The 144,179-nt window shown below is 40.1% G+C and overlaps 4 protein-coding genes across 8 annotated transcripts; 2 read left to right on the forward strand and 2 right to left on the reverse strand.

The window, feature by feature from the left end:
- The first annotated feature begins 23,091 nt into the window (after positions 1-23,091).
- On the forward strand, positions 23,092-69,473 carry TNFAIP8L3 (TNF alpha induced protein 8 like 3). Its single transcript, XM_032700075.1, has 2 exons — positions 23,092-23,319; positions 66,490-69,473. Exons 1-2 carry the CDS (start codon positions 23,121-23,123, stop codon positions 67,050-67,052), a joined length of 762 nt encoding a protein of 253 aa, XP_032555966.1. The 5' UTR covers positions 23,092-23,120; the 3' UTR covers positions 67,053-69,473.
- AP4E1 (adaptor related protein complex 4 subunit epsilon 1) lies at positions 66,489-93,297 on the reverse strand. 3 transcript variants are annotated; one of them, XR_004359260.1, is made up of 23 exons: positions 93,119-93,282; positions 92,737-92,808; positions 91,757-91,880; positions 89,563-89,636; positions 87,335-87,456; positions 86,352-86,511; positions 85,693-85,859; positions 84,938-85,011; positions 83,838-83,960; positions 83,643-83,752; positions 83,220-83,359; positions 82,013-82,125; positions 81,755-81,873; positions 80,766-81,068; positions 79,884-79,998; positions 79,381-79,516; positions 78,249-78,501; positions 76,959-77,534; positions 75,421-75,605; positions 74,567-74,724; positions 73,962-74,104; positions 70,952-71,816; positions 66,489-67,009 (listed from the first exon to the last, which is right to left on the reverse strand). XR_004359260.1 is itself a non-coding variant. In XM_032700073.1 (22 exons), exons 1-22 carry the CDS (start codon positions 93,278-93,280, stop codon positions 72,965-72,967), a joined length of 3,456 nt encoding a protein of 1,151 aa, XP_032555964.1. In that variant the 5' UTR covers positions 93,281-93,282; the 3' UTR covers positions 71,912-72,964. The 3 variants fall into 3 exon arrangements, 2 of the variants coding, with proteins under 2 accessions (XP_032555964.1, XP_032555965.1); XM_032700073.1 differs by lacking the exons at positions 66,489-67,009; positions 70,952-71,816 and adding an exon at positions 71,912-72,991; XM_032700074.1 differs by lacking the exons at positions 66,489-67,009; positions 70,952-71,816 and having other exon boundaries at positions 71,912-74,104; positions 93,119-93,297.
- Positions 93,298-98,254: 4,957 nt separating this feature from the next.
- Positions 98,255-126,925, forward strand: SCG3 (secretogranin III). Of its 2 annotated transcripts, none has more exons than XM_032700233.1 (12): positions 98,255-98,487; positions 99,183-99,235; positions 99,785-99,830; positions 99,925-100,140; positions 101,193-101,335; positions 102,513-102,674; positions 102,996-103,173; positions 105,000-105,116; positions 116,553-116,636; positions 117,225-117,353; positions 119,385-119,465; positions 123,657-126,925. In XM_032700233.1, the coding sequence occupies exons 1-12, from the start codon at positions 98,403-98,405 to the stop codon at positions 123,773-123,775; spliced, it is 1,413 nt and encodes a 470-aa protein (XP_032556124.1). In that variant the 5' UTR covers positions 98,255-98,402; the 3' UTR covers positions 123,776-126,925. The 2 variants fall into 2 exon arrangements, with proteins under 2 accessions (XP_032556124.1, XP_032556125.1); XM_032700234.1 differs by having other exon boundaries at positions 98,258-98,487; positions 119,385-119,453.
- A 3,281-nt stretch (positions 126,926-130,206) lies between these two features.
- Positions 130,207-142,915, reverse strand: LYSMD2 (LysM domain containing 2). Of its 2 annotated transcripts, XM_032700344.1 has the most exons (3): positions 142,570-142,915; positions 137,090-137,427; positions 130,207-131,002 (listed from the first exon to the last, which is right to left on the reverse strand). In XM_032700344.1, the coding sequence occupies exons 1-3, from the start codon at positions 142,765-142,767 to the stop codon at positions 130,951-130,953; spliced, it is 588 nt and encodes a 195-aa protein (XP_032556235.1). In that variant the 5' UTR covers positions 142,768-142,915; the 3' UTR covers positions 130,207-130,950. The 2 variants fall into 2 exon arrangements, with proteins under 2 accessions (XP_032556235.1, XP_032556236.1); XM_032700345.1 differs by lacking the exon at positions 137,090-137,427 and having other exon boundaries at positions 142,570-142,874.
- Positions 142,916-144,179: the final 1,264 nt, after the last annotated feature.

Below are 144,179 nucleotides of genomic sequence, written 5' to 3' on the forward strand. Positions count from 1 at the left end.
CAGTTCATACAAGACTCCTTTCCTAGGGTGGCACTTTATCAAAGCCTTAAAAGAAAGGAGAAGAGGTAGTTTTTGGTGATTCTTAAGATAATAGGGACAAGTCAATGTAACAAAAACCTTGGTTTGATGGTACAAAGGGCTCAGCTATCTGTGAGAAAAGTGTCTAAAGTAATAAAAAATGAAACAAAGAAAATAATTACTGACTGCACAGTTTAAAGTAAATTTCATCTCTTTTTCTATTCATAACAAAATGGTATGAGAAATTCAGTTTGCATTCAATACCTACTTTATTTCACTGTCAAATAAAAGCTTTCAGAGTGATAATTCTTACACCTGGCTAAGTGGGAGAACTGGAAGATAGTAAAAGGCACACTAAAGGAAAAAAAATATAAATCACAAAAACTCCTTCACATCACTGTAAATAGGAAGATTTTTCAGACAGTAACCTGATCTTGAGACACTCTCAGTGAAAACACTTATCCTGAAATTTTTTGAGCTTTATTAGTAATTTTTAAACATTAATAAAGAATTTTGTTTTACAGATTGTTCATTTTCTGTATTCTCCCCTACAGTCCAATATTACAGCCTCAGTTAATATCCCATCAAATTCAGTTCTAACTTAAATAGAAAGTTGCAACTGACGGTTTATAGGAGGAAAGGAATATATTACTAATTGATACAGGAAAACAGCTAAAACGTTGGACCAAATCTGCTCAGATCTGTGGCAAAATAAGTCCTTCTGTAATTTAAGACTGGAATTTGCTATTAATTAGCAAATTGCACGTTTTAAACAGGTAGTTATCCGGGACTTAAGTGGTTAAGACTGATAGGGCTCAAAACAACTTTACCTATCTACTATTATTGTAAGCCTTAAATTTTATGGTATCTATTTATAAAAATGCTAGGATTGCATACTGTTATAACTCTAACATTTTCAAACTCAGACCTCTAACTTTAAAACATAGACAAAATCTACTCTACCGTAGCACTCATTCCATTCAGATGCATCAAGGCGTTAAAAAGAAAATCATGTGAACTACAGCCACTCCAAAAAACCTACTGCTTTCGTAAACCAAGATGCCGTCATGCTGCCCGTGTTCTTGCTGTCGCATCTCTGGTTGCAGGTGACTTTATTTAGGTGCCCACTGCAGGTATTTGAGCGGGGCCCAGCAGATGGCGCGCACGCAAAATTTATCCCATCACAAGCCCAGCTCAGGTCTGCCCAAGTCCCTGCTGACGGACCAGAGCTAAAAGCCAAGAGACCCCTGGTCTCACTCGGTTGTCGAACACCGTTTTAGGAAGACGTGGAGCCGTTCTAGAGCCGTTCAAAGTGTAAACGTGGAGAGAAAACTACCCACCAATAGTGCGGACAGAACACAACAGCATTATTCCGGTTGGTACTGGCATTAGAACATTTTCAAATATCACCTTTTGCTTAAAGTGTTCTCCCAGTCTAGTCAAGTGGAATCTGTATGCATCATTTAGCAGCAAGATCGATAGAACCCTACCTAGTAGGGCCTGAGAATGATTTCTGAGATAGGGCTTTGCTGGTATTTTAAGTATAATTCAGCCTAACAATTAATTTGATGTATTGATACTAACACACTTTCTCTTAATATGATATTTTAGTACAATATTTTCCCTGTTGCTTGCTTAATTTAATTTAGAGTGTCTATGGCATTATTCCACAGTCCACAGTAGAACAGCAATCTCTAAGGAAACATTAGGGTCTTTGAAGCAAAGTCGATTTTTGTAATTGATCCTTCAATGACTAATGCAGGTCCCAACAGTTCATGCAGCCTCACCACACTTCTACAGTAGGTACAAACTTACTGGGTCAAGAACTGAGCAGATCTTCATAATAACTCTTTATTCTTTAAATAATTGCTGGTCAAATTCAAGCCAGATGCAAAAATGGATACATTTGGCACAACGTGCACAACTCCATTAAACCACCTGATTAGAGCTGAAAATACCTCCCATTGGATTTCAATCATTTAATTCCCCTTTCATTTTAGAGGGGCTGATTAGCATTTCACTCAATGCTTTATAAACTTATCTTTACCTTGTAATGATATGTAGATGGAGTTGAATTTCATTCTCCATTTAGCAGACATTGAAAGATTCTTGGCAAGTAATTCTAGATCAAAATAGCTATATTCAGAAACTGCACCTTCTAACACCTATAAGCATATTTTTATTTATATTCACCTTTTTTCATTCCAACAAATGTTAGAGGATATTTTCCAGTGTTAAACAATAGTTCAAGAGAGACATGAGAAGAGTATAAACCAGTATTATTATAATATTAAATACGGTGCTAAATGCATTAAGAAAATTGCCACTTACTTCCATTTCAGAAAGCACAAATTTTGCAAAAGAATTAGATCAAGCTACTGAATGAATACTAAAGCAGCTGCAAATGGATCTTTTTCTGTTTGGTGTGAAAGGTTTTCAAGTGGAATTTCACCAGCTCAGATGTATAAATACAAATGAAACTGTATTCATTGCTCTTGTCTTCCTTCTTATATGAAGGACAATGCAAAGAAGATAAATTCATTCTACAGAAAAGTTATCATCCATTATTTTATTTCACCTGAGGATCTCGAAGCATGTTGTGAGTATCGATTAAGACTGTGAAATGGAGCTGACTTGCTAAACCCCTGCCCCAGGGAAAGGTTACAGTAAAAAAAATCAGCAACTATGTAGCTCTGGAACTTATGGTTTGTGGGCCCCTTCACTCAGACAACCTTTGGTCAAATCCCCAAGAAACTGGGGTCATAATCCAGGTTAAATGTCTTTGCTTAGATGCCAGGATATATTTCAGAGTCTGCATCTATGAGGATATATCCTTGGTGTGAGGAAATAAGATATAGCAAATATTCCTCTAACACAGCATAAATCACATGATCTAACAGTTCAACCGAAGGGTAGCAGAGCAGAAACTATGTGACAACACTTTGGTTCCAACCCTGAGTAAAACTCTGGGACAACAGAAAGTTTCCCACTAAACCAAAACGAGAAGTGAAGTCAGTTGTTATTGCCAATGTGCTCAAGAGGCTACAGGGAACCTCCGAGGGAAGAAGATGACACCACCAGCAGGAAGAACACTTCCTTGTCACAGCTGGGGACAGGAGGTCTTGTTGTGACACTCCACTTAGAAAAGAACAGCCATCAACATTGGGACTCTACACACAACCAAAACATGAGAAGAACACTTCAAAAGGGATCTATAACAGCCTGTTAAAATGTGCCAGTAGTGGTTTATTATTGCTTGCTTATTGTTATTAACCAGTTACCAGTAAATTACTGACTCTATATTATGTGTTTCTCTTTGTTGCAGGCAAATATCCCATTTAAAATAACAAGTGCAAGAACCTCAAAATTTGGTTGGCTTTTTCTTTTTAAACAGCTACTTAAAACTACATCAAGGAATGACAGCTCCCTATTTTTGGTTCTAGCTACACACTATAGCTCTTTGTCATAATAGAATGTCACCTGGTAAATAAAAAGGTCTGTTGAAATTCTCTGAAATTTGAGTCTTTTATCACTAACCTTTTCTGAAAGTGCCATGGAAACAGTAATATGACTCAAGAAAGGATGAATTGTTTTGGAGAACTGCATCTCACAGGGTTAAAAGGTTTTCCTACAGCATGCTAGTACAAAGCATTGCCATGAGATAGTGGGGTTCGTGATTCATGGGACAAGGAAGTTCTTGCAGACCACACAAAAAAGTTATACTCCCTAGTGAGCATTCTCTCCTGGGCTCTCACTGTATTCTTCAGATGTTGTGCTCAAAAAACCCTGGAAGAGCTCGAATTTCAGAAGCTCAATACACTGCAATGTAGCTAATACTGCTGCCAGTAGAGTCTGAGTACATGTCACTGTAAACATTTGTAAAAAACAGAACAAAACAAAACCCAGCAGCATACCAAACCACAAACCACCATATTTTCTGCAAGAGGGGGCAGTGATCCAGTATGCAATACTGATGTGAAGGAATGCTTTCCAAACTTTAGAAACTACAGAAAGCCCAATTTTATCATGTTCTTTAAACTTGTCAAGTTATGGATCATCAATTTCTGAGCAGGTTCAAGCATAATATTGGACCTACCTAAATTTCAATATTTATGAAATTTTCTGTTTAAGTCTGCTAACATGAATCTGTTTCCACATTAATTTTTTTATTATTAAAATAAAAATTTTTATAAATAAATTTTATTTATTTATAAAATAATTAAATTCAAAGAGTTCTCCATGGAACAGAGTGTAGGAACAGAGTACAAACAGAACAATCCAATCCAAAATGTTGCTTCAGTATTCAGCTTCTGAAGAGGCTGATTAATTAGCATAGTGTTTCTGTGACACCACAGTCTTTCAAACAAAGTACCACAGACTGGACTTGGATCAGAGTAAAAACCCTTAATGAATATTACTGCAGTGGAGCCTTTGCAAATCCATATATTGATTCACAGTTTGAAAAGTTAAAAAATAAACTGAAATGTGACATTTATTCACCAAGCCTTTTTAGAATTTACAGTGTGTGGTTTACAGGGGTTCATTTCAGTATTCTGAGCAAGTCTAATGAAACATCATGTAAAAATCAGTGGGACTTTAAAGTTTAAGTGCTACAATTGCTCCTGAGGGCAAGGGAAAATTAATTCTAAATGCATTTTAAAATTAATAGCAAAGACACCATGTTCTTCTAATTGATTAGCAATAAACAGCAGTACCTATCTACAGTGTAAATCCTAGATAAAGTCTTCCTTTAGCCAGTTGTATGAGATACTGTACAGTTTACCTCATCTGCAAATTATTGCCATGATTATTTTTCATAGTATTTTAATTCCGAAATATTTGTGCCACAATCTGGTTTTAGGCAGGTAAAACACATTCAGATTCTGAACTTCCTTGGAGAAAAAAGGGCACTCATATGTGATATTGTGTTAAAGTCCATTTCCAGTGGATTAAAAAAAAAATTTAAACCTTTTCAACTCTTGAAGATTTAACTTCAGGTTACATTCAGTGATGCATTTTCACAGGCTCCTATAGTAGCCAGACATCTCTATTAATCTCTGTTAAAATTATCTAGGAAAACTAAGGATTTAATTAACACCTCTTAACAGCCATTTCTGAAATTACCGTCTGACCACAGGTATTTCCTAACCCTGCAGTATAATTTTGGGCTTGGGTGTTACAGAAAATGCAGAAATGGATATACATTAACTATGCAAGACTACAAAGCATATGGTTTCTTGATTACTTTAAATAAGCACTGAGAAGTTTAATGAAGAGAAATAATTGCCCTCCCGTTGCTAATGATGATTCTGCCAGGTTATTAAAAAGCTGTGATGCGTTGCATCTTTTGTATGTAACCTAGTAGAATACCAAAATGGAGAAACAAGGATTGCTTTAACTGCTACATACACAGATACGTGTGGAAATTGAAGAGTAACACATACACTGCTAATCCCATTTACTCCAAATGTATTTGCTTTTCTCTTTCTGTGCAGCAGAAGTTCAACTTAGCCTACAGACAAGGAAGATTTACTGTTGTAAAAGCAGCTACACAAACTCAAATCCATAAATCTAACCGCCAGTAGAACATACTTTGAGTTGTGTGTTGAGATGGATTTTGAAGAAAAAAAAAAGGCACATTCATTTCAAAAGAAAAAAGTAACATGAGACAACAATATTTAACACAGACACAGCGCACAAGAAAAACAGGATCTCTTTCCAGCCTGTAAGGATGGATTCCATCCATAGGGATGGAACGTTAGATGAATCCGCATTTCTTTTTTGGTACATAGTGTCTAGTATTGCTGGTTATGTTAAATTCAATGATTTCATCCTAAATCACAGTTCTTAGCAGTTACAACAAAAAAATCCATGATTATCAAACCCTGCTCATAAAGATGTGAGTGAAAGGCCAAGATTTGCTTGAGATCAAGACTGAGGGGAAAAGAAAAAAAGGAAATCACAACAGAGGTTTCACACACAGCCCACTGAAGGCACAAGAAGCTTTTCCTTTTGCACACTTTAGCTCAAGCTCTGTATGTTTTATAAAAATAAGAAGAGTGATGAATGACAGGGTGAAGGAAGAGTGGAAAAACATCATCTCAGATTGCAGACATTTGCTACACTGCCAAATGCTGTTTATAAAACCTGAGCAAGGTTTCCCTATGACTACCATGCTGCTTGCAGGAGCAGATAATTCCAGTTCATTCCAGGAATGAGTTGCTCTCCTGTTCTCATCTGTTAGTTTTGACAACCAGCAGTTTAGTTGTCATCTCCTCTCTAGTTGTTGACTTGTCTAACATGGCCCTTACTAAGAGTTATAACATGGTCAAGGGTTGTTCTCTGGATCTCTAGGACACACAGGCCCTCCTCACATGCCATCCCATTGTCAAACCAATGGAAAGAGTACGAGTTTATTCTAAAATTTTAGCGGTTTCACCAGGTTTATCAATCATAAAAAACAAAAATACCATCTTGATCTAGTGATATTGGTTCCATCTCAGCGGACAGCTGAAGAATCAATCAGTAGTGGCTTACCTTTTTTGCTATTAAAAAGTCTTACAAGAATGTTCCTGCCTTTCTATACAAAAGGGTGAGTCTCTCTGACTTCCCTACCTACAGTCTCAGAAATCAGGATCTTTTCCTATTTAACAGACTCGCAGAAACCTGAGGGTCTCTAGCTGGGACACAATGTGTTATTTTCCTTTGTTCAGGTCAGCTATCAGCCAGCAGACAAAGGCTGTCTTTCAGCAGTACTAGGAAATCTTGTGAAGTGTTCTCCTCTCTTATCAAAGTACTCCCTTTTGCTACTTAGACATTTCAGACACTGTAGTTCTTAATACTAGGTACTATATAGGACATATTGCACAGATCTCGAAGACAGATGGCACTCAGAGACATTGTATCATCACAGCAAGTTGTGAAAGGTTATTTTATCAAAATTATTAAAAACATCCCTAATGAGTCCTATTGACATAACATCATAAAAAAACCCCATCCCTTCTGACTGCCTGGTTCTACTCTGTCTCCTGATGAGTTTTCACAGAGAGCATCCGGACAAAGAAATATCAAATAATCCAAAAACTCAACAAGTCATACTTTCTAAAAATTTTTTGTTTTTCCAGGCAGATGTTCAAAAGTGCTGAAAGGGTGAAATTTGAAACTTCTTTGTGACAAGGTAAAACATAGAAAATGATGCTGACATAGCTCCACCATCTCTGCTTGACTGTAATGAATTAACAAACTGAAAGCACTTAAGTGCTCAGAATGATTGTATCCAGGAGAAAGTCTAATTAATGCAAATTCTATAAAAGGGGTATTGGATCTTTTGATAATCAAGTTTCATTAGAAACGGAGAAGCAGAGGCATCGAATTGAATTGACTGATTAAATTGATCTATTGTTTTCTGGATGAGAAAGAACAATAGCTAACGTTTGGTACTCACAAAAGAAATCAATTTTTGAGAGACAGAAGGGTAAGACTCTAACAAACCTTGTTAAAAGAATGAAATCTAAAACATTTTTTTAAAAAATAGGAAGAAAAAGTTTTATATTCCATTCTGAATAAATCACAACGCTTTGCTGGTCAATCATCATGATACAGTGACCACAGTACCTTCCCATCTACCAAATGTAAGAGAAATGCCAGTTTCTCAGACTAACACATAGTTAGACAGTCCACAAAGTGTGGATCAAGGTACAAAATTCTGATATCCTGAATGTCAAAGGTAAATATGTTTATTAATCACCCTTCCTTGGCTCTGTACATCTTAGAAAGGACTGATATTCAACAAGCATTTTGATAAAGAAGTCAAAAATAATAATTCCACTCTCAGGGCAGCAAAACAATTGCTCAGCTGGGAATAATTTAGCAGTATATATTTGGTTTATTCACATGAAAAAATAAAATCTGTGTGAGGAAGTTTTCTTGCATTTCAAAGGCAACCCTCATCTGTGAGTGGTCATCGGCTTATTGTCTCTTTAGAGAAATATATAGCGTAAAAAAAAAATAAATCCTCAACAAACCAACAAAGATCTGCACCATCTACACATAAAAAATGACTTCTTGTGGCATCTTCTCTTCAGCATTGTCCTGTGATATTGCTGACTAAAGAGTTTAATATCAAATAAAAGATATTTGGATATTAAATATATATGTAAATTCATTTCTGAACTGTGAGGAAGGCAAAAACCTCTAAGTTTACAAAGCTACTATCTATAAATTTCACATACTCCCAATTTTTCAGAAACTGGATACTGAGGGCTTTATTCAGCCCAATACTGATTTTTCTTCTCTACGTGAAACAGGACAAGTCAAACCTGAAATCATTTATCTGAACATACTAATTTCCCAAGTTTGTTGAGTTCAAACAATAAAACAAATACAGATTTTATGAGATAATGGCTCAGAAATAGATCAAAGTCACAGCATTCTGGAATGGGGATTATGTTGCAGGCCTTTATAGATTGTGTTTCAGAGACAATTAAGAGTTGTGCTTCAGAGACTAAAGGTGAGCTCAATTCATTGGCAATTATGCAAAGAAAATGGATCAGCAAATGAAATTCTTCTACAAGATAAAAATGGACACATTGATCGAGCTTTTTTTATCAATTTCTATTTTTATGTTGTTCCTATTTTCCTCTTTGTTCAATAATGAAGGGGAGGGGATGTAGGCATCCAAGCCTGAGACCCCATATGCAGAACAAAGTTTCCATTGCTACACATTTTCAAACCGGGTGTTAATTTCTTCCAATTTTATCTCAACTTTGCCATGGGACATCTGTTTTTGTTATGTGTTATATTTTTAACACTTTCTACACACTGTTACAGGAACAGAACACGGACAATAAATTTGATAGAACATCCCTGCTTTAACTGAAGAATTCTAGAATGTGCTTTTTAAAAATTAAAATGCCAGCGCAGCTCTCTCATTATGGGAACAGCTGAACATCTATTTCTAAGTTGAGGGAGTAAGAAGAAACCAGATGTAGTGCAATATGCACTGCATGACAAACTTAGTTACTTAATACTCTGTGTTATACAGTACAAATAGGAGATACTTTGCCCTGCTGAGTGCTTGCAATTTTTGAACAATGCAGCTCCAAATCTTCTTCTTAAGAGCAAAAACCCAACTACAGTACACCTTCCTTCAGCAAAATCAGCCCCATTTTTCTCAAAAAGGAGATTCCCTAAAGACGGAATCAATCCCCCAGATTCCTTTTCCATTTACATCTAAATGAACTTCATTTTTTATAATTAAGGGTAAGCCCAAATTTTTCTGAAGCTTCAAAATTAAAACTGCAAAGACAACCTTATGGTTTAATCCATCATACAGCATTAAGTTAGAGCTGGATGTCAATTTGTAGCAAAGATTTGCCTAAACTGAGCATTCTCAGAACAGCAGCATTATTTGAGAAAAGGGTAACAGTAACCCCAAAAGACTGGTTTATTTAAAGCTGTTTCTCTCTGTTGGTCAAAGGCTAAAGTCTTTATCTTAATGAGTATTTTCATGTAAGTTTCATAGTTAAAAAAGTGTTAAGAGGTTTCCAGAGTAACGTGGGCTGTGCTAAAACTTAAGTCAGGGAAAACAATGACAAAATATTTTGACCAGATTCCCAAATGTCAGTGTAAGATTTCAAATAGTTTTCACTGGTGAGATCTAGAATAACTGCATTGATAGCTGAAACCCAAGGCTGTGTGCCTTGAAATAGGTTCAGGGTTTATTACTAATGTATCACTAGTGCCATCAGGTCAATGGACTCAGGCAGGAAAGAAAATAAAGGTCCTTGCTTCCAAAACATCTTCCTTTGGATTCCTGAGATACCTGGCTTCAGTGCTAACTCTCTTATGCCGTGAAAGAAAGAACATATGGACAAAAACATACATATGCCTACATTGAAATCAGTCTCTGGATTATTGTGTTGGCCTAATAATAAGGAGGTCATGAATACAAATGTGATTCCATGGTTTAGAACTGAAACAAAGCAACAAACTCTATACTGAAACCATGAACTGTGCCATGCTGTAGAGAACCCACTTCCCATCCCGCCTTCCTCAGCCTCTTTCTAGCTCCAAACCCAATCCAATTCTCTTCCCTACACCACCCCACACACTCACAGTCACCCTTGGTGAGTCTTTTGTGCTGTGTTACTCATGCTATAGCTCAATCCTGTTTACTCCTCATACACCCCAGTGCAGTGCCCTGATCCTTAGTGCCAGATGTAGCTGGTCACCCTACTTTTGTCATCTCCTGGATGAGAGGGATCCTTGCAGAGGGTCAGGCAGAGCACAGCACATGTTGCCCACATCAAGTGATTCGCTACGTCAGAGGGTCACCCCTCAACAATCTTCTGACAGGAGCAATCTTAAGACTCCAGTTAAAGTTGTCCCACCACTCCACTCCTCCCTTACTTGAACTACTGTCCTACAGCTTTACTTCTCCCATAGAATTTCAAGTTGTTTAGAAGTTGTTCTTTGGCTCTGAGTTGCAACAGTGGTTAGTGAGAGGGCTAGGAGACTCTTCACTAACTGCTTTCTGCTTTTTGGACCTACAGTAGTTCACAATCTTCCCACCTTAGTGGCAGACCTATATTTCAAACAATTTTAGGAGCAGCTCCAGCAGAAGCTCCTGCTGCTGTCTTTACCAGAATAGCCATTGCTGTTTCTAAAGGAAATTTGATAAACACTTCAAGTGGTTGTGCCAAACTGTTGTTGCTCATTTCAACTCAGGCACCGGCAGAACTTTGGGCTGGCACCACAACCAATGAATAACAGGGCTTGTTAAAACAATTCTGATACTAAGTAACAAACACTGACCATCTCAAAGTGTTATTGTGAAAAATAAGGCAAGAAATGCCATTTCAGATTTCACTGTCTGATAAAACCTTGTCTTATATTCAGGTCAAAAGAGTAACTGCAGGAGAAAACACATCTTTACATTTAAAAGCTTGGTTGTCTGTTTTAGACCAAGTGCAGAGTTGGTCAACATTCCATTGAATTAGGTTGTCAGCTCTTTGCCAGGGGAGTCAGGCCTTGTTTTACGTGTTGTAAAGCCTCAAGTCACTATGGGCAGCAAACCTCCAAATGGTACTTTTATACTATTATGTCAGATATGATAAAAATGTGGCAGTAAGGCCAATACAGTATTAGGCTTAAAGTGGGTATGACTTTGAAGTTCAACACCTATCACTAATGAACCCATCCTGTGGATGCTTACTTTTATGTAAGAGATTTACCCAAAATTAGATATGACTGAAAGAAAACATAGAAAGTTACTTTAAAATGTCAAGACCAAAAGAAGTTTAAAGCTTTTATTAAATTCAAATAAATTTTTAACAAGTATAAAACTGAAGAATATATTCTAGGCCCTGCAAGTTCACTGGAGCTGAAGTAAGGAGAATAAAAAATAACTGAGAACTTTGGACCATATATGTACAGAATGAGTGCTGATTCTCTCCACCACAGACATCCCTGCTTTGATCAGTCCAGTTGTATCAAGGATATAGGAAAAGATGCACAGCACCTGACACATGAACCAACACTTCCAACATAGTCTACTCCGACTGACTTAAAGTTGATGAGTGAAATTCAATGCAATTTACTTTATCAGTGAACACTTCCATATTGCTTCTTACTGAAGGAATTTTATTTCAGTGACTGTCACTTAAAACAAAAGCGTGGGAAGTTCTGAAAGAGTTCTCACATGCTACAAAATCCCAAAACCCTGGTACAAGACAAATGCACAGTGCAAAGAGTTAACATTTCCACTCAGAGACCCTCATCTGGACAAGAAACAAACCATTAAGATAGATATGCCTTTAATCTTGCTAGCCTGCCAATAATCCAGCTGTGTTATAATGGCAGACACAATGGTATGGGAGTGACATCCCCATCATAATAAACAGCTAAAACAGAGACAATTTCATTACAAACCAAAATGAACATTTTGTCAGCTGTTACTATAATACACAACTGCTGAAAATAGGGTCTCACAAATAATGATAAATATTCATTAGGACATCATTACAAGGCTATGAAAAACATGGCTCAAACATTGCTGGCATGTCCTTTTTACAAGTCACTATACCTTCTCCCTAGATGCTGACTCTCTTAACTTATTTTGAGCAATCATTTTTCCTAAACGCAGGTAGGAAACATGAATGTTTAGGATTTCATGACAGACCCTCAGCGCCTCACAGGAGTGAGCTTTTAAAGAGAAACAAAAGGAGAAGAGAGTCTACAGGCAGATGGTAGGCAGCCAGGGGAAAGTCATGCTGTGTTGGCTGACCAGCTAAAAAGAAGCGGAGGGAGATGGTCCAGCAGACCCATTGTGGAGGAGACAAGGGGAAAACCTGGGGGAGATCGCAAACAGCTTGCTTCTGTTGCTGGTGCTCCTATTCCCTGAAGTGCAAGGGATCAGGACACAGTGGAAACTGGCACAGAAAATGCCACACCATCCCAACAGCACTTGGCACAACTGCCTCTTTCCTCTCGCTCACTGTAACTGCTTAGGCTGTCACAGTTTTGTACTGAAGCTGCTTCAGCCATTCAAGGAGCAAGCAGGTAACAAAATTAAGATATAAGAGAAAGTCTCAGGTTGAACATGCCTGAAATGGAGGGATTACCGTATCAACAAGTACTGTATCCATTTGACCAGGTGCAACATGGTTCATGAGAACTTCCAGAACAATGTCTGCAGTAAACATTTATAGAAGTGCAACTGCTGTGCATATTTGTGTACTTATACTGCTCCTGCAACCTCATAATTCATCATTAATGTACCATTGCAATATATTTAGACTGGCAGGTATATTTCTATTATGGATCTTTTGAGTTTTCATGATGTTAAAAAGAAATCCTGCATATATTATTTATGTCCTGGCTTTGCAATGATCACCAGGTTTCTAACTACCATCACCACCCACAAAGGTTTAAATGTCACAAATGGAGCAATGCATCACTGTGAAGAAGAGGTAGTTCAAATAATTGTAATAGGGTCCACCTTTTAAAACAGATTCTTGTTTTGAAAGAGAAATATGAAGCATCAGAACAGCAACAGCTTTCCGACAGTCAGTGGTGTGTCTGCCAGGGACAGGCAGCCAAGAACGATTTTAAGCAGCTGGTACAGCCCTCCATCTGCCGGCTGCACTGAGTGTGTGCGGCTCCCAGGGCACCAACACAGAACTCAAGTGGGAACTCTGACTGGCTTAGTCCTGCTACAAGACTAGTCACTCTTCTCATAATTTATTCAAGGAGATTCTATCATCTGATAGATTACACAAATTACAGAATCTAAAGTTTATAACTATACAAATTCTCATTACAAATAAAAAGCAAAATACCACGCTGCAAAGTTGAACAGATTATTTCACCTCTTCGCCAAACAAGACCTAAATCACTCTCAAAACTATTTGTTCTTTGCTTCTAATTTTTGCATTCTCGTTGTATTATAATTCAATTGTATTCTAATTGGTCTCTGGCTTTTCAAATAGCCTGGCAAGCTAACAAAATGGGAATGCTTACTTCGAGAATGTGAAATGCATAAAAGACATATTTCTCTTGAAAATCCTTACCTATAAAAGCACTTAACAATAGCATATAAAATCCAACATGAGAAGAGTGTAGGTAAAATTTCTCCATTAACTTGAGTGGTTTACAGAGAAAGGGAGTGACAAAGTTAGGGTCAAAAATCCAGATCACTGCCTGGGACAGCAGGCTGAATTTTTAACAGTCAAATACCCTAGACATAAAAATCTCAGGATTGTTCCAGGAAATGAATATCCTACATTCCTCACTGAGCCCTGGAACTTCATCCATCTAAATGCACAGGACAGAAAAGCACTTCTTCATAAAACAGAAGTAAGAGAAACAGTGAATAAAGGCTGAGTCATCACAACTAAAACTTCAGCTTCCACCTACACCTCTTACACATGCACATACACAGAAGATGAACAGCATTGTTTATGAACGCTGACATATCTTAATATCAGATGAGTCATAATGCAAGGTACTTCAGGATTCACTTTTATCATAGCATGTTAGAGGGATATAACAAATGGACTGCTTAAATCCAACCCACACATGCTTTGGCCAATGCTGTGTAAGGTTGCCTTTTCATACAATAGTTTTCAATATCAAGAACATCTCACTTTAAACAAAAGTCCATTTCTGAGCCTGAGCCAGTTATCTCAAAACAGGTTTGCCTAGTGGTCAGTGTGATACTGTGTGTTCTGTAGTGGTAATTGTAGATATCCTTGTACCTCTTATATTTATTTTAATTTCTACCTCTTAAATCTATCCCTAGCTTGAAAAACATTTTACAAGTTACATAATCATTTAACTAAGGATCTCCTCTCCTAACAGTTCCAGCAGTTCATACCAAAATTTAGTTGCAGTTGTGCCCTAACTCTGAATATTTGACTCAGTCCTCATCCCCACTGTACAATGCTGGGAGGAGGTATCAGCAACACCACAGGCTCCTTCCCTCCTTCAGTGTTAAACGTTGCTTATTAGACCTCTTCAACTCCTAGAACTCATTAGAACCTTCAGTAAAAGCATGAGTAGCCAGGCCCAGTTTTACCCCAGATAAGATATTTTTATCTCCAGAATTACATCAGCTACTACTTTAGATCCTTCTCTTGGAATTCTCATACACTTATAGCTTCATGGCACCTGGTTGACTTCAACTAGGCTTGGAAAGCTCTGCTTAGAGACATGTGGTCTCATTAATAAGACTGGTGTTTGCTGAGCATAATTTCTTGTCAATTATGGGGTACAGCCAGAGTTCATTGTCCTTCCAAATGGTGGAAAACTTATTTCTTTAGCCTGAAGAAATAGCATGCTTGCTTTAGCACCCTATTGTTCTCCTACAGCATTTCAGTTCACAGACGTTGGGATGGCTTTCTATCATTCTTCAGATTCTTTTATTACAACACCTGCAACCAGTGATCTGCCCTTGGGCTTGTGTTGCCCATCATGAACCTCTGCAGTGACTCAGCTTTCTGCTCACTGTAACTGTTGGTACGGAGCTGAGAGTGGTGTTATACAACCAACCCCACGGATATTACCTGAAATCTGTTCATTTACTTCTGTTATCAGTAATGAACTGGACTTTTTAGCCATGCACAGAGAAAGAGAGCTTGGATTCTCACATCCCAAAACACATAGTGCTGTCCTCTCTTCAGGGCTTGCACCACATGCTGCTGATCTAATCCTACTCTAGCACTCTTCACATCAGCCCTCAGTCCCCCTGTCAGCCTCCAATCCCTTTGTGGTTCTTAGTGCTCCCTGTGAGATGCTGAGCCTCCACTTCTATCTGCTTGTCTGAAAACGGGAAATACTCAGCCTCCCCCGTGACTCAAGCTTTACTTGGCATTCCTTTCAAATCCACTAAACATTGCAATTTTAATATGACAAAAGCCTCGGTAGAAGCAGTTGTTATAGTAATAGCTGGGTTATCATCTTTGGCTCTAAATTACTTTCAGATAATGGATCTGATTCTCTCCTGCCTACAATTTCTGTTCTAATTCTTTAATTTTTATTTATGTGTTTTACAGGTGCATAACAAACCAAGACAGAATGTGCTCTGCTGACAAGTGTTGTATTCTCTTTCTTTATCACAGACAAACCTTTGGCAGAGTTCTGCTTTGACTGATTAACCTCCTGAGATGCCTTCCAACCTGAACTATCCTAGTACTTTTTCTATTACAGCCTATTCAGACTGATTGGGAGCCATAAACATTACACAAGTTAAATGCAGCACCACTGTATTATACATTTTAAAATCTTGTTTTTTCCTGGTCCTTTTGTCTGCACATATTTCACAAATAAAGCAGTAGAAGAGTAAAAGGAGTCCATCATGCAATGAAAGCAATTTAAGCATTTCAGTGTTAAGTTTCCCCATAGCACAGTGATGAAAGCCAGAAAGTCAGGGTATTTTCGTTTTCCTTCAGGAAGGAGATTAGTATTTCTTTTTCTTGAAGTAGCAGAAACAGTAATCACGATCTCTTCATTTCCCTCATACAAATGCTTTTAGAGCAAAGAAACAACTGACCATGGCACTTTGTGCTTTGGGTTTGGTAGTAAGGTGGTGTTTGGTCAAAGGTTGGACTTGATCTTGAAGGTCTTTTCCAAACTTAATGATTCTGTGCTGGAAATAGGTAGAATTCACATAAAATCATTGAGTAGACATTGACAGACACATCCCACAGTGCTGACCTCAGCAATGTTTAAAGAAAGATGGTCTTTTATCTCAGCTGCAAAAAGGACCCAAGATCTACAAGCCAAAAATTTAATTACACAAAAGTAAAGCCTCTAGGTCTACTTGTTTAAAGATAAATTTGCATTATCCAAGTTGAATTCAACTCATTCACATATTGTATTTATGGCTACTCTGAGTCCCTCAGTGTGTGCAAGAGAAATAATTCACCTGAAAATCATCTGGACAGCAAGTTACTAAGTAATTTCATTCTTTTTACTGGGACTGTTGTAGGACTACATGTAATCCAATTGCCTATGTTACATGTTCCCAAGACTACCTATAAAATGCAATTTTATGCCTGGGTTGATGATATTCAGTTATTTATAGATAGGTGGGCAGCAGAGGGCCTTTTGCCACGCTCTTGGAAATGGCCATGAAGTAATGCCCACACACTGTCAGAGGAAGATGATGTTTCCATGCTGTTCTAAAAATCACATCAAGCTCTACAGAAACCACAAATGAGTGTATTAATATTCTGCCATTTGAGATAAGTCTGTTGATGTTAGTGAATTGCTCCACAAAAAATTGACAAATACATCCTATGGCTGTAAAATGGGAGTCACAGCATTAAATGTGAAGAAGCACCCAGACCTAGCCAGCTGCAAAACACTGTATGCTTTAACACTTTTCCTGATCACAATTTATTAAATAAATTAAATAAATATTTATAACATTTATTCAATAACAATTCCAATTTATTAAATTTTTACACAGGATGTGCAAGTCTGGATCTCTTGTCTTTTGGGGGAGAGTGGAATCTACCATATCCTAATAACTGAGGAGGTCCAGGTAACATTATCATGTGAATAAACAGTAGCCTTCCAAATGCAACATGATCTGAAATGTTTGGTAGATTGGTTTTCATGTGTTAAAGAATGAAGCTATACAGAAATAACCACAGAAAGAATGTATTTCCTAGGATACAGAAGCATGTAACAAACATGCTTCTATAGGGAAAAGATATGGATGTTTGTGTAAAGAACAGGATTATAGAAGTTAATTAAATAACTGATGCTACCTATAAGCATTCTGGAAAGACTCTACAGTATAGGTCCTCCAGAGTTTCCTAGCAACAAAATTTTCTCTGCTTTTTCAGAGTATTGTGAAGTTGTTGAATCCTCCTACACACAATTTGAAACCAGGGATGAAAACAAGGATGACCCATCTTCCAGACTAAAAGCAGAAAACTGTTTCAAAGCTTACTGAAACACAGCTCAGTAGCAAGCATTGCTGGTTTAACTGTATTTTATTTGCATCTTAGACATGGACAAGGACTTAAATGTAGCCATCAGGTAATCAACCTTTGTAATGAAGAGCATAACTCAACAACACAAGGAAAGTAAGGCATGAGGTATATTTTAAAATAACTTCAGTGGCCACCACAAGAATTAAAAACAATACCCAAACACAGTGGCAGAAAGGAAAAAGGTTTTGACTGGCAGTTGTCTCCTTGCTTTCTCTAGACAGCATCAGAATGGGAACAAAAGACAATCCTGTTTTATCCTGTATTTCACAGTGATTCCCTCGACAGAAACTTTAAAGTTTATTTTCTCAATCCCAGAACAGAGAAAGCAAAAATTTGTTTCAGCTAATCAGCCTTAGTCTGTAATATTATTAAATATTATTATTTCTGTAATGAAATTTAAAATTGCAAGTAAAACTGTTTTGAAGTCCTGATAGTTACTTACAGTGCCTAAATCCCTGCCCATAGAAACAAGTGAGGATCATGGCCTAAACAACAAAATTTTCATACAAAATTTCTTCAAAAGAAAGTTCCCACCAACAGAATTAACAGGTACTTTGTGAAGGCAGCTTTCATTTCTTTAATCACTTAGAAAACAAGGTTATGAATTCAAGCATTTGCCAATCTACAGAAAATTGCATCTATAACTTGCAAGACTGATATCTTTCTAAGCACAGGACAAATCACCATCTTACAAAATGATGGTGAAGTATTTTTAGTAAAATAAAAGCCAATATCACTGAAGTAGTAGAAAATGATGAAATGCCCAGGCAATTCAAATTACATATTAATACAGAAAACCTTATTCTACCAGCAAAATCCTACTATAGGTGAATGGAAGAGTAACAACACCCTCATGGGCAAAAAACAGACATGAATATTTTTGCTGTTCTGTTCTCATAAGAGTCCTGTTTCTATAAGATAAGAGGAAATGGGACAAGTTACTACTTTACTTTTTTGCTTTGTTTCTTTTGGAATTAAAATCTTGTGAGAGCACCTTACAGAGCATTGAGGTGATTGAAGTTAATTTCAGTCCTATCTTTAAATTGGATATTCCAAACACCACAGCATAGTTTTGCACCATTACCAGGCTGCAGCCTCAGTCTGTGACTGCCTCCTCAGCCCTTCTTTAAGAGGAGTGAACACCAGACAAAGGCAGAACATAATTCAGCAAACCCAATGGCTAAAAATATGTCCATACTATGGTAGGTATTCAGAACTGATGCCCTACATCTCCTACTGCTACTTCAAAAAAAGGGCAGGGGAGGCAGGAAATACTTCACTCTTCCATATTTATCCTCCCCAACAGACTGTACAAGCACTGCCTACATCACGTGTTACAAAAATCAAGATCTTTGAATATCTACTGGCACACGGGTAAGAATTTAAGTAATGCAGACATCTTGTTCATTATTTGAACACTAAATCAAATAAGAAGAGTGTTTGCAGACCACCAATAGATGCATTATCGCAAGTAAAATCTCCTAACAATGCATGCAAAATGTACACCTGTACACACATGCTGACTGGCTTCCAGACATCAGCAAGAATCTAACTTGTCGGCATGACAAAATTGCTGACAGAAAATCTACTGATCCTTGATACCAGTTACACATGTTTTGGTGCAGGATAGTTTTCTTCATTAAATATATACACACACAACCCAAAGAAATTGGGAAAAAAAAAAAACTAAAATCTGCTACAGTACATTTCATGAGTATATCAGCCTGTGGAGATGTTTCTCCATTTAATACATTCAGTAGCAATGACACCTGGATATGAAAGATATATTATCATAAATAGTGAAGCAAAATATTAGGAAACAAGCTTAGAAACAAGGTAGACTTATTTAAATAATGTTAAGAAATAATTTGTGAGAAAAAAAATATGATCTTTACATTTGCAACCCAGAAGATACAACCCTATCCTTGTGTCTGGACAGTGTAAAACAGGCAAGTCAAATACAAAGAGGTAGTGCAGCTCTGTTAGATATACCAGTGGAAAGAAAAGAGAGACTGCTTCATATGATAAATTTTAAGGCTCAGTTTGAAGGAGGAAAGCTTGAGTAGCAAACACATAGGCAGCTAACTAATCTTTTATTTAGGAGAAACGGATAACTGAACGGTTCAACCACAGCCCATGAGATTCAGGTGAAAATCTGTGCTCCACATGTGACTTGAAATCACAGCTTCTTAGTACCTTGTTTCCCTCTCTCTGAAAAAGGAAACTACTATTATCCTTTCCTATTTCACAGCAGGCCTGTAAGGATAAATGTATTAGACATAGATGCTACGGTAGCTGGTTGACTTCAGCATTTAGAATATGATGAAATTATACTTGTGTGAACATGCAAGTGAGATTTGCCAATAGAACAGTGAAGCATGAATCCTAAAAGCTGTCACAAGCAGATCCCCAGCACTCATACAATGAGTGGGCAGAGGAGAGTTTCAGCTAAGTTCCATATGGAGTGAAGATCAAGACCAGATGCAGCTGAAATGTGAATGGAGGAGCCACAGAGTACAGCTACAGAGCTGTAGCCACTCCAGGACAGCATCACATAACTGGGAATACATGGGACACGTGGGGCAGCTCCAATCATCTGTGTTACCCCTGGTAAGTCATATCTGTAGATTTACAGACAAAAATAATAGCTGAGCCTCGAGAAAAAAAAAACATTCCAGGTTCTAAATAGCCCAATCCTTGTAATAAAGGAAACAGTCACAGAGCTACAGTCACAGCTTATAACCACGAATATGTAATTGCACTGTTTGTACTAAATGCAAAAAATAAATAAGTCATGAAATGCCAACTTTCTCCATGTGGAGTTTCATTTAACATGCATCCAGTTAGTACATATATTGCTGTTAATAAACCTTTTGTGCTTTTCTCTGCACTAGTATTATGATGAGTGGAAACTATGAAGTTCAGAGCTCTAAGCATATGGAATTTTCCAGGTCACATGTTAAACCAAGTGCTGGACTATGTTGGGCAGAGAACATTGAGAAGGAAAAAAAATCTGAATTCTAACCATATGTTTTGAAATGAAACAATATGCTCATTCTGTTACAGCTGAAAACTTCTATAAATGCCTTACAGTTAGCAGCAATAAAAAGGGAAAGTAATCTTGAAGTAGCATTTACTGTCAAATAGCAAGTAATTACAGCATAGTAATGAGAATGCCCAATGTAAATATCACAAGCATGACGCAATACAATATTTATTAAATTATACCATTTCCATCATAATATTTATTAATGTGGTTATACAAGGATTAAAAAACTGACAAGAATTAAAATAAGTGGGACTTAGCTTTCCTTTCAACAATTCTATCTTAAGGCTATTTTTCATGGTCCTCTGAAAGATGAAAATCTCTCCTTCTACTAACTATGATCAGTAGCAGAAAAGTGTGACTACTCAAGAATTTAAAATTCAATTGCAATTGCAGAAAAAGCAATGCACCCCCAAAAAAAAATCCCACACAGAAAATAGGGTAAGGCCAGTGCCTAGGACATCTTGGAGAGGCATCCACAGCTGCAATCTATGACTCAAAATACACTGTATAAGACAGCCCCCTTTGCCAGTGGGGGAGCTGGAATTGTTCTGCTGTACACACATCCCCACTAAAAAACACTGTGCTTTTTTGCTTATCTAATCACAGTTATTGTCATTAAAAAGTCAGAATTTGTCCAGGTTAGAAATTATCGTTAGCATTTCAAGCAATTAAAGAGAGTCCAGAAAATTAATTGCACTCAAATACAAACATGCTCTTCCTATTAGACTTAAACTGCTCTTATCAGGGAGTTTTTAGGTTGCAGTTATGCTGATAAAAAGCAAACAACAAAAACAAGAAAAGAGAGAGAGACACTAAACTCTTTTCAGTTCTCAGATTCTATACTTGGTGTGGTACCTGGGATTATTTCTGTGACTTAATATTGGGATTTTTCTGTTGCTATGTTATTTCTGTTGCTACCTTGTTTATATTATGCTTGTAGATTCTCCATATATTCTGCAGTCAGATTTTGCATTGGCTTTTCACGACAGAGTCCTAGAATCACTTAAATTTAGATGCTTTTCCTTATAATGTACTCATTTATGAGGTTATAATCAGCAGTATTTGGAATGCCATTTTAAATTCAATGAAAACAATTACAAACAGAAGTCAGAATTTGTTTTCGTATAATAAAATCCCTAAGTGCCTTAACAGTACAGGCTCAAGTTATGACAGCAAGGTTCCAAACTATTTAACAACTAACTTTTCACTCCAGAGGTTGAAGATTTTTGTGACTAAATTGAACATAGCAGCCTGTATATTCCAGGGCCAGAAAGCTTGAGGTCTTCTATCTCTTCAGACTCAACCTGATTTGAAGGCAGGGGAGCATGTTAAGATTCGCTTTAGAACATAAGACAAACTCTGGCTTTGTTTTTAGTACTGTAGTTCTAGTTCTCACAGTTAGCATTGCACAGAATAAGCCACCAATGAAAAGAATTTGACAGGGCCCTTTCAGTTTAAAGAGAAACCTTTTTTTTTTAAATGTCATGCTATAAGCTAACAAAGAAAGTCTTCACATTTGTCAAGAGTGTCAGGCTTGGTCTGATGTGATAGATATTTTGCTGCATGCAGCCTCAAAGCAGCATCCAGACATTGCTTTCTCCAGCAACAAGGATCTATATGGTTTTGGGGGAGAAAGTTACAGAGTAAAGATATCTGTAGTCTACAGTTAGAGACATAAAACTCTGGCTGGAGTTTGAGTATGCTGCAGGCATTGGTTGGCTTTTAGGATGTGACATATCTATAGATATGCCTAATGGATCTTCAAGGTCTGTTTCAGGATGGCAGCTGGTTCCCAGTTAGAAAAGTACTCTTGCTATTACTTTCTAGGGACTTTTGTGCTAGAATTAAGAGTGATTTTGGTCTATAACAGGAAGAAAAACTAGAAATAAAGCAAAGGGGAAGAAAGATCTGCCTAACCTCAGAGCTGAAAAAGTGGCCTCAATCATCTGAATTAAGGGATGGTTCATGACTGTAGTAGCTTGCAGGGCAGAAGCAAAGCCTGCAGAGTTCAACTTATAAATTTTTCAGACTCAGGAGTTCAAAACAATCTTATGACATGGCTTTCATCTGCCACATATTGCACTGTCTGCCTCAGGAAAACGTACAAACAGGCAGCAGCAGAACTGAGTCCTTCAATACACTTCTGGGCACTAAAACCCAACGAGAACTGACACTTTCCCATCGGCCTCCACTGTTCTAAGCACTAATTTTTTGAGGACACATCATTAAGGAGACCAAGCCAGCAAAAAGAGACAAAGTGGAAGGTCAGGGGAGACGCCCACAAGAAGAGTGATGGAAAAATCAGACGGGAGATGCAATGGCAGTGTAAAGGTCTGTCATTTCGGCCACTTCTGCGCCCAGAAGTGGCTTCCCCTGGAGCGACCTGCGGGGCAGGATAGCCCCAGTTATCCCCCATCCCCGCAGGGCTCGGCGGGCGAGGGCCGGGCAGCCCAACTTGTGGAACAGCCGGGGCAGGAGCGGCTCCTCCGCCGCGCCCCCGCTGCCTCCGCCCTCGCCGCGCCCGCCCGGCCCCGCTCCGCCCGCAGCCAATGGCACTGAGCGGGGTGGCCGCGGGTGGTGGCGCCGACCCAGCGCTCGGAGCGCAGGAGGAGGCAGCGGGATCCGCTCCCCGGCTCCGGGCGCTCCCCCTGCCAGCGCCGGCCCCTCGGTCCCGCAGCCCCGCCGGTACCCGCAGCATGGACTCGGACTCCGGGGAGCTCAGCGAAGGCGAGCCGGTCTCGCCCGCAGGTAAGAGGGGGCTGCACGGACGGACCGGAGCCACCCGAGCGGTGGGACCGGGGCGACCGCGCCGAGCAACGTGTCGGGGACCCCCTCTCTGCCTCTGATGCAGCTCCGGGGCAGCGCTGCGAGGCTGACGGGACAGAGAGAGGGGAGGGCGAGCCCCGCTCCAGCGGCCCCGGGCAGCAGAGGCGAGCAGCCTCCCCTCCCCTGCCCGGCCGCCGCTCGGGCACGGACATCCCGCGGGCTGGAGGGGTGCGGCTGCCCGGGGTACGGGAGAGCTGCCCTGAGGAGCTCGCCTGTGCCGTGAAAGCCGGTTAAATCGCAGTGCTGGCGCAATGTGATGTTTTATATCCAGAGGGTGCAAAGTTTCTGGGGTTTTGGTCATGGCTATTCCGCTGTCGCTCCAGGACCACTGCGCCTAGAGAGACCTCCCCTCCGGGGCTGGCACGCAGAGCCCCCGGGCTTTCAAGTCCTAACTTGTCAGAAAAACATACTGTCTGGCTGCTGCAGCGCACATAGTTCTTAGATGAGACGGTAGGGGGAAAAAAAAATCCCTCCTAGCATTTCCAAATCTCCACGTTCTTCTATCCTACGCGAACCAGACCGTGGCTGATGTGCCGTAGCCAAAGGCCATTCAGCACACATGGTAGGTGAGAAATACAAACTTGTGTGGAACTCAGCGCGCACAGAGGCAGGTTCGCTCTACCAGGACAGCATAGTCCCGGTGCTGGTCCCGAAATCTGCTGTGAGCTCACGGCCACCCCCTTCCCCACGCACACCTCTGGGTGTTCGATTCGGTGGCGGTGTCACCCTGCCCGCAGCAGAGGGCCTGCAGGGGTGTCACACACACGGCTGGCACATGACAGATGCTGGGCTGTCACTGAGACCAGGTGCAGAAAGGACCTGTTTGACCTCCAGCTTCCCATGGTGGAAGTTACAGGCATCTTCTCTGAAGCCATTTAACTGGGATCAGATGCAAGTAAACACAACTGGAATGATGTCCAAAATAGTCCTAGTGATCATAATAAATCCAAATAGAAAGCTGATGTGTTATGTTACGAGATCTTCAAGAAAAATCTTTTCACTGTGACCAGACCAGTTTAGACAAGTACCTGATCTCAGCTCATAGCTCCCTGCACCCTCAAAAAGGAAAGATTTCAACACCAAACAATATTCTAACTACAGCAGGGGAAATATTTTAACTGTCCTATTAATGTAACAGTGATGAACAGCAGTAGCAAGTAATGAGGTAAATAGGTGTTATCTTGTCCAGTCTCCCAGCAGAACATTTTATAGCATAATCTTAAATCCAACTCAGTTTTAAATATTAGGAGTATTTACTCTTGATATCTTGCTTTGTATTTTCTTACTTGAGATCTAGAGAATGAAATAAGACTAGCAACAGGTCACAGAGCTCCTTATATTCACAGAGCTCTGTTAGGATGAACTTATTAGCGAAGATCACCAACAGCTATACTTTTTCATCCAAATAAATATTCCAAGATATGCATGAAGAGCAAGTTACAAACATTAGATTTATAAACAAATTAATATAACATAGCTCCTGCCAACAACTTACTCCTGTTCTGAATAGGTTTTTCTTTTAAATAAATTAAAAATAACCATGCTTCAAGATTGCCATAAGTGCTTTTCATGTCATCACTTGCTAGCTGCCAAGAGTTGATGTTCATCAGTCTCCTCTCCTCTTTTCTATTCCTTCTTTGTGCTGCCTAAGAGAAGAAAAATCTGGTATTTTGACCATACATGGCAGATGCCTATGCAGTAGAATAAAACTGGAATACAGTGAAAACTTGGTTGTTATGTCTTAACCAGCTGCAATCTTTTTTTCTGCACTACAGAATTACTTGCTGTTTGCACACACCCCCCCCATCCTCTTTGGAAAAATATATTTTTTCTAGATTTCATTTGGTCTTTTTTTCCTGTGCTCTGCCATATGTACAGTGCAGCATCACTCTGTACGTGGGTGTTCAGTAGTCAGGCTGTCAGTCACTGCTGCAGGCACAGAAGCTGAGGGGTTGTAGTGTGGGATTCAGTCACCACCTTGTTCAGGGAGGTGCACACCCCACAGATCCCAGTGACCAGGGTGAGTCTCCCTGTGGTTCATAGAGCAAGCACAGAGGAATATTTGGGATGAACTCCTAGTAACAGTTCAGTTTTGGCCACTGATTTTAGAACAGCTTGGAGTTGGTATCAAAAGTGACAGCAACTTGAATGTTCAGGTTATTTGCTTCGTTACCAGTCGTTACACTTCCCCATTTATAAAGCAAGGACTTCATCTTACACAGTCATTGTGTAAGTCATTGCCCACTGCTTGGATTGTCCAATTGTTCAAGCCCAGCATGATACAGTTTACTTTATCTCCAGGGCTCCATGGTGCTAATGCACCACAGATGTTTAAAACATCACCCGTTTAAGGGTTTGCATTAGTCCTGCAATACTTATTCAGCCTTTTGCCATGTCCCAATGGAACAGCACCCCTGCCATTCCTGAGACTCACATGGGTATGCATGGGGCAGGAGGCTACCTAGTATACCCCCACCTTCTGCCACACACGGTTGGCTTCCAAGAACCAGCTGGAATCTTGCTCCAAGATCCCAGCAGCCTCATTTCCTTTAATAGCCCACTTAAAACCGAGTCTCCAAGGAGGCAGAAGTATTTTTTCTGTGTTTATTCTGAACATGTCACAATAGCATCTTCGTATTTCTTTGTTACAAACAAAAATCTCCTTAAATGTGAGCAGTACAAGATGTTAGCTGTACTTTAAAGCAAACAAACAGTAAAAAGCACCACACCTCTAAGAACATTCAGCTCCACAGCCTTGGCTCCCACAAGTCTCCCACACCCATCTATTACTGCTTTGCATCTGAGTTGTCTATAGGGTCAAAAAGTTTTGATTTTCAAAACGGTTACTCATGAGACAGACTCCTATTAGGAGCATTAAAGAGGTCTTCACAATTCTGAGAAATTTATATATTGTAATGCAAAACAAAAAAAAAGTTACATGCCTATTAGCTCTACCCTCAGTGAACCTTCTTGAGTTTCACTGTAGAGGCGACTAGTCACATTCCTTTTCTTATCCTGAAGAAGAGCTTTTGAGAACTGAACAGGTAATCTTAAAATAGAACGCTGTTCCCTTTTTTAATGTCCTCCTATCGAGAGGTTGTTTTTTTAAAAAACCTATTCAACAGAGCAATGGTCTCCTTTTCCTCAGCTTCCTCATAGGCATCCTGCCACATGAAAGAATGATCCTTCATATCATCTTTCAGAGTAACATTTCACAAAAATCCAGGTCATCACCAAGAACAATGATTTTGCTGTGGATTTGGAGATTCTGCATGTAAGAGAAAAAAGGTGGCAGACCTTCATTTGATGTGCCCTGTCCTAGGTTCCCTGACTGGAATGGGCAGGGATTTGGCCATATAGCTTTTGTGCAATATTGATTTAAGCCTTTCTACTAAGTCACAGTACAGATTTCTGGTTTTATTTTCACAGAACTATTGTGCTTCACTATAAACATAAGATAACTAGAGGATCAATTGCCTGTAAGATCTTTGAAACAAGACAGATTATCTTTGTGAAGTTTAATATAATGTGGAGAGCAAATTGTCACTTGTCCCTTCTCTGGGTTTCCTCCCACGGAAGAAGTCAAAAGACATTTGGCCTAGGAAAGAGAGCAGCTTGTGCTCCAAGTTGAGCTCTAAACTGATGACAGGATTTTATTTTTTTTGTTTTAAGCATTAGCACTGTGGAACCTACAACTTTGTGTAATGCCATGGATAACAGGATGAAGACAGCCTTATCACCAGGCTTCCAGCCATAAAGGCAGTGGGAATCTGAATATGACTTCAGCATGTCTTCAGTAGGGCTAAGATCTTAATGCATTTGAATTCTGCCCCAAACAATAAATATATACTACTAAAAAAACCAGCAGATTTAAACATTATTTGCTGTTGTAAAACAGCCCCAGCAGACAGGAATAATTTTTCTGGAGCTGTAACATTATTTGATTTGCAGTGCTTAGTAAATATTTTTTTCTGCAAGTTATTTATTGTGCTATGTGAATGGCCAGTAGTTTTGTGATGTTAATCTTTTAAGCCTGTTACATATTTTAATTAATGTTTTACAGAGTTAAATGCCATTCAAAAGCTAACATATATATTCTTGCAAATACAAAAGGATTTAGAAAGTGTACTGAAGGCATTTAGCACGTAATTATTTGAGGCATCAGTAACATGCTTGCGTGATACAGAGTTCAAGCAGGCATTGTATAACTTTTTGCAGTATCCCACCAGTCATTTGAACCATGGTTATCACGACAAAAGGTACACTTTGCCCCAAGGAATATTTGTGTGAACAATGAGGGGCTTGATTTATCAAAGCCTGGTTTTGAGTCTACATAGAAATTTCCAAGTCAGATATGCAATAATATTAACTGGAGTTCAGACAAGCCAGCAGAAGTGGTAGATAACATGTTCTAGATATGAAAGCTGGAAAAAAAATTTAAAAGAAAAAATTTTTTATGAAGTTATTTCTAACACCTGCCTAATAAAGGGCTCTCCCTTCCCATCTGCTGGAAAATAAAGGAAAAACAAAGCTAAGTGACAAAAAGATGGACAAACAGACATTAACTAGCATACCATGGGAACCTGAGCACCAAACTCTTACAGGGCTTTCTGGATCACACTGCAGACTGAGGCAAGCACATGTCCAAGGTTCTCTGCCAAGAGAGAGTGGGCAGGAGACACTTTGGGATGAGCAGGCAGCAATTGCCTGTAAGAGCAGCAGCTGGGGCAAGCACATGAGCCAAGAGCCTGGTTGGGTGATTTATTTTTATTTTTTTTTTTAAATCTTTACTCTTCCCTCCAGGAAACACCTGGGTTGCTGATTTGCATACAGACCCCTCATTAGCACAGTGTCTGCCGGTTGGGGAGCTTTGTCCAGCAGAAACAAAGAAAAAGCAAAGCTTGCTTTGAAAGGGAAAAAGAATCTTATCATGCTGTGATGATAGTAAAGACCATAAATAATCATTCTTTGGCCAAGTTGACTGGGCACCTTGGACAAAAAAAAAAAATTAGTTCAATAGTTTAATTTGTTCAGCTTTCTGTTTTTAAAATCAAGTGGAAATACAAGCTTGATGAAGCTCTGGGTTGAAGCCCAAGCTCACCTGTACATCATCCTCTGTGGATGAGACTGCTAAGCAGCAATAGCTGACAGTGCATGAGGCAACACTCTTTTCAGTAGCTTTAATAGATTCTTCCTGCTTTTGAGAGGATGGCCTGTGAAAACATGTGGCCTCAGAAGGACTTGTCATCATGGGTGAAGCAGAATCTCACTCCCAGGTAGGGATAGCAGGCACATGAAGGATGCTGTATTAGGTTGTTTCAGTGCAGAAATATTTTATGTTCTTGTTCAGAACTACTCACTTTCAGGACAGAGTACACCAGTGCCCTCCAGACCAGACACACAAAGAGCATGCAGAAACCAGCTATGACCTGTTTCTCAGGCAGGGAGGTTGATTTTACACTTAAGGCAATGATGATTTTAAGGGGCTCTCCATAGCCCCAAACCCAGCTATTCCCCCACCTGAAGTTTCGATCTGCTAGCAGTCAGTGAACAGAAAGCCTCTACTTTTTCTAGTAGGGGGATATGGACAAGCCTTGATGTGGGAATTTATGAAGGCAGATGAAGTTCATAAATAGGAATATGAAGCAATATCCTGCCACACAGCAATTACTGACCATTCCTGTCTGCCTTGCCAAAGGCCTGGGATGAGAGCAAGTTCTATTTAATGTGATATTTTGGTGGTGGTTGAACGACCTGTACAAGGCAATGAGTGCATCTCCTCAAAAACCTCACACTTCTCCTTTGAAGAACTAAATCTTTTAGCCTTTCATCTCATCCACAGCACAGACTAAAGAGTCATGGTTGGAAGGGTAAGTCACCTTATTTTGCTTGTAATAGAAGAACAAAGTTATAAATCTCCAGTAAGAAGAACAACAGCCAGAGAGATAAGAAGGTTTTCCTGGAGACCTGGCCTGTTTGGAAAAGCCTTTGATTATTTGCATTCAACCCACTACATCAGTCTTAGGGTAAAAGGCCCTCCCAGGTCCCAGGAAAGTAGGAGAATCCTGTAACTTTCTAGGAGACCTCACTCTCTTGTCTGGTAAACTAAGCAGGACCTGGCTGGGAGCCCAAGCAGTGGTACACAATCCTCTAAACTGTTTATCTATTAATATACTTACTTCCTGGCACTGTTTCAGCCCATGCCAGATAGCCTCCCACAAAATGTCCTGGCATGAGAAAGAGGATAACAGTGGCCAGTACAAATTAAACAACATTTGGAGTGTGGGAAAGAATGCAGGCTATATCCAGATGGCAGCACGATGCATGGACAACAGGTTCTGTGCCAGTTTATTTACAGACCCCGTGGTCCGAGCAGGGTGCAGAGATTCTTCACTGTTACTGTGGCTTCTGGTGTCTGCTCAAGGCTGTTCAGACTGCTGGATTGCTTGGGGACCCCACTCAGGGCAGCTGCCTTGGGCCCAGACACAGGTTTGGAGCTTTGCCCAATTAAAAGTGTGTTATTTATGGTTTGTCTGCAGAAAACTCTCTGCCAGATAGATTCCAGGAGGTCAGTGTATAGGCTGACAGGTGTAGCTGAAGGAGACTCATGGGAAGCTGAGACTAACTTGTTGCAGTAACTATGACTGCCCAAACCTCAAACATCACCAGAAGCCAAGCTGAGCTCAAACACTAGTGGAAGCCAGTGATTTTTCTGCTCTTTAAAGCAGACATGTTTAATGAAAAAGGCTGAGAACAACAAGCAAGAGTCACTTTGCTGCCCTTTCCAGTGGTCACTAATCCCTCCTTAGTACAGATGCTAGTTTATGTCAAGTTTTATCAGTTGGTTCTGTTCAGCCTCCCTACAGAGGAACAAACTGACCCTCTGTACAGATGTAGATTTTGGCTAACATCTGTTGATATAACAACATAAAACAGAGCAAGAAGATTATGCCATCTATGATATGAAACAAACCATGTGAAGACACTCTTTGATCTTCTTACTAGTGCTAGTTTACTAGGAAAAGTAATCTTCTGAAACACTAGTAGTAAAAATTAGCAGAATACCTCATTACCAACAATGAGCATCTAATTTTTGGCACTAACTTTGTTTATCCAAGTAGCTCATGTTGCAGGAAAAACTAAATTTTCTCTCCTTCTATTTGGAGAAATGTATTAACACTATTATTGTGTTAGTGTTTCCTTTCCAAATAGTTTTCCATTTACTTTTAGAGCACATAGTTTACACGGTCAGATCACTGACAGATGCAGATCAAACAAATGTAAGTTTCTTGCACTTTTCAAAGTAGGGGATATTTAAATTTTTTTTAAATGAAGATAACCATCTTTCAGATTATTTTTCCAACAAAAGCTCTGTGCCATATAGTGTTATGCCAGGTGAACATCTGTAGTTTTTGTTTCCTTGAAGTTAATTTTAACTTTGTGTATTTGTGCATCATTTCCCTCTAACTCCCAGAAGTGAGATGGAAGTAGGCTAAAGGTATCAAGAGCGACCTTCATGTTCACTTCAAAGCAAGTTATAGTTGGTGCCTCACTATTTTTATATATTATTTCATTAATCATCTCCACTGTTAGGAGAAATGTTTAATAGTAGGTACAAAAGTAATCAGCACAGTCATTAAGATGCTCAGCTGCTGGATTTCTTAGAAAATTATAAAGAATATGTGAGGAAAAATACTGACTTAAATTGCAGGTTTATGAATGGGATAAAAAGTTCAAGCCTAAGTATATGTAAAGAGCACTTCCACAAACTCTTAGAGTGCCACTGTGCCCCTTCTTACCAATTTGGCCTAACTGGTGCCCTTTAAATATACCAGAGCATATTTACCAGGAAGTTTCTGTTCAGTGATTAAACCTCATCTGTACCAGAAGCTAGCCTCTATTGTATAAACCTAACCTGACCTCAGCTGAGGTTTCTGTGGCTTGTGTCTTACCTGTATTTGTTTTTAAGGGTCTATTTATTTCCATGCCGGTTCTTAAAGGTCAGTATCAGATTATCCTGCATAAGAAGGAATGACATAACACTTTGCATCCTCAGGGCAGATGTAGCTGAGAGTTTACTCTTGCCTGCACTCCTGTCCACCTGCCACCTCACCTGCCAAAAGAACCCCAAACTCTCAGCCAAACACAAAAGCAACAACGAGAGAAGAAAACAAAAAAAAAAAAAACAGACCGTATATTCATCCAAAACAGTCACCACTGGCACTTCTCCACAAAGCACTTCCCCTTACAGAAATCATACAGAATTGATCAAAAGCCAAGAACAAATTGTCTTAAGGACAGATGAATACTAATGTTCTCCATAGTTCCATGATTTAACTTTATAGTTTGGATTAAATCAGATGCCTGAGGGCTTAAAGCACTCCCAATACTTAGTGGTTAATCAGCTGGCATCTCTTTATCCTTCAGACCAGGATATCTCCTCTAGTTTTGAGGTCAATTTCCAAACTGTGAGCTAGGGTTCTTTTTAACTAGTTGGCATCATTCGCTTGAGCACAACTTCCTCTTGAGCTTTTTGATTTTCCTCAGTGCTAGGTGTTTAGAAGCCTGGTTATAAAAAGCCAGAAAACAACCGCTTTCAAGGCTACGTTGCCACGTGCAACAGCTTGTGCCTGTAAAAGTGAATGTTTTCACTACAGCAGGAGCAGTGAGTGGCTCTGCACCCTGGGAGGACATGTGGAAATGCCTCGTGCTTTGAGAAGAGCTCTGGCACAGGACCTGTGCTGTGGCATGCAGAAGGCAGGGAAGGGTCTGAAATCTTGTTGTACCCTCCCGTTCACTGCCCCTGCTACCAACGAGGCTACATCCCTTGCAGGAAGGCAGATATCAAGATCGGGGCTATATTCTCCATCTTCTAACCTCTACAATGTTTTTCAGTTCTCTTTCCACCCACCCTCACCTTTTATACCAACAATTTGTGTTTCTTCTCCAGATACCCACATTTTTCTAACATATAACTGATCTCTCATTTCCCTGTGCCTCAGCCAATATGCTGTTCTTCTCCAAGCCTCAACTCTTCCAGTTTTGATCTGATTCTTCTTCCTTAATTCATTTCTGCTCAAGTACTCTTGAGTTTATGATTTCTACCACTATGGAAGGGAGTAAATGCTGTCAGGTTATATTTCAAAAAAGGGAGGACTGATGGGAGTAAGATACTGTCTTGTCTTTCTAATTAAAGGCACTAGAAACAGCTTTGCCTTGCCAGAGGAACTAACCTGCCTCCTCTGGCAAACAATACAGACAGTGGGCTTGCAAGTGAAATCAGTGTCATCTTGATTAGTACAGCATGCTGAGAACAGGAAAGTTAATTTGATTTTGAATTACTGAAACATGTAGATGCAATATTTGCCAGAAAGTGAGAACACAATAGCATCTCCACAGATAACAAGAGCTTCCCTGTTATTTCCAGAGTATATTCCTGAACAAATAACTACTTGAAAAAACAACACATCTTCACCCCTATAAGATCAAATCATTGGGCTTGAATAGCAGGTCCAGGGGAGAACTGCATTTCTCACCAGAGCTGCCTGTGACTGTCACTGATCAAACGAGGTCAGAGGAGGACACTGTTTTCTAGTGACACAGCTTAATTACAAGGAGTAAAGGAAGACAGAGCTCAGCCATTCTGCAGAATACTGTGATGAGTCACAGCATGCAGATCTCCCCCACCTGAGCATAGGTATTTCTTAAAATACAAATAGGTATTTCTTAAAAAGTAGCTATATCTTTTCATTAAAAAAAAATTAGAAAAGAGTACACAGAAGTTGCCTCTAGAAAGTTATCAGAAGCTTTAAACAGCTGTGACAAGGCAGTGAAGGCAAGAGATGCTTCTGGAAAGTAAACTCTTCTTCACTTGTGGCAAGAATGACTCTTGCAATGTTCTTCAGCCGATGAGGCAAGGATGAGAGCACAGATATACACCCAGAGAGGCTTTAGGAAAAGGGCTGAAGCACAAGAATTGCCAAGAATGGGCAGGCTCACCAGAACACCAACACAGCACCTGTGTTCAGCTTTCCACTCTGCTACTGAGCTGAATCAAACGCAAACTGGAGCTGAGCCTGCCCTGTGGAGGGCCAGCAGACACCCTGACACCCAAGTTTCATCTTCCATCACCGGGGTGGCTGGAAACAGTGCCCCCATTTTCCACCACAGCAGCTCTCTCTGGATCACTAACTCTGCCAGACCCATCTCATTTGTCCTCAGTCAGCAACATCACCTGTATGATCATCCAGAACACAGGAGGGGGACACAGTCCTGCCCAGCAGACAGGGGGAGCACAGCTCTGCCCTGGTGCAGCCCTGCCCCACGTGCATGGTGTGGTGCAGCAGGACACACCCTCACATTACTTGATTCTGCAGTCAAAATATCTGTGCAGCTTTCAAATTCCCAAGAGCTGTGTCAACACTTGCCCATCCACGTACAGGAGATGAGTAACAGTTGCTCTTGAGCTGTTTAGAGCTCTGTGTATTTACCTTTCAGAACTTAAGCAAAGTACTGCCTTAGCAACAGCAGAGTAGTATTAAGAAAGAGATAAGTGGTGTGTAGGAAGAGAATTTAGGGGGATGGTGGGGGGAGAGATTATTCAATGTTTTCCATCTTTTCATGTAACAGAATTTAATTTCCTTGAAGCTACTGCAGTCAATGACAAGCAGTTAGAAGTGAGCACGTGAAATACCTCTAGCTGAGCACTGAAATAAAGCATGACTAGACATAGCAAATAACCAACCCATGCAGGCAACCACAGACTGCAAGAGGTGCTTTTATTATATGCACTTGTTACTGAGAAGCTTTTCTGTATTTGTAGAGTTCCCATTTCCTCATAGCCACATTTGATGGAATTCAGATAGCACGTGTGCCATTATGATAAACAACTGATTTTGGAATACTTCACTTCTTTCCTCTCTTTTACTGGCATTAAAGCAGTAGTCACACTTCTTAATAGGGATTATAATTTAGGGACAGCAGATGCCCATGCTTAAGCACTTCATCAATGACTAAAATGCAAACTGTCTGCTCTACAGATCCTATGTTATTACACAGATTGAAAACAAATCTTTAAATATGTACTTAGCTTGCTTTTAAAGCAATGTGGCTTCTTTACCATGATAAAATGATAAAAATACGTATGACATCATAAAGCTCACAATAATTTATTTGCTGAAGAAGTTTTACAGCTATCTGCTTGAATTCATTTGGTTTGAAACTTGCCTTGGTCTAGCATTTTGAGTTGAAAACATTTTTTATACAAACATCATGTGATTGAATATAACTAAGGTTTTTTTATACATATGTAAAGTGGACAAAAATAATTTTCCCTAAGTAAGGAAATGCTATATATAGAAGAAAAGCTGAAGACTTTCAAGTCACAGACTTCAGTAGGTTTTTTGACATCATCCCTAGGGAGGCAGAAATACAAACAATAAAAAAAAAAAAGCCGTTTCCTTCATGAGAACACACAGAACATCAGAAACCACAGGTAAAGAGAGCAGTGCTATGCAGAATGGAAGTCAGTAGTCTGTTGGCTCACGTTTTTCACTCTAGTAATGGCCATTCCCTGTTATCATAAATGAGAAGTGCACACATATCAGTAGCTAACACTTTAAAGCTAAGTTTTAAATATTTTTAACAAATGTCACAACCTCAGTGAGTCAGAGAAAGCGTAGACTCTGCAACTCTTGAGAGGTACAGTGTGGAATAACAACTCTGGGAAAGGAAAGAATGCTACAGAGCATTCTTGTACCATCAGAATTGCAGACTGATTGGGGATAAATCAGTCTCTGCCCCTCCAGCTGCCCCTGGTTGCACCATGGCTGGGAAGATGCTTTCCTACAGAGATCCGAACGCAAAGCTGCTGCTGCTAGGGGGGAAAAAACCCTGCATCTTGACTTTCATCAGCTTTTTCTTAGAATAGCAGATCTGGATTGTGCTAGGAGTTGGAGTAGATTTTCTTATTTTTTTTTTTTTTTTCCTGGTTTATTGGGTATTTTTTGTGTTGGTTTTTGGGATAAGCAAACAGACAAAATTTGTATTCAAAGTTACTTTCACTTGGGGTCATATATAGACACAGCTTTCACAATGATAAGGGGGAAACAGAAGCTAGGTTGTTCAAAGCAGTTTACAGAGAAATAGCAGATAAAAATTAATCTCAGTACAGTACTACCTGGGCCAGGGAAAGCAGGGCAACTGATTCTGCAATAGCACAGTCACTCAGGTAGAACAGACATCACAGAGGAAATGTTAGATGGCTACAATTAGAGGGCTTAGGGAAGAGACTAGATTTCAGCAGATGGAATGTTGATTGGGGTTTATGTAATTCAGAGCTGTTCTGACAGAGCACTCGGGGAGAAACATGTGCAAAGTAACAGAGAAGGGCAGTATTTAAGAAGCTTCGCCACATTTTCACACGCTTGTTTGAAAAAAGATGAAAAGAAAATATCCAAGTAAGTTTTTTCATCATAAAAAAAAAAATCCCCCAAAACCCCACAAACAAATAAAAACCAACAGTGGCAAGATTCCTTTCTTCCTGTAACATCCTGGTAGGTAATATTGTATTCATATTAAACCTGGATTTCCACATGGACAGTTTTTTCATCAGTTTAGTATATTGTGAAAGGTATCTGTCATTTGTATATCGTTAAAGTGACAAAGTTTATTTTAAGATTTCTGTTAAGTAACACCTTCCTGAATTTCAAAGCAAACAGGACTGGAAACTTAAGGACATTGCAAAGATATCAGGCTAATTTCTTTGTGCAACCTCCCATATGATGACCTTTCAAAATCTGGTGGATGAAGTACTGGGCTGACAGCAGGGTCTTAATCACAGCCTTAAGCGAGTTTTTCAGTTGCATCTATTTCTCCTCCCATTCCTGGTCTTCTTTGTCTGTTTGCCTTTACTATTTTTAGGTCAGAAGTGTCTTTTGTTACATTTGTGCAGTAAGAACCCCAAGATATTTTATTAAAAGCAGCTAAATACTAATATCAGTGCAAAGCATGGCCACTGAAGATATTTTTACAGGTATGTTATGAGTGGGCTTCCACACCCAGGAAAAAAAAAAATGCACCTCTGCAGTTAATGCATAATCCTAAATATGAAAAAGATATATATATATACATTCAATAAGATCTTTCAGAAGTCTGTATTTTATGAAAAAGACTGCAGTTTGAGCACTAATTTATCTTAAACACACACAACTTTTTGTCATATTAAACAGATGACTGCAATTATTTTTTTCAATAAGCAGTGCTACTGCATATAGTAAGGCAACAAAGCAATGTTACAAACAAGACCAGAAAACATATTTTTAGCAATTCAGATAAAGAGAACATACTTATGTTTTCTCCTCCATTTTCCATTTGCTTCTGATTCCAACTGTTTAGCTTTCTGGCAGTGAAAATATGTTTGGAATAAAAATAGACCCCACGGTTTGATATTATCATGTGTAGCTTTGTTTTGCTTTTCCCTTCAATATATTCTTACTGAAATGAGGAAAGCCTTTCACCTAAGGAGAATTTACCAGAAAAAAAACTTTGGCAGAATTAACCTGTTTATGACTGCTGGCATATTTTTCAATACAAGTCTTTCAAAATACAGTGGTGGGATCAAGCACAAAAAGATATCCTGATCAAGTGATAGGACTCAGACTTTCTTGCATGACCATCATAGACACACCATGGTGAAAGACAGCATCCTTAAGAACCCCACTGTAATTCACAGAGTGAAAAGTATTCCTCACAGCACATAGAGTCACTTTGCCTTATACCCCAAGTTTTCAGTTCTTGCACATAAAACAGGTTGTGTGGACTTTACATATATAACCCACCTACACCTTAATCTTTTCAAGAGGTTGCTCACTGCCAAGATAGCTTGTGTGCAGGCCAAGGAATATGGACACTTTCCAATCCTGTCTGTTAAGACATCTCTGCAGGAAGCTGGCTTTCTAGGGTGTGAATTTGTGCCTTAAAACCATCTGCCCTATGTTGCTTTGTCTCAGTGGAAGAAATAATAAGTCCTGTTCAAAGGTGACAAGGACTGGTAACCTGTCACTAACCCTCAAATTCTAAAAAGCCAGATGAAACATGGCCTGACATATAACAAACTCCAAAAATCAGGTCCATCCAAGGCATAGTTTTTCATTAAGAAAGCTCTGACAGTCATCTTGTCTGCAGAAACACAGGTTGAATATTTACTAGTAAACAGCTGTAGTGGATGTTGTTGTCATTCTCTCACTTCTCAAGATCAGTATATTTAATCTAGAAAATAGATCACAGCAGAACAATGTTTTCTGCACACACACATCCTGGAAGAATGCTAAAGTCTGTTACTGCACAGAGGGATCGATGTCTGCTGCAGACAGAACAAGAAGTGCTCAGCATATTTGCAGTCAAGGAGATTTAGCCTGACATTAGGAAAATCTTTCTGTCAGAGTTGCAAGCACTGCATTAAACTACAAAAGAATGTTGGTCTTTAGAAATAGATCAGACAAGCATCTCTTCTAGCCTGCTAGTCTTCTCTCAGACAAAGGAATGGATTAAATGATTGATATAAAGTTTGTTCCTTCAACTCCAGCTTTCTATGACACTGAAACAATACACAGTAATTTGAAGCTTAGCTCAGTGATGTAAAAAAAAAAAAAACCCAAAACAAACAACAAAAAAAACCAACCAAACAAAAAACAACAAAAAAACACCCAACTTTCTACACCAAACCTGACTTCACTTTCCACGTGGACAGAATAACCTTTGCCAAAACTCTGTCCTCAACTCCATCTCATTGTGAATACCAACAGTCTTTTAGACAGAGCCTCCAATCTTTTTGGAGAGTGCCATTACTTCAATTAATACCTGTGTAAGTAGCCGCCCTCCCATTCTAACATTGGCCAAATACCCCTTGCCAGCTGCAGCTTTAGAGCTTCTGAGCCTTGTTCATTCATCAGTTACCTAATCACCAAGTTACAGGTCGTTTTTAACACAAACATTGCTTTCCAAAGTGTAAATGCAGACAGTTCAGCTGCAGGGGCTCGTAAAGACACAGCTGAAAAAAATGAAAGAAAACCACTTGAATATCCTTATCCCTCCTCTCTGCAGCAAGACGAAAACCACAGACCATGTTAAACCACAGGATCAGGGCACAGCACCTGTGTGTGCTTCGTGCCGTCAGGTCACACTCACAATCCATTCTCATCTCCCCGGATTCAATTCAGACGGATTCCTCCCAGCATCACCTCAGGTGTTACTGATCCTTAATTGCTACAGCAGTTGCTGCTCTGCAGACTGTGCACTGCCCTACCTCTCTGGGAGCTAATGTTCCTCCAGGTGCAGTCACCTTCTGTGCCAGCTGGCTTTAAAGCAGAAAAAGAGCCAGTCCAAATCATCAGCTAATTATACTTGGAGGTCTGTCAATAACATTCGTATTTACACATCATATAGCCACTAGCCCTTATTGACACCTAATGGCAAACTTCCTCCTCTTAAATTATACTGAATTACAACTATCTCCCAGAGATGGCTGTCGACACAACTTGCCTAATACCCACTAGGAGCACTTTGTGGGTGTAAATTACACTTGGAAAAAAGGAATGTGGATTTCAATTAAAAGTACACCCTCTACTCCCAGCCTACAGATTGATTACACATTGTTTTACAGCTCAACAGTGCAGTGAGGCCAGGAGATGAATTAATACCAAGTGCAGTTACTAAGGACCAGATTCACTTTCTGTCAAACCAGACAATGTAATTTTATACATTAAACATCTGGACTTTTGATTTTAATCTTGGTATAACAAAGCCATATATAGCAGAGATATAAAAGTCTTACTAAAGTAGAACTGTTCCTGAAGTGACTTAAGATAGACTAAACAAAACATTTGTCTTAGGAATCTGATTTTTAACCAGAAAAAAAAAAAAAGAATGTTAAAACCTATAAATTATAGTTAGCTTCACTCCTTTTTGCATAGTGCTATAACTTTTCCCTGGAAAAATCTAAGCTGTCTGAAGGAGGGGGGGAAAAAAAGTTTCCTAAAGTTTTATTGTCTACAGAGGAGACAAGGGAAAAGTAATTTTTCCTCTCCGGGAGAGTGCTACAGAGTCACTCTGGGCTGTGCAAGGAAAGCACATCAGAGCAAAATTACTGAAGTACAATGCATGAACAAAACTACCAGACAAAGCGACTAGCATAATGTTTAGCTGTGCTGCTGCCAGAAATAAACTAATCAGGGCTTGATGATATTCATTTGAATGTTAAAGGAGTTACACATTCATTGCTCTCTTTGATGAAAATAAAATACCTCAACAAAAGCAGCTAAAACATAATGGAATGGTATTCCCAAGGACCATGTGAACTTGCACTGCAAGAAAACACCATTTCTGCGAACACCTCTTGAGCATGGAGCACATATTATAGTAGTTAATCCAACACTTTCCTCTCTTGCTTTCAGACTACTAAAGAATATCTCTGCTTTAAAAAAAAAAAAAAGACAAACCAAGCAGAAGGCAAAAGAAACCCAAAACAAAACAAGAAACAAACAAACCCAGAAAATCACGCAACCTAAACAAGCAAAAATCCAAACACTGCTAAACTAACCTTACTTCTAAAGTCACAGAGTAAAGAGATCTCCTTTAAATCCATAGTCAAACAGGCTGGTGGACGTGTTCCCACACATAGTGCCAGCAGAGTTGATTCCTTGGTTCATGCAGGATTTTGCCAAATGCCCTGCCAGACACCCCTATAAGTTTATGACTAAAGAATTACAGTGTCAGATTTTTACATTTAGCTTCTTTCAGCAAAAAAAAAAATCAACAACCTAAACAAGTAGCTGGATTCATTCTCAGTTCTATGAGATGATGAAACAAAACAAAACTGTAGTAACCATCCAGATAAACCCATATTCCACCTACGCCTGCTACCAGAGCAACAAAAAGGACCACAAAACCTCTACCCTATGCAGAGCCAATAGTGCCACAAAAAATCTACTGCCTCCCACAGAGATTGTGTGCTGGGCTGGAAGGAGCCTTGGTCCCACTTGGGGACTGTTGTGTGCAGCCTGCAATAGTACCAGGGGCCTGCAGGCACAACGTCTCACTGCAGCAAAAACCCAGAGGAGAACAGAGCACGTTGTGATACCAGCAGAACAATTCCTCACAGCCTCCAACAACAAACAGCCCCAAGCTCTCCCAGGCGAGGAGGCATGCCAGCAGTACCGAGGAGCTGCACACCCACCTTGCAAGTCGTGTGTCCCACGTTCCAGCCTCCTGCAGCTGCCTTCTCCTGCACGCTGCCCTGCAGTGAACAGCACACCCTGCTCTGCCTTTCTTCCCTTTTAAGCACCAGGTGAAGCTGGTCAGTGCAGCCCTTTCCCCACTGACGAGGAGCACCTGGTGCTACAGGTGAGACAGCAGCAACGTGCTTTGGCTGGGGTGCTCTCCCAGGAAGGTCCCACTGCAGAAAGGTTGGGAGATGACCACGTTGCCTCCTGGCACCCCTGTTCTTCCCTTTGTGCCAGATGCATTGGCCATGACAGGCTGCAGCGCTGGCTTGTACAGTGGAGGTGCAGGCATAGGAATTCTGCATCCTGGTTGGGGTTGTGACCCTCGGGTTACCCATGAGACTGCCAGTACTTAGGCAGACCTCCACCCCTTCCAGCTGGGGCTTTCCCAGCTCCCAGGGGCTGGGAGAAGAAGCCGTGTTACCATGTGTGTCTCCCATGACTGCACGTTCTGTCTGTCTGAGATGCACAGATCAAAATGTGACTACACAATTCATCTTATTTTGAGCCATTAATTTTTATCCCACTTTGGTACTTTAAACTTTTTTGATCTTCCACTTCAGTCATTCCCGTGCTCAAAATGCAGAATATAAATAGGATCACAGAGACCAATCTGCCATTTCTTCCAGAATAAAAATTAAATCTGCACTATTGACATTATATGCAAGTAGCAATTGCTGAGCAGAACTACAGAGCAAGTCAAAAGAAGATCCTGCAAGTATTAAAGGAATTCTATTTTTTATTGGACTTTCAGCTGTCAGACTGTTTTTTAAATTGTCGATATTTTTGAAAAGCAGCGACAGCATTGTTTGTCTTGCAGTGTAAAGTTGGTTAATAGATGAAATAAGTATCTTCAAATAAGAGTAAGGCAATGTAAATGCTCAAAATACCTTATGAGTATTATGTAGAAAAACCATAACTACCGATTTGCTATTAATAAAATAAATTTTTGTTTATTATGTAACACTGAAGCAAGGCCTACTCTTGCAGTTTTACTTTGGTAAAACACCTATCAAGTGAGGAATTAGTGCTAGACATAAGTCATTATGTGGGAAGGATGCAGGAAAATATTTTTCTAATGAAATTTTACAAGTTTTTTTGGAGTAGATAGCAGGTATCATCAGCTCTGGGGAAGTTAAATGCTTAAGTGCCATCTCACACTGCAAAAATCACACTGTTAGAGCCTGCAAGAGACATAGCACAGGAGTAGGCAAATGGAAATTTAAAATTAATTTACTGTCCCACTGGTAGGTTAGTCTAGGTGGAAGTTCTCAGTCTGGAAATGATGTTATTTGGGTCTCTGTTTCACACCCTTTACCATATCTTTCACGGTTGCTAAGAAACAGCAGCATTACAGCAGAGCAATCATTCCTACTTCAGTCTAAATTGTAGTTAATTAGCCTACGTGTGAAATGGGATTCCTACCAGGAGAAGAAAGAGATACAGTTTAAATTTAAAAACACAAACCAACACAAGTGACAAACGGATGATTCGTTCTAAATCAAAATATTCAAATGGCAAAAAGGTTTGGAAAGTTTACATTTCCCAGAATGTTTCGTTCTACTTGAGTAGAATAAAGGAGTCGTGATTAGCTGTGTCCCAAAATCTGTCCTTTTGTGGACCTTAATGAAAATTCTCAGCTTGAGTGTGAAATCTGATGGGTACAAAAAAAAGGTGATGTGATTGGATAAATTCAAACAAAAGGGATTTGTTTTCTGACATGGATAACGTACAGGAGGACGAGTTTTGCAGCCCAGGAGAAGATAGGAAGTAGAAGATGCTACCAGGATTTTTTAGAAAATTTGAAGGTATACTTTTTATATGGAAATTAGAAAAAAAGAACCAGGTACAAATTATTTGGGAGTAAAAATGTTTAGGTTGCACAAAGATAGCTGATTATCCTTGTCTTCTGTATTTCTGATTTACCCTAATAGGTGTAAATATTATGGTCTTGAACAGAAATAAGTCTTGGCTGTGTCATTTGCCAGGGAAGTTTCTAATTAGTGCCTTTGTTGTACATAGCTGTAGTCAAAGGATTTTGTCATTTGATTTCCAAACATGAGTGAAACTTTGGTATTTCATTAGGAAAGAACAATGAACAAGTGTCTGCTATTCGAAACTCAGGACAGATCTGTCATTCTCTTTCTAGCAAATTTGAGGTAGCAGTAATACTGCTTTTTAACTGAGTCAAGTAAGAGAATTTTAAATACCTCAGAAACTGACTACTGTGAAAGCAGTTTTTCCTCTGCACAAATTTATGTGATATACCATTTTCCTAAGTTCTGCTTGGAGAGGAAAAGAATAATTTGCGTCAGTGTCTTTTCCTATTTCTTTTCCAAATACGGATGTTATAGGAAGACATGTCACACAAATGCAATGGACCTCTCACTGAGCGAGACTCTCACAGACTGTGTAGGTGTTAACATTAATAACCATCTAGATCTATGCTCTGTTAGACAGCCTTCATTTTAGTGGTTATTTGTAAGAGCCAAAATGCTTTGTGTATCGGATGGTTTATTAAGCAGAATATACTCTGCAAACAAAAAGATACTTGTGTTCAGTATGCTTTGAGAGCTTTCAGATTATAAAAATGTAGAAAATATGCTTCAGATCTTTTTTTGTTAAATATACAAGTATTTTTGTGCGTGTGTTGCTATTTCCAGACTAAGATTCAAAAGTTATTACTCTGATAGTCTCTAAAGCCTCTATTTTCCTTCCTCTCCCTAATGGTAAAAAGATTCTTACATCTTGTAAGAAATCAATGTTTATTTCATTTTACTACTGACTGGGATGTCAGAGGCCTTTTAAGATGTATTATAAATAAACACTTTGACAGAGGCCACATTGTCTGTGTCCCAAAAGAGAAGCCATGGTAATTTTTGGAGCACTCAGTGCTATTTTGGAAGTGAGATGAACGATTGTCCCAGGGGCATAAAGAAGCTAAAGTGTATGATCAGGGATGGATGCAGCCTGACCTGGTAGAGGAAAATACACTGTACAGACATGGGCACATAATGAAATGAATGAACTGAGTAGAACTGGGGGGGAAAGCGGGGTAAGACTTTCCCTTCTCCCACTCTTTCCTCTGTCCATCCCAGCTCTGGCTGAAATTCATATGGGTAAAGAAGATGTCCATAAGATACACTTCAGTAAGGACCTAAAGTCTATATACTGCTAAGGGCTTATGTGGGCCTTAAGAAGAGTTTTTCAAGGATTCTTTGTATATCCTATTACCCCCAGATAATAAAATATGAGGAGAATCTTCAATTCAAGCCATAAAAGGTTGTCCATGGTTGATCATGGTTGGTAAGAGTTTCCTAGAAGCTTGCTGGCTTGTGAGAATGCAGTTTTGAAAAGCACAGTGCACATTCCACAATCTGTTTAAGGTTATGTGTTTAAAGTGCATAAATACCTATTTTAGAGTGCCGTTAATCTTTGAATGTTGTTTTGAAAATGTAGTGAAGTGTGGTGTAACTCAGTGAAATGGTGAGTTTTGTTGTCCATTCTCCAATCTAATGCAGCATTTGATTATAAGGAATGTTACTTGAGGGACTGACAGCCCTACCTGGGCCTAGCAGAGTGGCTTTAAATTATTTTTTATGAGATTAGGCTGTGAATAAAACTAACCATGAGTTTGAATAGCTCAACTATAATAATGACAAACTGATCCACTGTCTCATGAGTGCTTTTTGGCTAATGCCTCACAGACCACCCCTCTCCTGGCTTGCTCCTCAGGACTGTCAGAGTAAGAAAGAACTGCATTGACCAGGAGCAGCCAGGGTTCTGGCTGCCCATCTGCAGTGTAAAGAAAATGCAGGGATATTCTGCACATGGTCAGAAACTGTCCTCCCCCTACCCAAGGCTTAATTCTGTCAGTCTCAGCAAGAGCAGCCATTGTATGGTCTCCCGCACACAGATGGTTGCAGTGTCCCGAAAGCATCAATTTAGGTGGTAGTTCTGTGCCCAGAAAACTTGAGGTCCTGTAACCAACCCAAAGAAACCTTTATTGAAAGCAGTAGATAGGTCTGTAAGTGCCAATCCCGTAGTATAGAGTCACACAGAGCAGCATGGCAGGGTAATCCCACTCTGTAGGAAGGAAGGTGTGTGTCAAGCCACACTCTCCCTGCAAGTCCCAGGACTGCTTGATGTTGTTTCTGGGATGTTCTTGTAAAGGCTGGTGGAGATGTGGACATGTGACAAGCAGATTTGGCTTCACAAATCCTCTGGCTGAAACTCCTACGTATGGCATGGGTAGCAATAGCCACTATTACAACATCTGAATTGTCCCAGCAGAAAGGGAGGAGCTGGCAGGACCTACAGACACTAGGCAAGGATTGCATTCCCGCATTCCCAGTGGCAGGATCTGGCAGATCTCTGTGCTCCAGTGTTTCAGCTTTCAAAAGGAGCTTTTGGAAAAAGGCTACGAAACAGCCACTCAGTTTCCACTTGACAGAAAGCAGCAGTTCAGCCTAACTGTGGATTCTTTTTAGAGAACAACCCTAGAAATGAATCAGTGAAAGGCACAGCACAGAATAGGCTGCTGTTTCAACTGGCAACTGCAGAATACACTTGTGTTGGGCTATTTCTGTCTTCCTTGTACAAGAATAATTTCCATCATTTTAAACCATTTTTCCAAGTTACACAAGCTGGCTTCATTTTCCAGCAGTAACAGAGGAGAAACCTTTATTTAAATCTCATATATGATCATCGGCAACCAGATGAACCTGTAACAGAGCTAAATAAATATGCCAGATACACAAATGAGCTTGTGTATCTACTCCAAAGTGCTAGGAAAAAATAAATAATTCTGATTAGATCTTCGAGTGGCAAACTTCCAACCCCAGCAATAAAGGCAGGCCCTATGTACTCTGGAGCTGACATATTTCTTCAGCACAGAACAAAGTGAACTCCAGCAATGGTGACTGTAGCCAGCTGTGGAAAGCCTCATCTGCCAAGGAATAAGCACTCAATAGTCTACTCCACTGTTTTCAATGTTTTGTTTAATTTTGCAGATTACTTAACCTTTCTTCAGTTCAGAGTGCTTATACAGTAAGTTTAAGCTTCTGGAGACTTGACTAGGTTTTCATATTTACCTTTTTCACTGATATCTTGCAAAAATTTCATGGGCTGTTCTGGTCTGGGTACATCCCCCAGGTCTAGAGTTTAGGACTTTGCCTGGATATGTAAGTTTCTTTAATATGCTTTACCCAGGAAATAAACTCAATCCTCTGTGGAGAGCTGAGAAATGTTTCCTCTATCAAGAGCTGGTACCAGTGTGATACAGCACATGAGCAGTGGTGCACAACCTCACTCTAAACATCTGAGTTTCATCACATATGAGTAGGGAAGGGAGTGCCTTATGGTTTAGTGGACTTTTTTGTTCTTTTGTTTTCTCTTTTTTTTTTTAAATTAATCTCTCTTTATTTCCCTGCTAATAAATTAGGCCATGGACTTTCATCTGTCTCTTTGCATAACCTGAACAACACAGGCACTACCATGGAAGTCAATGTTTTTGGCTCTGCACTCTTTCCTGCAGATTTTTTAACACCATCATTATCAAAGATTGAACAATTGAAATATAAATAAGCCATCAGATGTTATAAGCTTTGAAGCTCTGTATAAGAACTGGTCCTAAAGAAAAGCAAGAACTTAAGCAGCACCAGCAGCACTTAAATGGACAAGAAAGGAACCTTTCATGTAGTGAGAACATGCAGAGAGACTCCTACTGATCACCATTACATGAAAGGATACCAAAGAGGAGAAGTGTGAGACTTCAGTTGTATGGGGTTAATACATTATCTATTTCCATCATGAAAAAACAGGAGACAGAACACAGGAGACTGAGAAGTTAAAAAAAACCAACTCAGCCTGATTTAATTGGAAAGCATCACTTGGCTGGCTTCTTTAGTAATTGTTGGAAGCCATCCCAACTCTTTATATATTTAGAAGTGATACAATTCAAGTCATAAATAATTTTTTAATAAGCAACAGTGGTCCCAAAGTATGTGATTTAACCCTTCAGGACATGTGAGAAATAAGGTTGTTCCCTTCACACCTCATACATTTAGAACATTTTGTGACAACAATAATTTTTCCGTTGTATATTTTAGAAGTAGGGTATCACAATAAATGCATTTGGTATCCTATGAAATGACAAAGGCTTTGGACAGTAGGTAATAACAAATGCTGAAATAATTGATATTGTCAGTCCTATGGTGTCACAGAGATGAAATTACAATATCATTAGGGAAATCTACATAAGCATATGCAAGATTAGACCTGATTAAAAGGCAGCGTTGACACTACAAAATCCAGTGCTGCTGCGTTGTCATTAAGAATGAAAAATTACCTGAGAAAATTTAAAAATACCTGTGTGTGTATACATAGGTATGCATACATATATACATTTTCCTACTGTGTCTTTTTTATTTTTTTGTTTGTTTGTTTTTTCCAAAAAGACACTGAGTCTACAAGACCAAGGTTTTTGGGGTTTTTTTGTCTACAAGGCAATCAGCTCAGTTAATTTGAGCAGGAGCATTGAGCTGGATTCCCTATTGCACTAAAGGAACAACTCACTTTTTCAGCCAAAATCTGTGCAGCAAAGCTAATTAAAATGGCAGACACAAAAAAAAAAAAAGGGCTGTCTGACAGGAAATCATATGGAATTTTAGAAAAAAATACATGTGTTTCCAACAATATTTCAACCAGCCAACATTTTCCATCAAAATAGCTTAATAATAACAACATTGCCATCTTACATTAATGCTAGAGATAGCCCATAACTTATGCTTTTCCCTGTTCTCCATTGCATAAGTAGATAACAGCCATAGTATTTGTAGTTGTTCAGGCTTAAGTCTCATTAGGTGCAGAGTGGTTATTGTTCTTCAGTCAACCTATTAAAACTAAATCTGTTGAGGAGAATGTTCTCTAACTAGGTATAGAACTGCACAAGTTTGTCAGTGCAGGTGTACACCGCGCCAGGATTTACACCAGAGGATTTACCTTCTTATTTTAAAGAAGAGCAAACAGTTTCAGAGCCTGGTTCTTTACCTTGGGACAGAGGATATAGGAAAGACCACAAATTATTTTTGATTCAAGGTTATGTTTTCCTATGACTTCAGTGCAAATTTCAGCCATACTGTGACTCATCTTTGGGATATTATTCAATATGGCTATTAAACATTAGATTGCATGAACAGGGTTACCTTAGCACAGGCAAAAATTTAGGACATATTTGGAAAGATATGAGGAGATGTGGAAATCAATATTTTTTTAATTCAATTTCCCAGTAACATCTCTTCATTTAACTCAGAACCTAACCTATAAAATGACAAAGCTATTTACATTAATAAGTTTAAGCAGGGCTTGGCTGTGAAATCCCTGGCTGTTAAAGAAGCGTGTTTTCATTAGTTTCAACTTGCTTTGGGTTTAAAAAAAGTAACAAATAGTGCTGAAAATCAGCGAGGTGCCAAGGCTGGCAACGGGGAGTCCCCTGAGCCTCCAGCCATTCTAACCAGGGTACAGCTGAAAAGCACTGTTTTGAGAGCTGTTCTCTGGCAATGGAGAATGAAACGGCTTTTCATTCACTTTCTTCCCACTTCAGTGGGTTAGTCAGGACTAACTGAGGAGAAAAGGCTCATTATTGCAGCTGTTCAAAGGATAAGGATTTTATATTTTTACGTGGAAGTGGCTTTGCTGGTGTTGCCAACCACTCACGGTTAGTTAGTGCTTCAAAAGTGTTACTTTGCTCCACCTACCACCTCGATAGTTCCGATTATTTCTGCACATCTCAAGGAGGGAAAGCAGACAGAGCAGCTTTACTCCCTGGAACTCATTCATGAGTCTGCTGAAATGTTGTGTTGCAAGCTCTGCAAGGAATCAGAGGAAAACTTTTCTCACCGAATCTTTTAAAGGTTCCACATAAACCTTTGAAGATGAAAGTCCATTTTTCTCGTATAACAAAGAAAGGGGAAAAGATTACAGAAGCGGGACTTGAAGAACAGAGTGTGATTATAATTGCCCATATTTAACACATTCACTGGCCAATGCAATGATATCAAGAAATAATATAGAACTAAGAGTATCAGAGATCTTATAAATCATGAGAGCTTGGTAGAATTAGCCTATTCTATTTCAAAACTTTGGGGGTTTTTAATCATCCACTGCACACATTTCTTCATTCCTATCTCTGAAGCTGTTTTTTCATATAATGTTTTGGTGATCTGTGCCTGTTGTCTCTTCACTTCTGAAGGTACAGGAAAGATAATGCCACTAAAAGTCACTCCTAAATCTAGCCATTGACACAAGTAATTTATATTCCCATATTCCAGATGATTTGTATTATTTTGTGGCAAAAAAAAAAAAAAGAAGAGATGAGGCAAGAACAGATACAGGAATATTTCAGCTTGTTCTCTGTTTGAGAAGTTGTCATAGTGAAAAATAAACATAACTAAAAGAAATTGGAAAATAGCTCTTCTCTTCATTTACTGATTCAGTCCCCAGTGTGGAGGATGAGAGCCTGAGCATGACAAACACATAATTTCTGAATTCAGAACATTAATTCAGACAGGAGCCACTGTGCAATGCATGATTATACTCTGGTAGCTGTGGAAAATCAGGATGATAACACCAAATATCCTGTACAGAGACAATACATCCTGAGAAACATAATGCAGGGAATCAAAAGAATTATGGCTGGTTGGAATATGTCCCCTTTAAAATTCTCTAAAAAAATTAGGAGAGAGAACCTGCTGGATATTAAGTCAGTCCTGGATGAGAAATGGTTGGAGTCAAACCTAAGTATATCATGGAAAAATAAGTTCCATGTTATCATACATGACATCATAATTTTACATGGCCAGTTGAGGTCATCATCATAGATATCAGTAAAGACTTTCTTTTATGAAACCATGAATATAGCAAAAGAATTCTGTAGGTAGAATTTTCTTGTTCATATGCAACCTTAAGATCTACAGGTATTTCAGAGACAGATCCTGACACAGCAAACGTTCCTCCACAAGGTAGCATTTTCTTTACCTTTGTAAAGAAAAAAAGGGCAAGTACTTTCTTTAAACATTTTGTTTTCTGTAGCTCATCCAACCAGATATCCAGGTAACTTTTTGTTACCACAACATCTCGACCATTTATTTCAATTTTTGTAAATTTCTCTTTTGAAAGAAAATGAAGGATAGATGTGCCTCCAAATGCATACAGCTTCATTGATTGTAAAAGAAAGAGCTTTTATATGTAAATATAAAATAAGAAAGTAATTAAATGACACTAGAAGAAGCCATTACAGGCACATCCAAATTAAGACATCCAAGTGTACGCTTTTAAAATACTGAAATATGCTACATTGCTTTTATGGTGTTGCTCTGGTTTTTATTCTGGAATAAAGCAGATTGCTGTAGAATTGTCAAGCATCTCTAGAATTTTATGGACCATACTCATCACAATGTTAATGAGATTTATCAGGTTCCATTTGACCAGTTTACAAAGCAGTATCATTATTACAACTGCCTAGATTAAGAAAATCAGTGCTGCCCTGAATACATTGTGGCATATTATCACATTTATAACTTGTGTTCGCAGCATTAATAGCCTCACTTCACTAAAAGTCACAGGATACAAAGCTCTCCTCAGCTACTGTCTTAGGATGTATCCTCTGTGCGAGTTCCAGGAAGAAAATGCATCAGCCAACCCTGAACATGAACACGGGACCAGAGCACAGGCAATGACAGCTGACTGTCTTATTTTTACCCCACTGTCCAATTTGTCAGAAATCGTGCAAAATCCAACATGCTGCTTGGATTTCTAGGCTTTATCTCCCCATAAAAGAGACAGAGTTCTGCTATTTGGAGTTTTATTTCGCCAATGAAAGCTTTCCACGAGCAATTTCTGTGTATATTAAAGTCAAATAAATGTCCATTGAAGCAATATTACACTGCCACCACTGGGCTGCACTCAGTGAGAGTTCACACAGTGGGAAGCAGGTCTGGCAGGGCTCACTGGGGAGTCCACTTGCCACAGGAAAATGCAGTTTTATCACAAGCATATTTTGCATTGGAGGGATGGTTGTTAAGCCTGCTGAAAGGGTAAAGCTTCTGCGTGTTTTCTCTGTAAGCATGAGAGTATTTAATATTTGGGGAGAAAATATTGAAAAGTAGCAAGAGGTAAATCATCATCCAGCTTTGGGCTTGAAAAAAGGACGGACAGCTGGCTGATGGGGTGATGCTGGTAGCATTGCTCCTGCAACAAACCTTAAGGGACCTGTCATTAGGGAGGGCCCAGTGCTGCCAGGAGCTGAAGAAACACACATGAGCAAAGGCAAAGGCAGCTGGAAAGCCTCAGCAACAGCATCAGGCCCAGAGGAAGAGAGCAGATTGCTGCAAAAGAAACTATTTGAATAGGCTTGGGTGGGAAAAAGAGAAAAAAATAAAGTTAAAAGAAAAGCATGCCAGCTCTTGAGTTTGGCAGCAAAACCAGCTCCACTAAGGTGAGGCCTGCTGAGCTAAATTGCTGCTCAGTTATTTGCCAAGGAAAGCTTCAAACATATTGAAGTGTAGGGCTTAACAGCATGACACTAGCAGCTCAGATTAGCATTAGTTAAAATGAAATAAGAATAAACAAAAGGGCTTCTCTTCCAGACCTTTCCTGTTGAATATATAATGTGTGATGTCTCTATGGGGAGGACTGCAAAGGTTCTCTCTTTTGGCTTAAATCATCCTGGGAAACCTCATTACATTAATAATGACTCTTGGTAAAAGTAAAACAATTATTTTAGAGTATCACTTAGCTTGATGATAGAGTTTATTTAAATGTTCCTGCTACCAGTTCATTCCCTGTGAGCAATACCTATGTTCAGAGCACAAACACTGGATCATCACTGTCTGGGTTCTCTGGTGCAAACCCACAGGAACCTCAAGATTATTTTAGCATAAGAAATAACAAGAATGAATGACATGCATACAGTCATTCCTTTTAAAGACTCCAGCCTCTATTTAAAAGCATAGAAATGTCTCATTTGATCAAAGGCTCTCTGCAGCAATGATTGCTTTCTGCTCATTCCTTGTGGATGTGGATGCCCCTGGGTTATGCTATGGCAACTGCAGCAGCACAGAGCAGGAACTACAGACAGATCTTGTTGCAGGAAAATCTGAACCCTATAAAATGCATGAGCATAGGAGTCTTATTTCTGTAGACAAGCATGTGATAGGGGTCGTTAGACCCACCTGCAAAAGGGAACAGGACCAGTTACCAGCACTGGGGTCCAAGTGACCTGGCCCATCCCTGCCTGAGAAACTCCTCTCTGTGGACATCAGACATGCCACAACTGTTCAAGTCTCACTTCAAGAAAGGAATTTATATTTTTCTTCATTTTAGAAAAAGTTGAATGGGAAACATAGGATTGGGCAGAATCCATTTTTTTCCTACAGGAGTGATGAGAGCTGAGCAAGAAGTGGATTTTTTCATGCTTCTTCAGGCAGAAAGAACCCAGCAGAGCCTTAGAGCAGGACTAAGACATGCTAGATTAATTCTCTAGGAAAGAAGGATTTACCAAGTCCTGCAAAGCAGTGAGAGGAAACTAAGTAGTATTCCCCCTCAGGTGCCTGCTAGTCTATCTGAGAAAGTTCCACAGGCTGTTCACTCTTTGAATACCATGTCAAATCCAGGAGAGACAAGAAGGGTCTAAACTCACCTTTGTACTTTCTAGATCAGCCTCAAGAAGCTGCCTATGCTTAGAATGGCTCCAGAAGGACAAGTAACTTGGTAGTGGGTCTGCTTCTTCAGTATGTATCATAGACACTAAAAATTCATGCTGGAGATTAAGAAACAGCAACATTGACTAAATTCCCTTCAGAAGTAGTGGCTGTTTTGGTGGAATGAATTTTTGTTCTTAAGCACAGTTTTTCATCAGCAGTGTGGAATTGTCTATTATTCTATTACCAATAACCAGATACAAAGGCAGCAGTTTTGCTGGCAGCTGGAACAGTGAGGTGATAACAACATGTGTGTTGTGCTACATTTCTTTCTCTTAGTATCAGGCTGGACCTGATTCAGGTCTTACGGAGTCTCTCTAGAGATCGTTGTGTTCAGAAGTTACATTTCTGCATCACCCTGGATATTCAGCTGGATACTTTCAGTACATGTGTGGTACCATCACAAATCAACTCAGTACAAATGTGCTCAGAGATTTCACAGAATTGAAACCACGAGGGATGGCACATTTTGCTTATCTGTGTTTGTTGTTGAGGCTTGTCCTTTCAGGGTTTTCTTTAGGTAACATAAAGGCAGTGATTTTTGCCTTTTTTTTTTTTCCTCTGCAAATTCAATCCTGACTCCTTATAGCTGCAATGTTATATAATGAGGATACATGCATACATACATATATATATAAACCCCACACAACACATTGCTGTTACTCACATGCCTCAGAATAACGAAACAGACCTTCTAAGAACTGTCTTGACCATTTCAGTATTTTTCCAGCATCTTTTCCATTTCTGCTTTCCTGAAATAAAGAGTTGCTCTTCGAGCGAACATCTGCACCAAGGGTGGTTACAGCTGCTGCTGTTAAACTGTTGTTATAAACTCCCTGATGACAGCAAAAGTATCCTTGTTATCAGGATATTCCTCCTGGCATGATGTGTTTTGCAGTATGTATACACACAGTGAACAAGCTAAAAGTGTAAAACCAGATTATCTTCACTAGCTTTTATCCTCTAAAGGAGCTCTGGTTGTCAGATATTATTTACACTGCTTGGGTCAGTTACCTCACTGTGAGGGTATTGGTGCCATGCTTAGTAATTTAATTTAAACCCATAACAAGGAAACTATTGTTTGTAGTCCAGTTTCTCTTCCTTTTTTTTCCAGTGTAAACTCAGGATTTTTCTTTCATTGCTGTAAGGCATGGAGACACTAAAAGTTTTGGCAGATTTTGTTAATGCAGATTTTGAACTAAGGAGGAACAGAATTGACCTGCAGATCTACATTCCGAAGTTTTCTATATTTCCAGAGGAAATAATCTTTTGCTTGTACTGTAAGGCTCAGCTTATATTTCCATTAGCCTAGACTAAGGTTTTCAGTGGTGATCCTTTACGATAGGATTACAGAGGACAAGTCTGGAGAATACAGCAGGTGGTCTGGTTAGTGTTGGATAGATACATATGTATCAGTCTGTGTCCTTTCTTCCACAGGGATGGAAGTCATCACATATTCCATTGTTAGTGTTTTGTGCATCTTGATCAGATGGTTGACCTGACACGAGAGTCAAGCAGTGTAGAGCAGATCACTCAAAGGACATAATAAAGTCCAAATCAGGCTTCATCTTAAACTGGGTTATAGATCACATCTGGGGCATGAGGCAACACGTGCACTCTTCCTACCAGTAAATCCCCAATCAGATGCACAAAAACTTGTAAGAGATGGAGAGCGTGATGAATCCCAGCTGCATTGACCAGCATTAATTTTTCCTTTGGTCAGGAGTTTTCCATTCAGAATCTGGGTTGGCTATCTCCCCAGCAGCTAATCCTCCTCTAGGGACAGGGGGAAGGGAAAAAAAAAGAAAAAAAATTAGTCAAGGATTCTACACAGCCTAATATTCTGCAACTGTAAAAACGTGTTTGGGGTGTTTGTTTTTTTCTTTTCAATAACCAGGCAAACAGTAAAGCATTGTTTAGAACAATAAGTAGATGAAGACTCTTCTACAAGTCTTGTCCTCTTTGGGGAACAACACTAAACAGTAGACCCCTTTTTTTCTTTCTAAGTATTCATGACTTTTGTCTTTTCAGTTTCAGCTTTGCTGTTGTTAAGAAATTATTTTCTACCATTTTCAGACTGAAAACAAAGCACTCGTTTCACCCTGGATCAAAAGTATTGACATACTGAATTTAGATTTTTCTTGTGAAGATGTGCAGAACTCTAGGGCTCATGTGTGAGCAGCTATTTCAGTATAGCACATTCTTAATCTGTTCTCTATTGAAGAAGAGGAAAAAAATTACTAAACTGCAAGGAAAAGGAATTTACTCATTTTCTTGTCAGTCAGGAGAAGCAGATGACATTTAAAAATAAAATTATTTTCTGTTTTAAACTTGTAACACCATTAGTTTATTTATAACTATACCATTGAACTAACTCATTGTAGGTGGATTCTACAACATCCATCCTGTTTACAATCAAACAGCAAGCGGGGCTTGTTTCAGCACGGTCAGAGTGGGATTGTCTGTTGGAAGTCTCTAAGGAAATTGTCAAACTTTTAGTAGGGGAAAAATAATACTTCAAATGAATTAAAAGAAACCAGAGCAGGCACCGTTTGGATGTTGATATTATCAGCAGCTCTTACTCAGAAAGGAAGGATGCCCTTAGGTCTTTTATGGACTTGTACAAGCAACATTCCCATCTGGTATTGTGCTGGACTCATAAAACTGCAGCAGAGCATCAGCTGACTGGGGCTGGGTGAAACAAAACTGCTTCAACTGGCAATGAAATCCAGCAATGGAATCCTCCCTGCCATGGTGGTGCAGGCACAGCACGGGCCTGCATCCAGAACCTACTGTGGGTGCAAGGGTTTAACCCCTGGGGCAGAAGGGCTGATGTTCTGTGCACCCCACAGTGGGGCACAGAGCAGGGCATAGCCCTGGGGCACACAGAGCAGGGATGCTCCTCAGGCAGGAGGGGGGACACTGGTAGTGGGAGTGGTGAATTGATCAAGAGCATGTTCTTTACCCCAAAAGACTTCACAGGCTGCAGTAACTCTTTCAGATCTGTTGTAGCCCTGTTTTACCTCCTGCATATTTTCAGAATAGGAACTAAAATTTTGAGCTGCAGTTAGTGATACATTAGGTGCCTTTACAAATCTAGGCCTTTGCTTTCATGGAGGGAGTGAAAAATGTTATAAATACACAGTATTTATAACAAGAGACAAGTAGCACCCACATACCTTGTAAGTAATGATGCTGTGACATAGACAATATAACTAAGCATGACTCAAGAGGCAGGGTGAGAAAAACATCTCTTTAGTAAGTGACTTACACACTTGCAGAGTCTCTTCTATCAACAGATTTGGTTTGGGTTTTTTTAGTGGGATTTTTCTATTTGGTTGGGGGTTTTGTTTGTTTTGTTGGGGTTTTTTGGTGGTTGTTGTTGTTGTTTGATCTGTTTAAAAAAAGTCAGTCATAAGATAAGCCTCATTTGAAACAAAGAATGTCAAATCTGCTGCAACATGAGGGCCTGATAGAAGCATAAGGGAACTTCTTTAGTGATATATCATGATCCTGCCCTTTCAGCTGTATTATAGCCACAGCTGTGTCTCTTTGTTGACTATCAAACACCAGGTCCAAATGGGTTATAACCTGTAAGCCCTCATCTTCCATAGCCCTGTGACCAGTAGATGATTTGGAAGCACTAATCAGCATCTTCAAAGTATTTTTTCTTTTATTTAATTAATTCTCCCTAAACACAAAAATAAAGAATAACAATGAGACAATAAATAGTCCATGCTTCAGGTTAATTAAACTTTCTTTTCTTATTAGTTTTAAACATGTTCTGATCAGTCTAGAGTGTCTGTTCCTGACTTGGGAAAGTGAACTGCTGTCAGACACTTCTTGCCACTATTATCCCCTTCATCTTCCCCTTACTGGACTTTGTTCTCTGGTATAAACAGTTTGGAAGCATGGCTGGAATTAATTGGAGAAATTCACAGCTCCTCTGGTGTTTATTTAGGGACCCAGGGCATGTTTTTCCATTTGTACCTGATCTCTGCCATTGTTTTATTCCCCTTCCATCAGTCACCTTCTTAATTCAAAACCAAGCGGTCAAGCAACCAAATACCAAGGTAGGAAAACAATAGCACGGTGTTCATAAAAAGAATATATCCCTCATTTGCCAGATACACAGATACCATTAACTTAAATCAAGCTTCAATAGCCTTTCTCCTCCACCCCCCACTTCCCTTGGCCTCTCCTCATTTGCACACACACACTGTTGGGCGTTACCCCAGCCCTCCCAGCACTCACACGGTGTCCCTGCACTCAGAGCAAAGAAGACTCAGTACTATTGTCAGGGAGTTTGCCTGTTTCTAAAAGACACAAACAAACAAGAAGAGTGAATTACAACTGTGCTTCCCACACCCAAAACGGCCCACCTTGTCCCAGGGAGGGGAGTATCTGGACAGCATGGTACAAGTGTAGCTCTGTGGTGCTGGATCCTCTCCCTCTGAACTCGGGGAGCTCAGCTCACACAACTGGGCAGCCCACTTGGTCAGCAGCAGCTGGACACCTGCCACAGCTGCAGCCTAGTGTGGGTTCCTTAAAGTTTATTCACCTTGACCTTGTTTAGCAGAAATACTTATCCCCCTCCCTTTTCTTTCAGCCTCATATTAAGCTACAGGGAAATGCCATCGCAGAGTTTCACAGCATCTTCAGACCAGCTACCCTTGGGGTCCCAATTGCTTGCTTTCTCATGGAGTTTTGTACATCCCTAGAGCATAGACGTGGTTATTTTTCATGCTATTCTTAATATATCACAGTCAAAAATAGATTTATTCTATGTAAAAGGCAAGGACGTTTTATCTCTGGAGAAAGAGCAGTGTACTGCAACAGCAAGCAATTTGAAGGCACAAAAATAAACCCTCAAAATTTTCTTCCTGAAAGGATGAGAAATGGATGGGGGAAAAAAATAGAAATCGGGGAAGCAGTATCAAATAGCCTGTTCCTTAGCTGCACTTTATCTGTTTAAAGCATACAGATTGCATGGAGGCTGTGTTTAATATTTAGGGCTGATATTGCCAGGCCTTGCTTTACTAACAGCATATTATTTTGTTCCTACTGGGAACGGCCAGCTCCTGCATGCTAAAGAGACTTCTGTGGAAGGAATAGAAAGCATTCGAGCTGCAGAAGCACAGGGAAATCTGAGCCTCCTGTTAACCAGGAGTGGTACCTGGGGTAATTGCCAAGCACCAAGCCCACAAAAGTGCAGATACCTCCAAAGCCCTCCTCTTTCCCTCACCCTGCCAGAAGAGGGGTTAAAAGAATACATGGAAAGCCTTATTCACCCTGATCAAAAATCCAAGTCATCCATGAAATAGGGCTGAAAGCCCCCAGGTGTGAGTGTCACAGTGTTCAAACATCTCTTCAAGTTTTTGTTCAAAGCAGAATCTACCAGTTCGGAAACTGGTGATGAAGTAACACTGTGAGTAAGATCACTGATAAGGAGAAGTTGCTACGATAATTGCATCTGGATAAAACAGGACAGCTGCAAGACCTTGAGAGGTTTCACATGACTTGTGAGAGTTTCAGTGGCAAATAATACTTTGATAGGAAAATCTTTTCTTTCCAGGATAGTTTTTATTTTTGTATGGAGGAACGCAATGGTTGAATCCTTTTAAAGAAGCCTATGAGGCTTTTTTCCTTAACAAGATAATTGTTTATCATTCATTATATGCCTGGTGCTCCCCCAGAGCTTCTGTCCCATCTAAGCAATAAACAGTCCCTTAGCACTTATCAAAGAACTCGTTACTGTCCTGTTGTGCAAATTACATGGCCAGACATTAAAACAAGCATAATTTTCCTATAGAGATAATCATCATTTTGTTAACTGCATAGTTTTGCTACATAGTCCTCATGATAGTTTCTTTTTTCAATGCAGTGTCTTTTTGACAGCTCAGTGTAAGAAACGTGGTAATCGTGGAGAAGGCAAAGGACACTAAACACAACATGTCAGAGACTGAAGTTAAAGTCTTCAGCAGTTACTGTCCATGATTGGCTATAGAGAATATAATAAAAAAAAAAAGTCACTGACAGTTTGAAGGCCAAAAACTCCTGAACAATTCAAGATGTCCCCTAGTGCTACCAAAGTGTGGTCTGTTGGGCTTGGTGAGCTGTCCATTCTTAAGTAAGATCCTGCTGTAGTTTTTTGGGTATGTCAGCATGCCTCTTTACTCTAAAAGATTTCTTTTTACCAAAACTAGCATTTAAAAAAACATGCTGATATAATCATAGACACCTGTCTCAAAATACAAGAACAGGATTAATAGGTCATTGCAATAGACAGTAACCAATCCTCCCTCATCAAAACTCTGCTGCCAGTGTGGAGGCTTTTTGTCTTGAGTGTCAGGCAGAGCTAAATCAGAGTTTTCTTGGGCAGGGGTCGTTCAGTCTTTTCAATGTATTTTGCCCATCAGCATAATGAGCTGACGTTGAAAGACTTGAAACTGTGTATAAAATACAGTGGTCAGTTTATCAAAACCTCTTTTAGTTGCACAGTAAAGCTTAGAAACCCAAACACCACAGTGTTTTACTATCACTCCTGGCAGACGGACTTGCAACTCCTGAGCAGTTTCAGATAAGAGCAAAGCCTTGCTCCCACTTCACACAGGTACCCTGGGGTGCTGTGTAAGCAAGCTCTGCATCATTTACACTCGCTGCCAGTTGCCAAGAGCTAACCAGATGTGTTTGCTGCCTTGGCAGAGCCTCCCCACACACTGCGAAATTGGCGTGAAAAGTTGAAAACGAACACTTGAAAGTCACTCTGCAGAGATGCTGTTCTCTGTGCTGCAGCCTGGTTCAGGCTTTGGTTCTGATATATGTTATCAGGTTAATAAAATTAAGAGCTTTAGTAGCAACTTCCAAAGAGGTGAGTGCTGCTTGTGTGTGCCAACTGGCCCCTGGGAGGCTGGACCCGGGACTGGGTCCTCACCAAAGCAGCTGCTGCCTGGTACAGCCGCTGGGTTTGTGGGACACAACACAGAGATGATCCTCACTGAGCCCTTTTGTCAGGGAGTGGTTTCCTCTCTCACAAGCTGGATGTGAGCTTTCAGGATATGACCAAGTGCAGTATCTCATTTGTAATGTCAAATAGCAGCCGTACAGAATCACAGCATGGTGTCAGCTGTGCCACATATCCAAGGGAGTGCTTGTGAAGGTTTCCACACCGTGGGCCAGGCTCAGCTCTGGGACAGTGCTGTCATCCAGACACCACTTGCCAGCTACTGCCTTCAGACACAGGAGAAGAACACACCAGTGTAGTTCAATTCCCAGCCAGCTACCGGGGGCAGCAGGAGGAAAGCTCAGCCAGCCCCTTTCTTGGCAACTCCAGCAGAGCTGATGGAAACTGCAGCTGAGCTCCTCTTCCCTGGATAGGTTCCTGGAGGCATTACCCAGAGGAGGACAACAGTTTAACTGCTCAGTCTGCACAGCTACTCTTTACAGAAGGGGCCCCCCCACCCTACCATCACCTCCACCAGGTATTGAAAGGTAACTCCAGTATGTAGCAACAATATAGTACTAGTGAAGTAAATGCCAGATTCAAGCCAGCTGCTGAAATAAGACTATCCATTGCAGTCTCCAGTCTGTAGGTTCCCAGACAGCACTTTTTTTCCAGCATAATTACTGCTCATCTAAAGCACTAAAAGGGAAAAACGGTCTCTTTTCCATTCAGTCATGTTCCCTCTGTACAGGGCCATTTCTGCCATTTCCAGCATGTCCAAATTTTGCTTTCAGATGTTTGGATACTGGTAGGTTCTCCCAGGGTCGTATAATTATCAGTCTGTAATCTCCTGTTCCACTGCGGATATGAGCAACCCTTTTATGTTCACAGTAACAATTTAGAAGTGTTAAAGTTTGAGCACTGGGCCCCCGGTGCTTACACATGTTTAAATTGGCCCTCCCTGAAAGCTGATATATTCCATCTGGTCTATTGGATTTCTTGGCTTAAAGTTACTGGAAACACTGAATGTTTCTTCTGCAGTGATCCTGTAGCTGTCCAAGAGTAATACACTCACAGCTCATGCCCAGGCTGCTCAGGACTAAAACACTATGGGAGAACTGCTTTCAGTGGACTTTTTTTCCTGTCTGCTTTTAGAGCTATTTTAAAATCTGAAGTTCTGCAGTTCGCTTTTCTAATCAATCTTATAACGTGTAAGTGATACTTGAAGGATAAATAAAACACACGCATTTGCAGCTCATTACTGCTAACGTTTCGCCTGAATGCTACAAATTAAGCAACTTGATTTTTTTGTATTTATGTCAAGAAAAAGAACCATTACAAGTAACTCTATGTTATAATGAAACAAGCTGCCACCCCACTTAATTATCAACACCAGCAGCAACACTGGATTAGCCATTCAGATATCCACTGTAAGAGCTTCACAATACAGCTGCCTCATTGACGTTCTTCCTCATTGGCATTCCCAGACTCTCCAGACTCAAGGGCAGGTATATCACCAAATTCAAACAGAGAGATACATTCAAACTAGGTCACAGAAGTCATTAAAACAGTCCATTCCTACAACAATTTTCACGACCCAGCTATCTCACACTGTAGCAGACTCTGAGAGCGTGCCTGGCCCTTGGCTTAGTCCACCTCCCACAAGCCTGAGCAACTGCTTGCAGCTGGAGAAGAGCCCACATCTCCAGCAGCATTGCTGACTCCTTAAAGCCTGTCTTTTGCTGCAGAAGCTGTGTTGCATTTTAAAAGTGAAGATTCAGGGGTATTAAAAATATTTTAGCCTCTTCATCATCTTTACTTTCTTATGCATTTCCGTCTTTTTCAGTTAAGATTCAGCCCTTTGCTTGCTTACAGTACAGCTGGAGCACAGGTGCAAGGACCTTTACTGGTTCCCATCACCTCCCCTTCCTGCCAGGCTGCAGGACTGCAGTGGGCTCCTGCAGCCTCTTCATGTTTTTATCTCAAACCTTTAACTTAAAACAGCTCAACTCACCTCTCCAGGATGCTCTCAAGATAACTCAGTGCCCCCTACACGTACATCACTTGGCTGAAAAACCAGCTGCTGGGAGATGGAGTTATGCTCACAGTGTAGGTGGGAAATAAGGAACATCCCCACATGTGTCTCACTTTAGAGTAGATGAAGTCAATGACTGAGGTAACTCATTACCCAGTACAAGCTGCAGCAGGCACTGGGGTAACAACTGCCTGTCTGGTATAACCACATGGGTGCCACAAAGCCAAAGAAGTTCCTTTTGTGTCCCTTCTCTCCAAGCCAGCCTGCTAATACAATAAAAAATGCACTGGACAAACTCCACAGAAACTCTTCAGATTAACTCCCTCTCTCTCCATTTTTGTGGCCAAGCCGCACTCCCTCCAGAGTTCACTTCAACATGACTTTTAGCCATTTGCCAGGGGAGAGAATATCCTGGCTGCAAAATGGTATTACAGCTTTGACTAAGTGGCTGACTGGGAGGAAAATGGATTCATATGCTTGGGGAGGTTGTTTCCATGTCCTCATAATTGCCCTGAGCCAACGTCGACCATGCTCTCCCCTGGGCATGGTGGGAGCATCTTCTGGTTGACTGGTTTTGCCGTGTTGTTTTGTACAGAGTGGCTGAATGGGTATTTACATGAAAATAGTATTGCTGAGTATTTAGTTCTGACCATTTTGTACTTGGTACAGCCATCTGCAATCAAAATATTTCGAGAATATTACAGATGTTCTTGCATTTCAGTCTCAGAAACTCCTAAAATATAAAACTCTTACATCTGCTTGCTGAAGTTGCCAAACTTTTTCCGCACTTCTGTTATTAAGCAACTCTGTTATTAAGCAATCCTGTTATTAAGTTTAGTGGATGTGAGACATCTTTGTCATGTTCAGCACCGTGTGCCAGAAGCTGGGCAGTCACTGGTGGGGAGTGGTGTGTCCTGGGTACAGGGAGCCTCTCCCCTTCCTCCTGCCCACAGCTGGGCATGTGCCATCCCCTCTGTGGGCATCACAGCAGGGGAAATACAGGGCTGAAGAGTTGCACTTCTTGAAGGGTGGAAGATTGCTATAGGATCAACCCCATCACAAGGGGCTTTTTAAATAGCTTTTATCGTACATGGCTCTCTAGACGACAGAGAGAGGGTGAGAGCAGATCTGAAGCAGAACTGGCCCTTCCTTCGGTAAAAACTAGGATGTCGTATTTTCTATAATGGAAGCTAATCATTACCCAACAAAGCAGCATGCTTGGCGGGTGGTTTTTCATTTTTAGCTTTGGTGTAATGTTCCTGAAAGCTAATAGCATCTATAATGTTGTTGCTGATTTGTTTTGCTGTATGAAAGAAAGCAGAAAATAGAATTGCTGTATGTAGGAGGTGAAGATGTATTTTGTGTAGTGAGCAATGTGCTGCAGTAAGAAAACGCTGCCACAGTAAACCTGCTGTCCCCACGAAAACCTGAACATAATCATGTGGCTTAAAGACTTGTGATCTTTGAAAGGCAAGGTGTCACCTGGGTGTCTGGGCACGATGTGATTTTGCAGGCAGGAATCCAGGCAATCCATCCAAACAGCCTCTCTCGCTCTCCAGTGCACCCTGAATTTAAGTGAAGCTGAGCAAAGCCGAGCACAGCCTTTGAGAGCAGCCCCCACGCCGCTGTCTGGGCTGCACAAATGGGCTGATGGCTGTAGTCTGCCCTCCTCCCATCACACACACAGGTCTGGCCCCAGCAGCAGGCGCTCAGGCAGCTGGAGGCCAGGACAAAGCTCTGCAGAGTGCCCACCCTGGCAGCTTGGAATGCACCCCTTGTCCTCCTCCTGAGCTTCTCAGCAGTTCTCTGACGTGGTGGAGGGATCACGGCAGTGGCTGCAGCTTCTGTATTTATCAGAGCACCACAGTATGCTACAGATCTGTGTCCCCACCAAGCCCACCGGCGTCTCTCCTGCCTGGAACCGTTGAGTGGGATGGAGCACATGATTACCAGCTACTACAGATTGTACAGTACAGAGAGCAGCACAGATCACGGGAGGAGTCGGGAGAAAGCACAAAGTATTTGGATCTGCCTGGTTTCTGAGGGCTGGCTTGGCTTGGAAGCTAGAGGTGCCGTGGTAGGATTGGCTGGAGAGACAGAAGCACAAAGTGGGGAGGGGGCCAGAGCAGGGATAGGAGGCATGAAATTGGGGTCCTGGTTTAAGTAGAGGAGAGGAAGAGCTACAAGAGGAGGGGGAGGATATAGCACAGTTGGTTAGAGCACGGTGCTAATAAAATAACACCAGAGTTGTGGGTTTGATCCCCATATGGGCTAGTCACTTCAGAGCTAGACTCGATGATCCTTGTGGGTCCCTTCCAGCTCAGAATATTCTATGAGATCTGTGTGTGCTCAAACTCTGTTTAAAAGGTAAGAGACTTTCAGATCACTACATAGATTAATTCGGTACCTGGATATTTCAGTATCTGTGAAATTACTAGGAAAGGAGAATATACTGATGTTTAGCAGCTCCAGTGCAATAACAGATTTCTTTATTTTACTTCTAGAAAGATGAGGAGCTGAGTCTCATGATGTTAAATAGCAGATTCCACACTAGGGAATTGCCATGGAAAAACACTCCAGCCTTAAGATTCAGTTAAACTCAGCCTGATGCTTTCTGTCTGTGCTGCCCCTTTCACAGCCTGCACCTTTCACTGGGAGCTGTGTCATCGTCATCTGAGCTACCAGACCCAAGGGTGTCATGGGGAAACAAACTCACCTTTGAAGATCACACGCTGTTCAGTTTTGTGGGTGAGACCCAGGACTTTGAACAGAGAAACATACATCAGAACCATGCTTTTTTTCATGCCAGACAACCCTCACTTCTAATAACTTTATTAGAAGCTTTTACGTGCTAATTTAGCATTCAAGTTTGTCTCTCAGAGATCACACAGATGGGAGGGCAGCTGGATGAGTATGTGTTTCAGAAGGTGCTAGTGGTTGTGCTGGTCCTGGGTCCCCCAGTGATGCACTGGTGTCCCAAAACCATGGGGTGTGTGATGGGGAACGTGGTGCTTTACTCAAGGCAACTGCTGGCTTTCCTTCGAGCCACAGAATTGCCACAGCTCTGCAGAGCTCTCCCTGCAGCCTGAGCCAAGCTGGGCTCTCACCTGGTGAAAGTGACACAGAGACTGAAGTGTCGTGAACTTCAGCAAAATTAATATTCTAAAAATCTACTGCAATTATATTCAGGTTTTGATCAAAACAGATACTGAACAACTGCATCCACTTGATTAATAGAAACACTTACTACAGAAACAGACACTAACAATCTACCATTTTACTGTGTCAAATGCACATAATTATTCATCATGGATACTATTTATATACCCACGTACTGCTAAGTGAAAGAATGCTTTCATCCTGGTTTTATCATTTCTAGATTAAATCACAGTTTTTCTATTTCCTTCAGACAGCAGCTCAGCCCCACAATTTTCTCTCCAAATGACAGGCAATTCTTTTAAGCACATTGAATTATTTTTTCCAGGTGGTGGTTCAGTTGAAATTAAATGTTACTCTTTCAACATTGCTCTGCAGTACAGCTGTAGCACACAAAGAAAGATGACAACTTTGATATTCCAGCTAACTTGAAAATCAGGATTTAAACAGAGGACTTTAAATTCAGAGCGTTACTTATTTGAAGTGTGCTGGCAACTGGCACCTCTTTTTCCCTCACGCAGGGGTGGAGGGAGCACAGGGAGGAAGGAGAGGCTGCCATGGGTCAGACTGTGCCACGAGCACCAGCAGACGGCGGCTGCACTGCGGGGTGACAGTGTTCATGGGCTGAGGATTGGAAAGGGCCTTGGAGCTCACTCCACCACCTTAAGACTCACTCAGGCTCCACAATCAAATCAGTACTGGAAGAGCTGGTTTTTATTGTCATTTTTAATCTCTTAGGGGTTTGATTTCCCAGCAGGTGGTGAAGGATGCAGTTACCTCTATCTATCCCTGGCTCTGGTCTCCCAGTGAGCAGAGCAAGGTCTCCAGCTGGCAGGGAAAGAAGGGCACCTCCTTTGCATGAGCAGATACTGAGAGGAGGTGGGAGGGAAAGGTGAGGAAGGTGTCTCGTACCAAAGAGGCCACTCTGCCATCACTCGGAACTCACCAGCTGTACACCCAATACGCACACTCATCACTGCTTGGCTGCAAGGACAAAGTGCCCTTTGATCCAACAGAGACTTCACTTCCCCAGTATTAACCTGGATGATTATTTCATATCCATATTTCCTTTACTTTGTCCATGTAGGTCCAGTTAGAAGCCAACATTATTGTGAAAAACAGAGGAAGGTCAAATTAATCTGTACCAAGCACTAGAGAAACTCACGGGGTAAAGCCCAGCAGGAGTAGCCATGTGCTGGGGTGCTCTGCTGAGTGAAACTTGCACAGATGGGTAAAAGATAAAAAATCCAAGGTAATTATTTGATAAATGTAGAGCAAATAGCTCAGGTATTTTTGTCTGGCAGTAATCACATGCACAGAAGCACCAATGTTTTACAAAAATCACATTCTGTAATTTCGCAAATTGGTAACAAAAGGGGAAGGAATTATTATTACTAGAGATCAAGGCAGAATAAATCCTTGCTTATGGATCTGCTTTATTAGCCCTTATGTGAGATGCTGCTTAGCATAACTGTGGCACAACAGTGCCTCCCAGTGACCAAAGTGTAACTCTCTCAGGTTCATATATCGCTTGTCAGTATCTCATTTTGCTTGTCTTTGATATTTTATGCATTATTTTGACCACAACATCTCAGCAGATCTCTCTGCTAAGAAAGCTTTAATATTGAACTTCAAAATTAAAAGACTATCAAAGTAGCAGCACAGATATCCCCTGCCAGAATATTCTGTTCTTTATGTGCAAGCAAATAAAGTGACAGCAAGACCTGAAACAAGGCTATCTAAAACCCCGAGGATACCTGAAAATAATGTGTTGGAAGTGTTCCTATTACTGCAGTCATGACTATATGCCAGTTAATCAATGTCTCAGTTAAGCATGTGGGTACTACTTTTCTTAACTGATTGCAAAAATAATTCAACAAATAAAATAAACATTTTCTCTTTTTTTCTATCCCAAACCAGGTCCCGATTATTTCAGTTCCAAGAATCTTGCATTGCAAGCCCAGAAAAAGATCCTGAGTAAAATGGCAACCAAAACCATGGCTAACATGCTGATCGATGACACAAGCAGTGAAATCTTCGATGAGCTGTACAAAGTAACGAAGGAACACACAAGAAACAAAAAGGAAGCCCATAAAATTATGAAAGACCTGATTAAAGTGGCAATAAAAATCGGGATCCTCTATCGAAACAATCAGTTCAACCAAGAAGAGCTGGAGATCGTAGACAAGTTCAGGAAGAAGCTGAACCAAACTGCCATGACAATCGTCAGCTTCTACGAGGTAGAGTACACTTTTGACAGGAATGTGCTTGCAGAACTTCTCAATGAGTGTAAAGATCTTGTGCATGAACTCGTAGGTCGACACCTGACCCCGCGGTCCCACGGGCGCATCAACCACGTCTTCAACCACTTTGCGGATGTGGAATTTCTAACTGCCCTGTACAGCCTGGATGGGGATTGTCGGCCATACCTCAAAAAGATCTGCAATGGCATCAACAAACTACTTGATGAGAAGGTTCTTTGAAACTACGCTCAGAAGCAAGAAACCAAACAAAAACTTCTCTCTCGGACTGGCCACCCTTCATGAGCCGTGGTAGGCAAGTGAGCTTCCTTCCCATCAGTCTTACTACAGCCCCACAGGGTCCAGCAAGTGCTCACCAGGCTCATGATGAAGTGGAAAACTTAAATCAGAAAGCTATCAATTTTAATGTTCTGTTCAGATAATTTAGTCTTTCTCAAGGAGCAGAGTGAACAAGGCTGCTGACATGTGTTGTTCAGAAAGAGATTGCTATACCCCAGGATCTTGCTAGCTTTGTGTTCAAGGTTGAACACAAGAAAAGACAGGAAACTCACATGCATGGCTATGTAAAAATAGACAGGTGAAGGCAAGAGAAACGCATGGAATTTACTCCCAGGCCTTTGGTGCGTATATTTTTATTATTTCCACGCTACCTGAAAAAGCTTTGACAGAAAGTAAGGCTGTAGTGGATTGAGTTCACTCCTTTCAAAGGGATCAGGAATTAATATGAGAAGACCTCTCTTAATTTAAATGGTATGTAAATCTAATAGGGGAATAACAAATCATACAAACTGAGTAGAAGTGGGAGACAATTTAAAGAACTGCTCTAGGAAGCAATATTTTCATCAGAGTTTTGTTTTATACCTGCTAATAGAAGGTTTCATTTTAATTTTGAAAATGAGCTCAGTGGTTGAAGCTCAAAGGTAACCAGAAAACTAAAGCAGTCCAGCAGTTCCCCCACGCTCAGGGTTTGTGTATTGGGTACCATCAGGCACGTTTAGGCTGAAGGTTGTGCTGCTCTTTGTGCTCTTACTGTTCTGCCTGACAGAATAAAATACTCTTTGTGAAGATTTTGACATTCCCTTGTGAGAAGCACAACGGACACCATTTCCATCCCCTGTCCTCCATGTATTCAGCCTCAATAGCACTCGTGGTTTAATGTGCCCATGACATTTGTGCCTACAGTAATCAGAGGTGGGATACAACAGGATGCCCATCCACTCTTCTTGCAGTGCCTCTGAGTGTAGCATATCCACAGTAGCTAAACAAGAGCAGCCTTAGTGACTCTGGTGAGCTTCTGGAGTGAGTTTTGTTCTGAATGTTTTCAGTGGCTTTTTTTTCTTTTTTTATGTTTTCAAGCTGAAAACATTTTGCCAAGAAAGAGTGGGGTTTGTACAGTCCCTTTAGGATGAAGGGAGGATGGGAGCAGAGCAGATACACCAGCTTTGCCACTTGTAGAATCTGGGTAGGTGCTGACTGACCCAGAGTAAAGGAAGCATGTTCAGAAATCTCTCCTCTCCTTGCCTTCTACATCTTAATCTCCTGCTCTAGCTCCTGACACTGCAGTATCAGGTACCCTTTCCTTTCATCTGGCACAGAGAGCAGAAAATGCCATTATCTAGAGGTAACACCTTCCCTTTCATGTATATACAATACAGAGATGCATGTACTCGAAATTTGACAAAGACAAGAAAATATATTTGAAAGCCATTTCTCTTTTAGGGAAGCTTACAGGGTTGATCACTCACTACTTTAGGATAAGAAAAAAAATATTTCATTTAAACTCTTGAACACTATGGTGGTAGAGAAAACTGCTCAAAAACTTTGTTATTCTTCTGTCTTTCCTCACCCCAGACATTTTATCTCTTGCAACAACAATTTTTACTATCACACCTTTATTCAGTTGAGAACACACATACCTGGGTCACATATTCACTTGGGTTGTGCTAGATGGATTTGTATCTGTTCCCAGAACTCATCTGAACCACTGTAAAAATGAAAGACAGTAGCAGAGCAGTTTGTAACAATGTAAATTTTCCCCACCTATTTCCTGTAAGCATAAAAGGTGTATTTAGTAGCAGTGAAGGTGGACAACTCCTTTGCAAAACAGTAGTGAAACAGTTGGGGTTGCAAGTTCAGCCATTTGCAGAGCCATATTTACATGCACATTACCTGCATTTCTTCCAAGCACGTACTTGTCAATTGATGCTTTTGAACAGTATTTATCGTATCCAATGCTCCTGTCCCAGTGCACACACGTCAGATTTTGCGTCTTTCATTTGTGGCAAACGAATTTAAGTTCTTTTTTTGAAAGCCAGAAAAAGAGATTATTCAACATTCAAGATGTCCAAAGGAAAGATATATCCTGTATCTGTGACTTTTTGTGTGTTGCAAGTATCAATATTCAGATTCTGGTATTTTAGACACACCAGCTGAACATCTGTTGTTTTATTTATAAATAATCTGAGTAGCCTTAAAAGAAGAGGTGTTTTCAAGTATTTCTCATACTTGCATATCCTGTATATTCATTGTTTACTTTTGTAGCTTGGTATGTAATAACATTGCTAAAATATGAGCAATGTTCAGGTCACCTTAAGTATATTATGTATTATCACATTTGTGGATTAAAAATGTGTGATTACTGCCTTTTTTGTTTCCTTTTGATTCATTTATTCTACCATCCCTGTTGCATCACACACACCCAACACCAACATGTGTCAGCAGCAAACGGAATTTCTGTTTTTCCACAACGTTCTCCAGCACTTGAGCTACCAAACGATGCTGGCTCAGTGTGTTTAGTGGAGCAGCCCCATCACCAAGCTCAGAAATTCCCTCATGAGCCACGGGGAGGAAATGGCACAGACTTCTTGCCTTCAGGTACCACTTCTCCCTGGGCTCAGCCTGAGCCAGTGCCTGGAACAGACACGAGCAGCCTGGGGCAGGGGCAGAGCACGTTGCAGGCCAAGGTCTCACTATCCTTCTTGCAAGCACCTTCTTGAAACTTTCCCATGATGGGTTTAGCTCAGTTTAGCTCCATGTGATTTAAACTACATGGAAGACACATCCCTGGCAGATTTCAAAGCCGTGCCCTAAACACGGAGGTGCTAGAACCTACCAGAATGTTTTAACAACAGCAGGCACATATTCTCCCATCCTTATTCCCAGCAAAAGCAAACTGCTTTGGCTGAAGGAGCTCAGGATTTGCAAACAACTCACACGGCAATTATACTGAAATCAATTAAAGGCTGGCACAAAGAGAAAACTGACAACTACCTTAAAATCTGTGTTTAAAGCAATCTTCCTAAGTGGTGCTTTGAACCTCCCTGCTGATGAAGCATTGCTGTCAAGTTAATTTTATGAATCATATCATGGCAGGACACAATATTCTTTGCTTCATCACTGCCAGCTTTATGTAATAAAGAGAAAAATGTTAATGTTCAAGAAACTCTCATGGGAGTGACCACTTCTGGCACTCTAATGAAATGGTCCCTGTACCACTGAGCAGCACTTCACACTGAACATGTGACCTGATTTGTGCTAGAGAAATGTTCTTACAGAAGGGCACATAAATAGCTGACCCTGAAGAGAACCAAGAGGTAAAGCACAATTAACTCTTACCACAGCAACTGAAATGCAAAAGCAACTTTTACCTGGATGACTTAAGCGGATCTATTTCTGTTTTTACATAAATCAATGCCAGAAAGAGACAATGCACAGTCTTACCCACAAAGAAAAAGATAATACAGCTTTTTAGGCTGAAAAACTACTAGTGGGATTCTATAGGAGACAAACACCTTTCCAATATTTAGAAACCATCAGACAATGTCATTTATGAGCTATTCACAAGTACAGGAAAACCTCAAGATAGTGCCATCCATTACACAAATATACTCTTCTAGGTCCTTAAAGGATGAGGAGGATTTGGGAATACCTAGCAGAAAGTAATGTAACACAAGAGATTTGACCTATATTTAGGAAAATACCCTACATCATACTGCCATGCTGCACTTCTGTCCATTTTCCTACCAAAGTATTTGTTTCATTAAAAATATCTGAAAATACTTGGGGTAAGGAAGGAGAAGCTGACAAAACAGTTGGAACATGGATCCAATATAATCACTAACCTGTTGACTCCCAGATGTTCAGAACTCCAAGCTGCCCATGGCACACAGCAGTAAAACAGTGAGGCCTCCTGGTACCCAGGGTTTGGTCCAAACATTGGTAACCTGCCAGTTCAGAAAGGTCAGTTTATACTGACTGGCCTCTGGTTGCCTCTTGAAAGCAAACTTCTTCATGCAAACTGGTTATGTGCTCTCTTCCTTCTAGCCTGTTTCTATACACCTTACTTCCCTTTCCTGGAAAACAGCCTAAGCCTTCAAGTTCTACCAAGTCACACAGAAAAGTAACTGGGAACACCATGGAGGAAGATAGTCACAAAAGGATTTTCAATATGGAACCAGATGGAAAAACATTCCTTTTTATAATTATCTATGCAGTCATATTTCAGAGACAGCTGGATGATGGAAGAAGATCAGAGGGATTTCCAGCACTTAATTGCTGAGGTTCTCAAGGGGCTGAGCTCCCCAGCTCAGCCAGGACTCCTGTTACACACTGGCAGCTTTTTTACACAAACCATCCCCCTGACTTAGACCAGGGCTGCAGCCACCTGCAGTTCAGCCATTATGTCCAACTCCCCAAGCTCCCAACTCTATAGCAATGCTTTCTTATGTCAGCATTGAACTTAAAAAAATGCTATTCCTGTCAAATATGAATAACAAGAGGTACTCAAGTCTCCTGTGATGCCTAAAACCAAAACACACAATCTGGCAGAATTCCAAAAAGAGGGCTGGACAATGTGAGCTGGCACACAGAATGCTGTTCCAAAGATCTAAAGTGTAGTGTTGCAGTCTTCTGGTATCTCTAAGTGAGACACAGGATATTTAAATCACCAATGGAATCAAGACTTCTGCGGTGTTACATTCTTCATCACTGTCCAGATGCAAAGAGAAACAATTAAAATAGAAACTAGTTCTTAATATGCAGAAACATTGCTATATGTGGTGGCAAAGAACATGTAGCAAGGATTAAGCTGATTTTTTTAATAAAACTGAATTTTATTAAACTGCAAGAAATGCAAAGACGGTGATAGATTCAGAACAACATTTGCTGGGCAATCCAAAAATAAAGACCAACACAGGTACAATTCCCTGCAAACTCCTTGAAGTGGTGTTAATACCATAAAGCAATTAGAATATTGACACTTTGACATACACTATTCATACAGTGAAAAAGGTTACAAAGAACATTACATGAACAACAGAAGGCATTGCTGTCTTTTGCTGTTCTTTTTAAACACTAAGACAGTAACATCTCATTGCTGAACTGGTTTGAATGCATAGGCCACAAACAGATACTTGTATTAATAGTTCGTATGATTACAGAAGTCCAATTGCATAACACAATTTACCAGCAGGGAAATAGTTTGCTGGAAATTATTCCACTACAAATCAGTTTTCATTTATATAAACTGTCTTGAAGTGCCAAGTAAACATTAAAGTATGCAGAACATTAAATATTTTTACAGGTTCAGTGCACTTTAAATTCCTCAGTAAGAGGGTACTGAAACAGCAATAAAAACAGCTTTGCTTGTATGATTATACTTGTGATAACACAAGTAGCATGACTTAAAAAAACCCCAAACTATCAGCACATTAACATTCTTACGACAATTTCATCAACGTTTACCAAAACATCAAAGTAACAATACTTTTTCTTTACAACCAGTGCTTATCAGGTGAGAACCAGTAATACTGAAATATAACAGAGAGTTTCCTTGTTACTATTAAACACACAAAGGAGAGAATTCCACTGTGGAATCCATTTATACCATGTCTGAACCGTGTGTACAACCTTTGATGCTTTTTAAATAGAAAACATGACCAGCTATAAATAATATTAAGCAGTACTAGTTTTCATTTAGCATTTAAATAAATTAAGATTGCTGGATTTTCAAGACTGTGAGGTTATTTCAGGAAGAGAAAACAACCTCCTCAGACACAGTTTCCATGCATACTGCTCTGATTTAATCTCTCATGCCTTGTTGCAGTTCCTAGCAGTGCACACAACATCTGTGCAAGTCAAAGGTTTGAAGAGTCATACTGAGCCTATAAATAATTAGAAGAAAAAGTAAATGAAAGTTTTCCCCATGTGAATTTTCATGGACAGAGATATTGGCCAGATTAAGTTTATAAGACTGACTGGACAGCAATGAACATGTTTCACTACCCAACAACCAAGGTCAACATGTCCACAGCAAACTACCCCCAGCTCAGTCACCTCAGGCTTGATCCACATCAAACTTTGCTTTAGAGATGCACAAATATTCAGTGACTGTCACAGACCCCATGGAAAGGGAACAAGACTGAAACACGAGGCAGGAAGAACTGCAGACAGGGACTAACCTGAGGGGCCTTAGATCATCCCCCAGGAGGTGCTTCCATGGGATCTCACATGCCTGACTCCTATCAAAAACTGTTTAGATGTTACCACTTCCATGGTAAATATCAAAGATCATGAGAAGTGTTTTGTTCCCTAGAATCTTTTAACTATTTTAAAACTGTGCATTTGTTGCTACATAAGTTACTTTATACAACCACCAGTGTGGGTCTTGTTGCCAACAGTGCTTAAAAATAGCTTTAGAAAAATTACCAAAATAAAATTAGATGATCCTGATAACTGATCAAGTCTGACCCTATAATGGAAATATGTTTTTCTTTAAAATCATATTTAAGTAGTTGCCATGAGAAGTAATCATTGGCATCTATAAAAGCTGCATAATAAAAATAAATACTTTCAGTCATTTACAACAAAATTAAGAAATATACATTTCACTGAAACAGTTTACAATACTTTAATGTACTGTACAGTCCTGAGCATGTTTTTGCAGGCGTAATTTAGGTCATTGCTCTTTCCCCACAAGTCCACACGACATATGCCAGCTGGAAGAAAACTTCTAATACTCCAAGAAGCAGTATCTTAATGTAGCTTTGGTAATTATCTGTGCAACTGTATAAATCTTTTCACACCCCAAACAGATTAAGGCAGGCACTATTGTTATTAGGATTCCCCCATCACCTTTTGACACTGATAGAGCAAACCATCTGGAAGAGCAGCACAAGGTGATCTGAACCACACAGCCAACATCCCTGAGTGCGTACGGCAGTGCAGCAGGCAGGGCACAGATGGAAGCAGCTGGCATGCCAGTATTCCCTCATTACCTTAAAACAAAAAAAGACCACAGGAAAAAAAAAAAAAAGAAGTAACAAGTAACAATTGCTACAGTATACTTCATAAATGTATCTTTCAAACTCCATGTGTGCTGTTCTCTTCTACCCTTCCCTCTAACTCCTCTAACAAGTCACCACAAATGACGCTAAAATCCCAGCTTCATATTTGTCCCATAGCTTCATTCCCTTCCTTTTGTCCTGTCCAATACTCTTAGTAATGCAAGTTTCCTCCTTTGTAAAATTTACTGTTTGTTGTACACTTGTACCTTTACATCACGTTCACAAAGACCCCCAAGTAAGGCAAACAAAGTCCACAGGAAAACAGTCCCTAGTTTACTGTCCTCCCAAACATTCCCTGCCTCAAATTCTAAGATACTCACTTCCATGCACCCATTTTCATGGGAAAAGTTGTATATATTATATGTACACCATATATAATATACTTTTACTTACCTATAATGTCAACTATATGGAGTTTCAGCTTCTGTTGCAGTGTGTTCAAGGCTGCTGAAAAGGAATCTTGGGAAGACGACATTTTTATATTCTGTTTCACATCATTGGAAAGGGACAACCACAGCTTTCCAAAGTCTTCTGTAGTCATTTCCATTGGCCTAAAAAGAAGATCACCACATATTTTAGCAAAATGAGATATGTAAGTCACAAAAAAAATCATATTTGGAAGCACCTGGACAATAGAACAGGCAATAAGCAAACTCATATTAGTTTAAACAAACTCCTCTTAACATAAAAGTTTCTATTCCTTGCTTTAGGTTTCTAAATTTTAAAGGAATAAATATATGGATTTCACTTCAAAAGAAAAGTCTGCTGGAAAAAAGGACACTTGCTCTTTCTACTCCTAAAATAAATGCAGTGTTCAGAAGTTAGAAGAATGAGCTTTCTTTTTCCCCTGCAAAAGTTGTCAGCCTTTTCATATAACGTTCTGGTCCCTGCACTCAAATCACTTCTTTCAGTTTGACATGTTTACATTATGCCATATTTTAAAACAGCATGCCCTTCTGTTCACTCAGTTTTCAGCCTCCTCAAAAACACATTCTGTAATTCAAGGCTCTTCTAACCTGCAGCTACTGTCAATATTCTCACTGGATTTGGACTTCTTCCTGGAACTTTTCCCCTTTTTTGGAAGTGTAAAATAACCCTTTGTTATCTTTAACAGTAATCTCAGATTAAAACTAGCTGCTCAAGAAGGAGTCCTATATTTTCAAAGTCAATACCCAAATCATCCTGCCCTTGTCTAATACTGAGTTGAGTACAGGTGTTTTTAAAAAAATGCAGCTTTTTTTATTTACCTGATGAAGTCCATCAGTGATAAAGTTACTGAAAATTCAAGGCGAGTTTCCATCTCTGACTGGTAACTAACAGAGCCAGAAAGAATTCCCTGGGTACAGATTTTGTTCATCCTCACACATTTCTGGCAATGTTCCAAACTTTGAGCTTCAATTACAGGAAACTGGTGGGTGGGACTCTCCAAAATCTATGTGATGTTTTAAAAGGAATATAGAAAGTAAGTCTTGCTGTCAAGTTTCGCAAGTGATAAAGATACAGCTAGAAAATTGTATAAGTGCCTTTTATTTCCATTGATTTTTCTTGGACTATTTCACAAGTGAACAGAACTACTATTTCTCAGCCCTCATGAAGGATAAATCAATAATTAACATCTACAAGCGTTCTGTGAGAAGTAAAACAGTGGTGAAACTCATCTCTGGCAATCGGCTTCCCCCACCTCTGAATAACCACACCAAGAACCTGAATTCTGTAGTTCAGTCTCAAAATATAAGCAAGCAGCATTTGCAACATACCTCAAGCTATATGCTAAAAGTAAGAAGTTGAGAAATCCTCCCTAATAAAAAGGATGATTTCAAGATTACTCAGCAGTCCCCAGCCTCTACAAACAAACCAGTAACATAGATTCTATCCATGGTAGTGGTTTGTGTGGAAACTTAAGTGAATTACAAGAAAAAACAAGACATGAAATGCCCACTTTCTAGCAAGGACAGGTTTGATTCAAGTTAGAAAAGGAAAGGAAGGAGACTCCATAACCAATTAGCAGTTCCTTTCCTGCTTAATTCTCTTTATCCAATTATCATTTGCTGAGTGTTTAATAATTCTGTGTTTCTTCCAGCAAAATCTGTGGATAGTCATGCTGACTGGCAATTCCTAGCCATCTTTCCAAATATTTAAATGAAGTTTCAATCAAGACTCTAACATGCTTTTACCAACCCTAGTTAAATCCCAGATGTAGCCAATGCAAAAGCCAATGCGAAAAAATAAACTGACCAACTCTTCTGCACCATCAGCTGAGTGCACAAGAATGAAATGTGACTGGCAGCTTTGGGGGAAAGGAGGAGGGAGGAAATCAAAGCAGGCCTACACAAATTTTATGTCAGGGAAGCAACTGCATTATCTGTATTATCAGGTGAAATATTATACAAGTGAAAGCACAAGCCCCATAGTCATACCCAGACAAAAAAAAGTTACACAGTGATTTCTTTAGCAACTCAAGTCATCCCACTCTGAGTAAAACTGTTTAGGCTTGCAGTGAGAAATCACACGGATTTGTTATATGGAGGCAAGCACTAGGAAACAAAGTCAAGGTGAATTAAAAAAGTAAGATGCTAACTTTTAAACCAAATAACACTAAGTTCATATTGAGATTTCTCTCACTGCCCTTCAGAATGTGTGTAACAGCAGTAACCACAAGTTTTAAGGAAATACTTTGGAAAAAGGCATGACTATTACATTAAAGCAAGCATTGCACAGTGAAATGCAAGAGAAAAGCGAGAAGTTCCACGTGCATTTCAAATACAGTGGAAACACAGTTCCTTACCTGAAAGTGTTCTGTTTCTTCAAACACTAAGTTCACAGCATTAAGTGCAGAAGTGGTTTTATTGGAAACTAAGACAGTGAGCAACAGAGAGTCATCTGTCCATGCCTTACATAAAGACAGAGCTAAGGCATCACTCTGATGAAGTTCCAGTACCTCAGAGTGAGGAAGCTCTTCAAGTTCTTCTGGTAAGGAAGGAACCAATGGTGTTTCACTGGCACTTTCACACTGAGCACTTGGAGAAGGCTGAAAAATTTCAATATTACTATCAGCAAACAAAGATGACTGTGACACCCTATTATCTGAAAGTCTGTCATCCAGCACAGATTTTTTAAGGGACTGAGGTGTTTCAAATGCTAAATTATCTTCTACAATATCTGAAGAGCACAGGGAGGCTTTCCTTAACCTTGTGTGTGAACTTTCCTCAGAGTCTTCTGTGTTAATAGGTACTGTATCAAGTAAGGGACCAAAATCTGAAGCAGCACTACTTTTGAAGTCTGATGCCTCCTCACTATGTTGAGTTTCGTTTATCTTTGATTTCCTTTTGAACTTCTGGGTAGCTGTGTCTGCTTTCCCCATCTGAAAAGAAAAAAATGGTTCTGTTACTATTAACACAATGAAACAGTGAGCAAGGACAAGGAATCAATACAGATGACAAATACAAACAGATTCCAGACATTTTAATGGATTCCAGCTTTTGCTGTATTTCTTATAGGGCACTGAATTAGCTTATAATGCAAATATGACTCCAGGTTCTCTTAACAAACTAAAAGCTCTTATTAAAAACTAAGCACAGTTAAACAGTTTCTGGTTAACCAGTGATAAATGCCAAGATGTGAGCTGGCTAATAAGATGCCAGTCTTAAAAAGATTACCTAATGGTGAATTCTTATGTTCCAGATACTACCACAGACATATTAAAAATGGTCTTGACACAGGGTGTCAAGCTCTAGCCTTACTGCCAGATGAATGGTAACAGCTCTGCAAAGCTGGGTCAAGGAACAATTGTTCAGGAAAACTGTGACTTAAACTTGAAGCACAACATATAAACAGAGGGAAGCTCTAGTTACCAAATCAGATCTGCTCCAGATGTTGCTTCATCAAGTAATTTCCAAGGTGTTTCATGTTCTTAACAAATTACCAGATTGCAAAAGTAATTTTCAGTAGCTTTTCAGTTACTTAGGGGAAATTTGTCTTATCACTAATTTGATCTTCATTTGCATACAGATATCTATAATTTTAGCTAAGGCTATATGTAAACTTTAAACTGTTAAGTATCAAGAGAGCCACTTACCAGACTGACACCAGCACTTGATCCCAGCCCAACAAACAAAGTTGATGCTAACTGCTGCTTCTCTTTGTCTTCCTCAGTGAGGTTGGCACCTTGATCAGACCTCAACACAGGAGGGTCACCTGCCTGTCCTGCTAATAAGCTGCCACAGGTAACTGCTTGTGGCTCATTTTCTTTCCCTACTTTTTCTTTCTTTGGAAGATAACCTTCTTTTCCCCACAGCTTACGTACTCCCTCGAGTTTCAGAGTATTTGTCCTAAAAAAGCAAACAAAACAAAGCAGGATCAGCCATATGAACATCATGTTATTAAAAACACACCAGTACTCAAACACCATTCACAACTCTGGTACTTTGATAGACACAGTGAGCAGCGAAATATAAGTGAACACTTGCATCTGCATGAATGAATCCCACAAATATAAACCTGGACTAGGCTATACAGTACTTAAGTACAGACCTATATTAAGCAGCATTAAACACCTGCAACCAGTAGTACACCGTGTTTGCCACCTCCACCCAGAGTTTCAGACTACATTTATAATATATTTGAGTAATTTTTTAAAAAATAAATATAAGGAACATGGTATCTATCTTTCTCCCCAGGAGAGAGGTTCTGGGAAGACATTTCCCAGAAGGATTCTGAAAAGGTTTCCTGCACACCAATTTACAGGACTATGAATTAATTTTTTAATTTGTATGAGGTTATGGACCTGGAATAGTTTGTAGTGTTCTAAAACTTACACTGCAAATCTTAGCCTCACTTTTATCTAAAAAAAGTTTCCTTAAAAGGCACATTACTAAGTATTTTTTCTCTGTCATCTTTTTCTTACAGGTTACACTTGTTTTTAATGGGAATACAATGAATTAATTATCAGGTAATCTTGTCTCCATTTTACTGCATCTACTACCACCTAATTTGTAGTCTGTGAAGAAAGTGGAAAAAGAGCCTAACCACCTTGGTTTTTCTAGTAATTATAAAGATGTCTTTACATAATCTGAATTTCTTTTTACATGACAGATGTTTCCAAGTTCAACTGCCTTCTTTCTAGTTCCCTGCAATGAAGCAGCAAAGACATGATACTGACAACAAACAGAAGCTTAAATGTGCTTGATTTCAAACACAGATTAACTCACTCTTTGTGCCCTGTCTCAGCACTGTTACCAGAGGTATCAGAACCAAAGGATAAACCAGTGGGGGACTGTCTGCCGGTGACACCAGATGAGGACACACTTGAAGCAAAGGACAATCCATACGGTTCAAAATTCAGAGCTGCAAGACCCACAATCTTAAAATTACAATGAGGCATTAAAAAAAAAAAAAAGAAATCTGTTTTCTGAAAACAGATATCCCTGTACTGCTGGACTTCTCAGGCTTTCACTTTAATAATCCCCATAAATTTCAAATCCTACAGACCAGCAGAGATTATAATAAAACTTTCTCCCATGAAGAATAACAACCCATATCCATCAGCTAGACTGATGTGAAACTAAAATCTAAATTGAACTTAGCTCTTGTCTACAGACAAGAGATGTATTAAGATACTATTACTTTAAGAAAATGTATTAACTGTACACTTAAATTGTTAATACTTATCAGGTAATTTACCAGCTATTAAATAAATGCTGCAAACTTTCACCTTTTTCCTGAGAAAGTTTCTCCTCTTGCCTCTGGTGATGAGGTTTATAGGGTGCTGCCCCACGACCAAGTCCTTCGGCCACAAACCCATCCAGAAAAGATAAGGATGCATCTACCTACACAGAATTAAAAGGAGTGAAAAGGCAATGAAAATATTTGCTATATCTGAGCCTGGTGTTACCAGTAGAATATTGTGTCTTATCATCAGATCAGGATCTTCACTCTCTCATCTCCCATATCTACCAGTAGAGCTGCTGTATTAACAGCAGTGGTTCAGCAAGTATGTTGAAGCAGACTTTGAGCTAGAGATTTGTAACTTAACTCCTCCACTATTTGACTTCTATATTAATAAAATAAGGAAAAAAAAAAAAAAAGAAAAAAAGCAGAGTTGAATCTTCCAAAAATGGTTGATACTACCATTATATGACAATACTGAATTCAAACAAACCCTCTCAAAAACCTCAGCAATATCAATCCTCTTTTCCATTATTTACTATGGAAATTTCATGATCAAGTTTAGTAGTTTCTAAGTAGGAGAGAACCCTAGGGATTAAAAAGCAGTACCATATCACTAAAGCAGGCAGGCCTACCATGTCTTTAAAAATACTCAAAAGACAACTACAAATAAATCACTACATGAAACGATAATTTTGTTAAAAGCAACTCCAGCTTACTTAACACTGTGGTTCTTTATCTTTCAGTATAGAACATTATGATTCACCACATATGCCTGAAAAAGTGTTTCTGAAAACTCACTTTAAGCAGCCTTAACACCAGTCAGAACTGCAAATACCATTCATTTTGAAAACACATTTTTACCAAAATATTCAACCCCCTGAACTATAAAGAGGTTCATGAAAAACAAACAGTGCAGCTGTCTTACCACCATATCATTGCAACTAGCATCAAATGGAAGCAAATTTTTCATCAGTGCTTTGTCTTCACAGAGATGTTTCAATTCAAAGGCATACTGTCTTATGCAGGTATCCAGAGAGCTGCTAAATTCTTGGATTAGTTTGTCAACTGTTTCTGAACAGGAGGTATGTGATGCTATCTTGGTGACTGCAGCCATTATCCACGCTTTAGTTTCAGAAGTAACATAGGTCTTCTTCAGCAGGCTGTGTAGTTTTGTCAAAATAATTTCAGGATCAACATCTGCAACAAGACTGAAATATTCTCCCAACACCTATACACAAAGAACAGACAAAATATGCATTTAGTCACACAGAGCAGTGCTTTCAGTTTTGAAATTAGAATATAGTACTAAATAACACAATAAAATCCATCTCATGTTCCAGAAACTATTATTTTAAACATCTTCTAAATGATTTCTTTACCATTTTGTGGTTTAAATGTCAAAGGCTTGAAGTCATCTGTATATACCTCAGTAGACTCCAACTTTTAGCTTCTTAAAAATTCAACAGCTGCCTTGAGAAGAAAGCTAAACATAACTAGGCCCTGAGAAAACACAATTTGCTCACACTGCAGCCTCTCCCTTGGGTAGAAGCTGAAGCTTACCCAGGTACCAGATATTATCAGCACAGCACCTGGTCAGGCTAAAAATGCATTTCACAACCACATCTAGCCTAGTTCTGATGAAGACAAAGGTTCTCAACATGCAGCCAGGTTCAGGTGGCTGCTAAGCCATTCCATCAGTCACTTGCCTTAAAGAGAGCTTTTCTACAAACTACAAGCAGTCCTTGGTCACCAAAGAGGTCACTAAAATAGGACTGCAGCATATTAGCTTGATTTCAAGTAAAAAAAAAAAATACTCATGACTAAAAATACAAGAGTCTAATAAATATTTATTAAAAACATCACCACCTCAGACAGTTTCCTCATACATGGATTTTGACCATGTGTCTACCTTACCCAACTCATAACTTGAAGGAATTTCTGTGGATACAATGCATCTTCCTCTCCAAGTAATGATAAATAAGACTGCACTGCATACACCCGTAGCTGATGATCCTCCTTTCCATCATCAAATCCTAGATAGAAAACAATATAAGATTTCTGTGAAACACAAGTAACACATCCTACCAAATGTTTTGAAGTACATCTTAAGAAAAAAAACCAGATTATCAAGGAACATGTCTGATTCTTCAGAGCATACAGGGAGTTGCTCACCTTCAGCCAACAGCCTCAGAAAGTTGTTTGGGATATCGGGATGCACAACATCCCCTCCGACTGAAAACACAGCATTCATTGTCTGGATGAACCACTCGTTGTTAGGAGCATACGTGTCCAGATGTTAAGGAATGAAGTGCTAAGGCACAACTTTAGGTTTCTTACTTGTGTGTTTCCTAGGGAACACCCATTTTAATCTCCCCAGTAAGCTGAGGATCTGATGGTCAAATACCAGCTCAATCTAACTGAAGAGAAAATATTCCTGCATCTTTCAGAAAGCATTTCCTCCGAATTTCATGGAAACTGGTAGTCAGGCAGAGAAGTGTTAAGTTACTGTCCTGTTGAAAAAGTTGTCAAGGAGACCTCACACAGTGCTTCTGTGAAGCACTCCACAGAAAGCATTACTGGCTTTTTAAATGCATTTAGAAGTTTTTTAATATACTTAAAATTTGATCAGCCTTTGCTAACTTTGAAAGTTAGCTTCTGCCTTCCCTCAATCAAGTCCTGAAAATGCAGTTACTGAATAGACATTTTCGACAGTATAGAAACATAATACTGCCTTATTTTTGCATACAGCAGGATAACACAGCTTTTTTTTTTGTACACTCCTCTGTTCCAAGCAGTGTACAAACAGGATGGTAAGGCAGCTTTCTGTTAAAAAGCACCTACAACTCAAATTGTCGGACAGAAATGCATACAGAAAATCATGCAATGGCAGGTCTAACATGCCAAATCCCTAAGCAGCACTTCCATCTTTTTGGCATTGTTAAAGAATCTTGTCTTTATTTCTATCAAAATGTGTTATTCTTCAAATCCATACACCAATGAAGAGTTAGTTCTCTGATAGAAGATCATTTCCGCAATTACAGAATAGCACTCTCTCCTGCAATAGTGTAAGACTTCATAGTCTGAATTTAAGAACACAAGGTTTTAATGCTAAACTCCAAAGCCAAAATAAAATATTTTGAGTGCCATTACTTTCTCTCAGTGAAATACAAGAAACACAGCAGTCATGTTTGTATATGTTTCTCTTTTGCATACTTTTGTTTTGAAAGAGTGGAAAGCACAGCTGTAACACTTCCTGTTTCAAAAGATCATAAAAGATGCTTTGAAAGGTATAAATGTTACATATGCCTGAGCTCTGACTTCAAAGTTTCAGAAAAATAAAAGGATATTTCTCAGCTAGTTCAGAAAAATAAAAGGATATTTCTCAGCTAGTTCTGCTACTTTGGCAACTAGGTTGATGATAGCATATTCTTCTTTACTTTCTTTTAAGTAGTCAAGCATCTTTTGAACTATGACAATGACATTCTGTCCATTTGTAATCCTATAGAGAAGCTCTAAAGTCTGCAAGAGAAAGCAAAAAAAAATATCAATTGGTTCTGATGACACAAAAAAGGAAGCAGGCAAACAGTAAAATTGGTATGATGCCAAATTGAGTAACTATCTTTATTTAGCAACTTTTAAATGAAATACACTGATTACCTACACAGCTTGTCATATTAATTTTGTCTTAACTACTCTCTCACAATAACTGAAAAATAATATCCCTTTTACACCACTAATTTCAGAAAAACTATCACCCATCTTAAAAATTAACTTAATTTTTGACATTTGGAAATTCACTCACCTCCCTTTTAATAATGGGATCTGGATGGTCCAGACATTCAATTATTGTCATCTGGTGCTGAAGGGCCAGATTAGGATCCTGCTGGATAACGTAGGTCAGAGCCTTTAAACCTAGAATGTGATTGCAAGTGATATAAGACACTGCATACTACTATGGCCACATTCAGAACAGCATAATGAAATCAGGCAGCCTTACCTAAGTACTTCAAATTAATTTTGGGTGACAAAACAAATTTTCCAATGCACTTGGCAGCTTTTTCAAGTAGTTCAGATTTGGGATAAATTGTATAAATTGTTTGGACACATTCAAATAAGATGGCTGCAAGGGGGGAAGAAACATTATTAGTGCGTATTAAATACTTCTATAATTCAAAATTTTTTTAACAAACAAGCTCAGTAACTGTCTCAGGGAACTGCAGTGCTGTCCCACCCCCACTGAATTGAATCACAGAGTGCCCACTGACATAAGGAAAACAGGATGAAAGCCTATCCCTTTTACTATATACATATTTTATTAGCCCTTGCCACTCTCCATACAACTTTCTGTCCTTAAAGTTCTTCCAACCTTGAAGTCTCCTATAGTTGCTCAAAGCACTGGACTGGAACAGTCTTCAGAAAGCCAATGGGCAACTCTTAAGGATTTGAGATGAAATATTTTCTGGTAATTCATATGATGTTTTAGCTTCTAATAACAGCCAAAATCATCCCAAGAACAGCCTTGTTAAAAAAAAAAACCCACCCCAAAATCAAAACACGAACCAAAAAAGACTTTGTAGAGTTGTTTTAGAAAAATCTAGAAGCAAACTGAACAACACACAAAAAGTAATTAATCCTTTGTGGTAACAATCTGGGCAAAGATTCAGACCAAGTTAGTCTCCCAAGTTAATTAGGGCTTAAAATCATGATGTAATTTTCAGTATTCCTTGTAATTCAGTAAAGTAGTTCAGTAACTGAACTGTCCAGTAGACAATTCCCTACTTTTAAAGTGTTACAAAACTAAATCTGTGGAAGAGTAGCATATGAATAACTCAACAGAAAGACGAACATGCAATAATCAATTACTTCATATAAGAAAGAGTAATCACTCATAACTACATTTTTCTTTTGTCTGGATCAAATGGTTTTAAAGAACATTTAATCACTTGTTCTACTATTTACTAGTTGGACATTCAAGAATATTTTTAAGAAAATAGTTAGATATTTCTAAAGCACTAAGTAAGTATTTTGGCACAATCAACTACTCACAATTTTCAATCTTTTCAAAGACTGACAGTTACACAAAATAACCTCACCCACCATATGTAATATTATGATTTATCTCTGCTCTTCTTAAAGATTCATCTAGAACGTCATACATCAATTCACTTGTCCTGTTTAAGAAAAAATATTTAACATTAGTTGCAGCACTAATGTGGTCTTTTTTTAACAAACAAGCTCAGTGACTGTCTCAAGGAACTGCAGTGCTGTCCCACCCCCATTGACAGAGTACCCACTGACCCACTGACATTTTGCCACTCAAAGACTAGTATAGAAATTGGAACATTATTCACATCCACAAGTTCACTTTAACACAGAGGAGCTCTATAACATGAGCCTAAAAGGCATTTAACAAGATATTTGCAGCTTTCAAAAGAAACCTCTACCATATCACAAGAATGACAACACTTCTCTTACTGTTGGTATAAATAAAAAGAAAAGATCAATAGGAAAAGGATCACAGACAACTAGGTCCTCACAAAATGGCAGCACTTTTAAAATAGCTTTACTATGGATTTTCATACAGTTATTTGGTAACCTTGTAATAGAAATCCCAGCAAAATATATATTTTAAGTATATTCCACAATTGTTTAGCCAATCCAGAAGCTAAGAAACAAATTTTGCAGAACTAGTCTGCTCACTGTCTTGATTAATAACAAATGTATAAGAACTTCGACACTGAAATCCTCCTAAAAATTACCAACCAAGCAAATCCAAGCTGTCTGTGAGGTTCAGGCTGTGACTGTACTCTTTGTACCTTCAAATTATTAATTACAGAGAAAGATTTGGTTACCTTGGATCATCTTTTCCTAACAGCCCCAATATTCTTAAAAGCTGAATTTGTAACCATGGTGCTGGCACACTGTGATAGTTGAAGTCAGAAGAGAGCTTTCCTCCCACTACCTGCTTTAGGATGGTTACAAAACTCCCAGTCAAGTCCTTGTATCCAGATGAGTTTTCCTACATAATGAAGAACAAACACAATTCAAACAGTTTGATACAGCAACTCAAAAGTAAAAACAGTCCAAAACTTGTATAGGATCAAAATATCTGTGCTGATGATTCCATTACTTTAAACTTCTACTCTCATTCCCCAACACCCATAAGCTCTTCACTTTAAACCTATGCTCTTTTCTCACACATTTGGAAAGGGAGCAGATGTAACATATTCACAAGCAAATTCCATCAAACCCTTAAACACACTGTAGAACTGAGATCCTCCAGGCAAGGATCCAACGATGCTGAGCATTCAGATCATGCAAGAAGTGGATCTAAATGGAGAGCTGGCATAAACAAACATAACACAGACGCCCATGATCACACAAATTACCTTTCCTAATGATTACAAGTAAGTTTTTTCAGCCAAACTTCCGTACGGCACACTGTGGATTTAAAATGAAAACACATAAAAAGAGCTCCCAAGTTCAGTTGTGCTTCCAAATCTTTGCCTACCTTAATCATCTGAAGATAAATATGCAGAGAAGCAGCCATGACTCCAGCATCCCTGTCACATAAGGCTTTCCGGAACTTATCATGGATGTGCTGAACTTGGTTAGGAGCGATGAGATAGAATTTGTATAAAGCCTGAACAGCTTTTCTTCGGATGATTTCCCTGAAATGAGATTTACACTCAGCAAAATGAAGCTGCTCGTGTATTTTAAGCACTTCACAAAACAACTTGCACTTTTTATTTCTAGAGCACTGTAAAAATCAAATGGCCAGCCATGATTTGCAGAGAGATGAAAACCTGTGTTTCACATACTTGGTAACAAATGACTTTGCAAATACTACCTAAGTGAGGAAGTGACAAAGCAAACTTTAAAGTCTAGTAGGGCTTGATGTCAGATTGATTATTCAAAAGAATGGCCAGCAAATAAACAATAAAATAGGCCATGACTAATCTTTTGTGGTGGTATGTGCAGATCCAAAAAATACATGTCTAGAAGTTACTGAGTTCATTCTACAGTTGTCTTTCTAATCCATAAAACAATTACAGTATTACCCTCTGTGTATGGGATACTGTAAACTAAGATTCAAACAATATTCGTATCTGTAGATATACTTTTATCAAAGTTTCTATAAAAAGCTTTATTAAGAAAAAGTATCAGTAAAGTTCAAGGATCCTAATCTGTTTCTCCACCTACTCTACAAACACTTCTCCATCCCTGTTCAATAAAAGGACTCCAGGAAATAAATTCAATTACATTTACCTATGAAGACTGGTTACAAAAAAAATTAATACTCATCCAGTACTCAGTCAAGGCTGCAAATAAACGAGATTATAATCCAAGAGAAAAAACTAGAAGGAACAATTTCCAAAGGTAATGATTAGAAAGACCAAATTAGAAAAGAAACACCAGTTTACTAAAACTACCTACAAAATTAAGTTATTCAACCACACAAGGCCATTTAAAATTCTGTAAATGAATACATACTTGGAGTGCTGGAGCTTGTCTTCTATTAGAGGAAGAACAGCTGGAATCATTTCCCGTGGAAAGATCTGGCTGACAACGGTTAATGCCATGCAGACCTCTACTAGATTAGTGCTCTGTAAGTCCTGAAATAAGACAGTAATTTTTTACTCAGACTTTTAAATTCCACACAGACATACCCCAAATCTTTCCCAAGCAGGCTGGATCTGGCCCACCTACACAGCCCAGCCCTGCCAGCATCCTGCTGTCTGCTCATGTTTGAGACGTGTCAGCTCCCACTGAGCTCATCAGGTTCTCTCCTTCTCTTATACAAGAACAGGCATCTCCTCACACTGGTGTTATAGAGATGTGTACATTTAAAATATGAACATAGCATTAACACATGGAGCTACAATCAATTTTTGTTTACTCAGTTAGTTGGATGATTGCAAAAATATATTGAGCCCCCAGCTGGATCAGGGGGATGAGTCACTCTCACAGAATTCAACAGTATTCTCTCTAGTGCCTTTGATTGAGCCAAAAGAATTAAAAAAAGAAACAAGCAAGCTCAATAATACTGCCAATTATGTATTTGTACACTACAATACTACCTACTCCCTAAGAAGCAAATGCAAATTACATGTAGCATTCTACTAATGAAAGAATAAAAACTCAATCTGTTCCAAATACAATTAAAACTAGTAGATATAGCTCACTGTAACCTTAAACCAAAAAAGGATGGATGAATTAAGGAAATGCAAGACTACAATTATTTTTCAAAACAAATTAAATGTGTAAGATTTCCAGTTGATATAACTTGCTCTGTCAATTTGCTCCAGATAGGTTACAGTCCTCATTTTGGTTTAATTCTTTGTGGACTCTCATTTTTTACCTTTTTCTACACACTTAGGAGTTTCAAGTCATATTTTTAAATATTATAAAACAGTTTTCAATCACAGCAACAAAATGAGCATCACTTTCAACCTATAATTTATCTGACTTTGGCCTACTGCAATATAAAAGTAATCATTACACAGAAGAGTTGTAGTATAAGTCTTAACTGCTCCATGTAAGAGAAAGTAATACAGAAGACAACACCTATGAAATATTATTAGGTAATAGATTGTCAGTGTCAAACTCCAAACCATATTTCCATTTTCTGTCAGTTATCGTAAGAACTCAAAGAAGGCAAGAGGTACTTGCCATCACCTAAAAGCAAAAGCTGACATTGCAGTATGCATGCATGGCTCCTCCTGGAGCTGAGGTACATAGTTGGTACGTTTTATAAAGGTAAGTTTATAGCATATCTCTTTTGAAAAAAATGTAAAACATGGCTTCGACAGCAGGAATGCCAAGATTAAATTAAAAAGACAGGAAAAGCCATTTCAAGTTTTCATTGCTAACCAAAGAAACAGCAATTTAAGAGAGGAAGATATAACTAATTAGTACATAATTTAGATATTGTACAACAAAACAGAAAGAATTGGTCCAAGCTTAATTTACAGAACCACAGAATTGTTTAGGTTGGAAAAGACCTTTAAGATCATCAAGTCCAACCTTCAACTCTGCACTGCCAAGTCCATCATGTCCTTAAGGCCACATCTACATGTCTTTTAAATCCCTTCAGGGATGGTCACTCCACCACTGCCCTGAGCAGCCTGTTCCCGTGTTTGACAACCCTTTCAGCCAAGAAGTTTTTCCTAACATCCAATCTAAACCTTCCCGGTGCAACTTGCCATCATTTCCTCACCCTGTTGTTTATTACCTGGGAGAAGAGACCAACCACTCTGAGCCTCCTTTTCTCCAGGCTGAGCCCCCTGAGCTGCTTCTCATCACAGTTGTGCTCTAGAGTACTTGCACCAGCTCCTCCAGTCCCCTGGGTGGATCCCACCCAGTCCCACAGACGTGTGTGTGTCTCAGGGGTGTAGCAGCTTGCTGACCATTTCCCCTTGGATTCATTCTGCTCCTGTCCTCCAGCTCAGGGACTGAGTACCCAGAGAACTGGTCTTACTAACAGAGACTGAGGTAAACAAGGCTTTAAGTACCTCAGCCTTTTCCTCATCCTCTCTCACTATGTAGTCCTCCCTTTCTTCCAAAGGTTGTGAACTCTCCTTTTTTTCCCCTCAGTTCCAGATAAGGTCCTTTGTTCAACCAGATATTCTTCCCTACCAGCTCATCTCTTGGCACATGGGACCAGCCTGCCCTGTGCCTTTAAGATTTTCCTTCTTTTTTTACCTCCAAAACCACTGTACCTTCACAACTGTGTTCACAAGCAGAAGCAGCAGTTCATGATTTTCATGTAGAAATAGAGAAACTGCCAAGTAGCCTATAAAAGAAAGCAGCCCCCATTACTATTTTCAAGCAATAAGCAAATTGAAGATAGAAAACTTAAGATTGTAATACAAGAGTTAAACAACTATGAAAACCCAACAAAAAAACCCCCAGTTGGATGACAGTTGCTCATTTTTTAAGTACCAAGACTTTCTTTTATTTCCAGGCAAACGAGTTATATTCAAGCTGCAGTAAAGCTCAACAACCAACAGCTAAGAATTCCTAAGTTGTGAAGAGACATAACGATAGTGTTATAGCTAAAGAGCAGTCAAGATCACCATGAGAAATCACTTCCTGGAAAACCAGTATCTTCTCTGAACAGAGCAAAGTGTATTACTTTTAGACTACACAAAAAGTGCACTGCCATATGTTTCTCTTTTTTTTTCAAATAATAAAATTTCTTTTCAAATAAATTTTCAAATTGGAATACAGAAGAGTAAATCCACCACCCTATGCCAAAAACTCCCTTGTTATTTCTTAACAAGGAAGAAATCATTCTATAACCCCAGAAGAGAAACTTGTTAGAAAGCTTTTTCTTCAAGACCCCTTTTCCTTTTAAACTAAGGGACTTAAGTGAGGGGTAGGGAGAGTGTGCCATAACTCACAGTAACAGCTGTACTACAAAGACAGATCTTATGGAATTCTTGGTTCATTCAGGGTTTAGGGATCAAAATTAACAACTTTGATATAAATCACTGTATTGTCTGGGCTATCAAACTGACCTACCTGCTTAAGAACCCAGGGCTGTGATCAGCTCAGCACACACACAAAAACAGAGCTCACTCTCGTGAATGGAGGCTCACGTTGGGTAAACAAATAATCCCTTGAGCAATTCAACTGACAACAATTCCTCAATACAAACTTCGGTATATTGCAGCAAGAACTGACAAGATCATCCTCTATATCACATATAAATGCAGAATAACAACAAAAAAGAAACCAAACCCCCCCTACACACTCTCGATAACATCCTTTTACCAGATTAAAGCTGAAGGGCATTTTTTGTCTGGAGAATTCTAAAGCCACCTACACAAAAAAAAAAAAAAATGCTGCTTCACCAAAGCCTTCTCCAGAAGAGCCCTAGTATGGAAAGGTCTCAAACCTATTAATAACAAGACATATTGCCTCTTGACACTTAGAGAAGCTTTCTTCCAAACAGCTGACAACCTGCCCTCTCAAGTTTGGTGAAGACAAAATTTCTCAATCCCTACCAGGGCATCTGTACACTGGCTTTCACTATTCAGGGGAAAGCTTTAATTCATCACTTGTATTCTCTCAGAAACTCCAATACTTGGGTAGATGATCCAGATGAAATTCAAACAAAGGATATCAAACAAGCATATCCCGCAAGACATTGCCTTCCTTCTGTGCATGCAAACAGGGTATTGCTTGGAGTTAAACCATTTTCTCTGCAAACAAGAAGAAATGTCTTCACTAGGCAGCTGAATCAGCAACTGCAAGGAAATTCTCCAATGAGACAGGCTGAAAGATCCCTCAAACTAAATCTATTGGAAACAAGTTAATAGCCAAACTGGCAGGCAAGGAAATCCCAATGGCATGGAATTTCAAAGAAACCTGAACTAAACTTTCAGATTTCCTCAGGAACTTCTGCCCCTATGCTATAAGGATCTCCCTATTTGCTTCATTCCCTACAACTGTTTTCAAAGTAAAAAAAATAATAATAAAAAAATAATCCTACAAGCACCAAAACAGAAAATGTGTCTGACAGATGTCCGACATCACCATCTTTATCTAATCTTGTACCATAGTACTCGAAAAAAACCCCAGAGCTTGAGAGAAATTAATTCTCTGCTTGATGTGTTTAACAAACATTCACTTAAATTATTTGTTTACTGGTGCTGCAATTCAACACAATGAAATTGTGATGATTTAAAACAAAATTCATTTCCCCTGCCTTCTGTGCTTCAAGCACATACAAAGCATCACGCAAACTAAGGATTTAGCTAATTTCAAAGATTAAGAGACCATGAAATAAGATCAAGAAAGTAGAGGAACATTTTAAGTAAGCTGTATTTTTAGATGGATTATAAATCCTGAGAAACCTCAAAAACAGAATTTGAGAACATTATTAAGGCTACAGCTCCATGCACATACCAACTCTCTTCTCCAAAAGATTTCCTTGCTGGGCAAGCTTGATTGCATGGATATATCCAAAGGAAGACTCGTACCCCAGCATTTCACAGTAGATGAGTCTCACCATACATTCTTTCATCAGTTTCTGAAATAGCAAATATAAATTATTGAGAATTTTAAGTCAGTCATGTTTTATACTCTTCTTCACTGCTCTAATGAACAGAGAACTGTATGTGACAGAAACATACCTCCATTCACATATGTTTTCTAAAATCAGGGTATTCGTGATTTTTCTTGCTATGAATCTCTTCTGAAAAATCAATATTAATTTCTGCTATAAAGGCAGAACTTCCCATATATGACCCTTAAAAAATTCTTATTTTGATTAGCATACATGTGATCAACAGTACATTAACTATGACCAACATAAAGAATATGAATAACCAGAACCGTTCAGATGATTACACTGTTAACACAAATTATTTTTCACCAATTGCTACCCTGACCTAGGATGGTTTCTCACTGTGCATAGATAAAACCTGACTTTTTTCCCCTAAAAAAAGCCTCCTGTATGGGACTGAGACAAGCATTAACTAACTCAAATCAGAATATATCATCTCCTGCAACTCAGACACGATAACAGTGCATACAACAAAGCACAGCTTGTTACAGAGCACAAACTAATTATAAGAACAATGTAAGCCTACAAAGAACATGATTTGATGGAAGCAGTTCATCTGCTTTGTTTCAGAAACTACAGAATGACAGATCCTCGGTGCCATACTGTTACAGTTTATTCACATCAAAAAGAATCACAGTGTTATCACTATTTTAAATGTGCTGCAAACCCACACATATCAGTATCTTTTAATGCTGATGATTAAAGATCTATAATGCAGATAACCTGTACATCCAGCTAGAAAAAAAGAGTGAGAACACTGTTGTACTTCATCTTTGGTGTGTTGTTCCCACAGTCTGTAATAACCACTAACAGAACTTACAAGTGTTGTGGTGGGGGCTGAAACTGTTGCTTTCAAACTGGTTAGTTCCTGCTGGATCAATTTTTCTTCTTCCTAGAAGAGAGAGATCAAATCTCGCATAGATTTCGTAGGTAACAAGAACCACAGAAGATGTGTTAAGTGTCCCACACTCTTCCCAAAGCAGCGGGTGCCTCGCTCAGGGGCTGCTCAAGCACAGCAGTGTGGCCGTGCCTGCCCACTCCATGCCCCCAGAGCAAGCACAACGCGGCAAAGACTTATCGCGGGGTCCCGAGCTCAGTCAGACGCAGGTCGAGGGGAGACACCGTGCCCGGGGCCCCAGCCCAGCCCAGCCCCGCGCCGGCTCCCCGGGCAGGGAGCTCAGCCCGGCCCCCGCAGCCCGTACGTGCTTGGAGGTGAGCGCCGTGATGCTCCGGATGAGGCTGCCGAGCCGGGAGGTGGCCGACACCCTGGCGGGGCCGCCGGCGCCGCCCGGGCCGGTGCCGGGGTCGTGCTGCCCCAGCAGCCCGGGCAGGGCGCTCAGAGTCCGCTCCACCACGTCGCTCATGCCGGACCCACCGCCCCGGAAGAGACGGGCCCGGGCGGCCCTTTCCGGGGCGGGCCGGGGGCGGGAGGCGGCGCCGCGCCCTGAGGGGCGGGGGATCCGCGGGCCGGCCCTCGGCCCCCGCGCACCGCCCCCGGCTGGGCCGGGAGAGGGAGCTGCGGCCCCGCGTTCGGAGCGGGCTTAGGGGGCGCCGCCGGGTGTGGCGGGCACGGAGCCATCGCCGCGGGAGCTCCTGCTGGCAGCATCGCGGAACAAAGACATTTACGGGTGGGTTTCGAAAGAGCAGAGTGTAGCAGCTTATCACAGAATCAATGAGCGTGGAAAAGGCCTCTGAGATCATCGAGTCCAGTCTGTGACCGAACACCACCGTGTCAATTAGACCATGGCACCAAGTGCCACATCCAGTCTTTTCTGAAACCCCTCCAGGGACGGTGCCTCCACCACCTCCCTGAGCGTCCCGTTCCAATATCTAATCACCCTCTGTGTGAAGAAATTCTTCCTAGTGTCCAACCTAAACCTCCTAAATAGGACAAATATTATTCTTAAAGGGAGAGTGGGAACACTGAGAAGTCGGTCTTGCCCGAGAGGCTCCCAGTGGGCTGTTCCTGAGGTGATTCCCGCTCCCCCGCCTGCAGTTTGGTCTCTTGGGAAGGTTTTCACCAGGTGGTTCCTGGGAACTGCCTCTGCATTTGCTGCTCTTGCAAATGAAACAGAGGATCTCTTACCTACAAACAGTAATGTTCAAGATTTACAGGGGTTTCTGGCTCTCTAGATACCGTTTTTGCCATTGCTTTTCAAATGAAGGTTAGTTTTATGGCACCGTAGCCGAACAGGAGAAGTCGCTGATGCTAAATGAACAGAAGCCTTATTACTTTTGGTCATTTGGTACCCAGAGAAGCGATTTCAATTAACAGAAAAAGCTCCTCCTTTCTTTGTCAGACACAGTCACCTCCCAGCTCTGCTGTGACACAGTGACGTACCCTCTGGTCTGTAGCTGCTGCAGGACTGTGGCTGGGATGGAACTGGGCATTCACTGGCAAAGCAAGGAAATGAACATATGAAAGAAGGATGACCAATAACTGCCATAGATACTTCACACAACAAGGGAAAAAGTGCCTCTAACCCGTTCATATTTACCTGATCTGTTGGGATATGCCTTTCCAAATATGTGTAATGAAATATTCAGCCCATTGCAAAAAGATATATTCAGATAGTCTCTGCTGTATTTTCTAACAGAATTGTTTTTCTCTCACTGTTTTTCTTGTGAACAAGGGGAAAGCATAGTGCCACTTAAGTATGTGCGTCAGTCGTCCCACCAAAGACATCAGACTAAAATAACACTGTATCTACAGAGTTTTGTGTGCTTAATTCCATTTTGGAAACCCACATATGCCTTTTCCAGTTACATATACTTTTCTGAAACGAAATTAGTTGACATTTTCTGGTTTGTCTTTCAGTTCAAAGGTGGGGGGGGGTTTCTAGAGAAGGTGGGGAAGAAACTGAAGTAATCCCTTCTGAGCTATGTGTTTCCAAGGAAAAAGCATCCCTCCATATCCAGCATATGTCTGGCCAGAAAATCATGCTGACAATCGGAATTGTAAATTGGTTTATTATCAGAAAAAAAGCCAAAAAGGGACAAACTGAGGTCAGTAGGTTTAAAATTATGAAAAGTTGGTGTTTCCTTGAAGCTAAGATGAAAGACTTGGACTGGTATCTTTTAAAGTTCATTTTATGAATTGAATTGGCTAAGAATATCTCAGTTAAGAACTGTTCATGTAAAAACATCATATTATGTTGTAGAAGCCTGAAAAGCTTGTAAGCTTTGCAGACCAAAAATGTAAGTTTGATAAGCACTGGAAAAACTGCTGGTAAAGCTGATGGAACTTGAATAAATGCTCCCTGGCTTTGACTTTTTTCAGGTCATTAAGTCCTTCTTTTTGCCTTAAGTGTTGTAAAAATAAATACTGCATGTAAAATGACTTGTAGAGCACAAACCCTCAGGCTTGTACGTGGTTAATTTCTCATACTCTTGATGAGTGCATTGAAATCAAGAGGACTATTCATACTGCACACATATGTGCAAAATACATGACTTATTGTCAGATGATTATAGATATACCTAATGCCTTGCATAAAGATCACCAGTAAACTTTCCAACATTTTTTTTTCCTTTTAAATACTAGATTATTTAGTATATAATTTACATAAAAGGAGATAAACTGAGATAAGGTAGAAAAAGGCAAATCCACAAAAGTAAGGAATATCTACCACATAGGCATAAACTTGGCAAGGTAGGTTGTTGGCTTGTTTGGTTTTTTCCTGCTTTCATCTGCCTACTGTTTTCATCAGCTAGATGAAAAACCTTGAAGTGTGGTTATAAAACAACTGCAAAAATAGCACTGAAAGGTTGATTTTCAGTTATTTCTCTAGGCTTGATATCAATTGCTCTCACCACAGTAAGAAACATTCTAATTGTCATTCCTGCAAGTTCTCCTTGGCATCTGATAGGCAAGTGGTATTCTTTCTGGCTCATGAATCATCACTGCAAATAAATAGTTCTAGAATAGAAAATAGGTTGATTGTGTATGAGCCAAAATAGAATCCAAAATAGAAGAGCTTATGCTCTGCACCGTGTTGTCTCTGTGCTGGGCAGAGGAGTGTGTAGTAGTAGATGATATAAATGATGCCAAATGAAAACAGATGTGATGAGAAACAAAGACAGCACTTTTACCTATTTTTTTCTCTGATGATTAAACCTATTTTGTCATAATTAGCAGAGATTATGTGTTATCTGTCACATATCACACAAGCTCACCAGGGCCCTAGCGAGGAGCTCAGAGTGCCAAAGCAGAGCGGGGCAGGGCAGGTGTGCTCTGTGCTCACAGCTGTGTCTGTGAGTGCATTGCCTCTCTGCGTTCTCCATGAACAGGGAAAAGGGGTCATGTCCAAGGTTTTAGTGATGGTGTTGCCGGTTTCCAATTCTCTTCTCTCCCCACCATCTGTCCAAGCCCTTACAGAGTCCTTCTGCATCACTCCTTGTTAGAGAGGCTTGGCAAAGCAGGAGCTGATTTAGTGCTAAGGAAATAAACTATGGATCTGGGAAATAGTATGGAAAAGATTTCACAGAAATAGAAACATTTAGCACGTAAACAGAAGTATATCCTGCAAAACAAACACATTTGAACACAATAAGATGTATCATTACACAAAAAGCCATATGGAGACATATCATATAAACAGGTGTATTTTTGACCTGCACCTTCTTTGTGCTGTTGTATCCAATGAGAGTTCCGTTTCTGATCTCATGGCTTTACAGCTACCTTGATTCCAGCAAGGTCAAAATACATTTATTGCTTTTGTATTGTACAGAACTTTTGTCCAAATGACTAAATGGGCAGAGTCTTAGCACCGGACGCGCATTTACAATGCGTTGTGGAAAGTGTTTGAGTGGAATAGAAGTAAATACCAGGAAGGGTAAATGGAGAGAAAGTACACATTTTTTTAGCATTGATAAGATTGAACAGGCAATGAACCATTCAATCAATACCAAAATGGGATAGAATATAAAGCCACATCGATGTAAGAATTGATCTTTTCATTTGTCTATATCAGCAGTATCCTGCTGATGGCAGGGGAAAAGGTTACCCTATGCTTCCTTGTAGAAGCTGCCCATCTTCTGTGCTTCTAAGGTGAGGGAAGGTTTTGATTAGTATAATAGTTTTCCTTGTAAGTTACCAAGCAAGCTATTTTTTTCTTATGTACAACACAATGCTTGAAATGTTTTTATCCAAAATACCCTGTAATTCCTAACTCTGGTACAGCTCCAAGAATAGAAGCCTGATGATAGGTAAGGATTCTGGGGTTATCAGCACATTTCTGAGAGTTATTTTCATTGCTCTGGATCTGTGGAAGACTAATTTATAGAAGTGAGTCTGATGTAAGGTAGAGCACTATTTCATCTAAATTACATGCAAAGGCTTGACTGTGAAATAGTGGTTGCTAACAGGGGGAAAAAATGCAATCTTTTTAGTGCTTGTGGTCCAGTTAATTATCATTCTCCTACTTTTTTTGTGTGTTCTCCACAGCTTATACTACAATAATATTATATATTGATAAGGGATTAAACAGTTCCACTGTGTTCCTGGCTCTCAGTTGTGAAAGCTCTGATCCTTTCCATCTCTTCAAATAGTGTTTAGCCATTTTTTTGACAGTTAGCAAGCACTGAGATTTCTAATATTAAAGTGTTTTCATCTGCCCACTGCATGTATGCATTTGTGACTACAAAACCATGAGGTCTTTTCTGAAGAAAAACCACCGTGATTTATTTTGGAAGCAGACCCTGTAGTTCTGAAGAGCTACCACTGCGATCCTTTGTTCTGCCGTGAAACGGCAAAAATGTCTTCCCCCGAGCCCTAGGGATTTGCTGGTGTTCTGTGCCTGCAAGGGCTGAACTTTAATACTGAAAACGTTGAGAATTATTGTCTTTTAATGATGCTTATCGTCATTTGCGCTACTGCCTTTTTTTAACCCTAAATTTTAAAAGAGTGAGACGTGCTATGATTAAACTTGTGATGTCCTCTCTTCGTAGTGAAAAGAAGATGATGATGAAGATTGATGACGGTGCCTTTGCTGGAAAGGGATGAAATAGATGGAAGTGATTCTCAGGCCTCCCCTGAGGGGACGAATTCCACCCCTCCAACTCCAAGCGCGGGTGCAGCGCAGCCCCTGGGGGCTGATGGCGCTGCCGGGGGTGGTCGCGCCGGGCGGGTGTGGCCGCAGCCCGTGGCCGGAGCCCGTTCCCGGAGCCCTGCCCGCCCCTCTCCGCGCACCCCCCGGGTGCCCCACAGCCCCTCGGGTGCCCCACAGCCCCTCGTCCGCCCTGCCCGGCCCCGGCCCGGAGCTCAGGGCCGCGGCAGCCGCGCATGCTCCGCGCCCGGCCCGCCCCCGTCTCCTCCCCGCGCCAGGGGCCGGCGGCGGGGCCGGGCTCGACCATTTCTGCGGGCGCGGGGACGCGGGGCCGAGCCCCGGGCAGCGCCTTCCCCGAGCTTCAGCACCGCGGGCCGGACAGCGCCCGCCGGCCCGAGCGGCTCCCGCGGGCCCCGCCGAGGGCCTCGATCCCCGCACGATGTTCCTCCGGCTGGCGGTCGCGGTGCAGGTGCTGTCGCTGCTGGCGAGCCGCGCTCACGGCTTCCCCAGACCCGCGGGCAAAGGTAAGCGCCTGCCCCTCAGAGCCCTCTCCGCGGGTCTGCGGGTGCGGGAAGTTCTGCGGGTGCGGGAAGTTCTGCGGGATGTAGAGGGAGAGGAGAGAAAACTTTCCTTCCACTCGGCGAAAAGCGATGAGGTCCTAAAGCGACAAAATTCCCGACGCCGATCACTGAAGTTGCAATCTGATATTAAAGTGAAGGGATAGGTGCTGGTAGAGGGAAAAGCTCTGTATTTTTTCAGTCTTCTCCAAGCAGTGTTTTCATCCGTTCTACTGCGGCGTCTGCACGAGTCTCTCTTGCTCCCTGTCTCCCCCGCTATTCTGGATGGAAGAGATTTTTAATCTCTTGGTTGTGCCAATCCGATTATTGCTATTTTAGTCGATCTCTTCCAGCATTTTTCCCCAATTTGTGAGTTTTCTCATCAGAAAGAGGTTGCTGAGTCTGTATCTCTATATCTTGTGCAGAACTTCTCCCTCTGCCCCAATCATGGTTTATTTAAATGTTTGACTTTTTAATTGTGTTCTCATTCTTCTAGGAGCACTGATTTTTTTGATTTTTTTTTTTTTTTGCAAGAACCAGCAGTTGCATCCTATTTAAGACACTGTTCTTTATGGGAGAAAACTATAAATTAAGAAAAAATGTGCCTTTTGTAGTTGCATGTATCATATAACTGAGTATATACGTGTGTGTGTTTATTCTAGATAAAGCTATACACAACAGACAATTAAGTGTAGAAAGACCTTTGGAGGAACAGGTGAGTGAAAGAAAAAATATTTACAATTTTTTTTTATTATGGTATTCCCATAATATCTTGAGCCTTTCAAGTACTGAATCCCTGAATATCCCTGAGTTAAAAGTAGATATGTCAGAAAAGTGATTATTTATGGTGTTGAATACAAAATATAGTTTCACTAATTTTTAAAAACTGGGATATGGAGTTTCACTGTCCAGCATTCCAAAAGCAGGTTGTTAGCTCCAACAGCTCACAGGTGTGCCACCCCTTTGTATTGACATCCTGTGGGAATATAGCATGAGTTTGGAATGAAGAAGGAAAATGTAACTGGCATTTGTCTTAAAATGGGAAGTTTGTTGCAGCTTCTTGTAGTGTGTGTTTCTGATCAGAGATGGGGGGTACTGAGAGAAAGTGCCAAGTGCTTAATCCTGTTCTGCTTATTCAGGCAAACTTCTTAATAAGAGTGAAAACCAGACACTAAGGCTTCTGCTGGTATTGATAAATTAGGAGATCACACATTTTATTTCTTCTGCCTGTTCTTGTTTTATTTGTTTTATTTTTGTGTATTAGATTGCTGAAGCTGAGGCAGACAGGAATAGGAAAACAGCTCCCACAGGTAAAATATCTTTCCTGTTTTTATAGCAATATTCGTAATGGTATTCAAAGAGGTATAAGGTTTTATGTTATGTGTGCATTGATATATTTTCCAGAAAATAAGCCAGAGTTCAGGAATTATTCCTTTGTTGATGACCTGAACCTGCTAAAATCAGTAGCAGAAAGAGAGAGGAATGAAAAGGAGAGGGAGTCAATTAGAAGCTCTTTGTACGAACAGCAACTGGCCGTTGATGATGCAGACTCCACCAAGAACCGCAGGCTAGTGGATGACTATGACTCCACTAAAAGTGGGCTGGATTATAAATTCCAAGGTATTCTATAATCATCTTTCAGTGACTTCTAGGTTAGACTTCTCTTGCAAAGTGACTGCTGTCATGAATGTTGTACCAAACATGAGCTCTGTGTGTTACTGGAGTGCAGTTTCAGTTATTTCCAGTTGTGGAAGCTTGTTGTATTACAATTAGGTTTTGAAACGCAGTACAAAAGAATTGCTGTTGATTTTCAGTCTTCTTTCTTGGAGGAAAATCTAACTGTGTAGTTTGTATTATGTGTTTTAGTAATTTAGATTTGATGGAAGGAAAATGGGACATATTTTTAAATGAAAATATATTTATTCTGGTCTGAGAGGAAGAAGCACCTTTACATGCAGCTAAATCACATATATTTATTTCAAATGTTATGTGCAGTGTTAGATAATTCTCCTCATCATAAAGCTAAAAGAAATTACCAAAGGCAAAAAAATACTTGCCTTTGCTACAGGAGTGTTTAATTGATTTGTAGTTTAAGTGAGTCCTCTGAGAGTTGTAAGCAGCATTTAACTCAGGATATTTTTAATTATATCAAAGTATCCTGATCGCAGATCAAAAACATTACTCATCATGTTCTCTCTCCCATTGTCATTATGATATTATTTGCCATAAGTCATGATTACATAATTAAAAGTTTATTTTCTGAAATTCAAACAAGAAGATCATGTACAGTTTGTCATTATTTGATTTCATCTAAGTGGCCATAAAATGAAATTAGATACCAGGAAGGCACATATAAGTGTATATGGGAGCAGTGCTCTCTCATTCTTACAATTTTTTCTATGAACAGGAGAGTATGCTCCTAATATTCATCTCAGCTCTTTTGACAGAGTCAGTCAGAAAGATATTTTTCAGATGTGGAAAATGGACACAAAGAACTTTTCACTGTGACTGATGTAGTGGCTTGCAAAGTGTGTATCAAAGTATAGTCCTAGTGTGTCTAAAAAGTGCAGCTTTGTTCTGAAGAGAAGAAGATGTGGGCAGATATTTTTACAAGATGTTTAATCCGAATGAGTTAGGGCAGTCAGCACACAGTTAAACTATAATCCTTTCAGATGATCCAGATGGCCTCCATCAATTAGATGGCACTCCTTTGACTGCTGAAGACATTGTTCAAAAAATTGCTGCAAGAATTTATGAGGAAAATGACAGAGGAGTGTTTGACAAGATTGTTTCAAAACTTCTAAATCTGGGGCTAGTAAGTATCTTGTTAATACTTCATTTAACAGTTTTGTGGGTTGGTTTAATGCTTTTATAAAAAACAATTTGGACAAACACTGTGTGTAATAATGACTTGAGTGAAAATGAATGGGATTCAGGCTCTAGGAAAATTTCTGTATTCATTTGGGCACACTGGTTTAGTTCTGCAATAACATTGTTGTTCCTGTGATGGCTTTGCAACAAAATAGGCCAAACTGCAGAATGTTTCAGATGCTGAGAAAACATTCACTGATTGTACTCCTCCCATGTCTGCCCTCATTTTTACTTTAACTTCTTTTCTGATTTTCACTGAATTCTTTTGTATTATTAATTTCTATGTTTAAGGGGGAAAGGTCTGAGCTCATTCCTATCCACCTACTAATTAGTGTCATCAGCAAACATATAATGTTGCTGGTTTGTTGAGGATATATTATGTTACTGATTTGTAGCAAGACTGGATTTGTCTCTGACCTCTGGATGTCTCAATGGCTTTAGCCATGGCCATATGGGATTCTTGTATCTTAAAAACCTGATGTTTTCTGCACTAGATTTTGCAGTTAGCTATTGCATGCTGCACCCCACTGATTACAGAGGGAGCTATGGGACAGATGCATGGTAGTGTTCTTTTTCAAGTGACAGGTGTTACAAAGCAAAGACAAAACATTTTGATGATGCCATAGAAAGCTATTTGCTTTTTTCCCTTGCTATATCACTGTATGTAGATGTGTTGCAGAACTGTACATAGGTGTGTGGCAGAACATACTTTATAAACACAAACATGTACACACATGTAGGGAGGTATGACACACTTGCAGTTCAATCTTTCAAGCTGCACTCCATTGTGTTAAGCCCTAAACAGATTTGTTTTCCTGTTGAAGGCTGTATCTGTGGATGGGTGGGTTTTATGTACACACAACGTATTTGGTGTGTGTTTCTATGTGTGTATATATGCATGTGTGGGTGTGTTTATATAAATATAGACATGTATATATGTCTATATATATATATACATGTATACACACACATTGGTGAAGATACCATGCCTAATTTGGTTGTGCTTTTTGTGAAGCAAACATATTTAGAGCAATCTATTTGCAAAGCTCGGGTTTCATATTGATGTTTCATCTAGGAGAAGCACAGTATTCTATGAGTACTCTGCACAAATATTTCAACAGATCACGGAGAGTCAGGCCTATACCCTGGAGGATGAAGTGGCAGAGGTTTTACAACAGCTAATTGCAAATGAAGCAAAGGAACGTGAGAAGGAGTCTGAAGACTTTGATTACACTGCAAGCAGAGCAGACAGTGATCCAAAGGAAAAGCAACAGGAAAGAATGGTAATTTCTTAGCTAATGATTTTGTCTTCCTTGCCAAATGGTACTAGTAAACCAATACACTGCTTTCTTTAGGGAATAATTAGTTCAATCTGGAAACTAAAGGTGTTCTTAAAGAAATTCTGTTAGACACAAAATGAACCATGAGTTACTTTGGGGCTTAAGCCAGACATCAAATTGAAATAACTTTGAGAAAATAGTATAGTCTTCACCTTGCAATTAGGAATATGTTGCCATGAGGTTATGATGCAATTTCTTGCTCCAGTAACTCTCTCACCAAAAGCAATGTGCTTATAGATATCTTTTTTTATATCTTTTGTGGAGACACCAAGCAAATCTTATCAGGATAGTATCATTAATGGAGAGATTGATGATACACTGGATAACACATGGTCATCATCTAATATCTTGGAAAGAAGAAATGAGCTGCCTTCTGAAGATAATTTTGAAGACCTCCAATACTTTCCAAATTTTTACGCACTATTAAAAAGTCTTAACTCAGGTGAGCTCGTCATGTATTTACAGAATTATTTAGGAAAAAAGAAAATTAAGATTGTCTGTGTTTTCTCTTTTCCCTTCCCCACAACTTCCCTAGTTGCAAGACCACGTGCTTTGAAAATGTTCTCTAAGATGTATAGCAGAAACTAATTTGATTAGTAATTTTGATGGCAAAACATTGGGAGGAACAGCACTCAGAACTGCAAAGAGTGTGACCTAGGCAGCCCTTCCCATCTTGTGCTGTGTGATTCAGGAGTCCTGAATTCTTTTCATTCCTGTGAAAATGGTGAAAAACTGGCAAACTGTTTTCTCCAGAGATCATTCCAGTAACATCTGAGTCTTCCAAGCCAACAGAGGCACAAGTAAGCCACAGCAGAATCCTTGCAGTGATGGTACCAGTAAATGAGTCTGAGCCTTCCAGCCTTTTCACAAACCACAGGTTTGCTGTTTATTGCAGTGAAAGCTCTGCACGTCTCTCCCTATTCCGGTGCTGGACATCACTGCCTTCCAGTCATTGCAGGCAGGACTGTGGCACCTTGCCACAGCCCCTTGGTCAGCACCCACTCTCTGCAGCCACACACACACACACACACATTTATTTTTGTGTGTATGTGTGTTTATTCTGTAGATTCTCTGTCCTGCAGGAGCCTCAAACTGTCCCCATAAACACCTGAGTGGAGAGCTAAAATGAAAAACCCGAGGGCATATTTTGCTCAAGTCCAACCCACAGACTTCATATTCTTCCTGTTCTTTTCATTTTCCCATAGTGGTTTTGCATGCTAGCTCTTCTCCTTTTTCTGCTCACAAAGCAGAAAGGCATGTTGGGTTTAGCAGGTTATCAAGCAAATCGAGCCAGGTCCCACTGGCTGCACATCCCTGCCTTGCCTCCTGCTTTATGCTGTTCACCTGTCGGGTCGTATCAAGCTGGAGGAGAAGGATTCACTTGCATCCTACAGCTGTGTGTTAAATTGCAGGCAGCAATAAAAAGCCTGTTCAGCAGCTCTCAGAGTGGCTGGCCCTCTGCCAAGGCTGGGAGTGTGTTTTTGGCTGTCCCTGACTGACAGTGCCCCTGGCTCTGTTAGGTCCTTCTGTGATAACCTGGGGAGTGGGGACAGCTTTTGCAACTATGTAATGGGGCAGTTTCATGCTGCTAATGCAGAAATTGCAGTAACATTGTTCAGCTAAACAAAGGTATTGTTCAGGTAAACACAGTGGTAAAAGCAAAGCTAAGAAGCAGGTAAGCATGGGCAAGAATGGATTTTTATAATAGAAAATAATTGTTTGTATCACTTCCTGAAGTCATGATCCTCTCAACCATGTAATATTACGTTGTCCCAGTACGAGTCATGGACTTGTGCGTGGTAACAATCTCATTTGAAACGCTTTATGTTTCTATCATTGAACCCATGGATCTTTTAGGAGAAAGGATCTCTGAACTCATACAGAGCCAGACTGCTCTACAAAATAGTTCACAAACAAATAAAAGAAAGATGAAAGAAACTGTAGAAAATTCTACCCTCTGATCAGCAATTTGGACTGTCAGGTCACTTCATCTCAGTGTGTTTAGTGTTCTTAGCTGTAAAATGGAATGACACAGCCCTTCAAGACACAAAGCTGTAAAGAAGAACTAAAGCCTGAAGCTTTAAAGTCTATTCAGCTGTGCTTTGCAGGAGCAGTTTATATGTAAGTTCTCTTTGCTAATCCAGCACAGCATTTTTTCTTTCAGTGAGTAGGTTATTCTTTATGCAGGAAGTTTGCACAGTTTGCAGAACTGAGTTTTCCCAAGTTGCCTGAAGTCTCTGACTAATTTTGCTTCATCCCCTCAAACAGAGACAGAGACAAAAGAGAAAGAGACCTTGATAACTATCATGAAAACCCTGATTGATTTTGTGAAGATGATGGTTAAATATGGAACAATCACACCAGAAGAAGGAGTTTCCTATCTGGGTGAGAATGCTATTTTCTTACTCTAACAACAATGATAACTATCTTCTCATCTTCCTTGCTTTTATAAAACCTACTTCAGCTTTGTTCATTCTAAATGTTTTAAAGCTGTACTTTAAAACAGTGATTGATTATTCACTATGGTGTGTTTAATTCCATACTGCTTTAATACTTCCATCTAATGAAGGGAAGGTAATTTATGAGGTATGTATTTAGAGGATTATTACATTTTCACACATGTAAAGCACAGTTGATTTCAATGACTTTATGTCAGGGTGAGATCAGGGTTTTCTGTGTTCTTTTGAGGTGAATCAGGCACCTGCATTTTCCAAAGACAGTCCAGCACTTCAGCTCCTTTAACCTGCCATATATAAGTAGCCAGAATAGATGGGACCTAATGCTATGGTTGCCTACCAAGTAAAACTCCTTCCATCTATGAAAAGTGTTATATTTTGGCACAGGAGTAGATTTTGAAACACTCTTTCCTGGATCCATTTTAGAGTCTGTGGCTATGTAGGTATTGTAAAATCGTTGTAATTTCCTGAAGAGAGAATTTGGAACAGCCTGGTTTTGTTCTTGGTTTGGTTTGGTTTGGTTTGTGTCTCACACACCTTTCCTGGCTTTGACAAACTCTCTTCCATTTACTGTTGGTAGCCTTTCCATGTAAACAAGCAGACCTACAGAAGAAGGGCTCATCTGCACAAACTCTGCACAGTCCTTTCATTTCTCTGAAGTGTTCCTGGTCTGGCTTAGTCTGAAAAGTTTTTGTTTACATCAGGGTGATTTCTCAGCTTCATAAATCAACCTGTCACAGAGATAGAACTGGCAATGATCTTTCATGGCTTCTCCAGGCTTCTCTGATCTGAGCCATTGCAGATACATGATTGATGGATGCAACTGTAACTGTACAGATTGATTATCACTTACTTGGCTACAAAAGATCCAGTGCATCATGACTCACATTCAGTACATGATTGCACTTCCTCTCCAAAGAATTCATTATATCTCTGACCAGGACTATCCTTTTATTTTCCATGAGAAATCCCTGAATTTTAGAATATTTGGACAAGTTATGCTACAGTTCAGCTCTTTATTTCTCTGTCTTCCTGTGCATTTAAAGAAAGATGCACATAAAGAAATGGTGGATTTTAAGCACAGTTTTTTCAGTGTCATTCTACAAATGAGGATAGTATGACTTGAGCAGATATTGCCCTCACTGATAGTGTTGTGCCAAAACTTAATAGGCCACATTCATCCCTGACACAAGGCCACTCAGATAATGGAATTACACTGGGGATGCATTTTTCCTACTAAAATTCAGAGCAGTTGTTCACATTGGCTTTACTTTGCGTAAATAAATACTGTAACCCTGGAAACAAATTGCCATGATGACACAGTACAGAAGGCAGGGATTAGGTTAAGAGTTTCAGAGGTCTGATTTAGTCTGGATTTAAAGTAAGACTATCAACTGATGTATCCAGACTCTGCCTTGCAAATGAGTGATTTATGCAGAGATGGATTTTTTGCTCTATCAAAGGAACTTACTGTAGTGGAAAAAGCTTTCTCATAGGTCTCAAGTTGCTTCTGTGGTATTCTTTTTTAGACTTGCTGTTGAGAAATTACTTTAAAGCTGACCTTCATTTATTGAACTGATGTTCTCAAATACTCAAGGAGAGCATCCACAGGAGCTTGTTAGCTTCTTGCACTATCCTTGAGCAATGGCAGCAATTTCATTGCCACTCTTATTCAACTAAAAGTTATATACACTAAGTAATACTTGGATATGTACTGTGTATCTTGGTGCAGGTTGGGTCAGGGAATTGGTGCCCAGCTGTGTTTACTTATAGCAGATAAGGGAATTAGTATGAATATGTCTCAGAGAGAAGAATTAATTTTAAAAATTGGCAGCTTTTTGTTGTTCTCTCAGTCCAAAATCAGTGAGCAGATTCCATGCTAGTTGATGGAAAATACCTACTGGGTCAATGCAGGTGGATTATATCCTCTTGCCATTTTACTAAAGTAGGAAACTGCCTAAGTTAATTTTTCCCTCTCTGTGTCTGAAGCCGTGCATAAGCTATGTCTGTGAATTATACATTCTTAAAAATAAATCATTTATTGAATCAAGTCACAAGCCTTTTTGCCTTTCACAGGGGTGCAGAGACAGTGAATTTGAATGCATATACCAGTAACAGCTGGCTTGGGATTTGGAAACCACAGCATTATGTCATCATTGTATCTTACTCCAGGGGAAAGTATTTTCCTGCTGCAGTGACTGATGTTATTAGGTTTAGCTTAAAGTTACAAAGGATCTAGCTGCAGTGTGGTGCAGGAAAAGTGCCAATGCACACACATGAGAACACAAGGAATAAGTTCATTCTTTAATACGCATATTCGATATTACATAATAGATATTTAGAAGCTTTCCATATGCTAAATCTGTAACAGAACACTGGAAGCCAAAACCAACATATTCATATATATGAAAGACAAGGAGAAATAATGCCTACATTTCCCAGTATGTTTTCAGAAAGTATAGCTCTGGAAGCATTAAAGAGGGACTCTAACAAAATGTGTGTTCAGCTGAAATGCATCAAATTTGATAATTTCCCTGCTGTGGCAAAATGCCACTATCTTCCATCACTTTTACTTTCTTAGCTATGAATGCTGTATCTTGATGTACAGGGAGCAAATCATGCTGTGGAGTGGAAGTCTCATATTTCTAGCCTGCTTAAAGGCTTTCAGAAATCTTTCTAGAAAACCCATCTGCCCTTTGAAGATTGAAAGCTGCTTTAAAATCACTTTTGCAATTAAAAGAATGGACAAGCATTATTGGCACAGAAAGCATAAGGTAATAAGTCATGACACAGGATCACAGTTACACAGGTGGCTTATGAATGAGATCCAACTGTGATATCAGTTTACCCAACTTTGGGTTTGTTGTCAGGATCCAGCAAATACTGCCCAAACAGCTGAACTCCCCTTGCTTGTCCCAGCCTGCTGGAGGCACAGACTGTTATCACTGAACAGGCTGAGTGTTGGGAAGGACTTGGGACAGTTACTGAAATGATGTGGCTGTTGGCAAGGGTGCAGTGACAGAGTGGAATGGAAGAGTTGGAATAACTCCACATAGTGACCAGCAGAAAGCAGCAAGAGGCTTTCAGATAAGTTATGACTGATTCAGCATAAAATATTTTGTGGCATCCATACACCGTTTATGTTGCATAAATAGCTGATACTGATGCATAACTAGCTGATACTCCATGCAGAACTGAAAGGACTGTGTCCTTCACAGTGCTGAGTGCTTGAAAGGAAAAAGTGCTGTTTGAGCCAATAGCAAAACTCACTTTGGTTTCAGCAGAGTGGAATAAGCCATGCATTGCACAGATACTTGTACTGTCTGAGTTGTGAATAATATCCTACCTCATTTTCCTTCTGTCTATTGTGTAATGCCATGGTGGAGATTCACTCTGATAGCTTGTCTATCAGAGCCATCTATCATAGACCAGATAAATATTAAGGAGAAGCTTCATCTACACCACACAAAGAAGAGGAATTTTTTTGTGTGACAAGTGACTTTTCCTATGTATGCCAGACTATATAGCTAGTTTTAAAATGAAAGCATATCAGTCCACTACCATCCTGGTAAAAGCTCTATTTTTAGTAATTATGTAAAGTAAACAATAGGTTTTTAATGCATTTATTTTAATAATATTGTTGTCGGCTTAGAAACAGGAACAAATGTTGTCTGCCAGTTTGTTCAGATACATTTGAAAATCTTTTCCACTAATAAGATTTTTAGAGCCATTCTAGGAAATACTTGTCATTAGAGGCTTGTGGACCATAACAAAAATAGAGTTTTCAGAGATGATGGAAAAATTCTTAAGAGGCACCAGTGTGTGTATATGAATTCTTTTTACACAGTCCATTAATTACTTTCTCATGCTGTGCTCTGCTTGCAAGAATAGATTAGTAGCAAATTTACCCACTGCCAACTCAACTAAATGAAAGTTGTGTTATCCAATGAACTATTACCCTAGAAATGCAAATTAGTTACATGCACATTGTAATCTTGTGTGGAGCTCTCATTTATTGACTAGTACATGTAGCACAAACTTTTACCATCAGTACTTCTTTATCTCACAGATACCATAGAAATCTTTGCCATGATACTGCATAAAATGTGTATTTTATCACATCTTATGATTGAGTTTGGTCATTTTGTTTTCAGTTTCTAAATCAGGGCTTCTGTATCTTCCACAACTGGAGAAAAGAAAGGGACAAAGGGCTGGGAAGAAAATTAAGTTTAAGAACTCTGTAGCCTTGCTCTCTCTGAAGGGGATCACACTTTTCACCTCCTTGCAGTAAAGCATTTAGATTCCTGGAGCCACAGTGTACCACACACAGCCCACAGCAGACTGGCTGGGGAGCAAATCCCCCTTAATTTGGGAAGGAAACAGAGAAATGGCTCCAGCTGATCAGTGCACAGTGTTTGAGTCACAACTGCCTTCCTCCATAGACCAAACCAAAGCCACCTCTCACACCTCCTCCCTTTGGCTCTGACTCACTGTCAGAATCCACACTGTCCCCCGTGACTGAGTAGGAGATTGTGTTGGTTAGAAATGAGCATGAACAGATGTCTCTGTTTACCTTTTCCACCCCCATATCATTTGTTCTTCATGGACAACAGGGAAGAAGAGCAAACTGCAGGGGACACAAGGAATAGGGAGATGGATGGGTTCTTGGTCAACTCTGGCCGAGGTATATGAACACTCATCACTTTGGTCCTTTTCTAAATAACTGTTGGGATATTGTTTTGTTATAATATGCAGACTGAGGCTGCATGAAAAAAGTCAGGTGAAACAGAAGAGGCAGAAAGTCTCCTATGTGAATTTTTAATATGTCCCTGTCTCTCCATGCTAAGGAACATGAAATAGCTGTTCTTCCTCTTCTGTTCATGCTGTGGTGTCTTCCACAGCTCCACTTGTGGTGAAGGCAAAGCTCTGCAATTTCCTCATTACAGGTCAGTGCATAGTAGACACAATCTGGCCTTTTCTTGGGAGAGGAGAACTCATTTGAATAGTGTGATAATGCCTGAAGTTCTCATCAGCACAGATGCTGCAGGCCAAGGGTCTGATCCTGCTGTTTGTTTAGTCAGCCAAGAACAGGCACAGAGCCAGGAGTGTGAGGCAAAGAGCAGATCACAGCCCAGACTGGCATCATCTTTCCCCTCCTCACTGTAACCATAAGCTGCTGCTCCCTGATACAGACTGGGATTTCAAAGGGCTGAGGGAAGGTGAGGCTAAAGCAGTGCCAGAGGCTACAAGTGGCATATGAACAGTGTCATGTGGACTTTTTATTCTCCCCTTCATTTTGACCTGAGTGATGAAGGGCACTGACAGTACTTCATACAGGGAACCTTTCATGCATGACACCTTATTTTTCTTTCTTAAAATTATTTTTTTTTCAGAGGGCTCTTTCTTGCTACTGTAGGTTTTCTCCATAAGCATTAAAATATTTAACAAAATTTTCCCTATCTGAATTTCCCTTTGGTGATTTTCCTTGCCCAGTATTACTTTATCATATGACTGATGCATACAGCTGCCAGTGGGAGTTATTTAATTTCAGGCAGCTCTCTTTTCTCTGCTATTTATTTTGTATCTGATGAACTAAGGTCACACAGATGCCAGTATACTGTACTATATCTGAAAAGCACAAATCAGGGGCACCTCAGATGATGAGAGTGAACTGAATACTGAGGAGCAGCAGTGATAATAGAAAGTATATGTGAATAGTTAAACTCAAGATGAATTTGCATGGGGGTAAGATAAAAGGATATGGGGACAGAGAGTGTGCAAAGATAGGCAAGACTCTAATCTAGGAGTTATGTTGGCTGCACACCCCACTGCAGCTTGAGCTTTTCTTTAGTAGCCTCATCCATGTCTGTCCCATGCTACTTTTGCATTTGCACAAACGTGTGAATGTGGGTTTTTTCCCCCCCTACTTAGATCTTATTTCCTATTTTCCCCCATTCAGACTCTCACTGCATAGAAAAACAAATGGGTAGCTATGGCAGCTGATCTCACAAGTCCTAAGACAGGACACTACACACTGCAATAAATTGGGCATCACCTGAGGGTGACAGTATGTGTGAGAGCATAGTTTTATCAGTATCCATAGGCTCTAAATCTTCTCAGATATGATTTGGGAGAGATCCAGTAGGTTTAGTATCACTAATTGTTTTTCCCACCACATTACATGACTATCAAATCAAGAACCAAAAAAAATATTTTACAGTTCATTCCTTTGCTTATCACTGTCTACCTTTAAATCTGCAGCTATTTCTTGCGAACAAATTGCCTCTTTTTCCATTTCCCTTCACTGCCTCCTTTACGCTTTCCAAACTGGATACTTAGTAAGAAATCTCCATCTTCTCATAGTGTCTGTTTTGACAGGTGCATTCCTTAGTTCCTGAAAATCTAGCTTTTGCATCCTACCAGGTGATTTATGTTTCTAAAGGAGGGCAATGCTTTTATATTTTTGCACTGTATTTAATAGCTGCATAAAATCCCCTACTTTCTGAATTCAGTATGTCTCTGTTGACAGCTGAGCACGGAGCCCATAAGTTCTGATTTGAGATGATTATGTGGGTGCAGGGTAAAGAGGGTGTCACTGAACTTTCAAAACTGAGCTACATCCCACTCCTGCAGGAGAGGCAGCTCTGTGCTGCTTCAGTCCCAAACCATCATGTTATAAAGGGCACGCTAGCAAAACATGTAAAATGTGTGCACAGGCCGTGTAGCAGCTTCAGGATGGGAAAGGATTAGGAAAGAACTGCACCACACAGCTCTAGCAGACCTGGAATAATGCAAAGGAAACACCTGTAGAATATTGAAAGGATAACTCTGAGAAATAGTCCAGGAGGTAGGGAATTTAATAAGGATAATAAAGGAGACTTGGTCAGAGCTTTCTTTACCTCAAAACACATCTATTTAATTATGTTTTGCTTTTGGAGTTGCTTTTAACCTGATTGCTAAGTGATACTGCTGCTGTTTTAATTCCAAGTCACTCTGACCATCTTGCCTGTAATCCATTTACAAGTAATACCATGACCTGGAGTTTGTCACCTGACATGTCATTCCTCACGGCAGCATTAGATTTCAGACACACCATCTCAACAAATCAGTCAAACAGGAAGATTCAGAAAGGAAATGCCATATCTTGACATGTAAGCCAGTGAGTTAGAGAGGAGCAGGAGGTTTGCAAGGCTCAGACCCATCTCTATTTCCACAAAGGAGGGATTTCTCCTGTTCAGCACAGTTTAGCAGTTTATGTGACATATGCATGATATGTATACGAGCTGACTAAAAGTCTAACTCTGCTTTTGGCTACACTGTTGAAAATCCAGCGGATATTGACAGTTCTTGGACCTGCTATCATGTAAGGTAAAAGGCAGATTTGTCCAAAGAACTAATCAGTTATGCTCTTCCCACAGAATAGTCACAAGCAAATGCTGTGTTGTCCTGACATTTTTCGCAGATGGAAAAAGGCCTTGCAAACTCTTCAGGATCATCTACTGCAGGAGACAGAAGAGCCCTGGGAGAACTGATTTTTTAATGCCTGCAATATGTGCATCTCACACAAGCAGTCATCAGCACAAAGCTTTGCAGCTGAAGCAGTTGTAGTGTATGAACTCATTAAGTAAACTAATTTTTTCGCTATCATTAAGATTGATCTCAGGTACCTTGATGATCCCTTTTCTGCTTTAATAAACAGTCTTTTTATGCTGTATGGAAACAGAACAGCAAAGCAGGCCTTTCTGTGGAAGTTGAATGACATAAAATCTCAGCTTCAGTCAATTTGATGAGGATAGAATGTGAAACTGCCTCCCGGGTACAAGACAATTATGCAGAAGAAAAAAAACCTTTGCAGGAAAATTTACAAGAGTCTGGAAAACACCATGAATGTATCAACAGAGAAGAGTCCATTTCAGGCTTCCATTACCAATTCCATTAAATACTCAAATGGTTATGTTAGTTTCTGCCCCTCTAATAAGAACAAAGTAATTTAAATTGTAATATTTTTTTCATGTAGTATCTTTTCCCATGGATTTAGAGGGTATTGCCACAGTGCATTCTTCCAGAGATAAACATTCTGCTTTTATGCAGTTCAGATTTTTGGATATCCATCTTGAAGGACTTCAGAGTTTCAAAAGTGCTGCGAATTTGCATTTTCAGATGCAATTAAGAGGATCTATCAGTGTGTAGAAACTGGGCCTAGAATGCCTACTCAAAATAGGAGCCCTCCTGCAGCATGAGTGCTTTAGTGAGTCATCCCAGATCAAAGAGCAAGTTAGAAAGTGAGGCAAGGCAGAAACCAGATCTCCTGACTCCGGGTGTCTGGTTCCAGTGATGAGATTATCCTGCTCTGGGAAAGCGGCCGCCAGAGTAGTGACCTATTTACAAACGTAGGTCACTTCCATTAGCTCAGTGGTTATTGTTCTGTTGTTTTAATTAGTGCCATTTCGAATAGGTGGCCATATCTGTGGAAAGGTCAGTACCTTTCTAAACTCTTCCCCTGTACAAATGACATTGCCAGGGAAACAACACCGGAGAAGTAATCAATTCTTGTTAGACCTCCGAACATGACATGCAGTTGCTAAGCTGCTGGCCAGGCACATCTTAGTTGAGGAGATGACTCACTCCATCAGTGTATCTCAGAGCAAACATTGTTCAGCCCTGGCCTAGCCACACATGACAAGTACAAACATGTTTTGAAACAATACCAGCTGTTAAAGCATTAATTCTGAAGCGGGGGGAAAGGGCAATAAATCCTGTTCAGGAAGAACTGGGACTCTGTGGTAATATCCTCTCTAGGAAATTTATGTAGGTACACCAAACAATCCCCACAAACATGGAGAGGCCCACAGAATTAACCTCTCTTTGTCACAGAGGAAATATGTCTGCTTATAAATCTTCAGATCCATGTTGATGTGCCACCCAGCCAGCAAGGCAGCTTCGCCATTTCTCCTGTAAAGTGTAGTCCTTGTTAAAAGGCCTGTCATGTCAATTTGTCCATATCTTTACTGAAAAAAGAAAGCTTTGAAAATGGAACACCGTTGATATCATGTTCAGTCTGGCTTCAGTGGCAAAGCTCAGATCATTAGTGGTCAACGCTGCCTTATTACACTTCATGTCTGCATGTGGCTGGAAAGGAATACTGTACTGACAAAGGAGTCAGAGTGAACTCAAATAAAATTGTGAGCCAGATCAAAAGGCTCAGAGAAACTGTAGAACTCCTGATGTGATTTATAGAAATGACTAAATAATGGAGAAGTATAAATCCTGTTGCCTTCAGTAGCACATGCTGTATGTGGATACATGCACAACTTTTAAACAATTTATCAACATAAGAAAAAATTTGGAAATATCAGTATGCAGACATTGAAATCTAAAGTTGTCAAGGCAGGTTATAAATCTATCTTGTGGTGAAGTCTTTCTGTTTTCTGCTAATAGAAACTGACTGCAGCAGTGCCTAAATGCAGACACTTTAAAGAAAGAACATGAAAGGCACTTATGAGTCAACACACTTAATATGTGTGACATTTTAAACTTTTAAATACTTCTATTTCTTTTAAAATGCTATATTTAGACTTAAAATTAGGCCTAATTTAATAGATTTTGCCGGATTAAACTCTAAAATCAGTGACATTTTTGCATTTGCATGAATTAGTGAAGGAGAATAATCTATTCACTTGAGTTTACAAAGGGTTTTTAAGTTCTTGACTGTATAATCTTGTCCTGAAAACTGTGCCTCTTGCAACAGAGAAATCCTGATATTCTTGTTGAAATACTAGTATGGTACTGATTCAGGATAAAAAAATAGAATCTTAAGCTCAGCTGAAAGGAATGTTTATGGTCCTTTCCATAAGCTTTGGATCAAGTGATTAGTGAGGCATCAATACCACCACTATAATTCTAGCTTGGTTTTTTCTTCATCATTATGTCTGATCCAGCTTGTAACACAGCCCAGACCTGTTTTGTTTAGGACATATGGCAAGGGTCAGGAATCACATTAAAAGGATACATACCAAAATGAAAAGAGTTGTCACAAAAACACCATCATGTGATGTAGAATTGAGAGGGTGCACTCAGGCAGGGTGCCAGCAAATACAGCTTTCATTTTAATTTTATGTAAATAACATAGTATAGAGGACTCAGGCAGACAGGATTATGTGATTTCTCATCAGATGTCAGGCACAATTCCTTCTGCTGATCTGCCATGAAGAGAAATATGTTTGCTAAAAAACTAGTTTTTAGGTATCAGTGCTGTGTATCTTTCTGAGGAAAAAGGATCCTCCCAATTGATGGATAAAATGTTGGCATTACACAGAGAATATTATCTAAAATCTTTACTAGCCCTATTATGTCTATTCTGTCACAGTTCCCACATCTCACACTGAATATTTTAGCTGTTCATATAAAAGGAATTTTGATATTTCAAAACCAAGTCTCTCAAAAATACCCACCAAGTAGCTGATATGCATCAAATTTTGAATCCATGTTTAACTGAAGCTTTAAAAAGCTGATAAAGGGAAGGAAAATTCTACACCATGTCCATAATATGACTGAGGAAAAATGGCAGATACTATGATGATCTGTATTTTGAATATCTACTGTGGTATCAAAAGGACTTTTTTCCCACATAAGCATACAATATTGATGTCTGAAACATCCATCTTTATGAAGAGATGCTTTTACTTTCAAATTAGATGAGTTCAGCCCTGAAATTTTCATAGAAATACATTTTCTAGTCTTCTAGAGCTGTATACATGGCTACAACTGTCAGGTGGGTTTTCAGGTAAATGCTTGACTTCAGCAACTTTGGAAAATATTTGTTTTAATTGCTTCAATTTACATATTTATTTCATCTAAGTATGATTTTAAACATTTTATTAGACTTCTTTTCCAATGAAACCACATAAAATCCAGACATATAAGCAGTTTGGGATAGAGTTTTTCCAGCAGGATGAAGCACATATTTCATAGTCTTGTATTCTTTGTGAAGTTAATTAAAGCCTTTCATTGCTTTCATCAGAATAAATTGCTACAGATAGTTATCTGTAGTTGGTGACTTACGTGACTGGAATACAGAATATATATGCACACTTTTACTGTCTTTATGTATATTGCTGTATTTGGTGCACCTATTGTCATGATTCAGTTATTATTTTTTTTAAATAAGGTTGATCAATATTCCATATAGCTATTTGTTTGTTCATTTACTATTGGCTCTGTATTAATCTTTCAGAGGCAAGGGTGAAGGCTGTTCTTTTAGGTTTCTTACCACTCAGACTGGTGCTGGGGAGAATATAGTATAGAATCTGCATCTTATCCACTGAAGAATAACTGGGGTTTGGTTTTGTTTTGCCTTGCTTTCTAGAAAACTTAGATACAATGATAGCTGAGCAGACAAAGAAGAAGCTTGAGAACCCTTCCACTAAAACCAGAACAAAACTAACAGCAGGTACCTATTCTACAATTTTCTCTCCTGGAATAACACATTTTTTTAATCTATTCAGTTGAAAGTATGCTAATTGCTGTAGCATCCAGACTACTGGTTAAAACTACAATCCCTCAAGGACCTATAGCCAAGGTTGGTTGTCTAAACACACAACAAGAGAGAAATTTTCACTTAATTGTCCAGACTTTGAGAAGTATACTCACTGTCTTTTTCTTCAGTGGAGTCTGTACATTACACATATACAAAAGCTTTTCATAAGAATGAAAAAACGTTATTTGTCAACTTTGGATCTAGTGAATGTAAATTTCATATAATCTTTCTCTGCACAAAGAAATGTGCCTTTATGAACTATGTATCATTGCATCATAGTCACCTGTGTTCAGCTACTGTTTGTAAGAGCAGAAACAAACATTCCAGTTTCCCGAGGTCTGGAGCAGAGATGACCTTCAGAAACCACTTTGAGACAGACTCCAATGAAGCTCTTCCTCAATCATCAGTCAAAATGTTTTACTTGCCAAAGATTGTTGGTGTGATTGAGAAATGCTTTTGGTACATTTGATACAAAATTGTTTGCTCTTGCTATTTCTTTAGACAAGAGTAGTGAAGAAGCAGACAGTACAAAGGAAGAAGCAGCTAAAATGGAAAAGGAATACGAAGTTTCAAAGGATTCTACAAAAAATGAAGGACAAAATGCAGCAGGAAACAGTGAAGAGTCCGGAGGTACAAAATAGCCATTGCTTTTCCTACTGTGTCTGCTCCAAGTGATTGGACTCTTTTCCTATCTTTGGTGTTGTTTTTCCTTTGTGTTAGCATAAATATCTTTGGCTTATAGTCACTGGGAGTCAGCACACAACAGCTTGATTCAGAAGTGTACTTATTTGCCCAGTTTTAAACATATGACACTATATCCCTTGCAGAGCAAGACCATAATCTTTCACAAAATTCATAGTCCTTTGTGAGAACAATTTGAAATACAAATTGACACAGTAGTGCAGAGAGATTTTTACTTCTTTGCATCTGTGCTTTTCAGTGAAATCAGATGATCAGAATTTTCAATAATCTGAGTGGGCCCAATGATTTCTATAGTTTGTGTTAGAACAAGCTGGTACTGGAAGGTACTGGAAAGTTCTGCAGTGACAGAATTTGCATTGCTCACTGCCAGAGGTTAAGGGTTATCAGCAATTAACCTGTTTTACATAACTTTGATACCTGTTACAGTAAGTTAGTGTCTCCCTAAGCAAACATAGCACAGTAGTACTGTTATTATGCCAGTTGTCTCAGCAAGACACATAATGCCAAGTGCTAAATTAGACTGTGCTAAAGTCACTTGGGTGCAAATCAGCCACTATATCTCAAAACAAATCTGCAGAGGACATTGTGCCTCCTTATTGTGCTGAACTTTTGAAGGAGAATGTTTGTCAGTGCAGAAACCTTTCAGTGAGTTCTTATTGCTAAGGATCCAGCAGAAGCAACTAGGTTTTGTAGTCAGTTGGCTAAACAAAATTGCTTATAATCTATTTTGCACCAATGCTGTTTAATGCTCATACTTTTCGGAATCCTGTGTGTCCACTGCAGCCTGCTCAGCCATGAATGGCAGAAATGAAGGCTGCAGAGCATTGGCACCTGGGTCAGTCCTGTGGGCAGTGCAGCCACTCACAGATGGAAGGTGGCATTTTTTCCAGCAGGTCATTTTTTTTGAGCACAGAAGAGGAAAATTTCTCAAGATGGTTGTCTGATTTCACAGGAAAAAAAAGTTGTCTCAATACCTGTGGGAAGTGATAAATAACACATTTTGCTTGTCTGTGAAGATTTGTCTTTCCAGTTTGGTTCAGGTTATTTTCCTTTACCTTCAGCCCAATAGCTTTTTAGAAATGTTAATTGGATAAGTATTTAGTTCTTTGTATCATGTGCAATGCCCTTTGCTCTTTCACAGAGTAACTTACTATAAAGTTACTGCACTCCCAGCTCAAAAAGTGTGATGTATCTAATACTGTATCCATTTAGTAATAGAAGCAGACATGCATAGTTGGCACTATAGTAATCTTCCACATGCTAATCACACTAGGTTTTTATTCCTGATAAATGTAAGAACATTACATCAATAAAGCTCCAGTCAAGTTAAGAATTCAAAATCCATTAGCTGGAATATTTCCTTAGGGGCCTTATTAGGTAATCCTTGAACTAATTCTGTCCTGTGTGCTTTCTGGTCCAAAAATAGCCATCACTTTAAAATTTCAGCTATAACAAGGAGTTATCATGGTAATGTTAATACATTCCTTTTCTCAGTAAATGTAGTAGCTGCATTTCCACTTGTCTTTCAAAATTTTGAAATTTGTTTGCCATGTGCTGTTAGCACTACTGTATGGAAGAGTTTTGATACTCAAAGCTCTCAGTTTTAATTAATTCCTTTGCTATCTCAACAGCTTCATCTTTGCCGAACAATAATGATGATCAAAAAGCTACAGGCTGCCTTTAATCCACACAGGCAGTTTGTGTGGATACCACCAAAAGCTATGTATAAAGATCAAAAAAAGCCACAATCCTAAATTTGTGTATGACTAATCTTGCACAGACCAAACCTTCTAGCTGTCTGTGGGAATTTTGCCTGACTAAGTTTGACAGGACTCAGCTTTTAAACAGAAACTAAGAATAGTTTTAATCTGCCTTTGCTGTGACCACCTTCACCCAGTTAAGCAAGATGCATCAATCATTGATGTAAGTGCCTGAATTCTCTCTCATCCTTTTCTCCAGGGAAATCTGAGGCATATTTGGAAGCAATCAGGAAGAACATAGAATGGCTGAAAAAACACAATAAACAAGGTAACAAGGAAGGTATGCAGTGAAAGGCCTTGACATTGGGGTGGGCACCATATACATTACAAAGCACGTCATTTATATTGTGATGTATGATTTAGCATTATGTTATAAGTTAAAAAATAGTGATGTGAAACTGCACTTGTCTGTGGTGATAGTGTGTTAAAGTTAAATAAATGTCAAAGTTAAATCAATGAATGAAAATAGTAGACTAAGGCAGCTTAATGTAAGCTGGCTTGAATGGCTGCTGGCCACAAAACACAGAGACCTGGTGGTCTGCCAGTGTGGCAGGTTTGTCTAGTGCTTCATTTCCTATTTCAACATGCCTTTTAATTATGATTTTATAAGTGATAGGAATGTATTTTAAGCGTCTGGACGTATCTAGAAGAGCTCAGTGCATCTGGCTAACATGCCTTTGTAAACAGCAATGTACTTTGTTTCATAACCAGGAATAGTTAAGATACAAATTTATGTCACAATGTAATACGTTGGATTACAGCCCGAGTCAACTTGAATGACTTGTAGCTCACACGCAAAGCTGTGCAGAAGGGAGCAGTGATTGAAGCAGCTGCACGGGATGTGCTCACCAGCTGTCCCACCGTTTGACTCCTCCCCGGAGGCAGGGCTGTGTGAGCACTGCAGGCAGGAGGTAACAGAACAGCAGCAGGATTTCTCGCTTATTTTTCACAGATCTTTATTTATCCATACCAGTTCTTCCCTCAAGATCTTACATAAAACCAGGCTCCTATTCCTTTTCTCTGCCATGGCTGTGTGTTCTGCCATCAGCCTCTCTGGAAGTGAAAGCTCCTAGCCAAGGGACCCATCCCTGGGCTATGACTGGCGCCTGGTGAGAAGGATCCTTCTTTGCACCAGCCGAGCAGAGGGTGATCTGAGAGGAGATTAGCCCTGGGTAATCTAACCATCCTCTTTGTGTGTTGAAGTGTATATGAATTACATTTCAGACATGAGTGAATGCCTACGGCCCAACACAGGCATTTTCCTTTACAGAAACTGTAATAGGAAGGACTTGTAAAAAAAATTTCCATCTCTAAAATCATTTCCCCACAATGGCAGTGATGACAATTAGCAGCAGGCACACATATTTGCTCAAGAGTTTGCCTGCCAATTCTAATAAATGATTCTGTTTAGCAGTGTATTCATTATGGTAACTAGATCTCAGTCATGTGTGATTATATCCCACATACTGACTGGGCAGCCCCTTGCTCCTCTTCATAGTAACCTTACCTCTGCACTGCTGCAGTCTGAAAATGGCTGTGACTGCAGATCAATAGCATTTTATCTGCTTGTGACTGCATTAAGATATACATTTCTGTTAGATGGATTTTCATTTGCACTATAATATCTTTATTGTCCCCTGGCAATGGAAATGAGTCTTAAAGTGAGTGTAAGTTATGACAAAATTAGAATAGTGTTCTTACTCTTCTGATACATCATCTTTATTGTGCCCTTCCATACTTTTTATTTTTGTAAAATGCTACTTCAGGTCCCCTGGGCTGATGTTAAAAGAAGTGCAGTCAGGGTAAGCTTATCTAACCATGAATGCCATTGCACTGTGTTTCTTTGGTACAAGATGAGGTGGTACTGGTGTGCTCATCAATCATTTCTCCACTTCCAGCTACCACCCGGGAGCTGGCAGAAAAGTAATTTTCAAAGTAATTCATGTATTAAAATGGCCAGTCTTTCCCACCCCCACTCACAGATTGGTTTACTCACTGAATATACTTGAAGAGGTTTAGATTTTCTTCAGGCAGATGTTTGTAGATCCTTATCTTTGTATGAATTTCAGTAGAAATTATTATTTGTTCAATGACTAATAAGCCTGGAAATGTTAATTTGCATTTCCCCAGTTTAAAAATATCAATTTTCTATTAAGGAGGCTGGTAAACTTGAGGGGCTGGGATGATCTAAAGAGAAACATCGAAAGCCTGGATTTTGGGCTGATGGCCTTTTGTGTCCAAAGTTTGGTTTGCATATTTTCAATCTATAGGCTCTGTGGGCCTGTCTTTTGTATCTCCCAGACCTGGCTTGGGGATTGAAATGCTTTTCAAGAGGAGCTCCTCTCCAGTGTAAACCAGCTTCCCACAGTAGCTGCTGGGTGTTCCATTGCAGTTGGACTCCAAAGCACAGAAATGAGGCATTTAACTAATACATGTGGATTTTTTACCAAATACTCAGGCAGTTTATAGTTTTGTTACACTGATAGTAGCCACTTAGGAATGAAAGTAAATTCTGTAATCAATTGCAATGGCAAATGGCTTGATTTGGATATGCAAATAGGACCTCACTTCATTTACTGTAGCTGTTTCACAGCTCAATGAAATGCTGCAGCTGTTGCGGTGAATATAACCCAAAGCTGATTTTTCTAATTACAATAGGTCGTAAATAAGTATTAGAAATTAGAGGTTATAAATTTCTAGGAAAAAAAAATCAAATTAGATTGCAATGAGATATATAACAAATTAGCCAGAATTGGATAATATTATAGTGGTTGTAATCCCGTACAGAATGTTTAGAATTAAACATTCACATTTCCACATAATGATTTGGAGTTATAAATAGTATTCTAGAAGTAAAATAAGATCAGGGATTTTAATGTGAATAATGTGGATATCATATTAATTTAGTGTTTGTTCTTCCATTCATTTCCATTCCTTGATATCTTTCAACAGGGACCCTCATTCTGTCAACATGAATGAAATCTCAGAACCTCATTATGAAATTGCTGGGTACTATTTGTCCCTATTACTCACACAGGCTGGAGAGACAAGCAGGTTGCATTCTCTTAAGTAATGACAGTAGCAGACCAGACAAAAAATCTTGGCCTCAGTACAGTGAATGGCAAAATTCCTGTTAACTCAGACATGGAAAGACACCTCTACAGGAGTGGGGAGTTTTGAATATCAATTTTCTGTATTACTCATTTGAAATTGCCTTATGCTGTTGTAAAAATGATTGCAGGCATCAGTTTGCTTCATAATGTCTTTCTATTTCTATCCAATTTTGGTCACTGACCCCTAAAAAGACAGGAAGTCATTATTGTCTATTTTGTTAAGAATGTACAGAGAAAGGAAAGAAGGTACATTAAGAAATGTACAGAAGGAAAGAAGGTCCTTCCATGCATTGCTGTATGATGTTATACTTTGGACTACATTACAAAATCACTATGAATGCATTCTGAAAGCTCTGTCTGTGAATAAGTAATTTATACTGAAAATATCAGAGTGTATCTGCTCTCGTAAAAGATACTCATTCATTTAACTTAGTATGAACCCTTAAAACATTGCAGTTCTTCGAGTTCTAACAAATTAACTTCTGATTCTATCAAATTAACTTTTGATTCTAACAAATTAAGCTTTACATTTTATGCAGCAAATTAGGTAGCTAACTGAAACTTTATTGTGTTTATATGTGAATATACTGAATCTGTTGCCAGAGTTACAACTACACAAGAGGTTACCCATTTATTTTATTTGAAAGGTTGCTTTGCAGTAGAATTCTTCTCATGGAAAATAGTGATGTTTTCCAGCATGGGAAAAGTCTATTTAACACATATGGTGTGAATCTGGCTGTATAGATGCACTCATCCACTGGAAAAGGAGGAAGGATCTTTCAGTGCTCTATTGCAGAGTCTATTTGTCAGTCAAAAACTGACACTAACACTGTCACAAAGACTGCTCACTGCAGCATTTTTCAAGTAAGAATATTATGTTCTCTATCAAAGTAAATGTATTGAGCTATTTTCAGGAAGTTGGTTTCTTGAATTTTCACTACAGTGTTTGTAGTAAGTGGGAATTTTACTAGGATTTCAATAAGAAATAGTCCATTTAATATTTTCTTTTGATTCTGTGACAGCTGTGAAAATAATAGGGTTCTAACAACAGGTTTTGCTCTGCAGACTAGAACGTCAAATCTCTGGACCAGAAAATATTCTTACTTTAGCATTTGACAGCAATCAATCAAGAGCAAGAGATGATTATTCCTCTTGAACACTAAAAGCACTATGATGTGTAAAAACACTTTGTGCAGGTGTTTTGGGTTTATTTATTGTTTTCACAAGCGGCACTTAGAGCGAATTTTCTTCATGTTTGATCAAGTGCATTTGTTGGATAAACTTTGCTATGACATTTCTGTTAGGTGAAGCACTATAATGGCAATGACTCATTGTGCAAATGAATTCTTATTTTTCAGACTATGATCTTTCAAAGCTGAGGGAATTCATTGATCAGCAAGCTGATGCTTATGTGGACAAGGGCATCCTGGACAAGGAGGAGGCTGATGTAATTAAACGCATCTATGGCAGCCTGTAAAAGTTAGTGGCTGCCAGACATGTAGAAAACTAGTCTAGTTTCCCCCACTCCTGGCTCAGTGACTTATGATCTGTTAATTTGAGGATATCATTAGAAATGCTCTGTTTACATTGTACTGACAACTTTCTAGACAGCAATGAAGAGCTGTAGTGCTCCATTCACCCTCTGCATCCTGTATTTTCCTACATTCACAAGTCAACCCTAAACACCAAATTCTGACAGTGAATTTCTATTGGATAGGGTCAATATTTCTGTAATGCTCTCTTTGATTTATTATTTGTGTTTGCTTTACTTTTGTAGATCAACCAATCGTTTCTGATGGAAAGTTCTTTTAATGCTACATCTTTTTGCTCACACTCAACAAGCTTTCTATAGATGCAACTATGTAAAGGGCATTATTAGAAAATAGTTCATAGTTCTCTAAATAAAATATTTGAAAATTATTTACCTATTAAAGTTTTCATTAATCTTAATATTATTTTATATTCCGAAATTTTGTGTTTAAATCTTAATATCTTTTTTTTGATCCTTTTTTTATTTCTTTATGTAGTATCCTGTAATTTGGACTGTAGTGTCCTTAGCTAACTGATAAATCTTTGACATTACCATTGCCTTTCGTATTACAGAGCTGTATTCTCTTCTTCAGCATGTATGAACATTCTCTTTGGTGCACCATTCAATGACTGTGCATGCATAATTAGTTGAAGTCCTGATGTGAGTATCCTGATAGCAAGTGTAAATAGCTGTTACTTTCTCTAAAGAAAAAAAAAAAGGAAAGCAATTCAAGTTATTTTGCATGGAAAGGGAAGTTTGCAACTAGAGATGTTTTTAGGAACATGGGCCTTGCTTTTCAGAAAGACTTAAAGAATCCATCATATCTCAGTATCTCTGAATATCAAGGCTGTGGTCTCTTTACTGACCTCTGCTCTGTGTTGAGTAGTATCATCTTGTAAATTTTCTTTTTTTTTTTTTTGCCTATATATGTGTTGGTACTTCCCAGTGAAAAAGGAAAACAAAAATGACACTCCCATTCTTCTTCCTGAACTTACATAGTTTTGGAAGAATGGCTTATGGGATCTTTTGTCTTTAAGTGAATGGATAATTTTATATATGAAGAACTCATAAAACAAGATCAAAGGTAAGGAAGTTTTTAGAAAGGGAGATTTTAAACTGAGTTCCAGAAGATGTAAGTCCTGAGACTTATCACCTGCAGCAGTTATTTGTGTAAATGAACTCCAGGAAAACCCTGTTCTCTTTACTTACAGATTCTTCATTGATAATTGAGGTTATCCCTCTCTGATTTTTTAAAAAACACCTTATGATATCTCTGAGATTGATACAGTTAAAAAATGTCAGCTGATGCAGAGGTTGGAATCTGCCTGCAGTGAAGGGAGATACTGACTTACAGCACTGCCTGCACAGCACAAACTTCTCTAAATGTTAAAACACTTCCTTGGGTCATTTCCTTTCTCATTTTCTCAGCACGGCTGGAGATTAGGGAGGAAGAGATTTGAGTAATGAAGTAAACTCTGGAATCCCTGAAAAACATAAATTATCAACTGATTGTTGATAAATTATCAATTGATAACCACTGTTAAGTGAATGTGATGGTAGTGAGGTATAACAGCATTACTCTTTGCAAACTGATGACACATAAGCCAGTGAATGGTTTCTGGCAGACACAGAGTACGTCACTGGCTGCTCACACACATCCTGATATGAATCACTGAACTGCAGTATCAGTCACTAATGGTGATTTATTTTTTTAAGGCAAAAGCTGTACCCAAAAACATAGTCTTTAAAAAATAGTCCCTTAGGAACTCTAGAGAAAATAATTAGGGAAAAGAATTCCTGTTGTTTTGAATCGGTGTATTTGTTCACATTCAAAGCCTCTAATTTGTTTATTGTTATTTGCTGATGTTCCCAAAGATCCAAATTTCTTGTCCCTGTGGATCTCAATTGTGTTCTGCAACAGCTTGTGACTTATTTTCTTATGTGACTATCACACAGGAAAAGCAGACTGATTCACAAATATGGATTTTTGAAAGAAATCAGGAGAATGGTAACTAACTAACTGTAGACCTTTAAAGCAGTGATCAAGGATCTGCACATGAAAAAACAAAAAAGGACAAACTTTTCTTCCCCAATGGTTATTTTAAAAAAGACTCCAAATTTTCTTCTCCTGTCAATATAATGAGTAGTATAATAATATTTTCCATTTTCATTGTAAGTTAGTTTCTTACTTTGGTCTCTCATGAGTCTGGTACTAACAGGAAGTCATCATCGGTGACCTGTGATTATGAACAGTTATGTGTCCACAAAAAGGGTGGTGCCATATTTGTTAATCTCTCAGTTTTGCAAATTCTATAACTTCAACAAAGTATCAATGACATAATTTAGAGAAAAAAAAAGTCCCCACAATGGGTATGACCTGATTGTACTTCAGAGTATGCATGTTCTTGGACTGTTCTTACACTGCTGCTGTGCATCACTTGGGGTACACACTTCGATAATTGGACCAACCTGATGAGTAGCTGAGAACAGGGAAGCCTCTGATGGATAAACCAGCAATCCCAGTTATGGTTCCTCAAATTAGATTCGCTTCCCAGCCTGCCCAAGCCCACTAAACTTGTTATTTGAATGCTTCACATAGTGGTTTCATTGCTGGTATATTGGATGAACATCTATCAGTACATCACATCTTTCAGAACTAGACAGTGAAAACCCAGCCAGCCTGATGAATCACCCTGCATTTCTAAGGGGCTGTGACTTGTGCTAAATAAAACCAAACCAAGTGACGCAAGTTTCAACCTGCACTACAGATCAGTCCTTGTTTTTCTGGGAACACTTCAAGCACATTAGGACTGGACATCCCCTGCTGATGTGTTTAGTCCATAATTAGTAAATCTAATTATTGCATTCTTCCTGATGAGAAAGGCATCTTCAACACCTGCATGTCTCTGGTTCTAAACTGACAAAAATCGGTTTCTGTGTTGTTTATATCTCTGCTGGATCCTTCAGAAATCCTTCACTCTTAAATTATCACTGAAAATGTAACAAGTACAATATACATGGTATTCACCTTTTGAGCTTTTCTAATAGACTATTGTTTCTGATACTGTACTTTATTAAACACTTTACTACAAGCTACATTAGTGTGCTGGTTTTGGCTGGGATAGAGTTTATTTTCTCCATAGTAGCCAACATATGTTTTGGATTTGTGCTGGAAACACAAATGTGTTGATAACACAGAGATGTTTTAGTTTCTGCTGAGCAGAGCTCACACTGAGCCTTTTGTGCTCCTCACCCCACCAGTGAGGAGGCTGGGGGTGCACAAGAAGCTGGGACACAGCTGGCACAGCTGACCCCAACTGACCCCAGGGATATCCCAGACCATGTGGCACCATGCTCAGTGTATAAAGCTGGGGAAGAAGGAGGAAGGGGGTGGGACATTGGGAGTGATGATCTTTGTCTTCCCAAATAACCCTTACTTGGGATGGGGCCCTGCTTTCCTGGGGATGGCTGAACACCTGCCTACCCGTGGGAAGTAGTGAATGAATCCCTTGTTTTCCTTTGCTTGTGTGCACAGCTTTTGCATTACCTCTTAAACTGGCTTTATCTCAACATGTGAGTTTTCTCGCTTTCACCCCTCTAATGGTCTCCCCCATCCCACAGCAGGGGAGTGAGTGAGTGCCTGCGTGGGGCCAAGTTGCCAGCTGGGGTTAAACCACAACAAGCAGTACAAGGTTGCTGTTGTGTGCTAAGGAGAATGCATCTTTTCTATCCACTGCCCAGCTTTTTTTAAGCTATCCTGCACCATGGAGCAACAGGAGTTCATCTCAATGCAGGGAGGGGTGGAACACCACAGGGATGCCCTTCTGAGAATGCTGGGTGCAACTACAGAACCTGGTGGCTGAGTTAGCTGGATTTACAGGGGTTTAGTAGCCTCCAGCCACGTTACAATTGAGTCCCAAGTGTAAACTTTTTATGAGGTATGTCCCACATATTTCATTTGAAAAGATCCAAGTCCAAGCATGCCCAGATTTTCACTTTTCAAGCTTTGATTGAAGAAATATGTAAAAACAAAACTTCAAACATGCAGGTTCCTCACCACAAAATAGCTGCAAAACATAGAATTTTATCTGCACTAAGTGCTTCACTTTTGCCTGAAATTGCCCTGTTCCAGCCATAAACCACACCTTGCAGGATTGGTAGAAATATAGAAACAAAGAATGAAGCTACAAGTGTACCAGGCATAAAAGCAGAGTGGGAAGCAAAATATACGTGGTAACAAATACATAAAAAGTACGGACAAATATGTCACTTTGTTAAATAATAACATGAAAATGTGGATTAAGGTATTAAAACATTAGTTATTTCAGAGTCTTAACTCTTTTTAAGAGTAGTAAAGCTCCACGTTGAATCACTCTGAGTGTATTGCAGATGATTTCCAGGCAGTTTCCTCTTGCCTGCCCAGCTCTCCCCGGGCCCAGGCGTCGGCAGCCATGATGAGTCGCCAGTGAAGGAAAGCAATTCCTAAAAATATTTTACCTCTACTTAAAAAATGGGCAGTCGGTCTCCATATTTGCCCGAGGGATTATGACACACCACATCTATCTACCTGAAAACCTGTACTCTTTGCCCACACTGTGAGGGGCTGCCAGGACACAGAATCTGTGCAATTGGTGCTCAAGGAAAAGCTGGAGTGCCCTCAGGTGAGGAGACCCAGCCACCTGTGGGCTCATCAGGGCTCAGCTGAACCAAAGGCTCATCAGAGCTCCTACCCTGCCCACAAAGAGCAGACAGGCCCAGGGCAAAGGAGAGTGGCTGCTGTGGGGCCTGGTAAACAGGACTGGAAGAACTGAAGATGGAGTGGAAGTAAAAGCTGGGGCTTCTCTGCCCAGCCCTGAGCACTTGGGGCACATGAAGGACATCTATGGGCAGGCGAGGAGCGGAGACCTGCGCTGGGGCGGCACCAAGGTAGGGCTCTTACAGGTGTCCTTTGTGGTGGGCAGTGACAGCCCAGAAACCCTCCCTGCAGGAGGATGGTGTGTGGCACGGGTGGGTTGGGTGTCTCTACTGGTTTTGCACCGAATGCCGTGTTGTGTGCCGGTGTGGAGGGGTTTCCAGGGAGCAGAGGTGCTCTGGGTTATCAGGACGCTGCTGGGCCGAAATCTGCCGTGTGGCTGCTGTGTCTGAGGGGTCAGGTGTGTGCTCAAGGGGCTCTGGTGTGTTCGGGCTGGCAGAGCTGCTTCCTCCCTTCCTTCCCTTCTGTATGGCTTTCTCAGTCAGGGAAAATAGGCGTACGTGGTGTGAGGGAGTGTTTGTCCTGAAGGCTCTGCAGCTCACTGGGAGGGCCAGAGTGAAGTGTCCCTGCCAGGAGCTCGGTCAGTGCTGGGCAGGAGGGGCAGCACTCACTGTGCCAGGACAGCTGCGCTTCTGACCTGCTCAGCAAAGCACCCTGGTCCTGTGTGTGCTGGATGGGTGGGGTATCACAATAGCAGGCCCTTGGTAGAAAAGGATTAAATTTTTCTGTAGGATTATAAAATGTAACTGGGCTTGAAGCTAGGGTTCCCTCTGGAAAAGCAGTTCATTCTTGGTTTCATGATGTCCTGAAATTAACTGACAACAACAGAAGTTACTACCCTGTGAGGAATAAATAAATATCCCAATTTAAGAAAGATACAAGACTTAAAACTAATTCACCAGTCTCTTCAAGGAAAATCAGTGCTTCCTTTTATTCACTCTGGGCTTTCTCTGTTCTTGTTAATTTGTGTGCCACTGCAGACCTCCTCTTTAGGACCAGAGCTGGAGTTGATCTGAATGAGCCTGCTGGGTCTGAGCCAGCTCTAGGGAAATACCAATTCCTGCCAGGCTTGGAATTTTTACTTCTGGTTTTCGTAAATCAATGAAACTTTCTATATTGCTTCTCTCTTAACGTACTGCAAAAGGGTTTTGCTTTGAGGGAATGATAAATTATATTGATGAGCAGAAAGACAGGAAACTGCATCTGTCACAGTGGGGATCCAGCAAGTCTTTAATGATGGGAGTTTTGTGGAGCTTATTGAATACTTCAGGAAAAAACTTAGGATGCCTAACAAGAAGTTGCTAATACACTAACTTTGGGGCAAAGAGTGAATGCAGGCTGCATTCTGCCTTCCTGAGCTTCAGGTGAGGTCTACCTGCAGACTTGAACACTGGCATTTCTTCTCAGAACAGGCTTGTCAGAGTGGCTCTTAATAGTTTTCATTTCTTATCCTAATAGTTTTCTTGACTGCACAATTAGAGAAAATAGCTCTTACAGGTGTCATTGAGGAGGGTGAGTTATATGGTAAAGGTAAAGGACACTATTTACCCTGATATTAGTATCTAATAGTTCATATAACTAGACAAACCATTCTTCACACAAAACAGGCTAGGACCAAGCTCACTGCATTATGAACAGACACATTGGTATTTTTGTATTTTATTAAATTAAACCCACACAAAATATAACTGCACACAAGAACACACATCTGATATTCCAATGTCATATCTCACAAAGAAAAATCTCTGGCTGTAACTCGTCCCTTGTATTAGCAGAAATCCAATTTGCAAACAGTTGTTTAACCATAAAGGCTTTAACTCATCAAAGCAAGTTGAATTCCCCTTTCTAGGAATACATCATAACCACACACAGACACACACACAGAGTTCAGAGGCAAGTTCTGCAGCCCTGAAGTAGACAAAACTTTCACAGCAAACTTGCCTATGTTTGCAGAATAAGTAAATTCCTATTACTTTCATAGTTTGTCATTTACAAGCAAACTTTAATATTTTTAAATACTTAAAACAAATTTCACTTTAACAATTATTTACAAAATCTTTACTAAAGATCAACATCCTGCATAAAGGTGACCTCAAGGATATATTGTTGCTACCATGCTACAGTTTGCACTGAAGGGGTAGAAAGGCCATTACTAGTTTTGGAAGGCTTAAACCCTTTGTTGATATAGCATAAGGACATTAACCTATGGAAGGCAGAAGAGGTCATCATTTCAGTGCAATTACCCATCGTGACTTCTTTTAAGTACATCAAGATGATGAGTCCAAAAGACTTGGGTTTTGAATTATTGACTGTTTAGTTCTTTAAGAACTGATTTCATGGGAAGTTTTCAGGCCATCACATCTGTCTTCTACTGGTGATATGAAGAAGTTGCATAGGGACCTTCCTCATCCTCCTCCTCTCTAAAAAGAAAATGATCATAATCATCAGGTCAGGAACATACCATGTCTCAACAGTAAAGCTGTAATGAAAATGCAGGTAACCAGTTTTCCTAATGGATCAAATTAAGCAAAGCCAGCCTTGCCCAACAGGAATACTTGCAGTATAATACTGTTAATTACACATCTCTAGAGTTCCTACTATGTTTAAAGAACAGAATGCTGAACACAAGTAAAGCTGTGTAAGTTCAACAACATCAGAAAGTACTATTCTTGACACTACATTGTCAAATCAATAAGAAATACTGTAAAGGATAAAAAAGTGGAGGGCATAATGGAACTCCTGTAGTGTTGCTCTCAATTTCTTATTTTACAAAATAAGTTTAGTTAGAAGTTTGTTTCAAACCTTTTGAATGGCAGGGGTACAGATGGACCAAATGAAGCAAGAACAGGAGCTGTAGCTGGATCTGTGTCTTGCTGCTGCAAGGGCATTCCTTGAGTGGGCTCCCTCATTGATGCTCCTGAGCATCAATCACCATGGAGAATCATCACTTGGATTTTCTTAAGAAAAACAGTTCTCCCAAAGTGTTATTGTTAATGCAATGACTGGACAATGGTAAATAGTGTTGCTGTAAAACATCCTCAGGAAAAATCAGTCTGCCTGCTGTTTACTTGATTGCCTTTAAAAAAAAAGTGGTTATGTAAGGTTATTGCAGTGCAGCATCCAGTACTAATTCAAGCATGCCACGTTCTCCAAAGATCATTGTTTTGTACTACTGTAGCTTCAAAATTTTGTTCCTGAGAGTCTAGTCTAAAAGCTGCTGCCAATTTTAGTGTTTTGGTGAGAACAGAAAGACTTTACAGTTGCTACACTGTGAGCTTCTAAGGACTACTTTTAATATTGTATCTGGTTTCATACACAGGTACAGTTATTCCAATAGTCTAATAATGATATGAGGTAAAAATTAAATATTTCAATATCAAAACCCTAATTGTGCTTTCCCTAATAACTTTTAAATATGATTATTTATCTACAACTGAAATTTCATACAGCCCCCCAAAACAGAATCAGAGAGAAGAACTCTACAAACTAACCGAGCAGCTGAGTAATTTGCACTCATTTTCCCAGCAAAAGTATTATCTTAAGCCAAAGGCATAATATTTCTTTTGCCTTGAAGCAATCTTTTCAAAAAAAGAAACCTCAAAACCCCCAAGTTTTGGATAAACTGGTAGTTATTGCAGGGATGTGTGGTTACAGTAGTACTGTGAACAGATTTTTAGCCATTCTTACAAATACATCTGTTTACATTAGTGATGCTGCAGAACCAGTATCAAGGATGATCTTAAGATACAGATGACATGTGTCCAACATTTAAGTAGCATCCTTCTTTACATAATCAATGCTCCATACAAAACTGCCAGGGAATACTATCATTTGCAGATACTTTCCATGACACCTGGCATGACAGTAAAGTAAGGAAGCAAACAATTCATGTTTAGTTGAATAAGCACTAAAAACACTTCAGACCTGTAAGTTCTCTCAAGACAACACATCTTAAAATGTTTTTCAGAACTGAAACCTATCCACATACCAGACTTGTAAGACTGGACTGCAGGACTGTAAAATTCAACCATAACTACTTGGCTGAAGCTAAATATTTCAAAAAGTGTATTCTGAAGTTGTGATATATGCTCTTCTGGGGCACTGTGTTTCTAGCCATATCTGCCTGGAACTTAGTTACAAGTACCAGTCTCCTGTTAGTTTGTGTGAGGATGAAGGAGAACTACTACATTTTCAGAGCTCAGACTGTCCAGTGGGGCAGAACTTATTTTCTATGCTCCACACTGGAAATGACTTTGTACTGCTTAGCTTTGTTACATTTCTCCTTTCAGGAGAATAAAATGTGGCAGTGTTACAGCAAATTACCTTCCTTCCAATCAAAGGCTAATAGAATCAGCCTTTCAATCATTCTTCTTGAAAGCCTTAACATAGGAATAACATACATAATGACATGGCAACAGCCAAACACTGGACTGAAATGAGCTGCAGTTGATTATGGGTGAATATAGACAACTGAAGAACTGAAATACTGATGTTATATTAGCAGGTCTTCAGACATCCAAGTAACAAAAGCATTGTCTAGGCTCTTTGTCCCCACTTCCCTTGTGTAATGTGCACTAAGGGCTTAGATGTCAGCAGAGGGCAGAAAGCACTGGGGTTACAGCTAGTTTTGAGGGGCTTCTGTGCATGGCAGGGACATAAAAACTATATAGTAGGTTGTTATGCTTGAACTGAGGCAAAGCAGTGACTGGCTGTAAGGTGCAAAATACATTTCTGACCATGGCTTGGAGCTGCTGCTGCAGCTGCCAGCAAGGGTGGGCAAGAACATCTTCTGCCCTTCTGTCCCAGGCTGCAGGACTAGCCCATGAGAGGTCTGCAACACTACTCCAAACCACACTAGTGGCCAGGGAATATCACTAATGTAGATCTTAGAACCATGCATAGCAAGTACAAGTCTGTTCTGATGGCTTAAAAACAAGCTGAGCTTTATATAAAATAAAATGTTATGTGGCCCACAGGCACCAACATGGCAGTGTGTATCTGCTTAACGACCAAACAATTTTCTTCACTTTTAAGATGCCTAAAATAGCAGAGTGGTAAGTCACTCTAACATTCTCCTTCAGGGAATGGAAAAGGAAGAGCACAGCATTAAAACACTGCAGTGCTGTCCCCTCCCATTTGCTGTCTCCACTTTGCCCAGTAGGATACAGGAGCTGAAGGAAGTCTCCTCCAAGCTGTGGCATGTATCAGGCACAATCAACCACTTCTGTAAGGGCAAGCACACCTGAGTGTGAACAAATAAATGCTTGGATGCTTCTAGAACGCACAATTAAACAGGGCAGCAATCTGAGCTGTGAGTTAATAGGCTTCAACACCCTACTCTTTCCTCCACTCAGGTCAAGGCAACCGAGCAGGTGACAGTATATGGTTCTGTTCCTGTGCTGACACCAGTTATATCGGCTCATATAACCGACAGTGATTAGAGTGGATCTACTCAGTTACAAGGTTTTCAAAATGAGCCACTAAAAGGCAAATGCAGAAAGATGTGACCTGTCCCACAAGCAGAGTGTATGGCCTCAGTGTTCTGGTCTACCACAGTACCACCCTAAAATCTTAAGGACTTGCATTAGACATCTGGTGTTCAACTACCTGAGACAAAAAGCGTAACTAAACTTATTTTCAGTTTTGACATCCTGAAGCATGCATAACAGCATTTGGGGCTGTTATGAAGATGAAGCACCACCATATCTTCTATTACGTTGCTTTTATTTCATGTGTGGATAAAACTGAGTATTCTTCCCTAATATGCAAATACATGAGTTAGCAACATATGCTACAAACAACTATATTAATCCTTTCACCTTTCTTTTGGCCTATTATAAAAACACTGCTCAAAGCAAAAAGGTTTTATTGCTCGAACTGCATCTTGGGTAAATATGCATGATTAGTGATTCATTAGCTAATGATTTCTTAATGAAACTCTAGTAAAAGTAGTATTGCATGTAGATCTATCCATGTGCTTACATAAACTGTAACAGTGAATGGCAGCTGGCACAAACTCAGTGGATCACATTCTATAACCTTTAATGCTTATCTACTTGCACAGCTATTATAGTTTAGTATCTAGTCTAAATCTGCAACTTTGTGCTCCTCAACACTTCTACCTAAAAGCAAGAGGTTTTAGCTGGAAAGTAGCTGACGTTAGAAGTTAATATACTTTATTCCTTGGAAAACACTTAAAGGAGTGACTTCAAGAGTTGTGATTAAACAATGCAATTCACCTTAAGCTGCTTTTGTAGCACAAGGCAGTTTCTGACTATAAAACAGCCTTGTGTGGTTTAATCTGAGTCAGTGCATGCATGCACATGCATTCTTGGCAACTTAAGGGCGATCAAAGTAAAGAGCAATTAAACAGACGTTGTGGTTCTCACAATCAGTCAGATCAGGCTCACTGTAGGGTGAGAAGTTGTGGCTCTTTAAGTTCTCAAACGGATAGTCTGCTTCTGCTTGCAGTTGCCTTAGTTTCATATCACTTTTGGTGGCAGCAGATTAACTTCAGGTGCTCCTTTGTTACTCTCAGACACTGAAACACGGCAGTGTTGGCACACGTCACATTCTAAGCAGGCTTTGACAAGGCAACCCTAATACAGAAGGCCAGAGCAGCTGGAAACAGCACTTTAACTTCATAAATGGCTTTCACTCTAATAGAAAACTTGCATATTCATGAGGTTGCTTTACTATCCTGGCTCTCCATTTTTCAAAGGCTTCCTGCTCCAAGCAAGGGACAAGAAAGGTCTGGGCAGGAAGGAGAACAGGTGCCTCCTGGGACGTGGCTGGGACACTGTAAGGAATGCTGCCACCTTCCAGTCTGGGTCCAGAAACACCACTGATGGTACAGAGCTGAAAAGTATCTCCGAGGCTTTTGGCAATGGTCTCTCTCCACTCCTGCTGCCTGCAAGGAGTAAACATTCACTTTGGTCCTCTGCCCCTTCCTGTCTGACTGTAAAGGGGTCTGTCCTTTCCAGCTGTGTTGGAGAGGACAAGGCAGGGATGGCTTTTGTGGGCCACAACTGAAAGCTGGATGTGCTGGGGTAGAAGGGAACATTGTGAAGACTTTGTCAGATGCACAGGAAGCTCTTTCTCTTCAGAAACTTTGGGTAACATCCTGCTCAGCAGACAGCCTGCAGCTCTGTATCTCGTGTGTCCTGTAGCATCCTGACCAACAAAAATTGTGCTCTGTGCATAACTAACAAAATTCTCTGCTAAATCTGAACAGGAGGTAGAAAAGTAACTCATTCTCCTGTAAACATTGTTTCTTAGGAGGAAATGTGGTACCAGGCCCCCATTTCCCAAGTTGTAAGTTAAGCAATACAGGAAATGGATATTAGTAGCAGCAGTGCACTATTTGTGTGATATTGCTTTCACTGTATTGGCTCTGCTCACAGGGCAGTAAGGTCTGAGTGAATCTCCTTCTGTAAATTAGCATGTTATTTTGTTGAAGGGATGTTAAAATAATTGCCTTTCTGTGGCAGGGACTGTGGTTTCCTGTCACACAGTTTAACTGCTGGGTCAACACCTCTAGTCTGTGTTAAGTACATACATCTAATGATCTGAAAGTCAGCAGCAGCACATTTTGATAGATGCTCTACGTGGCTTCATATGTAACAATGGAAGTGGATGAGTTTGAACAGAGAAGGTTCTGACCTCCAACAGCAATTTTTCCTGAAAGGTTACTTTCTGCTTAGTGTGAAAAGTATGTTGCTTGCAATATCAGTGCTCTGCAGTCACACCTTTTATTGTCATGGGAAAGGTCACCTCAGCATCCCCCACTGAGGTGATTTCTGAGGAGAATAAACAGGCAGGGAGCCAGCCCAAGAGGTTGCTTGTGACCAGGCTGAGGAAGCTTGTCCCAGGGACATGGAGAACAAACACTACTGAAGTCCACTCTTGCTCTTAGTCCTTCTGTGCTCTCCATGGGATACCTACATATGTGAGGGGATAACCACTGTGGCAGACAGGACAGAAAATACTGCTTTTTCTATGAGTGAATGTAGAAGAAATATTGAAGAAAAGATGACATCTGTACAGGTGGATCCACAAAGGGACAGACTGCACAGGGAAAGGTGATAGGATAGTTTAACTGAAACTGCATTATGGAGCATATTTACACAATAATGAGGCAATTTGGGACAGAAGAAAAATGAAATCATGCCTTGCTGTACACATTCAGCTTCCATGTAGGCCTACTGAAAACTATGGCTTTGCTTAAGTAGTTGCCCTCTTAGACAGCAAGGCATCTTGGAGAATGCTGCCCTTCCAGCTTTTATGAAATATTATTGCTATTCTCTAACCATGTATTGTGAGGCAGCCCTTCTAACTGCCATATCAAGGCACCTGCTAATGCTGCGCTTTCAATGTATCTGGTGCATGATAATAGCAGAGACTAAAGCTGCAGATGCTGTCTGAGAGGCCCCACAAAGAGGGTCCAGCCCAGACTAAAATGCCTTTAGGGTGAGATTAACATGCTTAATACCAAAAGAGGCATTTACCTGACATTGTCATCTTTTAGTTTTCTGGCTGCTTGTTTGGATAACTTAATCTGCAAGTCCAATCTCTGTAGGAAATCTTTGGCAGATAATTCTTCTGGTGCAGTGGGCTGACTGTCAGGCTCTTGAGGACTGGGAGAAGAACTACTTTCTTCCTGAACTGTTACTAGTCCTTCATCACAAGAAGGGGAGCTGTCAACAGTTTCATTCTCAGGAGACTCCAGTGAACTAAGTCCATTGAACAGTAATGGTTTCTCTGATACAACAGGAATATTCAGGGTTTTCCTCAGAAATATACAGTCATTAGTGAACAGTTTATTTGCCCTCTTTATTTGTTCCATCTGAAAAAGATAGGAAAAACGTAAGTTATTAGGTTTTGGCAAAGTATAAAGTACTAACTTTCTGAAGTAGTACAATACCCTTTAGTTATAATAAATCTATACTTTCTCTGCAGCAGCAATGACTTCAGGAAAGAGTCTGTTTGCATTCAAAGTGATTTCAGAGTGCATGCTCTGTTTTAGCCTTGCTAACATCCTAGCTTCTTTCATGTAGACTTGACTCCAAGATACTGCTTTTTCTAAAGTCTTGCACTACCTGAAGATGCTTTTCTTGAACAGTCTTCCAGTCTCTATACAGGCTCACATGAACAACCTGCCAAAGAATAAAAACTCTGTTGCAAAAGTACTGCTGATTTGGATTTATATTACAGTAAAGCTCAGAACTGCTAGCAGCTGCTGCAGGTGAACCCTCTGGTAAAAGCATGAAAAATCCAAATAAGGGGCAATGAAGTTACCTTGAGGATTCTAGGACATGTTAGTTATGAACAGTGACCAACACAAGTCCTGGAAGAGCAGTATATGCCTCCTGCTTGGTATTCCCTCCAGCTGATGTAACACATTCAGACTTCAGATGAAGTCCTGATTTTCAGTGAGGAGTCAGGCAGTGGAAAGAATGGGGGACTCTTGAACACTGTCATGCAGCTGCACAGACCAGTGGCTGCATTTGTTCAGTAAACTGAATCTGCAGCACCTTCAACAGCAACCTCATGTGTGTGATAATGTGCCTGATAACAGCCACCACATGCCTGCTACATACTTTTTATGCTACTTTTACCCAAGACTGCCTGTACTAATGAGTAGGTTGTGACAGAAGCAACCTTCTTTCTCAGCACGCTAATGCATAAAACTCCCTTGGTCTATAGTTAATCTGAGAAGCAATTATAAATTCCATTGCTTTGCAGGCGAAGGAAAGCTCCCAGTATGTTTATACTGTGTCCCTACCAAAAATGTTTAAGTTCTAACTCATCAAAATTTCTCTTCTAAGTCAACAAACTAACTTCCTGTTTCTCAACTGCAAGCTTTTAAAAAGCACAGAAATCTGTATCCATGATTATGGGACTTTATGCTTTAGTCATAACCTGAATTCATGATTTCATTAGTGGAAGTTCTAAGCAGAAAAAAAAAAATTACCATTCTGGTCCCCTGGTGACTGTAATAAGCAGAAAATCCCCAATCACTACAGTACTGCAACGATAAATGCCCTCTAAATAAAACTTGCTTGAAAATAAGTACAAAGAGAACAGAAAAAACCCTCATGCTTTCATTAGAACTGTTAATTATTTTTACTGAACTACATGGAGCTAAAGTGAATAAGAATAAAGACTGTAAGGAGTCTTGCTGCTAGCATAATCACTCAGAGCTGAGTGTTCCAAGTACTAGCCACTTGCTGCTTCAAAGTCTGAGTATCTAGAGTTCAGTGCTCAGATGATGAGAAAATTGCTCCATCATCTTATCCTTGTCAGTCTCTCAAACTTTGGCACTACTTGGAGTCCTTCCCAACTGCAAAAGAAAAGACCATTGCTACCAGATAACTGGCTTAAACATGCCTGTGCATTCCTCACACTGAACATACCAGCAGGGGAACCTACTGGGATCCAAGGGAACCTACTGCACTCTGCATGCCTGTGCAGATGAGATTGTGAGGCCACTTGCAGAACTCAAATCAGCTACTCTATGCAGTGTAGACCTGTACTGTGCACTAAAAGTATCTGCTGCAGTGCTGTTATAGAACTGGGGTCCTGCATGGATGCATTTGCTTGGGTCCTGGAAACCTGATGAGATCTTTCTCCCTAAAAGTAAATAGGATTCTCTCTAGAAAGGACAGGTGTATGGGAAGGTAGTGAAAACAGTGCAGTAAAGCTCAGCAGGAAGCAATTTCTACCCATTACATATAAAAAAAAATGTATTCTCTGGTTAAAGATAACCCCAACCTGTTGATGCAGATGGCTAAAATGATGAAATGCTTAGATTTCATAATCCCTTTCAAAAACTGAATAGCTAACATCTGGTGACTCACAGTAAGCTACTACAAGAGAAGCTCTCTACTCTACCAGCTCTTGAAGCTTGGAAGCTGTTTTCAGTTAGGCTCATACAGTAGAGGGTAAAAGTTCTCTCCCAAGCTGAGCACCATCTGAAGGGCAAAAAGGAAGTTTCACCTGATTTAGTCATGAGACCTTATAACGGCCCTAGTGTAAATGGCAACTGTTAAAATTTCTAAAAGCTGTCTGTCTGGATGGGTGTCAAAAATGTTTAAAATACTAGCTGGAGCTATTCTCTAATACAATACAGAAGCTGAAAACTGAGATCTTTACTGCAGGGGAGTTGGAAGGTGATGCTTTGATAGCTGATAAATAATGCACTGGTACTGCTATTCTCTCTCCTACTTCACTGTAATTCTACCTCTGGTTATTTCTTACTAAAGTACCACCTCATGGCATTTGGAAGACTGTGTACCTCTGAACTGAGTAACAGTGAAATGGAAAGTACTTGGCTCTAAAAAGACCATCCCTCAGCCTTGAGCAGGTTAATTCATATGTGCAATATATAACTCCTAAAGTCAGTATGACACTCATAGGCGTATGGAGAACAGAATTTAACAAGAGCTTTCTTTTTTTAGTGCTAGGAAGACTGAACTTGGGTCTGTTACCTACAGATCTATCACAGCGAAAGAGCAAAAGCTGTAGCACGTGCTTAATACTTTAACTGAACCCACACTAATGCACAAACTGGTGCTGAACTAAGTAATTAAAACTGCTTCTACTGACAATGAAACATAGTCCTCTTTCTTCTCCCCTCAAAAGAGATGCAGCACTTGCACTGAACCATAAATATGATACTAAACATGAATTCCCAGTGTTAATTTACCCAGAAGGAAGATATAAAGAAGGCAAGTTGTGAAGATTAATAGCCAGTATCTGGGGGATGGGGTGAAGAGCAGAGCATGAGGCCAAACAAAGCACACTGATCTCTCTCCCCCAACATGACATTTTCATCTGTCCTGCACTGTCTCTGCCAAGTCATGCCAAAGCAGGCACTGGACAGGATGTCTCTTGCTACAAAGTAACTCCCAGAGAGGAAAACCACAGGGAAACTTCTAAAAACAGTGATACTGGAGGCAAGGGCAGCCAAAGATAATTCTGATGTTTTCATTACAGCAACTCCCACTCCTAGCCAAGGATACATGATGCAGGAAGCAAATGGAATGACTCTTTAGGGGAAGTGAGTCCTTGTCATTGTGTGAAACCACGATGTTCTTCATTTTGCTAAAAGCAAACACGTTTGCATACATTCCTACCCTGGGTTGAAACCCATTAAAACAGAAACACAATGGCTAATTTCACCAAACTTGGCACTGCTCTTAGGGACATTTCATGTCAGATTAACCTTTCTCAACTGAACTCTATAATGATGCAGCTCTGGTTTCTTAAGCACAATACTCACCAACACTAAATTGAGTAACCAATGACATGTTGGGGAAAAAAACCCAACATTTATACCTTAAATGCATCATCAACACAGCAAAAGCTTATTAAACTCATACTATAAACAATGTTTATAGTACATAACTTGAAGTTATTTGTACAGGTTTGATCCACAACTTCACTTTAGCTGAAAGGGGGTTTAAAATTGTTTAGAAATGACTTTTTTTCTGGAAAACTACTCTTTTAGTAATCTGTTTATATTTTTCACTTCTGAATGAGGAATAACATAGCTAAGTCATTTAGGTCAGAGACTTTATCCATAATGGAAAGTGCTGCCAAAAACAAAAAAGAAATCAAACATGCAATGTGCTGTTTTGCCTTCTTAGTGAGCAAAACTTCATTTTAATGTGGACCAGTGTAAATCCAAAGGGTCATTAGCTCCGTTGCCAAAAAGAATCAGTCAAAAGTGGCATCATCTTTCAAAAGGGAAGAGAAATAGCCTTTTAACCCGTTCCACAACAAAGGCTGAATGCTATTAAGGTGATGGAAGGCTTTAGTAGATCTTGCAGACCAAGAGAAGGAAAAGAAACTGTTCCAGTCAGAGCTTATTAGTTTGGGACTGTATTGTATCTCTTCTAGAAAGAGCCAACTGGAAGGTGCTGGTTGCAGCTGATGTGAGTGTGACACTGACTGTGTACCAGTGCCATGCTCATCAGGTGCTTGGCCCCAAGCAATTCTGCATATTGGGACTACTGAAGATGCATATCAGTATAAGGGCCCCAAAAAAGCAGAGATGAAGGCAGGGTAGGTGAACTCTGCTCTGTCAGGAATGGTAGTGCTGGTAGACCCTACTGGACTCTGCATGTCCTCAGCTGCCATAAGCCTTTCAGCATTTTTCACAGAAATAAACTTTCTTTCTCCATAGAAAGTAAGCAGAAAAGCAACACACTCAAACCAGTGGCACTTGTGCCTCACCTCTGGGCTGGGAGGCAGATCACAAGGGAAGAATGTTTAGCCCTGAAGCTACCAGAAGAAATTCTTTCCCCTTGTCACAGCCTATGCGTCAAGCTCAAAATAATGATTCTCTTCAAGATAAATTTAATTTCTTTTTTAATCTGAAGTGAGTGTAGTAATGAATAGTTGCGTGGCTATAGGTTTCCTAGTGGAAGCAAGAGTGTGTCTCCTTTCCCGGAGACCTCTGTCCCATCCCGGGATCCCGGTGCTTGTCAGTTTGGAGCCGTGTCCTGGCCGGGCAGTGTGAACTTCAGCCCTTCGCCGGGTGCTGACCCCTCTGAGCAGGCCATGAACTCAGATGTCATCATTTCAAATACCGAAACTAAAGCCAGCGCCGTACCACGGGGAGAACACCATTTTCTGCCCGCTGTGGGTGGGAAATGCTCTAAGGGACAAGTTGCTGTCCTCTCCCGGCTCGGGGCCCCACCACCGCTGCGGAGCCGGGCTGCAAGGGTGCTGAGGTGCGGGCTGCCCAGGGATGCTCTGCTTCCAGGGATGCTCTGCACTCCCCATCCCCGGAAGCGCTCAAGGCCAGGCTGGATGGGGCTCTGAGCAACCTGGCCTAGGGGAAGGCATCCCTGCCCACGGCACAGGGGTTGGAACTGGCTGATCTTCATGCTCCCTTCCAACCCAAACCATTCCATGGCTCCAAGCGCCGCTCCGGGCCCCGCCGCCCCTGTGTCGGCGCCAGCGGCGCTCCCTCCCTTACCGTGACGCCGTACTTGAGGGCGATGCCCTGCAGCGTGTCCCCGGCGCTCAGCCGGTGCTCCACGTATCGCTCTGCCAGCGGGGCCGCCACGCTGGCCGTGCTGCCGTACGAGCGGGCCTTGGTGCGGGCGAGCCGCTGCGACAGCTCGGCCTCCGACTCGGGCCCGCCCGGCGGCTCCTGGCGCAGCGCCTCGGCCATGCTCCCACCCCGCGCTCAGCGCCCGCGGCCCCGCGGCCCCGCCACCCCGGGCATCGCCCCGGCACCGCCACCGGCCCGGCCCGGCGGCACCGCAGGACACGGCCCGGAGGAGGCCCCGGCGCGGCCCCGCCCGGCGGGGAGAGGCCGCATGCGCGGGGCAGCGCCCGCCCAGCGGCGGCCGGGCCGGGCCGGGCCGGGCCGAGAGGGGGGAGCGGGGCGAGGGCAGCGAGTGTGAGGGGCTGGCCTGGGCTGGGCAGTCTGCGTCACTCTGCAGAAACCGTCCGGAGGCACTCACAGTTCCTCTCTACACGTTTGTGAAGGGGCCAGCGGAGAGCGCTGCGGGCGGTGGAGACTCCAACCCGCTGGAGTCTCAGTAATGCGGATTTTGTCATTGAGTCTGAGATGCGAAGAGAGAGTAAAAAGGAGTGGCTTCGGGCATAAGTGCGCAAATATGAAAGTGTAATTGTACCAGAATGGTTTGGGTTGGAAGGGGACCTTGAAAATCGCTTTGTTCCAACGCCCCTGCTGTGGTCAGGGACACCTTCAACTCTAGGCCGGGTTGCTCAGAGCCCCGTTCCGCCTGGCCTTGAACAGCTCCAGGGATGGGGCATCCACAACTTCCCTGGGCAACCTGTTGCAGTGCTTCCCCACCCTGCACCCGCCTGTGCCTCACCCACCACTACAGTAAAGAATTTGTTTCCTAATATCTGATCTAAACCTGCTCTCTTTCAATTTGAACCCATTCCCCCTTGTCCTGTCACTACGTGATCTTGCCCCATCTTTCCTGTAAGGTCCCTTCAGGTATTGGAATAACGTTTTATATTAAAAATAATGTAATGACAGTGTTTTAAGTGGGTATGTCCCATCAAGAAACCTGTGTAAGTTTTCTTGGAAAGCTGATCCATTATTGCTGAGCTGGAGCTTTCTAACAAAAACTCTGTGTTAGGTACAGATGGTGCACATTTGTACATCCTGTACAGGCATGATATGTACCAAAATACCAAGAAGTGTCCAAAGTAACCTGCTCTAGGTGTTCGGGGCTATTGGACAAGATCCCCCTCAAAGGTCACTTCCAAACTTAGCCAGGCTGGGATTCTGGGAAGTGTGTGGATGGAACACCTACTGTGGTGTAATTTTATTTTTTTTCTGGGAAGTCCTAGAAGGATAGACCTCTCTCTTAAACCTAAGCAAAAAAGACGTGCATGTCATAACCTCAGCATTTCTCAGCACAGTATGTATTCACATAAGTGTTTCCAAAAATAAAATGCTTCAACTGACTTAATATCTAATTGTGGGAATTTTAGATTATGTTCAGTGGGTGACTCATGGAGCCTCAGTGCAAAAATCCAGGCCGAGCTCACAAACGTTGCTACTCTGGCCACAAGTTTCCAGGCATAAATTAGGAAAATACA

Source organism: Chiroxiphia lanceolata, chromosome 12 (genome assembly GCF_009829145.1).
Source record: "Chiroxiphia lanceolata isolate bChiLan1 chromosome 12, bChiLan1.pri, whole genome shotgun sequence".
In the NCBI taxonomy this organism is placed as follows: Eukaryota; Metazoa; Chordata; class Aves; order Passeriformes; family Pipridae; genus Chiroxiphia; species Chiroxiphia lanceolata.

Bases quoted from the DNA above. Each gene is read 5' to 3' on its own strand.
- AP4E1 (XM_032700073.1), bottom strand. From the start codon at position 93,280: ATGAGCGACGTGGTGGAGCGGACTCTGAGCGCCCTGCCCGGGCTGCTG. The intron at 83,961-84,937 runs GTGGGTGAGGTT...CCCCCCTTGCAG, and splicing joins AAATCATAATATTACATATG to CCATCTTATTTGAATGTGTC. The intron at 82,126-83,219 runs ATATCCTTTTAT...ACATCTGGACAC, and splicing joins GTAGCAGAACTAGCTGAGAA to GTATGCTCCTAACAACGAGT.
- TNFAIP8L3 (XM_032700075.1), top strand. From the start codon at position 23,121: ATGGCACTGAGCGGGGTGGCCGCGGGTGGTGGCGCCGACCCAGCGCTC. The intron at 23,320-66,489 runs GTAAGAGGGGGC...ATCCCAAACCAG, and splicing joins CGAGCCGGTCTCGCCCGCAG to GTCCCGATTATTTCAGTTCC.
- LYSMD2 (XM_032700344.1), bottom strand. From the start codon at position 142,767: ATGGCCGAGGCGCTGCGCCAGGAGCCGCCGGGCGGGCCCGAGTCGGAG. The intron at 137,428-142,569 runs GTAAGGGAGGGA...TATCTTTTTCAG, and splicing joins CCCTCAAGTACGGCGTCACG to ATGGAACAAATAAAGAGGGC. The intron at 131,003-137,089 runs GTAAATGCCTCT...TTTTCTTTTTAG, and splicing joins CTAAAAGATGACAATGTCAG to AGAGGAGGAGGATGAGGAAG.
- SCG3 (XM_032700233.1), top strand. From the start codon at position 98,403: ATGTTCCTCCGGCTGGCGGTCGCGGTGCAGGTGCTGTCGCTGCTGGCG. The intron at 102,675-102,995 runs GTAATTTCTTAG...TCTTTTGTGGAG, and splicing joins AAAAGCAACAGGAAAGAATG to ACACCAAGCAAATCTTATCA. The intron at 105,117-116,552 runs GTGAGAATGCTA...CTTGCTTTCTAG, and splicing joins AGAAGGAGTTTCCTATCTGG to AAAACTTAGATACAATGATA.